This window comes from Gymnodraco acuticeps, unplaced genomic scaffold (genome assembly GCF_902827175.1).
Source record: "Gymnodraco acuticeps unplaced genomic scaffold, fGymAcu1.1, whole genome shotgun sequence".
NCBI classification, from domain to species: Eukaryota; Metazoa; Chordata; class Actinopteri; order Perciformes; family Bathydraconidae; genus Gymnodraco; species Gymnodraco acuticeps.
In genome coordinates, this window is record NW_022990403.1 from 116,458 (window position 1) to 218,530 (window position 102,073).

Sequence of the window (102,073 nt, forward strand, 5' to 3'; positions counted from 1 at the left end):
CTTACTGTTTAATATGTTGGGTTACTTAATGTTACTTCATGTTAAGGCTAATAAAAAAGCTAAAAGTGACGTCACCCCATTCAAAGTGAATGGGCAGAAGCGTTGGAAGCTTCAACGCACGCCGCTGTGTGGACAGGCCGTAAATACAGCGGCAAGCTTTGGGACGGCCTCCCCTCTCTCCGGCAGAAACAGGAAATGCCGCAACTGTATGTAACAACGGTTTCAAATCAGCATCTCTACGGCCCGTCCACACTACAGCTTCAAAAAAAGCTTGGAGCTGGGCGTGTCTGAAGCTCGACCAACAACCAATCACATGAATCTCCCGCCCCTGACACACAAGCAGCGGTTTAATTGGCTAGAGCTTGTACTGGCATATGATTTGATTGGCTGACGCTTCCACCGAAAGCTTCAGAAGCTTCAAAAGTTAACGGCCCGTCCACACTACAGCTTCGACAGCTTCAAAAACGGTTTCCAACGCGTCTGCCCATTCACTTTGAATGGGGTGACGTCACTTTTCGCCGAACTGCATTGTGGGAAGCAGAGCGGAGCTTTCCTGGCGTTTCAGGCTGCAAAAGTTGAGCAATGTTCAACTTTTGAAGCTTCTGAAGCTTTCGGTGGAAGCAGTTAGTTGTCTGATGATATTGTGCAGCGATGTCATCAGGTTGTTACCACGCAGATAAGAGAACATGTTTCGGAAATGCAGTAAGAAGATGCAACTGAAAAACAAAATGCATGCTTACCACTTTTGCTGATGCCAATAAATAAATCATCAACACAACTGACCTTTGTTTTATTCTCCTGACACATCGAGACATTTTAGACCTGGTTGGAAAATGTTTTCTTGCACAATATATACTCCTAGTGATGCCAGCTTTCTTACAAAGCTTACAGAGATGTACTGAAGATGATCACGTCAAACACCTCAATCAATCTGGTTCAGTCACATAATCCTTCATTGTGAAAAGTCAATTACAAAAAGAGAAACAAAATGGAAAATCAAGCACAAAAAAAAGCCATAACATAAAAGACAACAAACAAATACAAGTACCAAATTAACCCTCCTGTTGTCTTCGCGTCAAATCTGACCGATTTACTACTTTCATCAATCATAACTTTGTTGTTTTACATTCGATTGCATTAAGGCTTCATGATATCCTTCACAGTAGACATTTGAACATATACAATTGCGGATCACCACTTTCATTGCATTTTGGATGATTTAGTCAACTTTGTAACAACCATGGTGTTCCCGGTCAAAAATGACCGCCATAAAGAAAAGGAATTAGTAAATATCCGGATCGGATCAGATAAAACACACACACACACACACATGTACTCTAGATGTGTCCCCCCCCTTATGTGCCCACCCCCCCATGTGAATCACACCTGGCACACGCAATACATGTTCAGTGTCTATTTTCATGTATACCAGTAGTCTGATACAATATGTACAGTTTGAAAGGGTGTTAAATGAAATTTGGTGATGATTAATGGTTTTGTGTTAATGTAATAGCAGTTAAAACAGGACCGGTCAAATTTGACCGCGAACACCAAAGTAAGGGGGAAACGAAGACAATAGGAGGGTTAAAAAGAAATAGTGCAAGAACAGCAATACTATATCCAAAAAGAAAGTCTAACCCCTCGAGTGGAAAGAACCAGTGATATCTTCTTATAACATTAATAATAACTTACAGACTCACAACAGGAAATATCTCTGGGCTCAGTTTAAAGTCAGGATTATCTATTACCCCCTAATCCCACCAGGAGCGTCTGCGCTGCGCTGCGGCTGCTGCGTTTTTAGCGATCGCGGCCACTCTAGTCAATGGGTGCTATTCCACCAGACCCGCTGAGCCACGCTGAGCCACGCTGCGCCACGGCTCGAAGCGTCCCAGAAGCTCCTCGCCGCAAGGAATTTCTAAAATATAGGATGAATCCTATTTTTGACGCGGCGCAGCGCAGCGCGGGCAGGAAGTGGAATGTTCATCCAACAACTGCGAGGCTGCACACACGACGCTCCGCTTCCGCAACGTTTTGAAACGCGCCTGGTGGGTTAGGACGCAGGAGGAGGTCGCAGGAGGAGGTCGCAGGAGGAGGTCGCAGCGCGGCGCAGCGCGGCACAGCCGCAGCGCAGCGCAGACGCTTCCGGTGGGATCAGGGGGTTCGAATAAATCCTTATTTATGTCATGACCTGGTGGAAGAACAGCACGCTGACGATCAGGAAACCCAGGACCCACCAGTAGGAGCCTGAAGAGAGAAGATATACACAGTATGTAATGTAAAGCAACTCTCAAGACATAAAATATTTGATGATACACTTTCTGATTAAATATAGAGTGGACTACAATGCAATAATAATACATCATATTTTAATAGCGCTTTTCTAGGAATCAAAGTGGCTTTACAATATAAGGGAGGGTTGGGGTAGGACAAATAAAAATGACCATTAGTCATAAAAACACTTAAAATTCCCCAAAAAGGAGGTGTGTTATATTTGATCATATTTAAATCAAGGAAAAGTTGAATTAAACTTCAGTTAACATGGAGGTTTGGAAAATGATATTGGTTTTGTGTCATTTAAACGGAAATGTACTGATGGTCAAGTGAAAAACTGTAGTTGAGAACCAGGGTGTCTTAAACCCTGCTGCTGTAAAACAAGAGGGTTTCTGAAACATTACGGCTTCTGTCAAAGTTTCTCTTGTTAACTTTAAACAACATCACAGCAACAGCCACACATTATTACCTTGTGTTGGACTTTCTACCACAACAGTGAGAGACACAGGGGCGTCCAGGGCCTGGTGGGACACCCTGCAGGTGAGCCTGGTCCCCGGGGAGACGCTGGAGGGGACAGACAGGTGAGAGGACAGGGAGTAGGAACCGTCTCCGTGCTGCCGGTGGCTGGAGAGAGAGCCCTGATCCAGGAGCAGTTTGGGCTCTGAGTCCTCAGGAGAGAGGGACCACCACTCCATCTGAGAGGAGGGAGAACAGTGAGATGTCAATCAATCAATCAAACTGTGCTATAATCTTAATAATAAGAAACTGAATTAATAGAGCACATTTAGTTACAGTTAGAAAATGGTTAACAATAGAAAACAGAACACAAAGGGAATGAAGTAGACCAAAAGCCAGAAACTTAACGGAAAAAATAAAACAAAGAGTGTAAAATACACAAAATATCATAAAACATAAATCAATTCACAAAAAAGCAATCTGGAAGGAGGGAGAAAGTAGAGAAATATGACCTGTCCATCAATTAATCAAACTGTGCTATAATATTAATGTTAATAATAATAATGGATTCAATTTGAATAGCGCCTTTCAAGGGACCCAATGCCGCTTTACACGGGGAACAAGAGGGGCAAATAATAAAGTAGTATTACTAATAATACTAGGAGGAACAGTAGGAGTGGAAGCAGGGGGACTGTGATGGGTTAGGGGTCAAAGGCCATGGTTGTTGTGGAATATTTTCCAAGGCCCATAACTTTGACCCAGTTGATCAGTTCAAACTGTCCTGACTGAGCACACGCACCTCGTAACCTTGGCTGCTGTGCTCTCAGTGTTCTGTCTCCCTGTTCCTGCCTGTTGGCGTCAGCTGATAGAGGTGTTATGGTTCTATGTTCCTGCCTGTTGGCGTCAGCTGATAGAGGTGTTATGGTTCTATGTTCCTGCCTGTTGGAGTCAGCTGATAGAGGTGTTATGGTTCTATGTTCCTGCCTGTTGGATCAGCTGATAGAGGTGTTATGGTTCTATGTTTCTGCCTGTTGGCGTCAGCTGATAGATATGTTATGGTTCTATGTTCCTGCCTGTTGGCATCAGCTGATAGATGTGTTATGGTTCTATGTTCCTGCCTGTTTGCGTCAGCTGATAGAGGTGTTATGGTTCTATGTTCCTGCCTGTTGGAGTCAGCTGATAGAGGTGTTATGGTTCTATGTTCCTGCCTGTTGGCGTCAGCTGATAGAGGTGTTATGGTTCTATGTTCCTGCCTGTTGGCGTCAGCTGATAGAGGTGTTATGGTTCTATGTTCCTGCCTGTTGGATCAGCTGATAGAGGTGTTATGGTTCTATGTTCCTGCCTGTTGGATCAGCTGATAGAGGTGTTATGATTCTATGTTCCTGCCTGTTGGAGTCAGCTGATAGAGGTGTTATGGTTCTATGTTCCTGCCTGTTGGCGTCAGCTGATAGAGGTGTTATGGTTCTATGTTCCTGCCTGTTGGATCAGCTGATAGAGGTGTTATGGTTCTATGTTCCTGCCTGTTGGCGTCAGCTGATAGAGGTGTTATGGTTCTATGTTCCTGCCTGTTGGCGTCAGCTGATAGAGGTGTTATGGTTCTATGTTCCTGCCTGTTGGCGTCAGCTGATAGAGGTGTTATGGTTCTATGTTCCTGCCTGTTGGCGTCAGCTGATAGAGGTGTTATGGTTCTATGTTCCTGCCTGTTGGATCAGCTGATAGAGGTGTTATGGTTCTATGTTCCTGCCTGTTGGCGTCAGCTGATAGAGGTGTTATGGTTCTATGTTCCTGCCTGTTGGAGTCAGCTGATAGAGGTGTTATGGTTCTATGTTCCTGCCTGTTGGCGTCAGCTGATAGAGGTGTTATGGTTCTATGTTCCTGCCTGTTGGCGTCAGCTGATAGAGGTGTTATGGTTCTATGTTCCTGCCTGTTGACGTCAGCTGATAGAGGTGTTATGGTTCTATGTTCCTGCCTGTTGACGTCAGCTGATAGAGGTGTTATGGTTTTATGTTCCTGCCTGTTGGAGTCCGCTGATAGAGGTGTTATGGTTCTATGTTCCTGCCTGTTGGCGTCAGCTGATAGAGGTGTTATGGTTCTATGTTCCTGCCTGTTGGCGTCAGCTGATAGAGGTGTTATGGTTCTATGTTCCTGCCTGTTGGAGTCAGCTGATAGAGGTGTTATGGTTCTATGTTCCTGCCTGTTGGAGTCAGCTGATAGAGGTGTTATGGTTCTATGTTCCTGCCTGTTGGATCAGCTGATAGAGGTGTTATAGTTCTATGTTCCTGCCTGTTGACGTCAGCTGATAGAGGTGTTATGGTTCTATGTTCCTGCCTGTTGGATCAGCTGATAGAGGTGTTATGGTTCTATGTTCCTGCCTGTTGGCATCAGCTGATAGAGGTGTTATGGTTCTATGTTCCTGCCTGTTGACGTCAGCTGATAGAGGTGTTATGGTTCTATGTTCCTGCCTGTTGGCATCAGCTGATAGAGGTGTTATGGTTCTATGTTCCTGCCTGTTGGAGTCAGCTGATAGAGGTGTTATGGTTCTATGTTCCTGCCTGTTGGCGTCAGCTGATAGAGGTGTTATGGTTCTATGTTCCTGCCTGTTGGATCAGCTGATAGAGGTGTTATAGTTCTATGTTCCTGCCTGTTGGCGTCAGCTGATAGAGGTGTTATGGTTCTATGTTCCTGCCTGTTGGCATCAGCTGATAGAGGTGTTATGGTTCTATGTTCCTGCCTGTTGGAGTCAGCTGATAGAGGTGTTATGGTTCTATGTTCCTGCCTGTTGGCGTCAGCTGATAGAGGTGTTATAGTTCTATGTTCCTGCCTGTTGGCGTCAGCTGATAGAGGTGTTATGGTTCTATGTTCCTGCCTGTTGGATCAGCTGATAGAGGTGTTATAGTTCTATGTCTGCCTGTTGGATCAGCTGATAAGGTGTTATGGTTCTATGTTCCTGCCGTTGGATCAGCTGATAGAGGTGTTATGGTTCTATGTTCCTGCCTGTTGGATCAGCTGATAGAGGTGTTATGGTTCTATGTTCCTGCCTGTTGGCGTCAGCTGATAGAGGTGTTATAGTTCTATGTTCCTGCCTGTTGGATCAGCTGATAGAGGTGTTATAGTTCTATGTTCCTGCCTGTTGACGTCAGCTGATAGAGGTGTTATGGTTCTATGTTCCTGCCTGTTGGCGTCAGCTGATAGAGGTGTTATGATTTTATCTTGTTATGCAGCAGTTTGATGATGCTCTCAGAACTAGTTAAAGAGTTCTTTAGAATTGACGTGGCAACTCTACCGTGAAGTCAGAACCTCTGGCTCTTGGACTTGTGATGTGAATTCTCCGGCCGTAACTCCAAATAAACCTCCAGTGTTTGACATCAAAGCTCCTGCTCTTCCCGTGTCTCTTTCCTGAGTCGGTGACTCCCACTGCATTGCTACACAGAAGTTTCCCTTACAATTGTGAACAGGTGAGTTTTTAATGATCAAAAAAAGAATAATAATAAGAAACTGAATTAATATAATTTTTCAGATTTCATATGGCATTCACACCATATCCCAACGTGCATTGCGGCTAAAACATCCAATCAGCGAGCTTAAGCCATAGCTGAGGATCTTGGGTAATCAGTTCAGTGGCTGTGTATCGCAATGATGCTCGAAATGTCCCTTTTAGGCCTACGTCTGTTTCCGGTTATTTTTATTTTGAAATTCAGATCCTGACGGACGCCAAAAAAGCCAGAGATTATGGAATTAAACCAATAAATAAAAACAAGGATAATTGTGTGTTATTAGTGAGTAAATAACAGTGTGTTATTTAGAAAAGAATAACAAATTAGAAGGAAAAAAGATTTTAAAAAATACAGATTTCAGTATTTCTTTCCCTCACAGACGGCAAAAAAAGACGTGTGTAAAGTTAATATTAACACAGTACAAAGGTTAAAAAGCATCCAAGTAATAATCGAAAACATTGAATTGTTATAACATCTAGTGACAGACCTGAGCATCCAGTGGATAATATTTAGAGCAGTGGCAGCTCAGCGTCTGGGGCGGGTCCATCTTCAAAACAAACTTCTCCTCTGAGAGGGAAACCTCAGGAGGTTCTGAAAACAAAGATTAATTGATATATTCAAAGATTCAAAGGTTTTATTGTCAGATGCACAAAGCTACGGAAATAACATGACATTCTTCTGACCTGAGCTCCTCCAACAACGCAACATGTAAAATAAAATACAAATAAAACGTAGTGCAAGAAGTCTATATACATGTGAATAGAATATGATACAAGAACAGAATATGAAATTAAATAATATACATTAAGACATTAAAGTAGAAAGAAAGTAAGGTCATAGAATTTCTGCTAAAAAGTGAGCAATGATTGAGTCAGAGCTAAACATTTCAGATGTGTGTATCTCACATTGCACTGTCACTTTATTCATGTTTTATTATCTTTGCTTTGAAAGGAGTGTTTTTAAATGCCATTTTATAATAAATGTCTTAATGTCTTTCATGTTTGTAAAGCACTTTGAATTGCCTTGTGTTGAGAGGTGCTAAATAATAAGTGAACAACTGAAATGGAAATAATCAGATACATAAAAAGTATCTCAAAGCTTAAAGTACTTGTATCTTTTGACTGGTATATACTATAGTACTGCATCATATTGCACAGTATAAGCGTATCAAGGTGCTATTTAAATAAACTGGCCTTGCCTCGTTGCCTGTGGGATCAAACTGAGTCTGGTCTGAGTTTAAACTTACGAGTGACGTGCAGCTGGATGACCTGCTGGGCGTTGAAAGGCTCGAGGGTGACGGTGCAGATGTACGTCCCCTCGTCCAGCGCCTTCAGCCGGGACAGAGTCAACGAGGCGTCTCCCTGTCCGACGACCAGAGAGGCGTTCACGCTCGAACCCTTCCTTTCTGCCAGCACTGACCACAGAGAATGAAACCGAAATAATTGAAAAACAATCTCAACTCGAGGTCCATCTTCTGGCTTGATTTAGAGACAGCTTTTTGTTGTTTCTTTCTCTCTTACTTGTATGTTTTGCGCAGACTGCTTATACTTAGCTAAGGCTGTTGAATGCAGTTTACATACAAGATTAATTCCTAGAGTAACTACACAAATTGATGACCAATTATGAAGTTTTAGAGCTTGGTCCTAGCTGAACCATCTCACTAATTAAATGTTAAAAAAATGATAATTTAACAACCCATTTATTACGTGGTTAAGAGGAATTCAATCCCAAAGTAATCACACAAACTGATGATTACGAACACAAGTTTCAAAGTTACTATATGTCTCAGTTACCTCATCCATGTATTGTGGTTCAACAACATATTTATTAAATAATATCATGACATATTTCTGAATGATATTACGTTTGTTTTAAATATTTAAATACCCCAACTATTCTGTGATGTCAAAACAGCCACTCTGCGTTCACAAAAGGTTGTGATTGTGAAACATTAGGCGCTTTCACACCAGAGTACTTTTCACACACACACACACACACACGCACACACACACACACACACACACACACACACACACACACACACACACACACACACACACACACACACACACACACACACACAGGTCATGTGCAATGACACTTTTTACTCTCGACTAGTTATTAGTGGCTGCTGTACTTTGAATTACTTTTATATGGTAACTTGCTGCCACTTAATTTTATAATGCTGTTTTTTTTAATCTTTTAATCTTTGCTGTTGTAACGCTGTAAATATCTCCGTTGTGGTAAAACGGATGTCTGATCCAGATAAAGCAGAATACCAGTGGCAGCACTCACCCACTGTGCTCCCCTCTGCATCATCCAGCCTCGTCTTCATTTCAAACACTTTCCAGCCTTTCCCCCGGTGCTGCAGTCGCCATTCAACGGCCACTTCCTGCGCTAAGGGGGTCTCCTGCTGCCTGAAGCCGCAGGACAGGAGAACGTCTCCTCTCAGAGGAGCGGACACAGACTTTATGCGGGAAAACACCAGGAAGATCACTGCAGGACAGAAAACAGAGAGAAAAAATAGTCTGTTGTGATGTTATCAGAGATGGCAAAAGTACACACATCCTTTACTCAAGTAGAAGTACAGATACTCGTGTTTAAAAATACTCTGGTGAAAGTAGAAGTACTGACTAAACTTCTTTACTCAAGTAAAAGTAAAGAGGCTTTGAAATGTACTTAGTAAAAAGTACCCATAACTAGCAGCTGCTTCAAAGAGTACCTGACCTCCCTTTATATTAATAGAACAATAATGTCATTGTTAGCTAATGAATGTTTCCATGCTGAACAACGGCAACATGACAACGTTTCCATTGGTCCCTCTTCTTTAGAGAAGACCAGGAAATGATGGATACACGGATCGTGTTCAAATCAATAGGCACGCAATGACTCTAAAGAATAATGATCACGCCACAAAACACACATTCAGACTAAAGGAACCAGCTGTTTGGAAAATGAGAGAAGTAGAAAGTACAGGTATTTGAGTTCAACATGTAAGAAGTAGAAAGTACAGGTATTTGAGTTCAACATGTAAGAAGTAGAAAGTACAGGTATTTGAGTTCAACATGTAAGAAGTAGAAAGTACAGGTATTTGAGTTCAACATGTAAGAAGTAGAAAGTACAGGTATTTGTGTTCAACATGTAAGAAGTAGAAAGTACAGGTATTTGAGTTCAACATGTAAGAAGTAGAAAGTACAGGTATTTGAGTTCAACATGTATGAAGTAGAAAGTACAGGTATTTGAGTTCAACATGTAAGAAGTAGAAAGTACAGGTATTTGAGTTCAACATGTAAGAAGTAGAAAGTACAGGTATTTGGGTTCAACATGTAAGAAGTAGAAAGTACAGGTATTTGGGTTCAACATGTAAGAAGTAGAAAGTACAGGTATTTGAGTTCAACATGTAAGAAGTAGAAAGTACAGGTATTTGGGTTCAACATGTAAGAAGTAGAAAGTACAGGTATTTGTGTTCAACATGTAAGAAGTAGAAAGTACAGGTATTTGGGTTCAACATGTAAGAAGTAGAAAGTACAGGTATTTGGGTTTCAACATGTAAGAAGTAGAAAGTACAGGTATTTGTGTTCAAAATGTAAGAAGTAGAAAGTACAGGTATTTGTGTTCAACATGTAAGAAGTAGAAAGTACAGGTATTTGTGTTCAACATGTAAGAAGTAGAAAGTACAGGTATTTGTGTTCAACATGTAAGAAGTAGAAAGTACAGGTATTTGTGTTCAACATGTAAGAAGTAGAAAGTACAGGTATTTGTGTTCAACATGTAAGAAGTAGAAAGTACAGGTATTTGAGTTCAACATGTAAGAAGTAGAAAGTACAGGTATTTGTGTTCAACATGTAAGAAGTAGAAAGTTCAGGTATTTGTGTTCAACATGTAAGAAGTAGAAAGTACAGGTATTTGAGTTCAACATGTAAGAAGTAGAAAGTACAGGTATTTGTGTTCAACATGTAAGAAGTAGAAAGTACAGGTATTTGTGTTCAACATGTAAGAAGTAGAAAGTACAGGTATTTGAGTTCAACATGTAAGAAGTAGAAAGTTCAGGTATTTGAGTTCAACATGTAAGAAGTAGAAAGTACAGGTATTTGTGTTCAACATGTAAGAAGTAGAAAGTACAGGTATTTGGGTTCAACATGTAAGAAGTAGAAAGTATAGGTATTTGGGTTCAACATGTAAGAAGTAGAAAGTACAGGTATTTGTGTTCAACATGTAAGAAGTAGAAAGTACAGGTATTTGTGTTCAACATGTAAGAAGTAGAAAGTTCAGGTATTTGAGTTCAACATGTAAGAAGTAGAAAGTTCAGGTATTTGTGTTCAACATGTAAGAAGTAGAAAGTACAGGTATTTGGGTTCAACATGTAAGAAGTAGAAAGTACAGATATTTGTGTTCAACATGTAAGAAGTAGAAAGTACAGGTATTTGTGTTCAAACTGTAAGAAGTAGAAAGTACAGGTATTTGAGTTCAACATGTAAGAAGTAGAAAGTACAGGTATTTGGGTTCAACATGTAAGAAGTAGAAAGTACAGGTATTTGAGTTCAACATGTAAGAAGTAGAAAATACAGGTATTTGAGTTCAACATGTAAGAAGTAGAAAGTACAGGTATTTAAGTTCAACATGTAAGAAGTAGAAAATACAGGTATTTGAGTTCAACATGTAAGAAGTAGAAAGTACAGGTATTTAAGTTCAACATGTAAGAAGTAGAAAATACAGGTATTTGAGTTCAACATGTAAGAAGTAGAAAATACAGGTATTTGAGTTCAACATGTAAGAAGTAGAAAGTACAGGTATTTAAGTTCAACATGTAAGAAGTAGAAAGTACAGGTATTTGGGTTCAACATGTAAGAAGTAGAAAGTACAGGTATTTAAGTTCAACATGTAAGAAGTAGAAAGTACAGGTATTTGAGTTCAAACTGTAAGAAGTAGAAAGTACAGGTATTTGAGTTCAACATGTAAGAAGTAGAAAGTACAGGTATTTGAGTTCAACATGTAAGAAGTAGAAAGTACAGGTATTTGGGTTCAAAATGTAAGAAGTAAAAGTAAAAAGTCGTCGCACAAAAGAAGTAGCAGAGTAAAGTACTGATACCATAAAAATGTACAGTAACAAAGTATTTGTACTCCACTACTTCCCACCTCTGGATGTTATTGATGGAAGGCAATACAAAGAGTGATATAAAACACTTGTTCTAACCTTCAGTGAGAAGAGTTCCCGAGGGACTGAGAGGTAGACCCAGTTTATTTTGAATGAGGGTCGAATGGTCCCTCTCCACCACTGAAGTCTGCAGAATGAACGCAGTGCTGAACTCGCCTCCCTCCACACTCAGAGACACCAGGAAATGAGTCGCTTCCTGAGCCTCCTGGGGTCCATGAGGAGAGTAACGGCTCAGTTCACACGTCACCTCCTGCTCATTGCAGTCAGCGTGGAGCAACACATGAGCATCAGGGATCTGAGGGGACGACACTGCAACAGAGGGAAGGACAAGAGGCATTTAAAGAGGGTTTTTTCACCCTTTCCTGTAGTGTTATATAGGTTTGTGTGCATGTAAATGGTCTGCAAAGGCTAAAATCCCTGTGTTCCCTCTCCCGCACACACACATGAAACTTCTCCATTGGACTCCTTTGTTGGTCATACTGACATCACTATGTAACACTTGCGCTTCTATTGGCTAGCGCTCCAACACATTGTACGTGATAGACTAAGGGGCGGGACATCTCTAAGCGGTATCACAACAGAGCTAACCAATCAGAGCAGACTGGGCTCTGGTTTCAGACAGAGGGTGAAAAGAGGTGCTGCAGCACAGGCAGTATGAGAAAAATAAAGAACTTTGTGAACATTAAAGCATGGAGACATGTCACAGTAGAGACACTACATACTGATATACACCTGAACATCAGCAGGAGAGGACTCTTTAAAGTAGAGACACTACATACTGATATACACCTGACCATCAGCAGGAGAGGACTCTTTAAAGTAGAGACACTACATACTGATATACACCTGAACATCAGTAGGAGAGGACTCTTTAAAGTAGAGACACTACATACTGATATACACCTGAACATCAGCAGGAGAGGACTCTTTAAAGTAGAGACACTACATACTGATATACACCAGAACATCAGCAGGAGAGGACTCTTTAAAGTAGAGACACTACATACTGATATACACCTGAACATCAGCAGGAGAGGACTCTTTAAAGTAGAGATACTACATACTGATATACACCTGAACATCAGCAGGAGAGGACTCTTTAAAGTAGAGACACTACATACTGATATGAACCTTAAAATGGCCATGCTCATTTTACACCAAATTTTTAATATAAAGGAAGGAAGTAACCACCTTTGGCTTCTAACAGGATGGCATCTGGGTCAGGGATTGAAGGCGGGACAAACGGAGTGAGCGTCTCCAGGGATTGGTCAGGAGCCACTGGGACGTCTCTTAGGATGAGAGTGGCTGGAGTCCGTCTGAACTGAGACCCGCCTCCCATCCCATCCACCCCCACCCCCTCCTCCACCAGGGTGCAAGAGAGAACCACATCCGCAACCCCGTCACCTGAGGAACAGAGGGAATATAAAACTTGAAAACGTTGACTCATCTAGAATTAATGAATGACAAGTTATTACCCGAGAAGTGGGGGATAACATTTTACTTTTTTAACATAATTAGGTAAATGAATAACAGAAGACTACTAATGAACAAAAAGCAAGACTTTATTTTATGGAGCCACTATTTCCTAATGATGTCCTTACATTACCTGGGACAGATTACCTGACAGAGTTCTGAGATATTTCCTAAAATTATTTTTGTGTTGATTTTAAAAGCAGTTGTTGATTTCCAGATTAATTACATTTGACAAACTCTATATAAAGACAAGTCATTGAATTCAACTCCTATGTATTGCTAAGATCTCTTTCTTCTCACACATCTGATGACATTTACTTTTTCATATTTGTGCATGTTAAAATGATCCATTATGCACGAAATTATTCTAGGTCATACATTAGCAGTTCATTTGATACAATTAATTGTAAGTGTAGGAAGTTAACACTATCTCCATTTTCCATTTAATTAGTGCCAATTACATTAAGGTTAAATTAATATTTCTTTACAAGATTCATAACTGAAGGTACATTTAGTGTCCATTCAGTGCTGCGTCAATATGCCATCATGAGTTATCTTACCAGAAACGCACGTCAGGAAGTATCCAAACAAAATGACTTGAATCATCATTAGGGAGTCCTCCGGTGTCCGTGTTTTTAGGAACTGAGTGGTTTTTTTAGGAATAAAGAGTGTTTTTAGATGATTAACTGTTAGTATGTTACTAAAAGATCAAGTGAAACAACCTCTATCAAACACAAAAAAAACAAAGTACTTTCACTTTTGATTTTAAAAACTAAAAACAGCTAATTGCATCGGTACAATCCGGGTATTTTACAGCCTCTCCTTCATCCCATGCTATTAGAAATTGATCTAATATAGTAGTAAACTATTGAGCAATGAGCCGATTCGCTATCCGGAGCATGCGCAGTAAGCAGAAGCAGAGGAGAGAAAGTGAAAGTGAGAGAGCATCCTCCAATGAGAGAAGAGCAAGAAGCGGGTCAGGGGTTACTATAGAAACAAGCACTCGTTAGGGTGAACTGTTTGGTATTTTAAGCAAACAACTTCACAGACATGTTTTATATGGCCCTACAATATATGTTTCCAATATAGCATAATAGGTCCCCTTTAAGTAAGCTTTCTTAACGCTAATGTTATATATTAGTCAGATTGCTCTGAAGATGGGCGGTGACATTCTATTAATTTTCACATTCAGTCAGTTGATTTTTGCCGGCCGTCTTTCCTGCAACGGCAGTTTTTCTGTATTTCCTTATCCAGTAATATGACTTGATCGCTTTCAACTCCGCACACTGAGCTCTGATTGGTCAGCAGGCGGTGCTTTCACTGACTTGATCTCCTGGAACATAAGTTACCATGGAGATCTAGCCCGGTAAGAAGAGAACCAGCGCCGTAGGACCGGAAACCCAGAGTTTACCCTGAAGTTAGCTTGCTAAGCGAAAATCCGGCTTCGTAGTACAGGCCTCAGGTGCTGTGGACTCTCTGTTCATAAATCTACATTTTTTCATTGTAAAGTGAACCCTGAACTTACCTGTTTGTGCAAAAAGATATTACTTAAAAAACAAACTGAAAACTATTCCTAGCACCACTAAACAAACACTCCTGGTTTAATCCTGAGGTATTTATGTTATGTAAGGCATTGCACTCACCTGCTTTGTGGAGGAATTAAAGCTTAATTGTTTAGTGCTTATCAAGGAGGTGCAGTTTGTTAACCAAGGGATGTGTTGTGTTACACACTGTCTGTAGAGTACACCACTGGGAATATATTTCAGTTATGTTAACAAAAAGTGCCTGTTGAGCGTACAGTAGATGTCTTAAGCATTACATTTGAACAGGAGTATTTCTCCATAAAATCCTATGTGTTCAACTTTCTTGCCTCGGAGAACACGCCTGCGATCTTAGTTGTATGTGTGTTCGGAGAGGAAAAACATTACATGTTATTTGTGAGACGGTTTTATCCAAAGCGACTTACATACTCAATACTGTGGACAACCCCCACAGGAGCAATTTGGGGTGAAGTGTCTTGCCCAGAAACAACGACATGCAGTGGGGTTTGAACCTGTGCTCCCCTGATCTGAACACCAACGCACTAAGCCACTGCGCCACACACCTCCCAAAAACACTTTCTGATTTGTCAATCTTCTCATCACTGGGTTTTATAGCTTGTAAACAATCTCAGGAGAGCATAATCACAAATGATAATAAAATATGAGGTTAGGACACAAAGTCTTCTGTGCATCAATAAGTGACGGATCTGAGCTCAGTGGGGTCTGCGTTTAATTGATCATTTCAAAGCTGATCAAGTTAACACTGCAGTAAAGAGGTCAGCATAAAGCCTGAAGGAGACACTGATCAAAGTAAGCAGATAAATAGCTCTTTTAGTTGAAAGATGTGCACTAAAAGCACGAGCGACAAACGTTAAGAGTATTTATCTCCGCTGTCTGTATTTTATTTATAGTCACATTATATTTAATCAAATGAGTAATTGCAAAGTGAATAGCAAGTACATTTGCATTGGGTCATATAGGAACATTTAATTGTAGGCATGAGTATGCACTAACTTCCTTAAAGCAGATGTGTGTCTGTTTAGTTGAGGTTTAACTCAGTCATTTTAATTATTTTGACTCGGATCTCACACGCCATAACATTTGAAAATTCGATTGAATGGTCCTTTAAAAAAAAAAAATGTTCTCATCATCATTGAAAAATATATCGTGTTATTTTCTGTACCAGATAGGGAAGTCACATTCACCTTGATATAAAGTCATTTAATGGAAGAGGCAGATGTCATGTCGGAACACAGGTGCACTTTATTGAAATGGTTTAGTCAGTGTACAGGTTGCCTCCCCCGGCCTGGCATCCCATCATCAATGCCTGTCAGAACAATGCAGTTAACCAACATTTGGAATGACTCAAAAGAAAATAGAAAGATACAAAAAAAATGTAAGTCACCAGATGCAACAGCTGAACCCTGTTTGTTTTTAAAAAACCTAGTTAAACATTACGGTGTCCTTCATCGTTAAGAGTTTAAAATCTTGAGTCACGTGCCAAAATAACTGAAGCCAAGCTAAAGAGATGGTCGTCCAGGCTCTGGAGGGTCAGAGTCTTCACCACAGATGTTTCAGTGACTTAGTACTCCTCCCCTTCTTCTCCTTCGTCCCCCACGCTGTCGGTGCCCACCTCCTCATAATCCTTCTCCAGGGCAGCCATATCCTCTCTGGCCTCAGAGAACTCTCCCTCCTCCATCCCCTCTCCAACGTACCAGTGGACGAAGGCCCTCTTGGCGTACATCAGGTCGAACTTGTGGTCCAGGCGAGCCCAGGCCTCTGCGATGGTGGTGGTGTTGCTCAGCATGCACATGGCCCTCTGCACCTTGGCCAGGTCTCCTCCAGGAACCACGGTAGGGGGCTGGTAGTTGATGCCCACCTTGAAGCCAGTGGGACACCAGTCCACAAACTGGATGGTGCGCTTGGTTTTGATGGTGGCGATGGCAGAGTTGACATCTTTGGGCACCACATCACCACGGTACAGGAGGCAGCAGGCCATGTACTTGCCGTGGCGGGGGTCGCATTTCACCATCTGGTTGGCTGGCTCGAAACAGGCGTTGGTGATGTCAGCCACCGACAGCTGCTCGTGGTAGGCCTTCTCTGCGGTGATAACTGGGCGTAAGTGGCCAGAGGGAAGTGGATACGAGGGTAAGGCACCAAGTTGGTCTGGAACTCAGTCAGATCCACATTCAAGGCACCATCGAAGCGCAGGGAGGCGGTGATGGAGGAGACGATCTGTCCAATCAGCCTGTTGAGGTTGGTGTAGGTAGGGCGCTCGATGTCCAGGTTCCTGCGGCAGATGTCGTAGATGGCCTCATTGTCCACCATGAAGGCACAGTCGGCGTTCTCCAGGGTGATGTGGGTGGTTAGGATGGAGTTGTAGGGCTCCACCACAGCGGTGGACACCTGGGGGGCGGGGTAAACCGCAAACTCAAGCTTGGACTTCTTGCCGTAGTCGTCAGAGAGACGCTCCATCAGCAAGGAGGTGAAGCCAGAGCCGGTTCCTCCTCCAAAGGAGTGGAAGATCAGGAAACCCTGGAGCCCTGTGCAGTGGTCAGCCTGGAAATAAGGGATAATGGTTTTAAATGTTTTGCCATCAATCGAAATATGTTTTTATTTTAAAGGCTTCACTTGCAACATGTAATGAGATGAAGAACTCACCAGTTTGCGAGTCCTGTCAAGCACCAGGTCGATGATCTCCTTGCCGACGGTGTAGTGACCGCGGGCGTAGTTGTTGGCTGCGTCCTCCTTACCGGTGATCAGCTGCTCGGGGTGGAAGAGCTGGCGGTAGGTTCCTGTACGGACTTCATCTGAGGAACAACACGGTACAGTCATGGGTATTGAACCAGAATAATCCAGAATATTTTAGATACACGTATATTCTACTGTAGATATTATATTTGCTGTTTATTGATTTTATTTGATTATTTATATATTTTAATGCCTGAACACACTGCTGCGGCAACTAAATCATTTCCCAATTTGGGTTCAATAAGCATCTATTTATCCGTCTGTCCTACCCGTCTTCTTCAGAAATATTATTTCACGTTTAAATACAAATATATGTATCCTTACCAATTACAGTGGGCTCCAGGTCCACAAAGACGGCTCTGGGGACGTGTTTGCCGGCTCCAGTCTCGCTGAAGAAGGTGGTGAAGGAGTCGTCTCCTCCTCCGATGGTCTTGTCACTCGGCATCTGACCGTCAGGCTGGATGCCGTGCTCCAGGCAGTAGAGCTCCCAGCAGGCATTGCCCATCTGGACTCCGGCCTGGCCGACATGCATAGAGATACACTCACGCTGTGGAGGAGAGACAAACGGTTACTTTTGAGCAGATTACATTTTCGAATTTGTAGTAAATAATTATGCACATTTACAGATATTTGACATAATATGAGTGATAACACGTGTTATAAGGGCTATTTTGCACAATAGGTGTGCCTTGAGATTTGTACTTGTCCTTTGGTGTGCCTTGGGCACAAACAGTTTGGGAACCACTGCTCTAGATGATAGGAAAGGAGGTTTCAAACTTCCTTTATAACCTCCTTTAGCTTAGGAACCACTGGACCTCCCTCACCGAAAGGAGAGGAGAAAATGCTGCCCCACAATGCCTTGCAGTTGCAGCATTTGCCGTCACACAACATTCGGCCGTTCACGGAAACAAACGATTATGGCGGAGAAATAATATCATGAAAGTTACGGTGCTTATTAAGCATTTTAAAACGTATGTGGTAAGTTGCCAAAGTGCTTTGTTTTGAACGTTGATCAGTATTATAATCAAAAAGAGAAATATGAACGTTAGTTTTTACTGAAATTATCAAATAAAGTCAACATCTCACTGAGCTGTGTGGGGTTTGTTCAACTTTTAAAAGATGTTTGAATGGTGATGTACACAGTGATAGATGTTAAGGACTAACGTTTATAATAAATACATTTGTATTGATTTTAAGATCTTTTCATTCAATCATACGTATTGGGATCATTTGTATTAATGTGGACCTTTTTTATTTCAATTCCAACTTTGGTCATGAAGAATATGTTTCTCTGTTGTCCACGTTCATAAAGCAAAGCAACAGCATCAGAGCACGGTGCAGAGTCTCTAGATGAGTTTACAGTAGTCCCTCCTTCTTATTAAACATCCATGATGTAGTCCGCTGTATAGAAAACTGTAGTTTCCATGGTTACCCCACAGCAGCAGACGCACATTCATGACGTCCGCTGGCGCATCATAAACACGTCGGATAGTGAAAGTGCAGTCGGATTCTCTAAAGTACCGCAGTCTCTTCTCCTAACTCCTTTTTGAATTCTCCTATCCACTATCCCTTAACGTTTCAGGAATAGACGATAGGGTTAGAACTTAGGAGCTGATTTTTGGACTATTAGACTGCAGCCCTAGTGACTTTGTGCCGAGTCACGTGTTCCTGTCTGCCCCTCCCAAAACGAGCAACATCTCTCCTCCCTGCTGCAAAGCCCTGCCTTTCTGTAACGTTCATGGACAGGTCGTTATCTGATGCATTCTTCTAGCTCGCCGGTGTCAGTACCAGATATGTTCGGGCTACCAGATATGTTCGGGTGTATTTCCGTCGGATCCGTCTTCCGTCATATCCGTCATATACTCACCTCCCTCTGCTCCCAGCGCTCTGCTGCCACACACCGGCCGTCTGCGGAACTGCAGCCGGAGGAACTCGGGACAGCTTGTTATGTGTGGGGTGCTATGGTGGGGTCCCATGTACTTGTGCACATAAATAATGTTTCTAATTATTTACAATTAAAAAATATATATATTCTGCGTTACTTTAGCCAACACTTTTATAAGGCCACTAGATTAGATAATTACGAAATGTGTAGATAGAATACATATCTTTCAGGTTGTTATTTTGTCATTATGTTTAATGTTTTATTTACCTTTTAGTATTTTTATATAGTATCTGAACTTTGGAGAGGAGTTGGGAGACACACGACACATCAAATCACATCTACAGATCAAGGCGAAGCGAATGGAAGTACTCCCATACTCCTAGCGTGAAAATGTAAAAAAACACATCATTCAGTAAAAACAAGGCCCCACTGATCATCTACTCTCTGAGACGATTCCAGGGATGTCTGGCTTGAGTTTCTACCACCAGGGAAAGTGGACAAAAGTGCCCGAGATCAGCCTCTTAATTTACCCAGGGCTTAGTGCTTGGCTTTGGGCATGACAATTCAGGAAACTCCCCTGAGTATTTTATTAAATATCTGAACTTTGGAGAGGAGTTGGGGGACACACGACACATCAAATCACATCTACAGATCAAGACGAAGCTAGTGGAAGTACTCCTAGCGTGTGAAAATGTTTGTGAAAAACGTGTGCAAAGTCTCCGAAAACGGAGCAGTGGCTGTGAAGCTAGCTTTGCGGCTAGCGGTTAGTTGTTATTGTTTGAAGTTGTTGCTATGGAAACAACATGACGGAGAAAAAATTAATATCTTCTACATATAATAACGGACAAAGTAAAGAATGAAGTGTAGGCTATGCCTGTTTGAAGTTGTTGCTCAGGAAACAACATGACGGAGAAAAAGTATAATCTTCTACATATAATAACGGACAAAGTAAAGAATGAAGTGTCGGCTATGTTTAAATGTTCGGAATTTGACCGTGATGGCCCTCTTGAGTTGCCGTAAAATATGACGAATATGACGGAAATACACCCGAACATATCTGGTACTGACACCGGCTTACAGTAATGCCCAGCCTTATGTCTTCCAAACCCACAAAGATGGGAAAACAGTTTTTCGCATACTGTTTTATACTGTATGCTTTTATTCCTATTAAACTGGAGAGAGAGAAATGCCCAGATGTCGACACAGTATTGTTAGAAATTAAAATCAATGTTTTGATGGCATAATGTACCTTAAATGTACCTTTAGTTTAAATGCTGTTTTATACTGAAAAACCAGAAGTTCTTGTGCACAACCAGTTAGACTTTTATTCTGAAAATCCTTCACCTCCGGTTAGCATTTAGCATGAGGCTAATATACCATTTCCTATAGAGGTGAATTTAGCAGCGATATGATATGATGTTGCACACCGAAACCTACTGATTTCAACACTACAACTATAGACGTCGAGATATTATTATTGTTGGATATTAAATGAAGGTACAGTTTATTTGAGTACGTTATCATTTACAGATGTGGGTAGCATGTCACAACATTCGGAGCGACCGGAAATCGAATTGCTGTGAAGGATTTCCTGTATTTTTTGGAGTGTTGATTACAGCGTTTGGAATGTGTTGAATGGAAAGTCATGAAAGAGTTAAGGAGGAGAAAAGGACTGTTTAGATATATATTGAATGTACAATGTCTGTATACTGTGATATGTGTAACAACGGACATTAAATAGTCGGAGAGCCGGCCCCCAGGGAGGAGCCAGGAGAGGCTATATAAACAACGAAACCTGAGGGGTTCGGCCTCTTTTCTCTGCTAGCGAGGGCCAGAGACAGCTGCTACGGTGGCCCTGAAGTGCAAGACACCACAGCATTTCAGAAAACGCCACAGCATTTCACAAAACACCACAGCATTTCACAAAACACAACAGCATTTCACAAAACGCCACAGCATTTAAGAAAACACAACAGCATTTCAGAAAACACCACAGCATTTCAGAAAACGCCACAGCATTTCACAAAACACCACAGCATTTCACAAAACACTACAGCATTTCACAAAACACTACAGCATTTCACAAAACGCCACAGCATTTCAGAAAACACCACAGCATTTCAGAAAACACCACAGCATTTCACATTGGACGGAAAGGGTATTCCTTAGGGAGAACACTTCTTGTTTGTGATTGGACAGAGCCAGCCATAGAAGCACTGCTGTGATTGGTTGTTTTTGCTGCCAGTCAAGAAATGACGCTGCGTGATTGGCCCAACACATCAGCCGTTAGCACACACTCAGAGCTCACAGCTCCTCATATCTGTTCAGAAACTGGACAAAAGTTAAACATATACAAAACACAGACTGTCTATGTCATGGTGAATACAGTCACTGCTTTATTTATGTCTGTATGTATGACGTTGTTGTGAGTGTGGACGGAGCAGCTACAGGTTAGTTTAGCCTGATCGATCCGATTCCGATAGGATTTACATGGAGATACGGCCCGCCCCCTCTCCAGCGTCTTGTTTGAATAACAGGAGTAAACACAGAATTAATGCTTTATTAATTCATGGTTTTTAAGGGGCTTATCTCCATGTAAATACTATGGTAGACCACCCAATATTCGCATCGCTCTAATCGCTCGAGTTTCACCGCGGCTGTCAGCTGTGTTTGCTCCTGTCATTCAAACAAGACGCGCTGGAGAGGGGACGGGAAGTATCTCCATGTAAATCCTATGGGAGATACCAACTACAACAAAATGAACATATTTGACCGTGATTTAATTGTAATACACGTTTCAAAGTGATGCCGATCGTAACTACATACTGATAACGGTTAGTAAAAACCATGAATTAACGCTTTGACAAGTCTGCAGATAAGACGGCATGCGAAAAGCTTTTAAAATGCGTGTTTTCTTAATGGAATCGGACCCATCAGGCTAAACTAACCTGTTGCTGCTCCGTCCACACTCACAACAACGTCATACAGACATAAATAAAGCAGCAACTGTATTCGCCATGACATAGACAGTCTGTGTTTTGTACATGTTTAACTTGTGTCCAGTTTCTGAACAGATATGAGGAGCTATGAGCTCTGAGTGTGTGCTAATGGCTGATGTGTTGGGACATATTTCGCTGTCGGGTGTTGACCAATCACGAAGCGTCATTTCTTGACTGGCAGCAAAAACAACCAATCACAGCAGTGCTTCTCTGGCTGGCTCTGTCCAATCACAAACAAAGTGTTTCTCCCTAAAGGAATACCCTTTCCGTCCAATGTGAAATGCTGTCGTGTTTTCTGAAATGCTGTGGTGTTTTTCTGAAATGCTGTTGTGTTTTCTGAAATGCTGTAGTGTTTTGTGAAATGCTGTGGTGTTTTCTGAAATACTGCGGCGTTTTGTGAAATGCTGTAATGTTTTGTGAAATGCTGTGGTGTTTTGTGAAATACTGTGTCGTTTTCTGAAATGCTGTAGTGTTTTGTGAAATGCTGTGGTGTTTTCTGAAATGCTGTAGTGTTTTCTGAAATGCTGTGGTGTCTTGCACTTCAGGGCCACCGTAAGCTGCTTTTCTGTCAGAAAATATCCTGTTTGTGACTTTACCGCGCCTTTTTTATTAATTAAAGTACCAATTTGAAAACATCTCAGAGACTCCATTTAGTCTCCTTTTTAAGCTTCTCTTTCCTGGACGCGAGAATAACCATCACAGTTAACAGTATCTTTGACTGTAGTTTAAAGCGATGAAAGTTCCGTTTTAACGGCCAATTTCAACCGTTATGATTTAAACTGCGCCAACTGTTTGGACTAAAGCTACCACAATTTAGGCACATAAACGGGATTTCAACGGCAAAAAATCTAATTACCGGTAGTTTTATTATTTATATAATTGTTTTGTTCGTCAGTACTCACCATTTTTGTAAGATTTTTCACCCTGCTTCTTTCCGACACTGAAGAATCGGTTGTTGAAGGTTGTAGTGAAAAGGAGGCGAGGAGCTGCCTATATTTATAATTTTCTGAGGGGGCGGAGACACAGTGGCGGTTTAAATTTATTTCTGGCGGGAGCAAACGCTGGGCAGAGGTGCATTCAGGCACGGCTCGAAATATTCCAACCCTACACGTTAGCTGTGTCATCTAAAATAACTGTTTTTAATTTTCGTTCTATTGAACTTCCAGAAACGTTTGAATTACAATTCATTATGTCAAACCTTGGAAAGTATCTAGATATCCCTGCCCTAATGCCAAAGTAACTGGCAACTGAATATGTGTCGCCGTTTGATGTCTATGTCTGGACCGCTGCGTAAAAAGGAGGGTTTCTGCCCCGTTACTTCTGCGCTGTTTTTCATGTCCCAGTTCGAAAAGCACTTTTCGGCCCAACGGTATACAGTTAAATCGACCGGACTTCTTTCTGAAGATGTGAGCGTCCTTAACAACGGTCAATAAGTCCTTGACAGCGGTCTGTCTGTTCGGTAACGGTATTAACAACGTGTCACGTGTTCTGAATTGACCAATCAGAATCGAGTATTCAACTAAGCCATGTAATAAGGTATGTTATTGGTTATGGCCATATTCTTATGATTATTTAAATGTATACAGTTCTGTTTCATATGGGTGTTTCCATAGATCTAGTCTCTTTATTTCCCCCTCAAAATGCACCAGATTGATGCATTTAACTCCAACATTTAACACAAAAATCTTACCGGGGGAGCATGCCCCCGGACCCCCCTAGAGGATTTGAGGTCCACCCCCACTTAAAATATGTGCACATGGGCAGGTTCCTAAATAGATTTTCACATTTTTTTAAAAATAGTGACCCATGTCCATATGTTTATTTTTGGGTAGTAGATTTAAACTATAGGGCTATCACTATGGGCAGCAACGCTGTAAATATTGACAAATAAATCCAGCAAAATGGCACAAAAACAATGGTAGTGGCCTGGCTGGGTGTATAACTCCCGGCCTGATTTATTGTCCCAGTCTGGCCCTGCCCCACCACGGCACATCAATATACTGGTATTATGTAAACCATATTTGATTAAGGCGTGTTTTAGCCTCTTTATTTAATGTGTTAGTCTCATCTCTTTGTTGTTATGCTGGAAGTTACCCCGCTGTTGGACAAATAAAGGATTTCTCATTCTGATTAAACTCTTACATTCATATATTTTGCTTTTTCAAAGTGCCTCCAATGTGCAGCAACTCCTCAAATCTCCTTTACATCAAACTGAACTTGAATGCAGCATTTGTTGTGTTTTATGAATGAATGTCCTCCCCATTGACCTGCACAGTACATCCAGATACTATATGATGTACACCTGCCACTAATTTCTGTGGTGGACGGTCCCACTTGTTGGCCTGCGGTGCATTCAAAGGACTTGTCGATAAAGTGAAAGCCTCATGATGTGGTTAAGTTTGTAATAACATCAGAAGGCCTCGAGAAGCATTGAAGGCATCATCAAAGTATTTGATCCAGTTCTGCTGCCTGCAGGCTTCCTGTGTTTTGGAGCAACCAAAGTGAAGCTCTTTGACTTCTTGGCACTCCCAGGTGGATGCTCAGTGAGTATTATGGTCTGTCACCGGTGGACTTGAGCTCCCCTGGGACCATGTGACTGGTGTGTGTGTGTGTGTTTTTTCATGTCTTTTTTGGAGTTGTATATTATGGGATGCATGCTGGTACTGCTTGAGTATTATGGTCTGTCGAGGTGGGCAGGGAAGGAGGGGGGGGGGGGGTTGTCACCATGACAACGGGGTTGCTAAGGGGGCTGGGACTAGTCATAGGAAAAGGGGAAGGAGTGCTTGCATGCAATGTGCCTCGTGCATGCATGTGCAGCAGTGTAGGCATACGTGCGTACGTGCGCGTGGTGGAGAGGAGGGTGGGGGGTGGGGGCAGTCGGCTGAGTATTATGGTCTGTCCGTTGCGAGGTAACTATGCAGAGTCCTGTGAGTGTGGGAGGGGGGGGGGGGGATTATTATGGGATGTCTGCCCCCTTTGTGTGTTAGTGAGGATGTTAGCTAAGCTGTGCCTGTGAGGCTGGGGGAGAGAAGAGCAACGTGTTCTGGGTCATTGACGGCTCTTTATTTTTATCTGTAATATTTGATTATTACTACATCCGGGGTTTAATGGGTGAGCTGTAAATGACAACACAAACAACCTATTGATTCCTGCACCGAGAAAGAGAGAGAGCACACCTCGACCGGGACTAAACACACTATACAGTAAGTTTCTCAGCTTTGCAATGCTTTAACTTTCCTTTATAACTCGACAGGGCGAATTTGCATACTTGAGAATAATGCCAGTTAAACTTCACTCACTCCTGTGCAGAGAGAGATATCCTAATATCTGCACATGTCAAAGCATAGACAACTTATTTTGCAGGTGGTCAATCACACGCTTTGTGAGTAATCAGATATGAGGGGAAAGGAATGGGATTAGCAACCAATGCATTTTTTATTTATTCATTATTTATTTCACAGCACCCACCGCCCCCTCCCTTCTGCCCGGACACCCCCGGTCCGACGTCATTTTCCCTCCTCCCTAGCCGACCGAGGAGCAAGGTTTAGGAGGGATTAATCAGACCAGCAAGACGTGAAATTAAATCGCTGCACAACATGTCGGGCAGCGAGGATGAGAGGGAAGACTTCGGAGCCGCGGAGGAGTCCTCACTTCTCCACGGTGAGCTGCTTTTATATCCCAAAGAGAAGAAGAAGGTCCATCTCTGACTCAAAGCTAACGTTAGCTTAAGCTAGCCAGTCCGCTACTCGCCATTAGCTCTAGTTAGCCCAACTTGTAAAGCAAATGTCAATAGTTTTATTATTTTAACTCCTCTGTAAAACTCCAATGTGTGTGTGAGAGGTCGAATGTTAGCTGTCAAAGTTTTAAAACCGCAGGAAATACAAGTTTCAACCTGTTCTGTTTGTGGCGTTATGAGTGTGTTGGTGCGTGCACGGGTATTTGAGAGCTCGTGCCCGTGCGCGTGTCAGCAGTGTGTTTGTTCCCTGTGGCCTACAGCAAGGCTTCTGTCCGCGTGCTTTTCTCTTTCTCAATAATGACAGGTGTCCTACACACACACACACACACACACTATTATTATACTTTTTTAAATCTTTAATACTTTGTATACATGCTTCTGATGTATCATTAAGCTGTCTTTGGCTCTTTTCTGCTGTAACAATGTAAATTTCCCCTCTGTGGTACTAATTCTGATTCTGATCTGACACACACACACACACACACACACACACACACACACACACACACACACACACACACACACACACACACACACACACACACACACACAGGTGAGGAGGAGCAGGAGGATGCTGTGTCTGATGTGGAGGAGATCCCAAAGTCCAAGAAGAAGAAGAAAGGGAAGAAGAGCAGCAGGAGCAGCAAGAGGCAGAGGCCGGTCAGAGAGGTCAGTGTGACAACGTTTTAATGGAAAATGTTAAATATGGCTGTACTAGGTGGTACTGTACACCCCAACATTGTGCACACATATGTATTATATTGTTTTCAAGGGCTTAATAGTATCTGGAATAAAGTAGGTGACAGTCACGCCATTTAATATTTGTGCTGGTACTGGATGTGTATTTTGTAATTTGTGTAATTTAAGATATTTTTTTTACACCCCGCCCATTTAACTCTGCACTTGGATTAGGACTATTGTTTATGTTTTTTAGTTTTCTTTGTTTGGTTTCTGTTCTGATTTAATGTAAAGCGTCTTTGAGCATTAGGAAAAGCGCTATACAAATCCCATATATTATTATTATTATTATTATCAATAAGAGATCTCGGATAAAGTAGGTGAAAGTCACGCCATTTAATATTTTTACCTGTACTGGATGTGTATTTTGTAAATTGTGTAATATAAGCTATTTTTGTCTCTTTGCTTTTGCTGTAACAATGTAGATTTCCCCTTTTGTGGGACCAATATAGATCTCCTGATTCTGATCGTGAAGGGTTAGGGTTATGTGTTTATATGAAATGCAAGCAGCACCTAGGAGGTACTTTGGACAGCAGTACGACAATAACATACACGACATTAAAAACACGGCAGTAGGACAATAACATACATAACATTAAAAACACAGCAGTAGGACAATAACATACATGACATTAAAAACACAGCAGTAGGACAATAACATACACGACATTAAAAACACGGCAGTAGGACAATAACATACATAACATTACAAACACGGCAGTAGGACAATAACATACATAACATTAAAAACACGGCAGTAGGACAATAACATACATAACATTAAAAACACGGCAGTAGGACAATAACATACATAACATTAAAAACACGGCAGTAGGACAATAACATACATGACATTAAAAACACGGCATTAGGACAATAACATACATAACATTAAAAACACGGCAGTAGGACAATAACATACATAACATTACAAACACGGCAGTAGGACAATAACATACATAACATTAAAAACACGGCAGTAGGACAATAACATACATGACATTAAAAACACGGCATTAGGACAATAACATACATGACATTAAAAACACGGCAGTAGGACAATAACATACACGACATTAAAAACACGGCAGTAGGATAATAACATACATAACATTAAAAACACGGCAGTAGGACAATAACATACATAACATTACAAACACGGCAGTAGGACAATAACATACATGACATTAAAAACACGGCAGTAGGACAATAACATACATAACATTACAAACACGGCAGTAGGACAATAACATACATGACATTAAAAACACGGCAGTAGGATAATAACATACATAACATTACAAACACGGCAGTAGGACAATAACATACACGACATTAAAAACACGGCAGTAGGACAATAACATACATGACATTAAAAACACGGCAATAGGACAATAACATACATAACATTACAAACACGGCAATAGGACAATAACATACATGACATTACAAACACGGCAGTAGGACAATAACATACATGACATTAAAAACACGGCAGTAGGACAATAACATACATGACATTGAAAACACGGCAGTAGGACAATAACATACACGACATTAAAAACACGGCAGTAGGACAATAACATACACGACATTAAAAACACGGCAGTAGGACAGACAACATAAACAATCATACGGAGGGAATGGATAGTTAAAAATGTTGATATAAAAAAAGTGCATTTAAAATGTGTATATGTGTGAAGATGGTTATTGCATTAAGTGTGGTGGTTGAGCAGCCCAGGGGTAGAAACAGTTTGTCCGTGACTTGAAGCTCCTGTATCTCCTCCCAGAAGGCAGGAGAGAGAACAGTCTGTGACCTGGGTGAGAGCTGTGCTTTCTTATTTGCTCTGCTGAGGCAGCGGGAGGTGGAGATGTGTTCCAGAGAGGGCAGGGGGCAGCCGACTGTTAACGATGCCTTGTATAATATGTCAGATTCCACATTGAAAACATTTAAAAAGCTGATTTATACAACAGTTCAACCCAAATGTACTCAGTTTACAGTGATATGATACAAGTCTGCAGCATTTTGTCAATTAAATGAATTATTTGATAATCAATTAATCGTTATGGGACTTTTTTAAAGAAACATTACATTGCATTTAGCTGACGCTTTTATCCAAAGCGACTTACAATAAGTGCGTTCGACCAACAAAATACAAACTTGAAGAAAACAGAATCATATAAGTACATCAGGCTTCATAGAGCCAAACATTTCAAGTGCTACTCAACTGGCTTTAGATAAGCCAGTCCTTTATTAGTATATAAGTGCTTTGTTAATAGTTCTATCGCTCGAAGTGGAGTCGAAAGAGATGAGTTTTCAGTCTGCACCGGAAGGTGTGTAAGCTATCTGCTGTCCTGATGTCAATGGGGAGCTCATTCCACCATTTTGGAGCCAGGATAGCAAACCCACGTGTTTTTGCTGATGGGAACTTGGGTCCCCCTCGCAGTGCGGGTGCAGCGAGCCGTTTGGTTGATGCAGAGCGGAGTGCACGTGCTGGGGTGTACGGTTTAACCATGTCCTGGATGTAGGAAGGGCCAGATCCATTCGCAGCACGGTATGCAGTGCATGACATTAAGGATTTTGGGAGATGGCCCTGTGGGCCATCTAAGCTAATTTACAGATGGCCCTGAGCCCAATAGAGATTGCCCTGAAAAATGCGCGCGGACAAAATGGCACGAAGGGTTTGGGGGGCCTCCGTCCCCCTAGAAAATTTAGATTTTTGCAGGTCTTAGATGCTGTCTGGTGCATTCTCTAGACTGAATTATAAGATGAACCACCACAATATTATATTGTACAATTTCAATTTTATTCTTCATTTCACTTGTTTGTTTGTTCTTGTTTGTGTTTGCTCGCTTGCATGCCCTGCATAGCTATAAGAAATACTTAAGTTGTTGGTCAAGACACTTTCCATCTGATGAAGGCAAATGCCTTCCCAGATGTAAAAAACATTACATTCAGTTATTAATGCCAAAACAAACATTATTTACACTATTATGGCCCCTGTTAAAAATGTTTGTAATGTTATCTACTGTAAGTTGGTCGAACGAATGCCTCCTCATCCGGAAGCTGACCGAACAGACCCGAGCAGCAGTCGAGAGGAGCCGAGCGCATCCGCGAAGCACACAAAATGGCGACGTCATAGTTTCCATTAGCCGGCAAATCTAAATCTCTTCGGTCAAAATGTCCGGTCAAAATTATTTCCCTTTAGCGCAATACCACTTCAGTTGCGCCACTTATGTGACAGACAAGAAGAGTATGTGACAGACAAGAATAGTCAATTCTAATGTCTAACACTTAATGTGGAGAAAGAGATGTCCTGTGTGGGTTGATTGTGCGTTGATCTGTTGGTAATGCCTCGGGGTTCCGGTGGGCATGTAAACAAATGCATAATGCTGCGCTATACTTTGTGACCTCACCCAGTTGCATAGCGACACTCATTGTGTAGGTGTCTTTTAATAAGCAGGTAGTCATATCATTAGCTAGAACTAGCTGGATCTGATCGATATGGACATAAACGCGAGTGAAGTCTAATCTGACGGGAGAGAGAGATCAGCTGCTGCTGACGAGTCGACACGCAGCTCTGCATGATCACATGCAGCGGTGAGCGGACAAAACACACTTCAGGTTAGAATATCACACGTAGCTATTTTAATGACCTCTCAAACTACCTGAACTAGTTATAGATATGTTTAGTTTTACTGTCGGGTCACTCATTACTGGATCCGCGAGCTGCATGATACTGGCATAATAGATTGCCCGATCGGGCAACCAGCAGGTGAGGCTTCATTGCCCGAGCTAAATACTAGATGGCCCCGGGCCATCGGGCAGTCGTTAATGTCGAGCCCTGGTATGCAAGTACCATTGTCTTGAAGTGGACTGAAATGGATTTTCTTTCTTGTTTCCTAATTATTTTCTTTAGTAAACGTTTTAAATTAACAATAATTACAAAAATCGTATATATTTTTTGAAAATGCTTGTCGACTAATTAAAAGTCCATTCAGATTTCCCAATCTAGTGGCGCAATTATCACTAGAAGTTAAAAGGATGGCACTTTCTTAAATATAGAAAGGTATATAAGCACCACTGTCTTTGTCTAATTTGCATAGCGTCTCTGTGTGTTGCAGGAGTTGCCCGTCAGCTCCCCAGAGCCCCGGATGGGAGTGGAAGCTGCAGAGAGAGATGCAGGAGAGGCAGGTGTTCGGTCAGAGAGTGAAGGGAGTGATTACGCTCCTGGAAAGAAGAAGAAAAGGCGCTCCAGCTCGGCCAAAGAGAAGAAGAAAGGAGGAGGAGGAGGAGGAGCATCATCAGAGAAAGGAGGCTCCTCCAGCTCCAAGAGCAAACGCAAAGATCCAGAACCAGAGGAAGACGAGGATGATGAGGAGGATTGTCTGGTAAATACTCAGTGATCCGTTATGGTGCATTTCCACTGCTAGCGCGGAGCTCGCTTTAAGCGTGCCGTGCCCGGCCCGTTTTTGGTTGCGTTTCCACTTAGCGTAGTTCCGGCCCCATAAAATCGAGGTTCTTTCGGGGCCAACAACCAGGCTGAGTCGGGCTGAGTATGCTAAACTAGAGAGAGAATCGCTGGCAAGGGGGCTACAACTACAACAAGATGAACATATTTGACCGTGATTTAATTGTAATACACGTTTCAAAATGATGCCGAAGTAACAACATACTGATACCGGTTAGTAAAAACCATGAATTAATGCTTTGACAAGTCTGCAGACAGACGGCAGAGAAACACCTTTTAAAATGCGTGTTTTCTGAATGGAGATCGGCTAAGCTAACGCAATATACGCTCCGACCGTCCACACTCACAACAACGGCCTATACAGACATAAATAAACCAACGACTGTATTCGCCATGACACAGGCAGTCTGTGGTTTGAACTTGTTTAACTTTTGTCTAGTTTCTGAACAGATATGAGGAGCTGTGAGCTCTGAGTGCTAAGAGCTAACGGCTGATGTTGGTTTTGTGTTTCGCATTGAAGATGACGTCACGGCTCCGCCTACACTGCGTTACTATAGTTACTGTAATGGAAACACAGCATAAAGTGAGCCTGGCCTACCAAGGCCTAACTATACCGTACTAAGTCGTGCGAGGCCCTGCAGTGGAAAAGCGCCATTAGTGTCACCTATTATGCAAAATCCACTTCTTCATGTCTCTTCTACATCAACATGTGTCCCCTCTTCTTCATGTCTCTTCTACATCAACATGTGTCCCCTCTTCTTCATGTCTCTTCTACATCACCATGTGTCCCCTCTTCTCCATGTCTCTTCTACATCAACATGTGTCCCCTCTTCTTCATGTCTCTTCTACATCACCATGTGTCCCCTCTTCTTCATGTCTCTTCTACATCAACATGTGTCCCCTCTTCTTCATGTCTCTTCTACATCAACATGTGTCCCCTCTTCTTCATGTCTCTTCTACATCAACATGTGTCCCCTCTTCTTCATGTCTCTTTCCACAGCACCATGTGTCCCCCTCTTCTCCATGTCTCTTCTACATCAACATGTGTCCCCTCTTCTTCATGTCTCTTCTACATCACCATGTGTCCCCTCTTCTTCATGTCTCTTCTACATCAACATGTGGTCCCCTCTTCTTCATGTCTCTTCTACATCAACATGTGTCCCCTCTTCTTCATGTCTCTTCTACATCAACATGTGTCCCCTCTTCTTCATGTCTCTTCTACATCACCATGTGTCCCCTCTTCTTCATCAACATGTGTCCCCTCTTCTTCATGTCTCTTCTTCATCAACATGTGTCCCCTCTTCTTCATGTCTCTTCTACATCAACATGTGTCCCCTCTTCTTCATGTCTCTTCTACATCAACATGTGTCTCCTCTTCTTCATGCCTCATCAACATGTGTCCCCTCTTCTTCATGTCTCTTCTACATCAACATGTGTCCCCTCTTCTTCATGTCTCTTCTACATCAACATGTGTCCCCTCTTCTTCATGTCTCTTCTACATCAACATGTGTCCCCTCTGTGGAAAGAGACATCTGAAAGTTTCAGGAACAAAGATTCTCTCTCTTTTTGATCCATTTCTATAAAAACCTGTCTGAAAATGAGCTGATCAGATTTTGGCCACTTTATGATGTCATAATGATGTTTTGTCTTGTGTAACCATCAGCCAATCACCAACCAAGGTAACCCCCCCCCCCCCTTATCACCTGAATCTCCTCCTAGAGCACCATTGAGTTCTTTGTAACCAAATCTCTCTCAGAGGGGCGTGGGGAGGGGCTCCTTATTTTCATCTGAAGTAACAGACAGAGAATCAGCACTTTGGAAACAGGGCTGAAACAGAGGGGATTATGGGATGCTGCCATGATCTGTTTGGTGTTTCAGCCAATCAGAGACAGGTTCTGTATATATCTGAGACCTTTAATATATTTATGAGAAACGGTATAATAGGGGACCTTTAATTCCTTCAGAGCTGACTTCCCAAACTCACATCTCTTTTCCTCCTCAGCCGAAAAGCTCCATCCAGCTGTTGGAGACTTGGGGTATGAAGGACATCGACCACGTCTTCACTCAGGAGGACTACAGCTCCCTCACCAACTACAAGGCCTTCAGCCAGTTTGTCAGGTAAGCACACACCTTTGTACATGATATAGTCATAGTCATAGATCACTTTATTTGATGTACCCTTTTTGTCCTTAGACCTTTAATTGCATCAAAGAACCCCAAAATTGCCGTGTCCAAGATGATGACTTTGATGATGGCTAAGTGGAGAGAGTTCAGCACCAACAACCCGCTTAAGGTATTGCAATCACGCTAGTAATGAATGAAGAATGGACATATTCGTTATTGATATTAAGTCCAAGGTGATGTGAGAAATCCATTTTTGAGTGACTGAAAATGGTCTTATTTTCTTGAAATATTACTCCAAAGATTAATTGATTATTCATGACAAGTCAATTCACATTTATTTATACATTTAAGAACAACCCCTGGTGACCAAGGCTTTGTACAGACCAGAGCTTACACAACATTTGACACTAAAAAGACAAAAACATCAATGCACACAGCTCATAGGCACAATCAGCCACATTAAGAGGAGTGAAACGTAACCGTTAAAAATACTCTATTCTGAGTATTATTAGATTATGTTTCGGGTAATTCACTCATCCTTTAGGGGAAACAATAGACGACTGTGTCTCAGGAGGAAGTGTGGTCGTCCACCAGTACCTGCAGTCAACACATTGAAGTGTCCTAAGGAAGATATCCCCAACTTGCTCTCGATGGCATCCTCTGCCTCTGCCTCTGTCTGAATGTGTGTAAATGGGTGACTTGTATATGTAAAAGCATTTCGAGGGGTTCACATGCACTGGAGAAACGATATATAACTCCAATCCATTTACAATAGTTTCAAGGCTTTATTGTCATTAGCACATTAGCTACAGTGTAGATATGGCAATGAAAAACTGAAGTCACGGGCTCCTCCAACAGAGGGACATATATATATATATATATATATATATAGAACAAATAAAATAGTGCAAGAGAATGTTTGGAGATGTAAATACAAATCAAATAGAATAAGTAACTATTTCTTGCAGCTGTCCTCTGTGTGTGACAGTAGACCGGCTCTCACTCTCACTCTGTGTAAATGGGTGACTTGTAAACGCGTTTTGAGGGGGTCACATGCACTAGAAAAACAATATATAACTTCAATTTACAATAAGTAACTATTTCTCTCTCTGTCTCTCCCTCTGTCTCTCTCTCTGTCTCTCCCTCTGTCTCTCCCTCTGTCTCTCTCTCTGTCTCTCCCTCTGTCTCTCACTCTGTCTCTCACTCTGTCTCTGTCTCTCTCTCTCTCTCTGTCTCTCCCTCTGTCTCTCACTCTGTCTCTCACTCTCCCTCTGTCTCTCTCTCTGTCTCTCTCTCTGTCTCTCACTCTGTCTCTCACTCTGTCTCTCTCTCTGTCTCTCCCTCTGTCTCTCCCTCTGTCTCTCTCTCTGTCTCTCCCTCTGTCTCTCTCTCTGTCTCTCACTCTGTCTCTCACTCTGTCTCTGTCTCTCTCTCTCTGTCTCTCCCCTCTGTCTCTCCCTCTGTCTCTCACTCTCCTCTGTCTCTCTCTCTGTCTCTCACTCTGTCTCTCACTCTGTCACTCTGTCTGTCACTCTGTCTCTCACTCTGTCTCTCACTCTGTCACTCTGACACTCTGTCTCTCTCTCTGTCTGTCACTCTGTCTCTCACTCTGTCTCTCACTCTGTCTCTCACTCTGTCTCTCACTCTCTCTCTGTCTCTGTCTCTCACTCTCCCTCTGTCTCTCTCTCTGTCTCTCACTCTGTCTCTCACTCTGTCTCTCCCCCTGTCTCTCTCTCTGTCTCTCCCTCTGTCTCTCTCTCTGTCTCTCACTCTGTCTCTTTCTCTGTCTCTCTCTCTCACTCTGTCTCTCTCTCTGTCTCTCCGTTTCTCACTCTGTCTCTCACTCTGTCTGTCTCTCGCTCTCTGTCTCTCCCTCTGTCTCTCTCTGTCTCGGTCTCTCTCTCTGTCTCTCTGTTTCTCACTCTGTCTCTCTCTGTCTCTCTCTCTGTCTCTCCCTCTGTCTCTCTCTGTCTCTGTCTCTCTGTTTCTCACTCTCTCTCTCTCTCTGTCTCTCCCTCTGTCTCTCTCTGTCTCTGTCTCTGTCTCTCCTCTGTCTCTCCTCTGTCTCTGTCTCTGTCTCTCTCTCTGTCTCTCTGTTTCTCACTCTGTCTCTCTCTCTGTCTCTCCCTCTGTCTCTCTCTGTCTCTGTCTCTCTCTCTGTCTCTGTCTCTCTGTTTCTCTGTCTCTCCCTCTGTCTCTCTCTGTCTCTGTCTCTCTGTTTCTCACTCTGTCTCTCTGTTTCTCACTCTGTCTCTCTGTTTCTCACTCTCTCTCTCTCTCTGTCTCTCCCTCTGTCTCTCTCTGTCTCTGTCTCTGTCTCTCTCTCTGTCTCTCTGTTTCTCACTCTGTCTCTCTCTCTGTCTCTCCTGCAGGGTTCTGCCTCGGCCAACGCGGCGCTCTCGGCTGCCAGCGTGGCTGCAGCTGTGGAGAACATGGTGGTGCCGGGGACTGACGGATGCTTGGAGACCGGAGCCGCTGCTTCACCTCCTGCTCCAACACCTCCTGCTGCTGCTGCTTCACCCCCCGCCCCCCCCCGCACCCCCGCTCCGCAAGGCCAAGACCAAAGAGGGCAAAGGTGACATGATGACTAGTGATGGGAATTACGGCTCTTTGAAGGGATTCGGATCTTATGGCTCCGTTCCTTAACGAGAGCCGTTCAAAAGTGGCGGTACTCCTCGTGCCCAAACCTAACCAATCAGAGGCACTCCTGCTTAAACCTAACCAATCAGAGTAGGGGCGGGTCTTCACGGAATAAACTTTTTCACTGTTCACGTGAAGGCGAGTGGATTTATGGCAGGCAGTGAACCAACGATAAAAAGAACGGATGATAACTAAACATGAAAATACGGTGGTTTGGTATTTGTTAAAATAAAGAAAGTAAAATAAATCATACGGATACAAATAAAACATCAATAAACATTACATACTGTATAATGCCGTTCTGAAGTATTTTGTGATTGAAGTTTCCTCTGTGTTTCCTCAGGTCCAAACGCTCGCAAGAAGTCAAGGCCCGCTGCGAAGCCTGCGCCGAAACCCAAACCTAAGAAGGTGGCTCCGCTCAAGATCAAACTAGGAGGCCTGAACAGCAAGAGGAAGCGCTCATCTGTAAGATACTTTTTATCCTGCCCTTTTTTGTGTTTGATCCTTCAGATTTCAATTTAGACGAACATTAAACCAGTCAGTTTTGTTTATAGCGCCTTATATCACAAATTACACATTTGTCTCAAGGGGCTTTAGAGAGTATAAAACACATGACAGACTCAAGCTAGGAGGCCTCAACAGCAAGAGGAAGCACTCCTCCGTAAGATACTTGTTATGCTACCTTTTTTCAGTGTTACACAGCAGATTTACGTTCTCAACTTAGGAAATCATTAAAGTCCATACATTTTATTGATATAGCCCAATATCACAAATTACACATTTTCATTTTTTCAATTTAGACGAACAGTAAACCGGTCAATTTTGTTTATAGAGCCTTATATCACAGATTACACATTTGTCTGTAGGGGCTTTACATATTATAAAACATCGACAGCCTCCATCCTTAGACGCTTGCACAAGGAAATACTCCCACAATTAATGGGGCAACATTTTAGAAACTTCAGGGACAGACACTTCAGATGACATGGAAGACGTGCAACAGATTTTGTGTGTACAGATTAAAAAAACCCTAAAGAAATCACAACAGACACAGCAGTGATCTGCTTTGTCCCTTGTGATCCTTGCACATTACTGCTGTATATACTGTATTTACGCTCAGGGTATTTATTCTTATTTATACATATTTACCTTTATTTGTATAATTTATTTTGTACAGACTGCTCATAGATGTTTATATAACTGACCCTAACCCTAACCCTAACCCTAACCCTGGTTAGACCCTCCTAATTTCGTTACACTCTGCTTGCATTATGTAATGACAATAAAGTCACCTAATCTAAATAATGATTACATCGAATCCGAATATTGGTAAATGACTATAACGTAACCAGTTAACGTCTTCTCTCCCGCTCTGTTCCTCCGTCAGAGTGATGAAGATGAACCAGAAGTGGAAAGTGACTTTGACGAAGGCAGTTTCCCCGGGACCGACGGCGCCAACCGCAGCAGCCGTCCTAAGAAGAAACCCAAGAGTGCCAAGAAGAAGAAGAAAGGTTGGCAAAAGAAATATAATTAAGTAAAAAAGTTGATGCTATTTTTGAGTCACTGCTGGATTAACATTTGAGTAGATAATCGTAGGAGGTTTTCTTTGTTGAAAACGATCAACGTCAAGATGAATAGGTTAAATTCTCGTTATGGAAAAGTAATTAGATTCTAGTCATTTAAAGGTTTCTCAATGTGTAGAAAATGAAAAGAAAGCGGGGAACATATTTGTGTTTCCAGAATAATCCTTTGACTAAAATAAAAAGAGAGAATTTGGAGCCTATAGATGGCGAAGTTTACTTGTTAACATCTATGTGATAGTAAGCTGAACACAGCGAGCTCAATTCATGCCAAAGCAAGAAGTATGTTGTGTGAATGAACAGCTACCGCGGTTAAATGCAAGTCTTCCAAAGGCTTACTTTACAATCTCAAATGGTTGGTTCAGGATCCACCAAGAGGAAAAGGAAGCTCGATGCAAACTTTGTATAAAATCGTGCAAAATATCCAACATTGGCATCAAAATAAAATGCATAGGCAAAGCAGGGGGTCTTAAAAAGTATTAAAAGTTGATAAATCTATTTAGCGGCATTTTCCAAGGTATTACATGTTGTAGCTTGTTTTCAATAAGTATATAAATTGTCCAGAGAGGTTGTATTCTACAGTCTGCCTGAATGTAATCATTGCGTAGGTGTGTAGTGTGATTCTGTGTAGTTTATTGATGGCATCCCGTTGGGTTTGACGTCATCTGAACAGGACATCGCACGCTCACTGCTTGATAGCGCCAAGGTCCGTTTACGCCGGTTGCTAAACAACATCGTTACGGGGAAATGCAAGTCTGCGTCCAAATGGTTGGAAGATAAGGAGGAAGGACAATCGATACTGTATATAGTCAATGTGAGGTAAAGTGTGTCGCCAAGGTAACCGGTTAAAACTCCAAGTGGCGATGAGGTCTTAAAATGTATGGAAAGGGTCTTAAAAAAGGTCTTAAAAGGTTTTACATGTGACTTCAGGATTCCTGCATATACCCTGTGAAGGCATTAAGTCTTTGTGGTGGGAATTTATGTATCAAATGTGGATAAAGAATCAAACCATTCAGCTGTCTTTGTCGTATTTTATGTCTGGCAAGACAGTTCAGTCAGTCGCACAGAGAGCATGCTGTCTGCAGAGTGAAAGACGAAGAGTTTGGGTTGAATATTTAAACACAGAGAGAGCAGAAAGGGAGCGGTTGAGCTTGGTGATAATGAAAGGAGCATTGTTGGAGTTAGGGAGGCCATATCAGGATGTTCTCAGTTCACCTGATTGAAGGATTAGGGTCATACTGTACTGCCAATCTGATCAGACATTTAAGAAAAACGTGGATTTGTGGATCTTCAAAGAACCCGATTACGAAGGACAGTCAGGCAAACAATTACATTAAATCATTGGAAATCGACGATCGGGCTCGATATATGGTTAAATTAAAATCAGTAGGCGAGGCGGTCATTTTAACCAGCTGTTACTCTCATGAGTGAGGCGGAAAATAATTGTTGTATCATGCCAGAAAGCTGCGGTCGTTTATTGCACCTCAAACATTAAAATAAATCCAGAGTTCAGTGTTTCTGTACTTCCTCTGAGAAGAAAGGACAGTAACAGAAGAGCTCTGTGGCTTCAGGCTCGATCGCCGTTCAAATGACAGCGTTGGTTTCCCCCAAAAGTGGGCGGGGCCGTAATTGTACTCATCTATGGACTGTAACTAACAACACTGCAACAAATCTTCTTAATAAGGAATGTTCCCAAGCTTAGCTAAGAAGTGTGAGAAGTAGCAAATCTAGATAAACATTAGCAAATACGAACCACACAATGATATTATTAAAGTAAGTCATATTTTTCTATTACTGTCTTATTTTAGCAGCATCTGCACTTCCATAAGGTGTGAGAAATCTACTGAGAAGTCTGGAATTTTGAGTCTGGAAAAGTGGAATTTGAAGATGTAAAAACGTGTTATTGTCCTTTCTCAGTGGAGACGGAGGACGGCGACGGCTACGAGACGGACCACCAGGACTACTGCGAGGTGTGCCAGCAGGGCGGGGAAATCATTCTGTGTGACACCTGTCCCCGAGCCTATCACATGGTCTGCCTGGACCCCGACATGGAGAAGGCCCCCGAGGGAAAGTGGAGCTGTCCCCACTGTGTGAGTACTGCAAAGAGAAAATTCATAGCTTTGTTAGCATGACAAAACAAAAACACACCACCAATCAAAGTGTATTTATATAGTCTAATATCACACGACACATGTGTCTCAGGGGGCTTTAAGGATTAACAAACATAGATGACAGTGTAAAAGATAATTTAAAAGTACAAGAAAATAATAAAAGACGTGAAATACAAATTAAATACAATCAAAAGAACACAACCAGTGGAGAAAATGCAAAGCTTTGTTAGCACGACAAAACAAAAACAGTGTCAATCTTCCAGTTTGTGTTTACAGACAGAGCGAAATACCGTTTCCCACAATCCCGAGGAATACAAAATACAAATATATATATATACAAATACATTTAAAAATACATATATATACATATATATATATATATATAGGCACAATGAACAGACAATCCCACCAATCAAAGTTTATTTGATATAGTCCAATATCACATGTGTGTGTCAGGGGGCTTTACAACATAACACACAGATGATTGTGTAAAAGACAATTAAAACTACAAGAACAAATGATAAAAGACATGATGGAACGTGAAATACAAATTAAACGAGATAACCAAAAGACGCTAAAAATACAATTCAAACAATTAGATGAAATACCATATTTTACAGGTGTGTGTGTAACAGTTAAAACATTATACAACCATGTTAACATTAAGTCATGTAAAGTAATGGCAGGAACAAAAAAACATTTAAACAATTAGATAAAATACAAGAACATTTTTTACAGGTGTGTACATTTCTGTAAGTGGACGTTATTTATGATAATTAAAGAAAATCTTTGTGTCTCCATTTCTCTTTGTCCTCCACTGCCCCCCCCCAAACCCCATTGCTCATGTTCCTGTCTCCTCTCGTATCCCCCCCATCCCCCATTTCCTCCTCCCCTCCCTCCACTGTGGCTCCACACACACACACACACACACACACACACACACACACACACACACACACACACACACACACACACACACACACACACACACACACACACACACACACACACACTGAACCCCTGTCGCTCTTGAAAATCACTCCACACCACCCTCCCTTTCTTTTTTTCCTCACACTCCTTTCCGCATACCTTCCCTGCCTTCCCCCCCCCCCCTCTCTCTCCCCCTCTCACCCTGTAATTCTGCCCCCAGGAGAAGGAGGGGATCCAGTGGGAGGCCAGGGATGAGCTGTCGGAGGCCGAAGGGGAGGAAGAGGAGGACAGGAGGGACGAAGGCGTGGAGGAAGAGGACGACCACCACATTGAGTTCTGCCGGGTGTGTAAGGATGGAGGAGAGCTGCTGTGCTGCGACTCGTGCCCCTCCTCCTACCACATCCACTGCCTCAACCCCCCCCTGCCCGAGATCCCCAACGGAGAGTGGATCTGCCCCCGCTGCAAGGTGAGAGCGTGCACGGCTGCTGTGCGTGTGAGCGTGCACGGATTCAAGGCTTGTATTGTCATGTGTGCATAGCTACAGTGTAGATATATCACTGAAGGCTCCTCCAACAGGGCAACGCAATAAAACAGATACAATAGTTAAGATAGTGCAAGTAAATGCAAGGTGAGCACGTGCACGGCTGCTGTGAGGTGCACAGCTGCTGTGAGCGTGCACAGCTGCTGTGAGCACGTGCACGGCTGCTGTGAGGTGCACGGCTGCTGTGAGCGTGCACAGCTGCTGTGAGCGTGCACGGCTGCTGTGAGCGTGCACGGCTGCTGTGAGCGTGCACGGCTGCTGTGAGCGTGCACAGCTGCTGTGAGCGTGCACGGCTGCTGTGAGCGTGCACAGTTGCTGTGAGCGTGCACGGCTGCTGTGAGCGTGCACGGCTGCTGTGAGCGTGCACGGCTGCTGTGAGCGTGCACGGCTGCTGTGAGCGTGCACGGCTGCTGTGAGCGTGCACGGCGAATTCAGGAATGTGGGATTTGAGCAAAATGAAATAATGTTTTGGAAGAATGATGTAAGGAAATTGGAAACTGTGAAAATATTGTGATATATATATATAAATAAGAAAAATGGATTTGATGACCATTTCATAAAATAAAAAAAAGGCTGCTGTGAGCGTGCACGGATTCAAGGCTTTTATTGTCATGTGTGCATAGCTACAGCGTAGATGTATCACTGAAAATCTGAGGTCACAGGCTCCTCCAACAGTGCAACACAATAAAACAAGATAAAATAGTTAAAATGGTGCAAGTAAATGCAAGGTGAGCGTGCACGGCTGCTGGGAGTCTCAGCGTGCACGTCGATCTCATGTGGGCGTGTGTGCAGATTCCATCTTGTGCACCATTACTGGATTTTAGATAAGCTATTAGGTCTGTGCAGTTAAAGAAGTGATAGTGAGGGGGGGGCTTCACAAAGAATTGAAATGTTATCCAAATTGCAGGAAGCACAAGATTTGCTAAATATCTTAATAAAATATTGTCGTGCTGCAGAGACGGCCTACTGTGAGTAGGCCGTGACGTGTTTTACAGACTTAAATAAAAGACTATGTTTGGTACAGTCTCTGTTAAAACCATGATCACTTCAATATATATTTCACCAAAAATGTGAATAATGTTTTAAAAATGTTCTTTCCCCTTTAAAATCCCCAATTATAACTCAATTGCAATATCAGTCAATATACCTGTAATTAGTAATCTTTCCAAATGATGCAGCCCTACAAGCTATGAACGATTTTATTTGCTTTTTAAATTACACCATTCCTTAAATATCTACATTCCTAAACACTTCTGTTCCTTCTCAGGCTTCACATCCTAAATGTCTCCCTCTCTTTCCCCATGACAGTGTCCCCACATGAAGGGCAAAGTCCAGAAGGTGTTGACGTGGAAATGGGGGGAGCTGCCACCCCCCACGCCTGTCCCCCGCCCCGCTGACCTCCCCACCGACTCCCCCGACCCCCCCCCGCTGGTGGGCCGCAGGGAGAGGGAGTTCTTCGTGAAGTGGTGCAACATGTCCTACTGGCACTGCTCCTGGGTCCTGGAGCTACAGGTAACTTCTTATTGTTAATGTGTGTAACATATACATACAGCATAGAGAGGCGAAGTCCCGCCCTTCTACTTCCGACCCATGGATTGAATTGAATTGATTTATTTAAAACAAGGGACAGTGTACATTAATCAACATATTAAAAACATGTAAAAGTACTCGAATTAGCCAAAAGGCTAGTTTTCATCGATAGTCCCTTTGCCAGATGGTGATAGACATCCTAAAAGCAATAATAAAAATACCACAACATTGTTATACCATTGTACATATTTACAATAGATGACATCACTGAGTATAGATAAGAGCAAGTCATGATAATAAATAAAACATTTACAATACACACACCTTAAAAAAATAAGTTGCAAAGTAGGTCATACAAAATGGGACCTTATTTCGGAAAAATTAAGTATTGAAGTCAATGGAGAGAGAAAGATTATCTTTTGATCCCGTTTGAATTGTGCCACGAATTACACATATGATGTTTGTCAATTTAAAAATCATTTCCATGTCAAAAAAGTCACAGTTTGTCGTAAAACTGTTGAAATATAAGACTATGAAAAATACGCAACTAGAAAGACTACAAATCCCAGAATCCCGGTCCCGCATGCTGGCTCTTAGGAACCGACTAACTCCCCTTGTGTGTATGCACAGCTCTCAACGTGCCCAGACTTGGAGTGATTTTCACCTCTTTTAATACTTTCCGCCTCATTTTGAAAGAAAGAAGTGAAATGTTCAACGTGACGGCCGTCTTGGTGTGTGGTGCGAGACGGGAGATGTAGTTCATTGAGCGGTTTCACACACAAAGTGTCACTTCACAGTTTTACGACACATTTGTATTTTTTAAATTGACAAACATCATATGTGTAATTCGTGGCACAATTCAAACGGGATCAAAAGATAACCTTTCTCTCTCCATTGACTTCAATACATACTTTTTCCGAAATAAGGTCCCGTGGAGGTCCACCGGAAAGGGAGGGGCTTCGCCTCTCTATAGTATCGCGATACTTTGCGTGGCGATATTGTATCGATACACGGACGCCAAGTATCGATATTTTATTATATAAACTAATCATATTGCAAATCTAAGTTAGCTTCTTGGCAAAGCTACCATCAAATTCTGAGCCAGCTAAGAAAATAACTCGATCATCACCTGCTTCATGTGCAAAGACCTGCGTCCATTGAGCGTTGGCTTTTGTCACATGTTAAAGACACCGGAGCCCAATATATCATGCAATCATATATCAATATATATGCGCAATATATCATATCGCAATACTTAGCATATCGTAGAATCGCAATACTATGGTATCGTGGGGAGCCTGGTGATTCCCACCCCTAATATTTTCTACTTTCTTGTTTATTTCTAATCTTTTTCATCTGTATTGTACTATGCCATGTCTTTATGCTGCAACACCAAACTTATCTTATCTTGTCTAACGCACACTCTCTGAAATCTGTATCCAACTGAAGTGGAGTTATCTGTGAGAAATCCCTCATACACACAAACTAGAAATGCATCGAATATATTGCCACAGATCAATTAGTTTCACATATTTTTGGATGGTCAAATGTACTCACACACACGCAGGATGCTCTTACGTTGCACACACAGTTGCACGGTCACCATAGCAACACACTAATTATGCAGAGAGATTATTTGCACTTCCAGACCGTTTTTCATTGGTTTTTTACTTTTTATTAGCACGAAACGTGGAAAAAAGATATTAATCATAGCGCTTTTTTGCACACTTGGAAACTAATGGGTAAATGTAAGCATGTTTGTGTTGTAGCTGTGGTAGGCATGCATTAAGTGCAGTAGGTGATTTGTTGTATAAATGTTTTTTTAAGTAAAACACGTTAATAAAGTGGGAATTCATTTTTGGTTGGATTTCACACTTTTATTTCGAGATCAGTGTGAGTGAAAGCGAAAGAAGGTCATGTCACTTTGTGCAATTTTGTAATGTAAGATATTTATAGGTCAATATTTTATTATGAACATAAAATTGTTTCAATTTTTCAATGATAGAAAGGTAGACTGTTTTGTGTATGCTTGCCATGAAAGATGGAAGAAACGTTTGAATAAATCCGCAAAAATCGGACTTAAAGAAACAAACGTTGTTGCATTTCTAACACCGTCCCTCTTCCCCAGTTGGAGCTGAACTGTCAGGTGATGTTCCGTAACTACCAGAGGAAGACCGACATGGACGAACCTCCGCCTGTAGGCGAGGGTGACGAAAACAAAAGCAACAAGAGGAAGAACAAAGATCCTCTCTTCGTCCACATGGAGGAGAAGTTCGGCCGCTACGGAGTCAAGATGGAGTGGCTGATGATCCACCGCATCCTCAACCACAGGTACGACACAAATAGTGTTATATTATAAACACACACATCAGATATCACAGGAAGCACACTGGAACTTCACTGAAGATGTGGAGCCATTGAGCTTTTTAACAGATGATTATGTTGTTTTAATGTGCATTGTTATCAGAATCAAGTTTATCGCCAGGTACGTTTACACATACAAGGAATTGGCTTTGGTGTCTGGTGGTGCGAACATCAACAATCTAAAAAAATAAGTTGCAAAGTAGGTCATACAAAATGTAAATAAAATATATAAGGATAATAAAACATAAGTATTACAATTTAGCATTAAAAAAGGATGCTAAAGACAAGTATTTACGCTAAATGTAACTATACAAATAACCTTAAAAGCTAAACAACAAAAACACTTAGGGCAATGAGTATACGGCAAACTACAGTGTATTATATTTTTATAGTTTATTGTTACTGCCTTAAAGATTTTATGTTTTATTCCCTATTTATTCCCTCTAATTAACAAAGAATTTAAAAAGTATAGAACGTCGGGGTGTAGATTGCAGTTAAATTTGTAAGTTTACTAATGAGCCATTATGGTCAGCAGTGTATAGACTCTTTCTTTTAGGTAAATGTGACGTATTTTTCCATTTTCTTTGTATTAACCCATCATTCCTAATGAGGTATGAACCAAACCATGTATTTGGAGAATCGTGTGGATTAAAAAAGAATATTATTGCAATATCATTTCACTTCATTAGAACAATTATGGCGCATTTCCACTGCAGGGCCTCGCTCGGCTTAGTACGGTATAGTTAGGCCTTGTTAGGCCAGGCTCACTTTCTGCTGCGTTTCCATTACAGTTTAGTAGCTGGGGCGGTAACTATAGTAACCCAGGGTAGGCGGAGCCGTGACGTCATCTTCAATGAGAACCACAAAACCAACATCAGCCGTTAGCTCTTAGCCCTCAGAGCTCACAGCTCCTCATATCTGTTCAGAAACTAGACAAAAGTTAAACAAGTACAAACCACAGACTGCCTGTGTCATGGAGAATACAGTCGCTGGTTTATTTATGTCTGTAGGCCGTTGTTGTGAGTGTGGACGGTCGGAGCATATATAACGTTAGCTTCAGAAAACATGCATTTTAAAAGGTTTTTCGCCTGCCGTCTGTCTGCAGACTTGTTAAAGCATTAATTCATGGTTTTTACTAACCGGTATCAGTATGTTGTTACTTCGGCATCATTTTGAAACGTGTATTACAATTAAATAACGGTCAAATATGTTCATTTTGTTGTAGTTGCCAGCGATTCTCTCTCTAGTTTAGCATACTCAGCCCGGTTGTTGGCCCGGAAAGAACCTGGATTTTGGAGAGCCAGAAAATACTGTGAAAAAGTACCCGCTAGCCGGAACTACGCCGAGTGGAAACGCAACAAAAAACAAGCCGGGTTTGGCACGGCACGCTTAAACCGCGCTGCAGTGGAAATGTGCCATTAGTAAATGAATCGGGTTGAAAAAAGAAATGACTTGTATGATGGCAAATATGAACTTATTCTATAATTGTCTAAATTAGATAAGCCTGAACCTAGAAACACAATGTGTCACTGAGTACAAGTATCTTGGTGTCGTGCTTGACCACAAGCTCAGATGGGATGTTTGGTCTGAGAAAGTAAATGCTGAGTCTCGACAAAGAATGTTCTTTTTACGTAAATGATTGTCTTTTAATGTCGGCATCAGAACGGTTAAGATGTTTTATCATGCTTTTATTGAAAGTGTGCTCTCCTTCGGCATCATATGCTGGTTCGGCAACGCCACTGAGGCACATACAAAGTCAGTCAGGAGGGCCGTAACATTGTCCAGTAAATTGTCAGGAATCTCATGTTCTAGTCTAGAAAGCTTATACAGGACAGAGTTTTAAAAATGGCACACGATACTGTGAGTGACCCGAGGCACCCTCTCGCCTCTCATTTTGAACTGTTGCCATCCGGGTGGAGATATCGTGGCCCTTTGTTTACAAAGAACAGATCTCGGCTGTCTTTCGTCCCACAAGCCTTCAAACTCCTGAATCAATGATGGCTAGGACCCAGCTGGTCTGGCCTAGGCTCCTTGTCATGTCTGCCGATATCTGGTTTTTTATGTCTGTTCTTTTTAATCTGTGTCTATGTTGTTGTCAGTGACGTATGTTTTATCTTTTTGAAATGCCTTGTGATGTGCTGCAACCCCTCGGGGACAAATAAACGAATACTACTACTAGAAAGGAAACGGAGTAAAAGTGCTTTTTCATACCTCAATGTTTCTATTTTCTTTTTCATCACAGTATTGATAAGAAGAGCAACATTCATTACTTGATCAAATGGAGAGACCTTCCCTACGACCAGTCCACCTGGGAGATGGAGGAAATGGACGTCCCCGAGTTTGACACCTACAGACAGACCTACTGGAACCACAGGTGTGCAGACGTGCAATTGTTTTATCATACATTTTTTATTGCAACATCTTCAATTTACAACACAGTATAGAAGACAATTCAGGTTGCACCACATTTTGGATTAATTCAATCCCATCCCTCGACCCTACACCCAGCCCCCACTCCACCAACCACCAGGGCAGCAATATCCCCTCAGGGATAGCATTCTTATTTGGTCAGGAGCTCCTTTAAGTTAGATATCAGATCTGTCCACATTAAAATTGTATCGCAGAAGACAGTTCAGGGTAAGACATTTTCAAAAAACTCTGAAGTCAGTGAGAACTTGAAATATCGTGAGGAGGTTTTCCAACGTTGGACTATAATATTTTTGGCTGCAGTCAAGCCTGTTAGCCAGATTTTGCGAGTTTTCCCTATAAGGGAAAGGTGAGATTCATCATTTAGAAGATGTACAGCAGGTAATCTTATCCCTATTAAATCTGTAAGGGTACTAATACCCTTCCCCCAAAAGTGTAATACTCCTGGACACTCCCATACAACATGTAAGAAAGAGCCAATGGTTCTCTGGGGACAGCATGAACAATAAGGGTCAGGTACCAATCCAATTCTGTGTCTAATAATTGCAGATCCAATATGTAATATAAGGGTATTTATACCTAGAGTGTGTTAGCCTTTTTTCGCTCAGGGCTCATTTAGACGCTTCTTGTGAGACTTGTTTTGTTTCGGTAAAAATGGTTCGTATCGTCAGTTAAATGATTTTCTTCCCGTTAAGTGAGTATGACACATTAATTTGGCTCTATGAAACCTGATGTACTTATATGATTCTGTTTTCTTCAAGGTTGTGTCTTCCTGGTCGAATGTACTTATTGTAAGTCGCTTTGGATAAAAGCGTCAGCTAAATGTAATGTAATAGGTTTTTAAATGTGAAGAAGCCCTGAGACACAGTTTCGTGAAAAATACATATTTTTGTTTAATTATTGGTGTTAGATATGCTCCATGACAATGATTCTCAAACCTTTTTCAATAATGTACCCCCTTTGAAAAAAAACTTCAGCCAAGTACCCCCTGATCAGCGCAAACACAATTTGTTAGGGACAAAATGCCTATATAAAGAGGTACAGTACAGCGCTGCACCATCAGTGTCTGATTTATTAAAACAACAACATTGTAACTGATAAACACTTAAATGTTACATTTCAAATGTTTACAATCCATCACTAAATTCATGGCAAACCAATTTTAACATCATGCAATAACACTAAGACGACATTAGTTGCATTGAACTGATCTTTTTAATAAGTTGTACTTACAATGTAGTGAGAAACATGGGCTTGAGCTTCACTGAGGATCTTTGTCATTCTGACAGGGAGGCAACCTGCAGTTATTACACTTCGCGTTTTGAAATATGTGTAACTCTGTTAATATAAAACCCACACTGCTCAAACTTCCTTACTTTTCCTAAAATTGGTATATTTATCTTTTTTTTCATTAACAAAATAAATCTCACATACCCCCTGCAGTACTCCAACGTACCCCTAGGGGTCCGCGTACCCCCATTTGAGAACCACGGCTCGATGACAACATTTCAGATGTATATACTGATGGTTTGGGTTTTTTGAAGCACCCCAGACACAAAATTGTTGTATCTTCTTATTTAAGGCAGTAAAAAAACATGTTTATTTGCTTCTTGACAAAGTTAAGGGTAAAATGTTTCACAGGAAATGCTTTTATTTTGAAGTGCAGGTACGTGTCCTGCTGTTTCTCCTTCCTGTCATGATTTGGAAATGAATAAGAGTATGTCGAGTGCATTTTCCTCGTCTTCTACCGTTCTTGTTGGAAACTGTTAATATATATTAATATAAAGTAAACACGTTCAGTTTGGACAAGACTCGCTTGGTTCTTCATTCAAAGCTTCTATTACACAACAGTAACGGTACGTCCACACAGCCGCGTTAAAAAAATCTTGGAGGTGGGCGTATCTGAAGCTTGGGGATTTTTTGCGACCAACAACCAATCACATGAATCTCCCGCCCCCGACATACAAAGCAATAGCAATGTTAAAACGAAGAAAGCTGGATATAAAATCCCCAAACAGGTGAAAACCTACCAGTTTCACCCACTGTCTCTGCCTCCTCCCTCCATGCCTGGTTCCTCCGGTTTGCATCCCAGTAAGTTATTAGCGACTGGTCATAAAGAACCGGGTGATTTGCTACCGCAATAACTAACTTCTCCTCCATCTTTAGGAATATAGAAAATGAACTCTCTGTCTCTCCCAGCTTGCAGGCGGTTTGATTGGCTAGCGCTTGTACTGTCAGATTTGCATAAACGGGATTTGATTGGCTGACCGCTTCCAGCTCAGCTTCAAAAGTTGAACATTGCTCAACTTTTGAATCCTGAAAATCCTGGAAATCTTCGCTTTGCTTCCCCACAATGCAGTTCGGCGAAAAGTGAGGCAACGTGACGTCACCCCATTCAAAGTGAATGGGCAGAAGCGTTGGAAGATTTTTTTAACGCTGCTGTGTGGACGGGCCGTAATAAAAGGTGCATCTTCTTTCTTCTGCATCTATGAGTTTTTATCTCACAGACTGTCTTTTGTTTTCAGAGAGTTGATGATGGGTGATGAGGGCAAACCTCAAAAGAAGCTGAAGAAGACGGTCAAAGTTAAGAAGGCGGAGCGGCCACCTGCTAACCCGGTTATTGATGTGAGTATTTATTGTAGAGCTGCAACGATTAGGTAACTAATTGATAAGTTGACAGACAGAAAACTAAATGTGAAAACCCCTTTTTGGTAGTTCATCGTATAATAATGATAATTGTTCATGCCAAAATGCTGTTTTCAGCCTCAAATAAGCACATTTTACTGCTTTTCCTTGTTTTATATCAAATTAAACTCAACATTTGGCTATGGATAAAATCTTGGACTTTTTTTCTGTATTTTCAAACCTTTTCTGACATTCAATCAATTCAGCGAGAAAATTATCCACAGAAAAATTACAGTAGTCAGTAGTTGTAACCCTAATGCGAAGCCAATATTCACATCGCGTCCGGTGTGAACGCAGCATTAGGGCCAGCTGTGTTTCCTCGCATCATTCAAACAAGACGCGCTAGCTCGGGGCTACAACTACAACAAGATGAACATATTTGACCGTGATTTAATTGTAATACACGTTTCTAAATGATGCCGAAGTAACAACATACTGATACCGGTTAGTAAAAACCATGAATTAATGCTTTGACAAGTCTACAGACAGACGGCAGGCGAAACACCTTTTAAAATGCGTGTTTTTTTAATGGAGCTTGGCTAAGCTAACGTTATATATGCTCCGACCGTCCACACTCACAACAACGGCCTATACAGACCTAAATAAACCAGCGACTGTATTCGCCATGACACAGGCAGTCTGTGGTTTGGACTTGTTTAACTTTTGTCTAGTTTCTGAACAGATATGAGGAGCGGTGAGCTCTGAGTGCTAAGAGCTAACGGCTGATGTTTTCTGGTTGAACGTCAGTGACGACAGGCTGAGATTCTTACCGCTGATTGTCTACTGCGAGATTGCGTCACGCGAATATGACGCTCGAGTTGAAAAAGTTGAAATCGAGAGGCCGCGGAATTCGTGTCCACCGCTTCATGCTCGCCGTCAGAGCGAATTTGCGTCTTCCCGCGTCTCTGCATTTTGACTTTACATGTAATCGCACCGCCCCCAAACATCGCATCGCGTCCGGTGTGATTGCAGCATAATTGTGAAACTTTATAGCAACCAAATCTAACTTTCTTATTTCTAAAAACAGTCTTTGTCGCCATATGTAGTTTCTCATTAACAAAATAATAATGTATTACAGTATATGATATGGCATCGTTGTAAAGTGCATTCCTGTGGCAGAGTAAAGCCGCTTGAATCAGCTCAGATTTGATTCTCTTCTTGGTTTCTCTCCCTCCAGCCCACCATTAAGTTTGACCGTCAGCCCGACTACCTGGACAGCACCGGGGGAACGCTGCACCCGTACCAGCTGGAGGGTCTGAACTGGCTCCGGTTCTCCTGGGCGCAGGCCACCGACACCATCCTGGCCGATGAGATGGGTTTAGGGAAAACTGTGCAGACCGCGGTGTTCCTCTACTCACTGTACAAGGAGGTACGGACATCATTTAAACATCCCCTCCACTTACAACATGTTTTTCTTGTTTTTTTGTGATGAAATTGTTTTATTTATTTAAGTAGAAACACAGAAAATCATGGTACAAAACACATACGTGAAGTACATACAAACAGTTCCCTTACAAAACAAACACAAAGTACACAAATTAAATTAATAAAAACGCACCATCCCAGGACCCCCGTGGACTGGATCAAGTGGCAACAGGCAACAAGTAGCGTCAAATTACATATGTAGCCGACTTATCAATGACTCACACTCACATCATCCTGTTTCTCCACATTCAAACATGTTTTTCCTCTAAAACAGTCTGATGTTGACTAAACTGATTGCATATGTTTGTCATTAGAGAGGTGTTAACACATTATTACTGCGGTGTTCCTCTACTCACTGTACAAGGAGGTGAGAACAGTATTTCAAAGTCAAGTCAACTTTATTGTCAATCTTTCAGTTTGTGTGTACAGACAGAGAGATCGAAATGCCGTTTCCCACAATCCCGAATACAAAAATACAAATATATATATATGCACACATTAAGACATAAATAAAAGCACAACATCCGCTCGACTTAAAACGTGTTTTTCTTACGTTTCTGTCCTCCAAACGGTCTGACGTCATTAGAGAGGTGTTAACACATTATTGTGCTGAAAGGGGAAATGTCAGTGCACTTCCTTAAAATCTGAAATTCAAAGCTACATTTGATATGTCAGAAATGTTCAACAGCCAATCGCTGTCTGATATGAAAATGCCAGTAAAGAAACCTGAAACCTTCAGTACAGAGAGGAGCGTTAGCATAGTGGAGGTTTAGGACAGCTAAAGGTCCTTACATACCAAGCCGATTTTTTCGGCGTCGATAGATGTCGGGGCGTCGATAAGCGTCCTGTCGCCCAAACAAACTATTAAGAAGGCAAATCTGAGATTTCCTTTAACTCCAGCTCTCGACGCAGGTTCGGGAAAGCCCCGTGAGCTTCTCGTTGTAGAGTGAAAATGGAACGCACACGCTATTTGTTGTTTGTTTATATCACGCAGTCTGTTCTTCTTCTCTCGGTGTATCACGCAGTCTGTGGCCGTTTCTCTATGTCGAGTAAAGCTGCTCCAGAGCCACTATTTCAAGCATACTACGTCATCGAGTGGCGCCGAATCACTGTTTAAATGCCCAGCATACATGTGATACCAAGCAAGCCTCCTCGACATTGAGAAACGGCCTGTCTTCCGGTTGTTGCCTCTTTTGAATGACGAATACAGACTACCGCCGCCTGCTGGTAAGGAGAGTTATTGCCACTCACGCATGTGCAGTTCGTACGTGCTGCTGGGCCGTCGGCTGAAGTCTTTGCGGTGTGTTCCAGTGCGACACATGGCCAAGACGCCCGAGACGTGAGGCGACACAACAGTCGTGTTCCGTCAGGACGTGTTCTTTGGTGTCCGCTTGGTGTGTAGGCCCCTTAACATGATAGTGTGTGTGAAGCTGTGGTTGTAAACACAACTGGACCCAGTAGCTTCCTTTCAATATCTACTAGAAAGAAACCTGGCTAGTAGGGGTGTAACGGTTCACAAACATTTCGGTTCGGTACGTACCTCGGTTTTTTGGTCACGGTTCGGTTCGGTACGTTTTCGGTACAGCAGAATTTTTTTTCACAAAACAAAACATATATATATATTTTTTTATTATTATTAAACTGTGAATAATGTATTCACTCAAATAAATACTAAATATAATAAAATAAACATTAAGGTGCAGCATTTCGATGAACTGAAATAATCTGTATTTGAACTGTACTAGCACCTAAGCAGCCAGTTTGACATTATGACTTGCTTGTCATTGTATTTTCATGTTGTTTAAAGAAAGATGAACTTGTCCACATTGCTTGCCGAAAGGGCAGATCTGCTGGCACTAACAAAGTCTCCTGCCGTGGAGAAAACCCTCTCGCTAGGGACAGAGGTAGCAGATACAGCCAGGTAGCGCTTTGCTAACATGGCAACATAAGGATACTTGGCGTTTGTAATAGCTTTGGCTCGGTCTGAACTCTCTGCGAGTGGTGGAGGCTTACATGCTAGCGGGAGTTGGGTTTGCACTTCAGTCTTTTTTCTTTTGGTACCGGTGATATTCTCGTTTGGGTGATGCCTTTTCAAGAGTGTGCAAGTTTGATGTATTGCCAGCCGCGTAACCAATGTTAGTTGAACAATGCCGACAAACAGCTTTGGTTCGGTCCACCTGTCTTTGTCCGTCATCCTTGAACGTAACTGCGAAACCAAAATGTTGCCAAACCGGAGACTTCAATGATGCTGGAGGATTTTCGAGCTCATCTTTATCTGCGTTCGTCATTCATTTTCGACAGTTCCTCAAATTACTGACTACATTTGAACGCATCCCTCTGACCAGCTCTCATAGTATGCCTCTCGTCCAATGAAATGACTTGCTCGCTCTATGACGCGTTGAACCCAATGTGAGCAAGTTACTCTGAATGCTGCGACGCAGCACCTGAGATTACTTCCAAAAAGTTGTTCACGTTCTCAATTTTTTACGTTTAACGTTATATTCGTTCGGTACACTTCGGTACACACCTGTACCGAACCGAAGGGCCCGTACCGAATAATTTCGGTACGTGTACCGTTACACCTCTACTGGCTAGATATTATATGTTTCTGTTTGGGACTTTCGATCATTTGTTGTGTTGTTGTGCTGATGCTATTTTGTCCGGTCTGTCCTCCGCTGTCAATCAATGTCAGTGTGTCGGGTTTCAGACATGCGACACACAGTGACTCTGCCCAATAAAGGGGATGGCTTCTGAGTGAGGAACTCTATCCTAAAGGCAGGGCAGGACACATACAGCTGTGGAGATATGTTGTTTCATGGATAGACAGCGGCTGAATTAAGAAAGCAAATTGTAATTCTCTTTGAATAAAATCACTATATAAATGCAGTCATACAAGGTTTCTGCGCTTCCGTAAAAAGTCTTAATAGGCATTGAATTAATGAATTTAAACAGGAGGACGTAATTGGTATTAAAAGGTCTTAAATCAATCTTACAAATACACTTTGAATCTTCCCAACAATATAAAGAAAAGCGATTTTGGGTTTTATGATTTGCTATTCATATTGTAATCTATTGTTTATATAATCAGGATAGCAAAACAAACTACTCATATTAAGTTTGCAGCTGGAATTGTACACGTCTACTCTAATAAGTGTTAACTTTCTAAAATGATGTCATTTTTGTCTGGATCCAAATAAGTCATATTTGTGTTAAACATTTGTCCCCAAAACTTTTCCTAACCCCAAGTTCTTAAGTGTATTTTGGTTGTTGTAAAGTATTCGTCAAATTTCCTTCCAAGTAGCATTAAGTGAGTCTTCAAGAAGTCCATCATCTAGCTTGTTTTAAGCCGTAGCAACCGTATAATAACTCTAATAAAAACACCGTAACATTTTCCTTTTAATGTTTGTAGTTCCGTCTAATCCAAAAATCGATATATCCACAAGTTGCATTAAGCTTGACTCCAACAAAAATACGTCTCAGGAAAGTTTGTTTGACTCTTTACTTAAACAAAAGATATCAATACAAAACACTTATTTTCAAACGATATTGCTCCGTGATTCTTTTCCCCTTCTCACTTCTAATTACCAGCAGCTGCAGTCGGCTATAACGTCAATGTTACAACGGCTGGTTTAAATAAATGATATAATAATACTAATAACATAGTATTATTAGTATGGTTGATGTGGCCAGGGAAAGGAAAAGTTTGGGGCTCTCTGCTGGAACTGCTACCCCCGCGACCCGACCACGGATAAGCGGGAGAAGATGGATGGATGGATGGATGGATAATAACATAGGATTACAATGTTCAAATATATCTATATACACCGCTCACATAATATATCACATTTGAACTTATGGCTCCTATAATGATGATTTCTCTCCTGATACAGGGTCACTCCAAAGGCCCCTTCCTGGTCAGCGCCCCGCTCTCCACCATCATCAACTGGGAGAGGGAGTTTGAGCTGTGGGCGCCCGACATGTACGTGGTGACCTACGTGGGAGACAAAGACTCTCGAGCCGTCATCAGGGAGAACGAGTTCTCCTTCGAGGACAACGCCATCCGGGGCGGGAAGAAAGCTTCCAAGATGAAGGTAAGAGAGAAAGTAGAGCAAGTGTTATTGTGGAGGAAATTCTTAAGAGAAACTGATAAATGATTCATGGACAAAGTTTGTCTTTTGTTCAATTTAATAAAGTAATAAAGAAAGTCAATATACAAGTGACATCGATCTCAAATGCAGGAACAGAGCTACTTCACCCTCAGAGGACAGAGAAGTTCTGCACCCAGAACACAGCTCACGGTCACACTATATAGTCGAGAGAAAAGCCAACTGGTCCCACCCTTAAAGTCTCTTAGGCATCATCTAAACATCCCCACCATTAAACCATTAAACCCCCTCGTCCTTAGCCATTTGCAAATCCCCCTTTCACACTTCCTTTGCCCTCCTGCAATGTTAACCCTCAACATATGTCTCTGTTCAATTGTATTGTTAGTCTTGTATGTGTTTAACAGAGTACAAGGCTATTATATGATAATTTGACACGACAGTTATAACACCAAATAATAATAATTCTAATGTCATTTAGAAAGCGCTTTTCCTGGTGCTCAAAGCGCTTTACAAGCAAGTAAAGAAGAAAAATAACAACTAAAGTAAAAAGTGCTAAGCTAGGTGGAATAAGGGCCGAGGGGTTAGTGGATAAGGAGTTAAGGCAAGAGTGAAAAGGTGAGTTTTGAGGGATTTTTGAATGACGAAATAAAAACTGATTAAATATCTTTGAGTATTAATGACAGTGAAGTCAGTTTTGATTGGTGCCCTGCATTTAATTGGTCCTGTATCAATGTTATACTGGTAGATAAACATATTGATACTGCCATATAATACAAAGACCAAACCACCAGTTTTGAAGGTCACCTATTATGCAAAATGCACTTGTTCATGTCTCTTCTACATCAACATGTGTCCCCTCTTCTTCATGTCTCTTCTACATCAACATGTGTCCCCTCTCTATTCTCCATGTCTCTTCTACATCAACATGTGTCCCTCTTCTTCATTGTCTCTTCTACATCAACATGTGTCCCCTCTTCTCATGTCTCTTCTACATCAACATGTGTCCCCTCTTCTTTCATGTCTCTTCTACATCAACATGTGTCCCTCTTCTTTTCCTTTTCTTCATGTCTCTTCTACATCAACATGTTGTCCCCTTTCTTCATGTCTCTTCTACATCAACATGTGTCCCCTCTTCTTCATGTCTCTTCTACATCAACATGTGTCCCCCTCTTCTTCATGTCTCTTCTACATCAACATGTGTCCCCTCTTCTTCATGTCTCTTCTACATCAACATGTGTCCCCTCTTCTTCATGTCTCTTCTACATCAACATGTGTCCCCTCTTCTTCATGTCTCTTCTACACCAACATGTGTCCCCTCTTCTTCATGTCCTCTTCTACATCAACATGTGTCCCCTCTTCTCCATGTCTCTTCTACATCAACATGTGTCCCCTCTTCTTCATGTCTCTTCTACATCAACATGTGTCCCCTCTTCTTCATGTCTCTTCTACATCAACATGTGTCCCCTCTTCTTCATGTCTCTTTCTCTTCTACATCAACATGTGTCCCCTCTTCTCTTCATGTCTCTTCTACATCAACATGTGTCCCCTCTTCTTCATGTCTCTTCTACATCAACATGTGTCCCCTCTTCTTCATGTCTCTTCTTCTACATCAACATGTGTCCCCCTCTTCTTCATGTCTCTTCTACATCAACATGTGTCCCCTCTTCTTCCATGTCTCTGCTACATCAACATGTGTCCCCTCTTCTTCTATGTCTCTTCTACATCAACATGTGTCCCCTCTTCTTCATGTCTCTTCTACATCAAACATGTGTCCCCTCTTCTTCCATGTCTCTTCTACATCAACATGTGTCCCCTCTTCGCTATGTCTCTTCTACATCAACATGTGTCCCCTCTTGTTCTATGTCTCTTCTACATCAACATGTATCCCCTCTTCTTCATGTCTCTTCTACATCACATGTGTCCCCTCTTCTCATGTCTCTTCTACATCAACATGTGTCCCCTCTTCTCCATGTCTCTTCTACATCAACATGTGTCCCCTCTTCTTCATGGTCTCTTCTACATCAACATGTGTCCCCTCTTCTTCATGTCTCTTCTACATCAACATGTGTCCCCTCTTCTTCATGTCTCTTCTACATCAACATGTGTCCCCTCTTCTTCCATGTCTCTTCTACATCAACATGTGTCCCCTCTTCTTCATGTCTCTTCTACATCAACATGTGTCCCCTCTTCTTCATGTCTCTTCTACATCAACATGTGTCCCCTCTTCTTCATGTCTCCTTCTACATCACATGTGTCCCCTCTTCTTCATGTCTCTTCTACATCAACATGTGTCCCCTCTTCTTCATGTCTCTTCTACATCAACATGTGTCCCCTCTTCTTCATGTCTCTTCTACATCAACATGTGTCCCCTCTTCTTCATGTCTCTTCTATCAAACATGTAGTCCCCTTCTCTTCTACATCATGTGTCCCCTCTTCTTCATGTCTCTTCTACATCAACATGTGTCCCCTCTTCTTCATGTCTCTTCTACATCAACATGTGTCCCCTCTTCTTCATGTCTCTTCTACATCAACATGTGTCCCCTCTTCTTCATGTCTCTTCTACATCAACATGTGTCCCCTCTGTGGAAAGAGACTCTGAAAGTTTCAGGAACAAAGATTCTCTCTCTTTTTGTCCTGATCCATTTCTATAAAAACCTGTTCAGATTTTGGACACTTTATGATGTCATAACGATGTTTGTCTTGTGTAACCATCAGCCAATCACCAACCAAGGTAACCCCCCCACCCACCCCACCTTATCACCTGAATCTCCTCCTAGAGCACCATTGTGTTCTTTGTAACCAAATGTCTCTCAGAGGGGCGTGGGGAGGGGCTCCTTATTTTCATCTAAAGTAACAGACAGAGAATCAGCACTTTGGAAACAGGGCTGAAACAGAGGGGATTATGGGTAATGCTGCAATGATCTGTTTGGTGTTTCAGCCAATCAGAGACAGGCTCTGTATATCTGAGCCCTATATGATGAAAAACAGTATAATAGGGGACCTTAAACTTGTGGTACTTTATATTAATAGTGGAGACAATTGCAGTCTATGTATGTTGTTCTGTCCCGTGTTTCACAGCTGAACGTTTGTCCCCCTGTCTCTGTGTTTTACAGAAAGATTCCACGGTGAAGTTCCACGTCCTGCTGACGTCCTACGAGCTGATCACCATCGACCAGGCCGTGCTGGGCTCCATCGAGTGGGCCTGCCTGGTGGTGGACGAGGCCCACCGGCTCAAAAACAACCAGTCCAAGGTAATACAAACGCACAGCACTTATATTTAACTTTCACTGTCAACATGTATATATTTAACTTTTTAGATCATACAAAAATAATTGCAGCCCTAATTTCAAATGCAGATCTGATTTATATACATTTCAATTCAATGTGTGTATATTTCACAACACCTGCATTGCTGCTGTGTTGCACATGATCATTCTAACTCACCAATCAAACTTTATTTATGTAGCACTTTTCAAACACAGAAGGTAACAAAAAGTACAAAGTCCTAGTTTATGAGCAGAGCAACACATAACCCTGGGATCAATACAAACACTTAACGCAAACAGACGTCAATAAACACAGGACTCACTAAAACGTAATGTTACATCACGTTATGTTACGCTACGTTACGTCTTGTTAGGTTACTTAATGTTACGTTATTTTACGTTATGTTACATTTCAATTGAAAGCCACATTTAAAAGCTGGGTCTTGAGTTGAGTCTTAAAGTATAAACATGCTGTGTCGCCCTCAGGTCTTCTGTATGTTGTTGAGTTTTATTATTACGTTTAATACCTAAAATTGAACGTATTTTTCCTCCATGTCTTTTGTTAGTTCTTTCGCATCTTGAACAACTACCCTCTGCAACACAAGCTGCTGCTGACCGGCACTCCTCTGCAGAACAACCTGGAGGAGCTCTTCCACCTGCTCAACTTCCTGACCCCCGTCAGATTCAAGTCAGTACTCACACCTCCAGAGCATATATATATATGAGCTCATTTCCCCCATTTTGGCTTCGCTCCATTGGCTGCCCGTACATTTTAGGATTCATTTCAAAATCCTTTTATTGACTTTTAAATCCCTTAATGGCATGGCATGTCTTTCTGAGCTGCTACACGCCCAGCCGCCCTCTCAGGTCAGCTGATCAACTGCTCCTGAATGTGCCCAGAACCAGGTCTAAGCTCAGAGGCGACTCTTCTTCCTCTGTAGCGGCTCCCGCACTGTGGAACGATCTGCCCCTGCACATCAGACAGGCCGCCACACTGTCTGCTTTTAAATCGCTTCTGAAAACCCACCTCTTCTCCTTTGCGTTTTGACATCTTTTAGATTGTTGCTTTTATTGCTTTTAAATTGTCTATTGTTTTTACTTGTACATGTTTTATGGCGTGTGAGCTGTTCTGTGTGATTTTTTGTATGTTTTGTTTATTTGACTGTACAGCACTTTGGTCTGGAGGTGCTTTACGGGAACTCCACCTTTCTCAAAGAGTAACACTTGAACCTGAACACATGCACGTGTGCAATATGTGGTGTGATGTGTTTCGGGCCATAACATTAAATTACAGCAGGGTTGTACAGTTATGAATGCATTATAAGTTAGTTATGATGTAGTTAAAACAATATTGGACGATAGTCATTTTTTGTGTGTTTTGGACTCAGATAAATCATGGGTCAAAATGTACCCGCGAACACCATGAACGGTAACCGCTTTCGAACACAACACAAGGGTTAACTATGAGGACCCCCCTCCCCACCCTCCTGTATTCATGGATCATTTCTCTCCGCAGTAACCTGGAAGGCTTCCTGGAGGAGTTTGCAGACATCGCCAAAGAGGATCAGATCAAGAAGCTGCACGACATGCTGGGCCCTCACATGCTCCGCAGGCTGAAGGCCGACGTCTTCAAACACATGCCTTCAAAGACGGAGCTCATCGTGAGGGTGGAGCTCAGCCCTATGCAGAAGTACGTAAAGAGACGATGTGTAGTGATATATTCTAACAGGTGTTAAGTTACACACACATGAAGATCAAACCAGTCTAAATGACGGCGCAACACATTTTTTGTGCATTATCTGATGTATGAAGATAGTTTTTAAAAAGTATTAACGTGTCGGAGAAGAATCGCTGAATATATTATTCTATACTTTTTGTGTGTGAACATATTATAGAGAGACAAGCTTGTTTATTGTGTAGCTTAAAATTAAACATTTAGAATATTGAGAAAATGTACTTAATGTTTTTCTTTAGGTCCATACCTCAAATATTAAAATTATGATCATAAGAAATTTAAGGAAAAGCAGCAAATATTGACATTTGAGAATCAAGAAACATCGAAATATCCCACATTTTCCCATGAAAAGATACTTATGATAAGTTAATTATTTTCTGTATTATTTATTCCTACAACACTTTGACTATTAATCCGTATTTTTAATCAAAATTACAACTTATTGAAGACTATGGATATGAATTCTCCTGCCTCTTAATTCCCGATACTGTAGGATATATAGTCTGAAATAAGTGTTTTTGACATTTTCCCTTTGTCTAATCTATTCTCATTATCTTTTCATATTCTCATTGTTTTTCGTAATAAAGGAAGTACTACAAGTTCATCCTGACGCGTAACTTCGATGCTCTGAACACCCGAGGAGGAGGAAACCAGGTGTCTCTGCTCAACGTGGTGATGGACCTGAAGAAGTGCTGCAACCACCCCTACCTGTTTCCTACCGCCGCCATGGTACCATACATATCTCAAATAAATAACATCCTTTGTTTATATACGTTGCTGAATGCTCAGGATAGCAAAACAAGCACTCTCATATTAAAGGTCCCCTATTATACTGTTTCTCATCAATACATTATAGCTCTCAGATATATACAGAACCTGTGTCTGAAGTGTTTAGCTCCAAACACCAAACAGATCATGGCAGCATTACCCATAATCCCCTCTGTTTCAGCCCTGTTTCAAAAGTGCTGATTCTCTGTCTGTCTTTATGGCGCATTTCCACAGCAGGGCCTCTCAGGGCTTAGTACGGTATAGTTAGGCCAGGCTCACTTTATGCTGTGTTTCCATTACAGTTTAGTAGCTGGGGCAGTAACTATAGTAACGCAGTGTAGGCGGAGCCGTGACGTCATCTTCAATGCGAAACACAGAACACCAACATTAGCAGTTAGCTGTTAGCACTCAGAGCTCACAGCTCCTCATATCTGTTCAGAAACTAGACAAAAGTTAAACAAGTACAAACCACAGACTGTCTGTGTCATGGCGAATACAGTCGCTGGTTTATTTATGTCTGTAGGCCGTTGTTGTGAGTGTGGACGGTCGGAGCATATACAACGATCTCCATTTAGAAAACATACATTTTAAAAGGTGTTTCGCCTGCCGTCTGTCTGCAGACTTGTCAAAGCATTAATTCATGGTTTTTACTAACCGGTATCAGTATATTGTTACTTCGGCATCATTTTGAAACGTGTATTACAATTAAATCACGGTCAAATATGTTCATCTTGTTGTAGTTGCCAGCGATTCTCTCTCTAGTTTAGCATACTCAGCCCGGTTGTTGACCCGAAAAGAACCACGATTTTGGAGAGCCAGAAAAACTGTGAAAAAGTACCTGTTAACCGGAACTACGCCTAGTGGAAACGCAACCAACAACGGGCTGGGCACGGCACGCTTAAACCGCACTCCGTGCTGTAATGGAAATACGCCATTAGATGAAATAAGGAGCCCCTCCCCACGCCCCTCTGAGAGAGATTTGGTTAAAAAGAACTCAATGGTGCTCTAGGAGGAGATTCAGGTGATAAGGTGGGGGGGGGGTTATCTTGGTTGGTGATTGGCTAATGGTTACACAAGCCAACACATCGTTTTGTACATGTTTATGTACAAAAGACAGGAACAAGTGGATTTTGCATAATAGCTCCCCTTTTAAGTTTGCAGCTGGAATTTTACACGTTTACTCTAATGAGTGTTATTTCTCAAAAATGATGTCATTTTTTTCTGTACCAAAATAAGTCATATTCTTATTAAACATTTGTCCCCAAAACTTGTCCTAACCCCAAGTTGTCGAGTTTATTTAGCTTATTGTAAAGTATTCGTCAAATTGAATTCCTATTAGCATTAAATGAGTCTTCAAGAAGTCCATATTCTAGCTTGTTTTAAGCCGTAGGGACGTGTAATAACTCTTAATAAAAACACCTTTCATGTTGATTCCTGTCCTCTATACGATTTTAACACAATTTTAACGGAACAAGGTGTTTATTTTGCGGCTGAATGTGAACAACTTCTATGAATGTAAACACATTTATAGTGGTATAACTTAATTTATAGATCAGCAATCCAATATCATTGATGCAAAGTTAATACAAAAATGTTTTTGACGGCATTATTGTGTCAACCATTTCGTCCAAGAGCACGACCTCCCCTAACATTCAAACAAACCTTAAGCATGAGACAAGTGGCACGGTGGAAAAGGTATATTTGTTTTTAAAAGAACATTGTTTTTCAGTAAAATGTCTGGTGGCAAATGATATTTTAGTTCTAATAAATGTAACCGATTGTTGTTATGATTGCAGGTCATTGAATTCAATCCAAATCCTATCATTTGAAATATCAGTAAATATTGTATTGTTGTCCAAAGAACCAACATAATATCATACTGTGATGGAAGTTGTGATTTTACACCGCTAATGTTTAATGCAGTCTTGATGTGTTTTCTGTGATTTTAGGAGGCAGCAAAACTTCCGAACGGCATGTACGAGGGCAACGCTCTGACCAAGTCTTCAGGGAAGCTGACGCTGATGCAGAAGATGATGAGGAAGCTGAAGGACGGAGGACACCGAGTGCTGATCTTCTCTCAGATGACCAAGATGTTGGACCTGCTGGAGGACTTCCTGGAGAACGAGAGCTACAAATACGAGAGGATTGATGGAAGCGTCACGGGCAGTATGAGGCAGGAGGCCATCGACAGATTTAATGGTGAGCCACATACGTCAAACCCTGTGTGAATTCATATTCAATTCACCTGATCACCTGAATCTCCTCTAGAGCACCTTTGTGTTCTTTGTAACCAAATCTCTCTCAGAGGGGCGTGGGGAGGGGCTCCTTATTTTCATCTAAAGTCACAGACAGAGAATCAGCACTTTGGAAACAGGGCTGAAACAGAGGGGATTATGGGTAATGCTGCCATTATCTGTTTGGTGTTTCAGCCAATCAGAGACATGTTCTGTATATCTGAGACCTATAATATATTGATGAAAAACAGTATAACAGGGGACCTTTAAGATCTAGTATTCATTCTGTCGAACATTCGTTTTTTTGTTTATCTTTTTGAATTAACTTGGCATTGAAGCCGTTTCATTGTAGGACAGCTGTTGGGATAAACTCCCTCTCTTGGATATCAGCATGTGAAGGACACTGTTCAGGAACTAGTTGATGCTCTGTATGTGATGACTACTTCCATTCTGGAGAGGATCATAAATACATGAAAAACAGTATAATAGGGGAGCTTTGAGTTTTTTATTGCCATAGGCGCTTTCACACCGGAGTACTTTCCCCCGAACTAGGTCGATGGGGGGGGGGATTTGGTTTCACACAAAAAAGGATCTGGAACTAGTCCCTAGTTCGCGTGAACCTTTTCACCCCCAGATAGTCCCTGCTAGAGAAGTTCTACTAGGACAGTTCGAGGGACTACAGAGTTCGGGGGGAACAAGTACCGGGGACAAGTACCGGGGACAAGTACCGGCTAAGTACTTGGTGTAAAAGCGGCTCATATCTCCGCTGTAGCTACTGCGCATAACAAAAAAGCCTAATGGCTAATGTTTCTCTTCTGTTTCTCCTCCCCTCAGCTCCGGGGGCTCCGCAGTTTGCGTTCCTCCTCTCCACCAGAGCTGGAGGTCTGGGCATTAATCTCGCCTCCGCTGACACCGTCGTCATCTACGACTCGGACTGGAACCCGCACAACGACATCCAGGTACTGAAACTCTGAGTGGTGCAGTACCTCACTTCAATTTCAGCATCTTGAGATGATCAGGACACGTACGAGGAATTTGACTTGGTGTCCTGGTGCATACATAAAAGTAAAACAAAATAAAAAAACACAGATAGAGAACTATATTAAGAACACTATAGTAACTGTAGTGGCCAATTGTCCAAAAAGGAATGTTCAAAGGCCACTTATGGCGCATTTCCACTGCAGCAGGTAGCCCCGTTTAAGCGTCTTTTGGTGGCCTTTCCATATAGCCTAGCACCGGCTAGCGGGTACTTTTTCCCTCTTTTTAAGGCCCCATAAAATCGTGGTTCCCTCAGACCAGGGCCAGGGCTGAACTAGTGACGTCAACACTCTCGACTGCTGATTGGTCAGAGAGAATCGTCACAAGATCGCGCGCAGGATCATCCCTAGCGTCGCATATATATCTAGAAGCAAGCTTGCAGCATTTTTATACACAGCATTTTTGTAAACGGAGGAGCTACAAAAATGGCAACGTCAAAGAAAAGCACACCGTGGTCGACCGAGGAGGTGACGACGTTCCTACATCTCATTGGGGATGATAAAATCCAGCGGGAGCTCGACGGAACAACCCTACACTGCGTTGCTACCCCAGGTCCTAAACTGTAATGCGCCACGGCCTCGGACGGCCAGCGACGCAGCCCGAGGCCTGAGCGAGGACGCTTAGGGACGCTTAAACAGGGCTACCCCGCTGCAGTGGAAAAGCGCCATTATTCTAGGAGGCGAATTCGAGTATTGACTCACGTATGTTCAAGAAATCCAAATACCTTGCTCGTTCCATTCAAGTGCTTTATTAGGAGGTTCAATGGATCAGCTGGCGGCCCACTGCCGACGTGCCACGGTATTTAAACAAATAAACAAACAAATCCCAGTCGTACGGATGTGTGCGGTCAAAAACGTTTTCCAACTTCCTCTCTAGACTTCCTGCTGTGTCACGCTGGCATTCATACCTGAGCACGCTCCTGCAATCTGCTTTCTATAAATAATAACAAAACATAAAACTAGAGCTGTCCATAAGCAACTAAAACATTACAAAAACAGTATAATAATAATTCATAGTTATTCAGCTCATTGAAGTTAAATGAAAGAATATTCAATTGGCCAAACCATAATTCATTACCATCAAATAATGTGCCTAAATGGCTCTTACAATAACATTACAACAAAAATAAGAACAAATATAGTAAAATAGAAATTAAAATAAAGCAGTAATTTACATTGAAATAGAATGCAATAAAATATGTGCAGTAAGCAAACCAGATATTGTCCACATTGTGTGCATTAATGTAATGATTCAATGGCTTTGACAGTGTAGTTGTCCCAGGTTTTGTATTAGTAACATTCAATGTGTTTGTTTATGTTTGTGTTCAAGGCTTTATTGTCATTAGCTACAGTGTAGATATGTGAATGAAAAGCGTAGGTCACGGGCTCCTCCAACAAGGCAACATATATATATAGGACATAGAACAACTAAAACAGATAAAATAATGCAAGTAAATACAAATAAAATAGAATAGAAATAGTGCAAGAAGAGTCTATAAACAAGTAAATCGAATATGATGATAAATAAATCAAACATAAAAGGTTACTTAAGACATAACAATAAAGATTTAAAAGTGCAAGTGACGCAATGAGAGAAATTGTGTATAAATATGTGGACTGTAAATAATGATTCCAGGTGATAAAGCTGCTTGTTTCTTGTTAGCTCTTCGATTCAAGATTCAATGGCTTTACCAACATTTGAACAAGAGGTTCATCGTAGTTGTTGGAAATAAAAATCTTCCCTGGATTCTTATTAGAAACATAAAAAGCTACTTAAGACATTAAAATGAAGATTTAACAGTGCAATAAGAAAGTGCAAGTGACACATGTTGTAATTAAAATAAAGTATGTGTAAAAAGGTATAAATATGTGGACTGTAAATAATGATTCCAGGTGATTAAGCTGTTTCTTCTTGGCTCTCTGTAGGCGTTCAGCAGAGCTCACCGTATCGGTCAGAACAGGAAAGTGATGATTTATCGCTTCGTCACCAAAGCCTCGGTGGAGGAGAGGATCACGCAGGTCTGTGGAAGAAGAAAGGACTGCAAGAAATAACAAGCATGTCAACAAATGTTCTTGCTAACCTTTTAGTTTGTCCTCCTCCTGTCTGCAGGTGGCGAAGAAGAAGATGATGCTGACTCACCTGGTGGTTCGGCCCGGCCTCGGATCCAAGACCGGATCCATGTCCAAACAGGAGCTCGACGACATCCTCAAGTTCGGCACCGAAGAGTTGTTCAAGCATGAACTCGGAGAGGGTGAGCCCACTTTATCACACGGATAGATTTACAGGTCACCTATTATTCAAAATCCACTTGTTCATGTCTCTTCTACATCAACATGTGTCCCCTCTCCTTCATGTCTCTTCTACATCAACATGTGTCCCCTCTCCTTCATGTCTCTTCTACATCAACATGTGTCCCCTCTTCTTCATGTCTCTTCTACATCAACATGTGTCCCCTCTTCTTCATGTCTCTGCTACATCAACATGTGTCCCCTCTTCTTCATGTCTCTTCTTCATCAACATGTGTCCCCTCTTCTTCATGTCTCTTCCACATCAACATGTGTCCCCTCTTCTTCATGTCTCTTCTACATCAACATGTGTCCCCTCTTCTCCATGTCTCTTCTACATCAACATGTGTCCCCTCTTCTTCATGTCTCTTCTACATCAACATGTGTCCCCTCTTCTTCATGTCTCTTCTACATCAACATGTGTCCCCTCTTCTTCATGTCTCTTCTACATCAACATGTGTCCCCTCTTCTTCATGTCTCTTCTACATCAACATGTGTCCCCTCTTCTTCATGTCTCTTCTACATCAACATGTGTCCCCTCTTCTTCATGTCTCTTCTACATCAACATGTGTCCCCTCTTCTTCATGTCTCTTCTACATCAACATGTGTCCCCTCTTCTTCATGTCTCTTCTATATCAACATGTGTCCCCTCTTCTTCATGTCTCTTCTATATCAACATGTGTCCCCTCTTCTTCATGTCTCTTCTACATCAACATGTGTCCCCTCTTCTTCATGTCTCTTCTATATCAACATGTGTCCCCTCTTCTTCATGTCTCTTCTACATCAACATGTGTCCCCTCTTCTTCATGTCTCTTCTACATCAACATGTGTCCCCTCTGTGAAAAGAGACTCTGAAAGTTTCAGGAACAAAGATTCTCTCTCTTTTTGTCCTGATCCATTTCTATAAAAACCTGTCTGAAAATGAGCTGATCAGATTTTGGCCACTTTATGATGTCATAACGATGTTTTGGCTTGTGTAACCATTAGCCAATCACCAACCAAGTTGGTTGCTGAATCTCCTCCTAGAGCACCATTAGCCGTTTTCACACCAAGTACTTTTCCGTAGTTAGTTCCCAGCACTTAGTGAGATTCTTTTTGCTGTAACAACGTACATTTCCCCTCTGTGGGTCTAATAAAGGGATTATGATTATGATACCTCCACAGTTTTAAACAACACCACCACTTGGTTTATAATCAAAAACAACATGGAAATGTAACTCCTAAAGATCTATAATATACATTTTTATAATAACAAATAACTGAGTGTAGTGTATAAAGGACAACATCGTCACCGTATCATTAGCCGCTTTCACACCAAGTACTTTGCCGTACTTAGTTCCCAGCACTTAGTGCCCCCATGGAACTAAGAGCAGATCGCGTTCACACCGGAATAAGTTCCTGGGGGAGGATTAGTCAAATGAAGCCGCTGACGTCACTTCTTCTTCTTCTGCTTTGGGTTTACTGGCAGGCCGCAAACAACTTCACGGCGCATACTGCCACCCGGAGTCCCCGGCCGCAAGTTGGGGACTGGCTTCAGTAGAAGCTGCTGGGACTCCCAGCAGCTTCTACTGAAGCCTTCCGAGTAAATCACCAGAACGCCGACACCTCCTCATCTCCCATGTTTTCTTTTGTGTTGCCATAAGTTAGTCGTTGGCGTTGGCGCGCTGGGCGAATGCTAATGCTAATAATGCTAATGCCAGCAAATACAATGGCGGCTTCACAAAACTTTTCAGAGTTTCTGCCCAGCCAATCAGAAATTTGAGCTTTTTTCTCCCCAGGAAAGTACCACCTCTCTAGCAGGGACTAAAAAGAGGGAAAAGTTCTCATGAACTAATTTCTCTTTTTGGTGTGAACGCAAAATCTAAGGAACTATCGGAACTAAAAGGGAAAAGTACTCCGGTGTGAACACGCGTAATGTGTTATTTTTTACCAAATATCTCTCAGAGGGGCGTGGGGAGGGGCTCCTTATTTTCAGACAGAGAATCAGCACTTTGGAATCAGGGCTGAAACAGAGGGGATTATGAGTAATGCTGCAATGATCTGTTTGGTGTTTGGAGCCAAACACTTCAGAGACATGTTTTGTATCTGAGAGCTATAATATATTGATGAGAAACAGTATAATAGGGGACCTTTAAGATCTAGTATTCATTCTGTCGACCATTTGTTTATCTTTTTCAATTAACGTGGCATTGAAGCCGTTTCATTGTAGGACAGCTGTTGGGATAAACTCCCTCTCTTGGATATCAGCATGTGAAGGACACTGTTCAGGAACTAGTTGATGCTCTGTATGTGATGACTACTTCCATTCTGGAGAGGATCACAAATACATGGATCCTGATATTGAAGCTCAAGCCGGGGACGAGTGATATTTTTCTAACAACAACTGTTTATTTGCAGCAATACACTGAGTCGGCGTTAAAGCTATAGCTAGATATTTTTGAAGACGTGCCACAATTTGTTTGCCGGGATCAGATGTTGGAAGTGGATCAGATTGTGAAGCAAATTTAGAATTGTTATTGGATGTTGTAGTTGGCAAGGCAAAAGCAAGTTTATTTATATAACACTTTTAACACAAGGCAATTCAAAGTGCTTTACAAAAATGAAATACATTAAGAGCATAACACACATTAGAAACATTAAAAAGCAAAGATAATAAAACATGAATAACACAGGTACATGAATACGAGTTACAGTGCAGTGTGAGCTGTGAATAGTTCAATTAAAAGCAGCGGCAAAAGGAAAGTCTTCAGGCTAGATTTAAAAGTAGTCAGAGTTGCAGCGGACCTGCAGGTTTCTGGGAGTTTGTTCCAGATATTTGACAACACCCCTAACCAGATTCTCACATTCCTCTACCCCTAGTCTTCCCGTGAACTTGTAGTTCTTTTGACACTTTTCTAACCTTTTTTTGGTAAATGTTGTTTCTTTTTCTCTCCTTTCCACTCGTCCAGGAAACAGCAAGGAGGACGACAGCAGTGTGATCCACTACGACGACAGTGCCGTAGACCGCCTGCTGGACAGGGACCAGAGACCCGTCACGGACGACACTGAGATCCAGAGCATGAACGAATACCTCAGCTCCTTCAAAGTGGCCCAGTACGTGGTCAAAGATGAAGAGGAGGAGGTACGAGTCTCTCTAAAACATCTGTGCATGAATATATAACATTATAGTGTTATTTCACCTTTTTGACAGCTTTGATTAGATTAGATATACTTTGTCACAGCAGCATGTAAACAAGCCATTGCACATGGATCCTTTTTGGGGTTTTCTTGTGTTATATAGCAGGGTTCCCGCGGGGTCTTAAAAAGTCTTAAATTTGATAATCAGAATTTAAGGCCTTAAAAAGGACTTAAATATGACCAAAAAAATAAGAAAGGTCTTAAATATGATCTAGAAGGTCTTTAAAATGATGGGATTTGAAAGGTACCTCTGTGTTGCGATAGCGTCTAAATGTGTTTTTGGGGAAATGTCCGGGCTGCAAAGTAACCAGTACGGTAAGAGCCTTTCAGTTCCCCCCAACAATTTGTATTGAAATCAACATGGAACCAGTCATCACTAACTTTGTTTCCCCCTGCCCCTTATCGGAGAACACCCAGCTAGTAACCTAGCAACCAAGCTTTAGCTAGCGGCAGTCAGAAACTCATGTATCTTCGAATCTACTTACAAATAAATATGGGGAAGTGTAAGTTCAACCGTATTTGGTTGGAAAACATCGAATTTAGTGCTTGGTTGAAACCAGTTGAGGGGAACGTGTTTGAAGCCCGCTGCCCCTTTTGCAAACATTAGCGTTAGCTCCCGCAACAACACCGGGGGACCTCCGGGTGACGTTTGGGTCCACGTCAACCCTAAAAGCGGAGGTGCTGTAGACGCTAAATACCGTAGCTAAACACCAATCATACAACAGCAACGATGAACGATTCTGGCCAAGGCAGCAGAGCTCTGAATATAGCTCTTGTCACACGCACGCACACACGCACGCACGCACGCACACACACACACACAGTTCAGTGTACTGTTTTGTTCTGTCATCGTTCTTATGTTGAGCATTAATACATTTACTTTGTAAGTAATTATTGGACGTATTTCTTCTTTCATAGCAATTTTCCTTCATACTTTCATGCCGTGAAATAGGTCTTAAATTCTATTCAAAGTGGTCTTAAAAAGTCTGACATTTGAGTTGGTGAAACCTGCAGGCAAAGGCAAAATATACACATCAACAATGAAAGGGATGTATCGATAGAGTATCTGTACTGAATACACAACAATAGGCTAACTTAAAACTAACAAAATATAAACATAGGATCATATTTACCTAATAAGTGTGCAAAGAAGACCTTTAATAGACGGGTGCTCACGATGAGTGGAAGGCAAACAATTGATTAACCGCACGATAGAGACCGCATGGTGACTTCTGGAGGAGAAAATGTCCCCAAGATATACGCCGTATGACTACGAATCTTTTTGTTTAGTATTTTGTCAGTTATTCTTTAAATAAACGGCGATATCTGATCATTAATGTGGATGACAAGCATATGAATTCCTGTTTGCTCTGTGTGAGCAGGAGGAGGTGGAGAGGGAGGTGATCAAGCAGGAGGAGAGCGTGGACCCCGACTACTGGGAGAAGCTGCTGCGCCATCACTACGAGCAGCAGCAGGAGGACCTCGCCCGAAACCTGGGCAAAGGCAAGAGAACCAGGAAGCCGGTCAACTACAACGACGGCTCGCAGGAGGAGCGAAGTATACGCCAGGGTACAGAACAACATCTACTGAAACCTCTGTGTGTGTGTGTGTGTGTGTGTGTGTGTGTGTGTGTGTGTGTGTGGTGTGTGTGTGTGTGTGTGTGTGTGTGGTGTGTGTGTGTGTGTGTGTGTGTGTGTGTGTGTGTGTGTGTGTGTGTGGTGTGTGTGTGTGTGTGTGTGTGTGTGTGGTGTGGTGTGTGTGTGTGTGTAGTGTGTGTGTGTGTGGTGTGTGTGTGTGTGTGTGTGTGTGTGTGTGTGTGTGTGTGTGGTGTGTGTGTGGTGTGTGTGTGTGATGTGTGTGTGTGTGTGTGTGTGGTGTGTTGTGTGTGTGTGTGGTTCAATGTTGTGTGTGTGTGTGTGGTTCAATGTTGTGTGTGTGTGTGGTTCAATGTTGTGTGTGTGTGTGGTTCAATGTTGTGTGTGTGTGTGGTTCAATGTTGTGTGTGTGTGTGTGGTTCAATGTTGTGTGTGTGTGTGGTTCAATGTTGTGTGTGTGTGGTTCAATGTTGTGTGTGTGTGTGTGGTTCAATGTTGTGTGTGTGTGTGTGGTTCAATGTTGTGTGTGTGTGTGTGGTTCAATGTTGTGTGTGTGTGGTTCAATGTTGTGTGTGTGTGTGGTTCAATGTTGTGTGTGTGTGGTTCAATGTTGTGTGTGTTGCATGTCAGGAAGTCCAGTGATTGCATGGTTTGTGCTACTAGTATTAGGGCTGCACAATAATCACACTTCTATCCTGATTGCAATATGGTCTAGTGGACTATTTAAATCGCAGTAAGCACAATATTTGGTTAAAAATCCAGGAATTTAGTTGCAATCATTTCAGAAAATTTGATTATTTCTATTTCAACTCGAACCCTATTTAAAATGCACATCAAATATGTACATAAATGATAATTAATGCATTTTCTTCACTATTTATTTGCTATTCTGTGCACTGTAAATACAACTAAGGCTGAACATTTGGTTTTAATTACAATATCCAAAGTGCTGTATTTGAAATATATGAAATCTGAATTAAATGTTGCGGTGCTGCAGAGAACTCCTGGTATTCTACAGACTTAATAAAAAAACTCCCTGTTCGGTATGGATCCTCTTCGAAAATGACACCTAATGTCATTTGAGTAATGTTTCAAAAAGGCCGTCTCCCTCTAATATCGCAAAAAACATCGCATTTGCAATATAAGTCAAAAACAATCCCAAATCATTTTTTTCCCCAAATTGTCCAGCCCTAATCTGTTCAACAGCTATATGTAGATTTGGTATAGAAACATGTAGGTTGTGTTTTATATTGAGAGGTGTATTTTAGATCAAGCATGCTTAAAAACTGTTTTTTTAATAAGGGGGCGGTTCCATAAAGGGGAACTATGAAGGTCAGGTCTTGAACATAGAGTGATATCAATTATTGTAAAAATATTGTAATAATCCTGCAGTCTCTTGTCACCTTTCAGGGTGTCTGCAAAAGTATTAAAAGTTGATAAATAAATGTAGCGAAAATTAAGGCTATTAAAAAGTATTAAACGGCATTTTCCAAGGTATGACATTTTGTAGCTTGTTTTCAATAAGTCTATAAATGGTCCAGAGAGGTTGTATTCTACAGTGTGCCTGAATGTAATCATGGCGTAGGTGTGTAGTGTGATTCTGTGTAGTTTATTGATGGCATCCCGTTGGATGTGACGTCATCTGAACAGGACATCGCACGCTCACTGCTTGATAGCGCGCCAAGGTCCGTTTACGCCGGTTGCTAAACAACATCGTTATGGGAAAATGCAAGTCTGCGTCCAAATGGTTGGAAGATAAGGAGGAAGGACAATCAATACTGTGTATAGTCAATGTGAGGTAAAGTGTGTCGCCAAGGTAACCGGTTAAAACTCCAAGTGGCGATGAGGTCTTACACTTGACTTCAGGATTCCTGCATTCCTTTGGTCCACTTTGGCAAAATTAATTCAGGGTTGCAGAATACTTATGAATACTTTGTCAAACCACTAAATACACCAAACCCATGACCAATATTCATTTGATAATATATTCACAGAAACTGAGAAGCAGTAGCTCCCTCTCCTGGTTGAGAGTTGACAGTAACAATTCAATACATTTTCTTTTAATTGTCGTGTATTTATTCTTATTTCACTATTTTATTCTTGTTTTATTGACTTTTGTATTAAGTATGTTTTACACTATTGATTACCTGTGAAGGAGGCGTTAGAGTTGATTTGATAAAGTAGGCTGCTGCTCCTTGAGTAGTTTAATGTTCATGTATCTTGTCTATCAGTAAATGAGTCCGTCCACACAGGGAATAGCTTTGTACTTTTTTAATTGTTTTGCCTTTCCTTCCTTTAGACTGGCAGGAGGATCAGTCTGACAACCAATCAGATTACTCTGTGGCCTCGGAGGAAGGTGACGAGGACTTTGACGAACGGAGCGAAGGTAAAGCTCGTGTGTGTGTGTGTGTGTGTGTGTGTGTGTGTGTGTGTGTGTGTGTGTGTGTGTGTGTGTGTGTGGTGTGTGTGTGTGTGTGTGTGTGTGTGTGTGTGTGTGTGTGTGTGGTGTGTGTGTGTGTGTGTGTGTGTGTGTGTGTGTGTGTGTGTGTGTGTGTGTGTGTGTAAACTAATCTTGTAATGTAAATGTAATCCATTTTGTACATTACAGAAAAGGATGGGATCATAGTGGTGTCTTCCTGTGTGTGTGTGTGGTACACCAAAAAGCCATTATCATTTATACAACCAGCCTGCAGTTCAGTTACAGTTTCTAACTGTTTGTGATGTAACTGTTGAAGCTGAGTCCATGGCTCTCCAGTTGTTCTGAGGAGAACAGAATTTAATATTTCTTCATAGGATCTGGCTTTTAAAACCTTTAAACCTCATTTTGGAAACATTTTAAATGACACACTAAGTGATTACAATTCATGTTATTTGTCCTGAGAGAAGTCTTGGTCACACATGATGCATTCAAGGACTGTCATACATTTGAAAATCCAACAATAATTTCTATATTTCTTTTTACAGTTCCAGTGATAAATAGTGACATTTTATCAATAAAAAAACAACCACATGTCTTTCAACGACGCCCTGTTCTGTGGTTCAGGGGTTTTACTCTTCATATGATGTTACTGATGTTCCGTTTAAGACCTATGGAGTTGTAATTTTGAGTTTACGATTTGTCCCTTTGAGATATTCTCCCACTAACACCCTTCGAACCGCCTCCACAGATGTAGATTCAGACGACAGCTATGATATCCTCATTGACCACCTCTACGACCGCTAAAAAAACAGCAGGGGTTTCTGCGTCAAGGAGAAAGGAGGAAAAAAGAAAGAAAGAAAAGGAGAAAGGAGGAAAAGGGAAGAAAGAAAAGGAGAAAGGAGGAAAAGGGAAGACAAAAAGCAAGAAAGAAAAGGAGAAAGGAGGAAAAGGGAAGACAAAAAGCAAGAAAGAAATAGGGAAAGAAAAGTCAATTAAAGGATTTTCAAGCAGCTGGACTGTTCTCTTGCTCTACAAAGATACTGTTAGTGTTCATATTAACTGAGTGTTTGAGTGTTTGATGCAATTGTTCTCTAATACAGCATTATTTAACTGATCTAATATGTACATGGATTGTATACTTGATTTCAATTATCGCTCTGTTGCAAATTGCATTAAATGAAGTACACCACAACACTGCTGTTAGTTTTAAATGTTCTGAAAGTGTTGAATGTAGACGTGAAGAGAGAGAGAGAGATCAGCGTCAGAGAAGAGCCGTGAGTGGAGAGCAGCTTTGGGACGTTAAGAAAACACACCATCATTCTTCAAAATTCACCTTGAGTTGAATGTGACTGCATTGGATCTTGTAAACACTAACGCTATATTCGTTTTAGCTAACGCCCGCAGACCGAACCGCAAAGGGCTGAGGAACGATCGAGACAAACCTCTGCCTCCGCTGCTGGCCCGGGTCGGAGGGAACATCGAGGTAAGACATCGAGAACAGAAATGCCTCGAAAGTGTCTTTTCTTTAACCCCAATTTTTGGTATTAATTGTTGGTTTTATGTCATTTTTGTAATTAATACCGTTCATAAAAAATTAGATTGACCTTTATTGATTCCATTAAGGAAATTCAGGTGTTGTAGCAGCAACAGAATAAGACACTAACACAGATAGTACGTACACATAGGATAATAAGAATACAATTAAATACGAATAAACATGTAGTAATAGTTGTGGGGGAAACTTTGGAGTCAGGACTCAAAGAGAGACACGATGGAGAGCCGGAGCTTTGATGTCAAACACTGACGGTTTATTTGGAGCTTCGGCCGGAGAATCCACACGACATGTCACGAGTTGACCACAGGGTTGAGATGCCACAATCAATTCTGAAGACCCTCCTGTAGCTCCAGGTTTAGTTCAGAGTGTAATAATCAACATTCTTCAATAGATCGACTAAACAGCTGAGGACACTGGATCACAGTTGTTGTCGCTTATGGCTCGGGGTCATCTACACCCCGAGAAGGATGTGTTCCAGGTGTCCCACAACAATCTCTGACCGACAGTTGCCCGGTCATAAACTGGTAACATCAACAATATGAGAGAGATAGCGGCTGGTCAGCTGCGTCAGAGGGCGAAGGAGGACATGCAGGGCAAATTATTCCCCAACAATAGAAATAACAAAATTATATGCATTAAATGTATTTATGTAAATGCAAGCAAGAGTTAAAATGTACATATAAACAGATTCAATAAAAGAGAATAGTTGATGCCAGATTATTATAAGCTATTAGCTCATTTCTACATGCCGTCCTGTGGCAGGTACGCATATAACAATCAACGGACCCAAAAAACAATTAACAATTATACAAGTCAGATTGGAGTACAGATGTATAAAATAGAAATACCAGCACATTTATCAGTACTGCTATAATATTACAGCTTATATTGACGGCACTGATTGCTCAATATCCATGTGAATGCCCAGTGTTTGATGGTCGTAATTAAAAAGCAGATTGTGCAGACAGTTTTAAACATCTGGATTTCTTTATCACCTGCCAGGTTTTGGGCTTCAATGCTCGCCAGAGGAAGGCGTTCCTGAACGCAGTGATGCGTTATGGGATGCCTCCGCAGGACGCCTTCACCAACCAGTGGCTGGTCAGGGACCTGCGAGGGAAATCTGAGAAGGAATTCAAGTGAGTGTCAATACTTCTTTGGCGTTGATAAAAAAATCCAAGTACTTAAAAGGTCACCTATTATGCAAAATCGTCTTCTTCATGTCTCTTCTTCATCAACATGTGTCCCCTCTTCTTCATGTCTCTTCTACATCAACATGTGTCCCCTCTTCTTCATGTCTCTTCTACATCAACATGTGTCCCCTCTTCTTCATGTCTTCTACATCAACATGTGTCCCCTCTTCTCCGTATCTCTTCTACATCAACATGTGTCCCCTCTTCTCCGTATCTCTTCTACATCAACATGTGTCCCCTCTTCTTCATGTCTCTTCTACATCAACATGTGTCCCCTCTTCTCCGTATCTCTTCTACATCAACATGTGTCCCCTCTTCTTCATGTCTCTTCTACATCAACATGTGTCCCCTCTTCTTCATGTCTCTTCTACATCAACATGTGTCCCCTCTTCTCCGTATCTCTTCTACATCAACATGTGTCCCCTCTTCTTCATGTCTCTTCTACATCAACATGTGTCCCCTCTTCTCCGTATCTCTTCTACATCAACATGTGTCCCCTCTTCTTCATGTCTCTTCTACATCAACATGTGTCCCCTCTTCTCCGTATCTCTTCTACATCAACATGTGTCCCCTCTTCTTCATGTCTCTTCTACATCAACATGTGTCCCCTCTTCTTCATGTCTCTTCTACATCAACATGTGTCCCCTCTTCTTCATGTCTCTTCTACATCAACATGTGTCCCCTCTTCTTCATGTCTCTTCTACATCAACATGTGTCCCCTCTTCTTCATGTCTCCTCTACATCAACATGTGTCCCCTCTTCTTCATGTCTCTTCTACATCAACATGTGTCCCCTCTTCTTCATGTCTCTTCTACATCAACATGTGTCCCCTCTTCTTCATGTCTCTTCTACATCAACATGTGTCCCCTCTTCTTCATGTCTCTTCTACATCAACATGTGTCCCCTCTGTGGAAAGAGACTCTGAAAGTTTCAGGAACAAAGATTCTCTCTCTTTTTGATCCATTTCTATAAAAACCTGTCTGAAAATGAGCTGATCAGATTTTGGCCACTTTATGATGTCATAACGATGTGTTGTCTTGTGTAACCATTAGCCAATCAGCAACCAAGGTAACCCCCCCCCCCCCCTTATCACCTGAATCTCCTCCTAGAGCACCATTGAGTTCTTTGTAACCAAATCTCTCTCAGAGGGGCGTGGGGAGGGGCTCCTTATTTTCATCTGAAGTAACAGACAGAGAATCAGCACTGGGAAACAGGGCTGAAACAGAGGGGTTTATGGGTAATGCTGCAAAGATCTGTTTGGTGTTTCAGCCAATCAGAGACAGGTTCTGTATATATTGATGAGAAACAGTATAATAGCGGACCTTTTAAAGTTAGCATCAAATACCAAGGCAGACGCATTTAACAAAATAAAACAAACCAAAACTTTGGTTATTCTTTCCTCGTCTAACACTCACTCACTCTGGTTTCCTTTGTTCACTGAGTTATGTGAAAATATGTCAGCTCTTCCTCCGTTTCTAAACCTACTTGGAGGAGCAGTTTGCCCTAGAAGCATCTTAACACTTTTGAGTATATCTATCATCTTGATTAAAGTGTTTTATTTGTGCACATTGACATTATCTAAACGTATTCTCCGTGACATCCTTCCACCTTCTTTGTGTCCGCAGGGCCTACGTGTCTCTGTTCATGCGTCACCTGTGTGAGCCGGGCGCTGACGGAGCCGAGACGTTTGCAGACGGCGTCCCTCGGGAGGGTCTGTCGAGACAACACGTGCTCACACGCATAGGGGTGATGTCCCTCATCAGGAAAAAGGTATGGAGTCCCAGTCCGAGTATCAGGAGAGCATGTGTAGATAGTTTGAGTGTTTAATCCCTGACTGAGTGACATAGATGGCAAAAGTGCACATCCTTTACTCAATAAGTACAGATACTCGTGTTTAAAAATACTCTGGTAGAAGTACTGACTAAACTTCTTTACTCAAGTAAAAGTAAAGAGGCTTTGAAGTGTACTTCAGTAAAAAGTACCCATAACTAGCAGCTGCTTTAAAGAGTACCTGACCTCCCTTTATATCAATAGAACAATAATGTCATTGTTAGCTAATGAATGTTTCCATGCTGAACAACGGCAACATGACAACGTTTCCATTGGTCCCTCTTCTTTAGAGAAGACCAGGACATGATGAATACACGGTGTAGCGTAGGTGTTATCCCTGAACGAATACATAAACTTGGGCGCCAGACAGAGGAATATTTAATACAGCCAGCTGTCAAATAGATGATATGCTCAAACACGCAGAAACAGAGGGATAGCCCGGTGACCTAGCTACTGACGTTTACAAAGGAAAACTAATAATCAACCAATTCGCTTTCAACATAAAATGTCTGTATTTTTTTAACCCCAAATCATAATCAGTACATTAAACAAACAACTCATGTCAGACCATTTTCCAGAAAACTTAAATCCAATAGATGCAAAAACACAAACAAATAAGTCAAATCAACTCAATTACTTATGTGACTCCGAGAGCCTATGATTGTTTACATCATGGGGATTGACTGTGAGTGAGTGTGTGGGGGGGAGAGAGAGTATTTGTTGTCCTTTGTCACTCAGGGTAAGAGTGTAGTTCAGGGGATAGGGATGTGTGACAGTAGAGTGCAAGAGGAGGGGAAATGATATTGGGGTAGTGAGAATAACTTATCTGAGGGTGACAGGCCAGAGTAGATCACTGGGTTGCAGGGTTTAACTGGGAAGGGGAAAGTTAAATGTTTCCCCAACAGCTCCTGGGTTCAGTGGCAAAAATAGCCTGATTTCTCTGATGAAGTCCTCAAGAATCCACTTTCCTCCTTGCTAGATCCGACTTCCTCTTGGTTCTTTCTCCTCCCTTCGAATGACATGCTGGCCTCCTTTAAACAGCACACAGGTGCCAATAATTTCCTTGATTGGTTTCCTCCAGCTTCTCTCAGGGGGTGCTTGATTAGCCACTCCCCTTTTTCTCAGGGAATCTGTAGGAGTGTGTTTATTTTTCCCCTGTCCTGCTACAACGGATCGTGTTCAAATCAATAGGCACGCAATGACTCTAAATAATAATGATCACGCCACAAAACACACATTCAAACTAAAGGAACCAGCTGTTTGGGAAATGAGAGAAGTAGAAAGTACAGGTATTTGGGTTCAACATGTAAGAAGTAGAAAGTACAGGTATTTGAGTTCAACATGTAAGAAGTAGAAAGTACAGGTATTTGAGTTCAACATGTAAGAAGTAGAAAGTACAGGTATTTGGGTTCAACATGTAAGAAGTAGAAAGTACAGGTATTTGGGTTCAACATGTAAGAAGTAGAAAGTACAGGTATTTGTGTTCAACATGTAAGAAGTAGAAAGTACAGGTATTTGAGTTCAACATGTAAGAAGTAGAAAGTACAGGTATTTGGGTTCAACATGTAAGAAGTAGAAAGTACAGGTATTTGAGTTCAACATGTAAGAAGTAGAAAGTACAGGTATTTGTGTTCAACATGTAAGAAGTAGAAAGTTCAGGTATTTGTGTTCAACATGTAAGAAGTAGAAAGTACAGGTATTTGTGTTCAACATGTAAGAAGTAGAAAGTACAGGTATTTGAGTTCAACATGTAAGAAGTAGAAAGTACAGGTATTTGAGTTCAACATGTAAGAAGTAGAAAGTTCAGGTATTTGAGTTCAACATGTAAGAAGTAGAAAGTACAGGTATTTGTGTTCAACATGTAAGAAGTAGAAAGTACAGGTATTTGAGTTCAACATGTAAGAAGTAGAAAGTACAGGTATTTGAGTTCAACATGTAAGAAGTAGAAAATACAGGTATTTGGGTTCAACATGTAAGAAGTAGAAAGTACAGGTATTTGTGTTCAACATGTAAGAAGTAGAAAGTTCAGGTATTTGTGTTCAACATGTAAGAAGTAGAAAGTACAGGTATTTGAGTTCAACATGTGAGAAGTAGAAAGTACAGGTATTTGAGTTCAACATGTAAGAAGTAGAAAATACAGGTATTTGGGTTCAACATGTAAGAAGTAGAAAGTACAGGTATTTGTGTTCAACATGTAAGAAGTAGAAAGTACAGGTATTTGGGTTCAACATGTAAGAAGTAGAAAGTACAGGTATTTGTGTTCAACATGTAAGAAGTAGAAAGTACAGGTATTTGAGTTCAACATGTGAGAAGTAGAAAGTACAGGTATTAGTGTTCAACATGTAAGAAGTAGAAAGTACAGGTATTTGAGTTCAACATGTGAGAAGTAGAAAGTACAGGTATTTGTGTTCAACATGTAAGAAGTAGAAAGTACAGGTATTTGAGTTAGAAATGTAAGAAGTAGAAAGTACAGGTATTTGTGTTCAACATGTAAGAAGTAGAAAGTACAGGTATTTGTGTTCAACATGTAAGAAGTAGAAAGTACAGGTATTTGAGTTAGAAATGTAAGAAGTAGAAAGTACAGGTATTTGAGTTCAACATGTGAGAAGTAGAAAGTTCAGGTATTTGGGTTCAAAATGTAAGAAGTAGAAAGTTCAGGTATTTGGGTTCAACATGTAAGAAGTAGAAAGTACAGGTATTTGAGTTCAACATGTAAGAAGTAGAAAGTTCAGGTATTTGAGTTCAACATGTAAGAAGTAGAAAGTTCAGGTATTTGAGTTCAACATGTAAGAAGTAGAAAGTACAGGTATTTGAGTTCAACATGTAAGAAGTAGAAAGTACAGGTATTTGGGTTCAACATGTAAGAAGTAGAAAGTACAGGTATTTGGGTTCAACATGTAAGAAGTAGAAAGTACAGGTATTTGGGTTCAACATGTAAGAAGTAGAAAGTACAGGTATTTGAGTTCAACATGTAAGAAGTAGAAAGTTCAGGTATTTGAGTTCAACATGTAAGAAGTAGAAAGTACAGGTATTTGGGTTCAACATGTAAGAAGTAGAAAGTACAGGTATTTGGGTTCAACATGTAAGAAGTAGAAAGTACAGGTATTTGGGTTAACAAAACCCAAATACTTCAGGCTTCAGGAAAATAAGTAGTGGAGTAAAGTACTGATACCAGAAAAATGTACTTAAGTACAGTAACGAAGTATTTGTACTCCACTACTTCCCCCCTCTGATGTCCAGGTGCAGGAGTTTGAGCATGTGAACGGTCAGTGGTCGATGCCCTGGATGGCCGAGCTGGAGGAAAACAAAAGAGCTGCGGCTTTAGCTGCTGGAGAAGATTCAAAAACCCCCTCATCTGGAACTCCTGCAGACACACAGCCCAACACTCCTGTCCCAGGTACACGCACACACACACACACACACACACACACACACACACACACACACACACACATACACACACACACACAGCCCAACACTCCTGTCCCAGGTACACGCACACACACACACACACACACACACACACACACATAGCCCAACACTCCTGTCCCAGGTACACACACACACACACACACACACACACACACACACACATAGCCCAACACTCCTGTCCCAGGTACACACACACGCACACACACACGCAGACACATAGCCCAACACTCTTGTCCCAGGTACACACACACACACACACACACGCACGCACGCGCGCACACGCAGACACATAGCCCAACATTCCTGTCCCAGGTACACACACACACACACACACACACACACACACACACACACACACACACACACACACACACACACACACACACACACACAGTTCTGTCCCAGGTAAACACATACACAGCCCAACACTCCTGTCCCAGGTACACACACACATACACACACACTTCTGTCCCACACACACACACACACACACACACACACACACACACACACACCACAACATTTAAACAAACGTAAGACGTCTAAGTAAAATGTCCAATCAAATATAATAAAACATATTTATATATTGTACTTCATGCATTAATTAATTTCAGCATAATTATAAATAATACTGTCAGCCGGATCATTCAGTGCACATGATTTGGTGTTACAGTAGCATTCGAATACACAATGACCAGATGCAACGTGTTAAGAGTTTGCAGTCAACGCTGATTTAAGGCTTTGAAAAGAATGAAAAAATGAGATCCAAAATGAAATCCACAGAATAGATACGAAAATACATATAAAGCGTTTTGCCTCTTCATTTCTCATACAGTGAGAGCCATCACAGTATGCTGTGACATGTTGTCTTTAAGGGGATCCTTTCACAGATGCATTTCCTCTCAGCACTAACCTCAGCACCGCACGCTTTACCTCAAGTTTTACCCAAAGGGAAACTTAATGTGAAGTAAACGTTTTAAGTCACAACCCTAAGTATGTTGGAAGTTGTGAGAGTTAGGTATCAGTTGGTCTTTGTTCACGCTTAAACACAATATTTTGACTTGTCAGCTGACTGTCTTTTGCAAACAGCCAAAAAAACAAGAAAGTAAGAGACAGTTTTTTCACTTATTCAACCTTCAGTTCAGGTCACGATCAACTATCAAAAATAGCTGTGATATTAAATAATGATATAAAGGCAAGACAGAACTGATCAACGGAAACATTACTCTTACCACAAAATAGTCCGCATGGAAGTGTATTTACTACAGTCGACATCCACACATTCACAAAATAAACAGACGGGTTTTATACGTTATTCAATTATATTGATTATGCGTTTAATACTAGTTGAACATTACATTTTTATATTTATGTGTTTTTTATTTATTTATTTTGTATATGTTTCTAGTTATTGTGCTTTTTATTATGTTTTTAATTATTGTTTTATTATTGTACTCCCATTGTGTTGTTTAATATGGTAGTTACTGCCTGTACAGCACTTTGGTCAACTGAAGGTTGTTTTAAATGCTATATAAATAAATAAAGATTGAGATTGACAGTTTTCCAGCCAAGCAAAACACAAACAAAAAGTCCGCCCGGCGATAAACCGAAATTGTCTTTACTGCCTAATCCAGGCCACTATAGTTCATTGACAAAACAAAGCTGTTGCTCCTGCGCCCGTCGGCAGCAAAAAACGGAAATGTTTGTCGGCCTATTTAGGCTAAAATCCACAGAAAAGGAAAACACGATGATCGGCCTCGAGCGATAGAACTATTAACAAAGCACTTATATACTAATAAAGGACTGGCTTATCTAAAGCCAGTTGAGTAGCACTTGAAATGTTGAAACCTGATGTACTTATATGTTTCTGTTTTCTTCAAGTTTGTATTTTGTTGGTCGAACGCACTTATTGTGTCGCTTTGGAGAAAAGCGTCAGCTAAATGTAATGTAATGGGCGTGGCACAAAGGAGCGATCTCACCCTGTGTTGCAGAGAATCTCTATCTGTGCGCGGAGACGTGCTTCGTGGTCGGTCGATGCAATATCCACATTCAGTTATTTTCAGTTACTTCCCCGTTGCATTTTAACATATATATACACATGCTGAGGAAACGTAAATATCCCTCTGAATACCCGCATTCGCCGCACACACACTTCCTCCTCCCGTGAGAACCAACCCTGGTGTCCCGGTGACGCGCCCACTAAAAAGCCCCTGGTGACAGGTGAATATGCAGATGAGGCTTAATGACTCAAACCGTACATAACAGTGGACGTTAGCAACTGCAGTTGAGAGGATATCATACATGTATCATAGTTCATTTCATGATAACCAACAGGCCGTAAACATTTTCCCCTGCCACTACAGTTTAGAAAAAACACCTTAAATCAATGTGTGGCCGTTACATTAGTTAAATGAGTTTCTATCTCTGCATTGCATCGTGTTGTTGACCTCCTGACCTTTAAATATTTCTTGTCAGAAGATTTGTCGAAGTCTGAGGACAAGGAAGACGTGAAGAAGGAAGTCGAGGACGGCAAAGGAGCCAAGAAGGCAGACGATTCAGAGGTGATTTCAGATCCAAATCATCCACCTTTTGTTTTCAGAACAGTCTCATAAGATTTGAGCAACAGCAAACACACATTTTGATAACTGGAACGTTCTACTTCTCTAGATTATTGAAATCCCTGATGAGTCTGAAAAATCCCCCGTCGTCGAAAAGAAAGGAGAGGAGGTAGACTCGGCCGCGGGGAAGGAGGAGAAGGAGACAGGAAATGGAGACGAAGGAAAGGAGAAGGAGACGGAGGACACGAGTAAGGACAAAGCAGAGAACGAGAAGACTTCGGAGACGGAGAAGGACACTCCTGCTGAGGTCAAGGGTGAAAGTTCGGAGGGGAAGACGGAGTCAGAGGAGGACAAGTCTAAAGGTGAGGCAGCTGAAGGGGCGATGTTATCTAAGATATGTATGAGCTGCACATGTCCCCCTCTTGTTACATGTGTAGTTAAAATATATAGCTTTGAAGTACAATACACCACAAATATACAACTACAGTCAAATGCAAAACACATACAACAACTTTTCCATTGTGCCTTTTTTCCCTTTGCATTATCTCACGGTGCTTTTGTTGTTTCAGCTGAGGAGGGGAAAGATGAGAAGATGGACACCAGCTCGCCGACAGAGGAGAAGAAAGGTACATGTCAACAAACACACACTCTAAACAGGACATGTTCTGGGTGGGCTAAAACTACTCATGGCAGTGAGTTATAGGTTTTTGTGCATGTAAATTGTACCTAAATATTCACACTCGGCTCTGTTCCTTGGTTTTTTTCCGTCTGTTATTCGAAAATTAAATAAGCGTGAGAAGTGTGAATTTCAAAATGAGATGTGTGCATTTTACAAGCACTAACTTTTAAAGCTATTAGAAGTCAAGCCGTGTTGACTGTAAATTGACGGTGAGATGCCTGTCCGATGTATTTTTTTATAGGTCACCTTACCACGCATACTACTGACCAGTGTTTCCTCCAGACCAGGGCTGAGAGGGTGTCCACCCCGAGAGCGGGAGGGTGACGTCACGCCGAGTCACGTGACTTGAATTGAGCCGCCCCTTATAGATTCTATCTCGTTACGTATTAGTGATGGGAATTCCGGCTCTTTTTAGTGAGCCGGATCATTTGGCTCGGCTCACTAAGAAGAGCCGGCTCCCAAACGGCTCTTCATGTTACCACAGTTTACCACAGAGCCTCAGTTTCGCCGCTGCGAGGCTCCGGCGCTCTCAGTTCACTAGCGCCCCCCGTCAAGGCTCGCCGGCAGTACACTTCCCGTCACAGGAACACGCTTTGCTGGCGGCGAAAATAATCCCACCAGACTCCTTTGCCCCTCCAGCAGAGGGACGGCCTTGTCCTTTTCGTCATTTCAAGCTATAAAAACTCTCGATCTTCTCTCAAATTATTTATTTTTTTGGACGCCCTCTGCTCGAGTTCAGGGCGTTCCGAGCTGAATAAGGGCGTCAAATGACGGCAAGACGCCCCCCTGGGGGAAACGCTGCTACTGACCAATCATCTTGATCATCCTGCTTTAAAAACACACTTAAGGTTCATTTTGCAACGATGATACTGAGATGTTTCTGTTCCTTCTCGCAGAGCAAAAGGAGGATAAAGACGCCGTGAAAACAGACGAGTCGGGCAAACTGCAGAACGGAGAGAACGGCAGAGAGGTAGCAACAGCTGCTGCAGCCGTGGTGAACGTCGTGGAGGAGAAGAAGAAAGCCACCAAGCAGAGGTTCATGTTCAACATCGCTGACGGAGGATTCACAGGTACACACACACACACACACACTGTTAGAGCCATTTTCCTTTCATCATTATGGTTTGAATGTTTGTCTTATTAATATAAGGCGTGTTTTTGTGAATCACACTACGCTTTACAAGATGTTAATTTAAGTCTTACTTATTTACTGTCAAATGTGCGCTGTCGGGTATGACGTGCATGTCTATATGCCTATATGTGGCATGACAATGGTACACAGCTGAGTTTGTGATTAGACGGTAGGCGGTATAGTCTTTTGACCGTGTTCTTTTTTGTTACTTTGAAGCGAGGACGTTTGTCTTCATGTTTGTATGCAGCCTTGATCAAAGAATACATCTGATCTGATTCAATGCTAAAACGATCGGAAAATGGCTATTAAATGTAGAAACAAATTTAAAAAGCCACGACACACACACACCACTCTTTTCCTTCTCTCTAGTTTCTGTTTCTGACCTCTCTTCCCTCCCTTACAGAGCTTCACTCTCTGTGGCAGAACGAAGAGCGAGCGGCCACCGTTACCAAGAAGACCTTCGAGATTTGGCATCGCCGCCACGACTATTGGCTGCTGGCTGGAATAATACAGTATCCTTTCAAATGGACGACTTAAAGGTCCCCTATTATACTGTTTCTCATCCATATATTACAGGTCTCAGATATATACAAAACCTGTCTCTGATTGGCTGAAACACCAAACAGATCATTGCAGCATCCCATAATCCCCTCTGTTTCAGCCCTGTTTCCAAAGTGCTGATTCTCTGTCTGTTACTTTAGATGAAAATAAGGAGCCCCTCCCCACGCCCCTCTGAGAGAGATCTGGTTACAAAGAACTCAATGGTGCTCTAGGAGGAGATTCAGGTGATAAGGGGGGGGGGGGGGGGGGGGTTACCTTGGTTGCTGATTGGCTAATGGTTACACAAGACAAAAAATCGTTATGACATCATAAAGTGGCCAAAATCAGGGTTTTATAGAAATTAATCAGGACAAAAAGAGAGAGAATCTTTGTTCCTGAAACTGTCAGAGTCTCTTTCCACAGAGGGGACACATGTTGATGTAGAAGAGACATGAAGAAGATGGGACACATGTTGAAGTAGAAGAGACATGAAGAAGATGGGACACATGTTGAAGTAGAAGAGACATGAAGAAGAGGGGACACATGTTGATGTAGAAGAGACATGAAGAAGAGGGGACACATGTTGATGTAGAAGAGACATGAAGAAGAGGGGACACATGTTGATGTAGAAGAGACATGAAGAAGAGGGGGACACATGTTGATGTAGAAGAGACATGAAGAAGAGGGGACACATGTTGATGTAGAAGAGACATGAAGAAGAGGGGACACATGTTGATGTAGAAGAGACATGAAGAAGAGGGGACACATGTTGATGTAGAAGAGACATGAAGAAGAGGGGACACATGTTGATGTAAAAGAGACATGAAGAAGAGGGGACACATGTTGATGTAGAAGAGACATGGAGAAGAGGGGACACATGTTGATGTAGAAGAGACATGAAGAAGAGGGGACACATGTTGATGTAGAAGAGACATGAAGAAGAGGGGGACACATGTTGATGTAGAAGAGACATGAAGAAGAGGGGACACATGTTGATGTAGAAGAGACATGAAGAAGAGGGGACACATGTTGATGTAGAAGAGACATGAAGAAGAGACGACACATGTTGATGTAGAAGAGACATGAAGAAGAGGGGACACATGTTGATGTAGAAGAGACATGAAGAAGAGGGGACACATGTTGATGTAGAAGAGACATGAAGAAGAGGGGACACATGTTGATGTAGAAGAGACATGAAGAAGAGGGGACACATGTTGATGTAGAAGAGACATGAAGAAGAGGGGACACATGTTGATGTAGAAGAGACATGAAGAAGAGGATTTTGCATAATAGGTGACCTTTAAGAATGACGATGTAATCCAACGGGTACATCCCTTATCTTCTTATACATAAAAATCACCTGGTTTTCTTAGTCTACTATAATAAAACAGTACATTTTTGTTGGTTTCCTTAAAAATGGCTTGGCAAGAAATGGAAATGTACAGGAGCATCTACCCTATGCTTTCTGGATTATAAATGGTATTTTATCGACCATGCTGTCGTCAAATCAGGATATTGGCCGATTGTTACTCAAAATAATATTGTGCAGCTGCCCCATATCACTTCCTTTAACCTGCTTGAGTATCTGATAATACGACCCCTCATAAAACATTCATGTTATTACACTTGACCTCGGTCTCTCAGTCACGGCTACGCTCGCTGGCAGGACGTTCAGAACGACGTCAGGTTCGCCATCCTCAACGAGCCGTTCAAAGGGGAGATGAGCAGAGGAAACTTCCTGGAGATCAAAAACAAGTTCCTGGCCCGCAGATTCAAGGTGAGCCGAGACCGCCCTCCACCATCATGTTTATTATTCACCGGAGCAAGGGGAAGTATTATGAGGAAATACTCTAGCCCCATTTGTCTAGCAATCACATCAAATCCACCTCTAAATCTGTCTGGATTTTTGTTAGATTATATAATTTTAGTAGAAGTGGCAGTAGTAATATTATTAGTGGTAGAAGTGGTAATAGTAGTGGTAATATAAGTAGTAGTAGTAGCTAGTATTATTATTATTATTATTATTATTATTATTAGTAGTAGTGGTAATAGTAGTAGTAGTAACACTAGTTGTAGTAATAATAATAATAATTCCTTACATTTATTATAGCGCTTTATCAATGACTCAAAGCGCTTTACATATACACACATTACACATATATCATACATGTAATGGTCAGATACTGTGGACAATACCCACAGTAGTAGTAGTAACACTAGTTGTAGTAGTAGTAGCAGTAGTAGTAGCACTAGTAGTGGTAGTAGTAGTAGTGGTGGTGGTAGTAGTAGTAGTAGTAGTAGTAGCAGTAGTAGTAGCACTAGTACTGGTAGTGGTAGTAGTGGTAGTAGTAGTAGTTTTAGCACTAGCAGTAGTAGTAGCACTAGTAGTGGTAGTAACACTAGTATTAGTAGTGGTAGTAGGAGTAATAATAGTAGTAGTAGCACTAGTAGTGGTAGTAGTAGCAGTAGTAGTATTAGCACTAGTAGTAGCACTAGTAGTAGCACTAGTATACGCAGTAGTGGTCGTCCCCTGTGAGAGAGTGTGATTCTGTCTGTTGTTAATTCATATTCTTTCCCATCATGCTCATGTCTTCTCTCTGTGTTCCTTGGTCAGTTGTTGGAGCAGGCGCTGGTGATCGAGGAGCAGCTGCGCCGCGCTGCGTACCTGAACATGGCGGAGGACACGGCCCACCCCTCCATGGCTCTGAACACCCGCTTCAGTGAGGTGGAGTGTCTGGCCGAGTCCCACCAGCACCTCAGCAAGGAGTCCATGGCCGGAAACAAGCCCGCCAATGCTGTCCTGCATAAAGGTAAAACACCTGGGGAGTCAGACATATATGAAGGTGGAGTGGGGGTTGACATGCACCTGGAAAATATAAAAACTAAATGTGGGATTTGATGATAATGTGTTTTAGTTATAGAGCGCTTTTCAAAGTCAACTTTATTGTGGTGGTAGTAGTAGTAGTAGTTTTAGCACTAGTAGTAGTAGTTTTAGCACTAGTAGTATTAGTAGTGGGAGTATTAGTAGTGGTAGCGGTAGTAGTAGTTTTAGCACTAGTAGTAGTAGTAGTAGTTGGTTTAGCACTAGTAGTAGTTTTAGTAGTAGTGGTAGTAGTAGCGGTAGTAGTAGTAGTAGTTTTAGCACTAGTAGTAGTAGTAGTAGTAGTTGGTTTAGTAGTAGTAGTAGTAGTTTTAGTAGTAGTGGTAGTAGTAGTAGTAGTAGCGGTAGTAGTAGTAGTAGTTTTAGCACTAGTAGTAGTAGTAGTAGTTGGTTTAGTAGTAGTAGTAGTAGTTTTAGTAGTAGTGGGAGTATTAGTAGTTTTAGCACTAGTAGTTGGTTTAGCACTAGTAGTAGTAGTAGTAGTTTTAGTAGTAGTGGGAGTATTAGTAGTGGTAGTAGTGGTAGTAGTAGTAGTAGTTTTAGCACTAGTAGTAGTAGTTTTAGCACTAGTAGTATTAGTAGTGGGAGTATTAGTAGTGGTAGCGGTAGTAGTAGTTTAGCACTAGTAGTAGTAGTAGTTGGTTTAGCACTAGTAGTAGTTTTAGTAGTAGTGGTAGTAGTAGCGGTAGTAGTAGTAGTAGTTTTAGCACTAGTAGTAGTAGTAGTAGTTGGTTTAGCACTAGTAGTAGTAGTAGTAGTAGTTTTAGTAGTAGTGGTAGTAGTAGTAGTAGTAGTAGCGGTAGTAGTAGTAGTAGTAGTAGTAGTAGTTTTAGCACTAGTAGTAGTAGTAGTAGTTGGTTTAGTAGTAGTAGTAGTAGTTTTAGTAGTAGTGGGAGTATTAGTAGTTTTAGCACTAGTAGTTGGTTTAGCACTAGTAGTAGTAGTAGTAGTTTTAGTAGTAGTGGGAGTATTAGTAGTGGTAGTAGTGGTAGTATTAGTAGTAGTAGTGCTTATAGCACTCATGTCTTTCCAAGTGAAATGAATCACTACAAAAGGAAGATTATTATAATAACGATCTAATTGACATTTATATATGTATCCCATGAACATAAAGTAATGGAACGGCCAGCTTCTATTTACTGGCTCACACATATTTGAACATTTTGGGATTTCAGCAAGTTTTAATATTTCTATTTTTTGGTATTGATGTAATTGGTAATGTGTTCATTTCTGTCCTTGTGAAATGAATCACTTCAATCCCAAGATTATTATGACCAAAAAGAAGTTGTTCTCAAGCAGATGATAATGTAATTGACATTTATTACATGAATGTAAAGTCATGAAACTGACAGCTTTGTTATTAAGTTATTCCCTTTTTGTAAATGCATTTATTTGTGTGTTGCTGCTTCACTTAATCTATTTATATACTTTTCATTGGGATAAAAATAGTGTTTTCCCCGTCATGGTTTCAATGTGCACGACCTGTTGTGATACTATCAGCTGAATGGAAAAGGGAGCGATTATGGAAATACAAATATGTATTTCTATATATAAAGTATATCTAAATATAGCTACTAACGTGACCAGCAATAAATGTCAGGTGCATCATTGTGGTCAGCTTCCATGTTTGAACAAGGAGAGCTATTTATGACCTCTGCAGGAGATAATCTGCACAAACACCCAGTCGTAAAGCTTTGAGGTTATAAGAGATTATAGTCCCACAACACCAGGGTTTGGTTTTCCTTCATCATTCTCATTTAATCATTCGGTCATTGGGTTGATTAACAAAACAGAGAACAGCAACACGTTTCTTACTTCTGAGAGGCTGCGGACACCATTTTTACCGGCAACCTTTCTTAAATCATTATAAAAATTAACAGATGAAGGGGAGATGCTGCTTGGCTGTAGGGACCGTGATTACTGTTTCTACTAGGATGGATTCACATTATGGTCTAGTGTAATATCCAAATCACAGGATGCAAAGTCATTTGTACTTAGTGTCTCTACTGGGACATGTCTCCATGCTTTAATGTTCAGAAAGCTCTTTATTCTTCTCATACTGCCTGTGCTGCAGCACCTCTTTTCACCCTCTGTCTGAAACCAGAGCCCAGTCTGCTCTGATTGGTTAGCTGGTCGGCTCTGTTGTAATTGGTCAACCGCTTAGAGATGTCCCGCCCCTTAGACTATCACGTACAGTGTGCTGGAGCGCTAGCCAAATAGAAGAGCGAGAGTTACAGAGTGATGTTATTGTGTTACTGAAGTAAACAAAGGAGACCAGAGGCCTTTACTACGAAGCCGCATTTTCGCTTAGCGGCTAACTTCAGGGAAAACTCTGGGTTTCCGGTCCTACGACGCTGGTTCTCTTCTTAGCGGGCTAGATCTCCATGGTAACTTATGCTGAGCGGCTAACCTGCCCCGGAGCAGGTTAGGTTGCAGGCTAAGAGCTCAACTCAGTGAAAGCACTGCCTGCTGACCAATCAGAGCTCAGTGTGCGGAGTTTAAAGCGATCAAGTCATATTACAAGAGAAAGGAAATACAGAAAAGCTGCCGTTGCAGGAAAGACGGCCGGCAAAAATCACCGACTGTGTGAACGTGAACATTAATAGAATATCACCTCCTTCTTCAGAGCAATCTGACTATTATAACATTAGCGTTAAGAAAGCTTACTTAAATATCTGCCACAACATAAGTAACCGGATCAAAGTAACATTAAGTAGCCTACAGTCCGCGGCATATCACTTCATAATGTATCATATATCTCCTTATTTGACTCAGCTTCTTGAGCCGTATCTGGCCGTGCAACACTCAGTGTCACATACTGTATGCAGAAGTATTATTTTAAGCAACACATTAAGTTGAGGAAACACTCGAGTCAAATGTAATGAAAGTCAGATCGTGTTTTAGACGGGGCAGTGATATCATAAACCTGTTAATGTACGCATTCAAACACTTGTTCTGTTACCAGCTGTATTCACCTTGCAGGTGCAGCTATGTGGCTTTTATCCTGGATAAAGTGTTTAAGTCATGGATGTTTAAAGTTTAACTTCTTCATATGTCTAATATTATAGTTGACTTTTCATTCAGGAAGTATGACGCTGCACTGTCAGTACGCTTCTCCATGTTTGTGATTGGTCAAATGTTGCTAGCCCCGCCCCTTTCATGTGAACGTGCTCTCAGCCGGAAACAGAGAAACCCTGGCTTGAGTTACCGAGTTGATAACCAGCGTCGTAGGACCGCTTAGCGAGAGCGAGTTTGTTTTGGATTAGGTACGCCGGGTAACTCAAACATATCCAGGGTATGTTGAACCGGCTTCGTAGTACAGGCCTCAGCTGAGGTGTTTCAAGCTGGTTTTACTGAAGCTTACGTTGAAATGTGGTCATTTTAAAACATACTTGCTAAAAATCGTAAAGAGTTATATATTTAGATGACAGCGGGTTTCTCACAGTTTGTCTCCGTGTTGTTTCTCCAGTTCTCAAACAGCTCGAGGAACTGCTAAGCGACATGAAGGCCGACGTCACGCGTCTCCCGGCAACCATCGCCAGGATACCCCCTGTCGCCGTGCGGCTTCAGATGTCAGAGAGGAACATCCTCAACCGATTGGCCAGCCGCGCCCCGGAGCTCTCCGCTCAGAGCCAATCACAGACGTCGCAGCAGATGCAGGTGCAGCGCTGACCTATCACATCGCTCCTTTCACTCTCACTGACTGAGGCTAGCTGCCCTCACCTCACCACCATGTAGCAGACGCCCCCCTGCCCAAAAAAAATAACCTTGTACAGCACAGGTTAGTCCCCTCGCTCTTCACCCAGAAACCATCCCTCGGACTCAGAGGAGCTTCAGCCGCTGGACGCAGACACGACAAGATTCCGACATTGATTTTGGGGATTTTCTTACGTTGATTTCAGGAGTTTCTGTATCCTGAGCACTGTGACTGAACTGCAGCCGCACCGACCTGCCCTTTGTCTCTACTGCAGGGTCAAACGTGTTTGTGTGTCTAGGGAGTGTGTGTGTGTGTGTCTGTGTGTGTGTGAGAGAGAGTAACTGTTATGTAACATGAAGAAGAAGACTGGAGCAGCATGCTTGGAGTTTACTGGTGCATTCTACTTGTTTTTGCATCATACAAAATGTCAAGGGATTTTCTTGTTTCTTTTAGAACATTTTTGACACTTTTTTTTTTTAAGATAACGTTATTGTCATCATCTGTGTGTGTGTGTGTGTGTGTGTGTGTGTGTGTGTGTGTGTGTGTGTGTGTGTGTGTGTGTGTGTGTGTGTGTGTGTGTGTGTGTGTGTGTGTGTGTGTGTGTGTGTGTGTGTGTGTGTGTGTGTGTGTGTGTGTGTGTGTGTGTGTGTGTGTGTGTGTGTGTGTGTGTGTGTGTGTGTGTGTGTGTGTGTGTGTGTGTGTGTGTGTGTGTGTGTGTGTGTGTAAACAGGGCATCTTAATGTGCACCTCTACTGCAGAAAGCACCGAATTTAAGACCACGTCACATTTCTATCAGTCAGATCAGTCTCCTCCTCCTACGTCTTGACCCACTATCCTTAATCCCCACCCCCCGTCAGGTGACCCCATCCCGGCTACTAACGCCCCCAGCAGTACCTCGACATTCCTGACTGCATCCCAGATTTACTCCCTGTAAGATTCCCGAAATACGAACATGCAATATCTCCGCAGCTTTTAGGTACATGGGAAGGTTTTGAGAAACGATTAATTTAATTTCTTACTGTATATTGTCGAGTTGTTTTACATTATCGAAATATTATTATTACTATTATTATGATGGTTACCGCCTTGTTGTTTTTTTCATTGCTGTTTGTTTTTATGAACTTCAATAAAAATTCCACAGTTTTTCAACGTTTTGTTCACTTTCTAAACTTCTGAGTGTTTTTTACCCATCACTTTGTGTCTTAGTGAAACGTCTAAATAATAATTGGACTTAGTGTCCTTACATGTGGTGCAAAAAACTGGGAAAAGTCTAGACGAATTGGATTAAAAGGTGAACCCTGCTTCACTAAAACTATAGTTATTTAAAACAATGAAAATGCATGCGTTTAGGAAGTAGTGAGGAAACAACTGGTCAGATTAAACCAGATTATCCTGCAAACATTGTGTGAGAAGGATGTTTAATATAATCTTTAAACGCCTCACTTGTAGACTTCAAATCATCCACATTTGACTATCTTTCTGTATTCTTCATACAACGTGGAGGCATGCAAGAAAAACAACCTTCTCCTTTCAAATTCACGGTAACTCACGGCGAGTAACCGCAAAACAAATGATCATTTTAAAGGTTGAAGTATCCCTTTGATGAATATAAAAAGTCCAGCTCTTACATTAAACTATTTTTAATGTGTTTCCTCTTTCCATGTTTTTGCTGTTCATCATGTGAACGCTGACTCCAGTCTAGGAAAGCGCAACAGAGCGAGTGACGGGCAGAACAGATCCTGACGCACTTTGCATGCAAACCTCAAAGGACAAGCAGGAATTTACATGGAGGCAAATGTGGATGTGCAGGAGAGCTCATAAAGGAGGAAGAGCACGACACAGGAAAGGCACATTTTCTCCAGCAGACGGTTAGGAAGTCGAGACAATTAGAGTAAATGACAGGGCGGAGGATTAACCCAGCCGGATTCTTATCATGAGAGTTGGAGGCTAAACGGTGAACACGGAGAGCTGAACTGAGTGTAACCTGACTGAGTTTAACTGTGTTTGTAAGGAGAGACACACACACACCATCAGAGAGAGGTACACAGAGGAGAGCCTGGATCCACCCCATCACTTCCTGCTGCAGAAAACACATCCGCACTGCGAGAGCCCCTAAAATGTCTTTTAGGTGAGTGTGTTTTTCTTTCTTTACTGTAATTGCTAATCTTATACTTCCTCTGTCTTCTATTTCCACTCTTTTCTCCATTCTTTGTTCATGTTCCGGTCCTTTGAAGAAGATTGAAGATTCAACTTATTGTCATGAAGTAGTACAGGTACTATGTAACTAAACGGTTTCTCTGCATTTGACCCATCCTAGTGTTAGGAGCAGTGGGCTGCCCGGGCGCCCGGGGAGCAGTGTAGGGAACCGTGCCTTGCTCAGGGACACCTCGGTAGCACTTGGTCTTTGAACTGGTGACCTTCCAGTTGCCAAGCCAAGTCCCTATGGACTTCACCACCACCGCCCTGTTGACGTGTGTTCAGTGTCACCAGTAGCGTGGCGTGGGAAAAGAATTAGGGGAAGCCAATAATACATCCTTTCTTTTGGGTCGGGGTGGTCAATGTAATAACGTAACCAGATGAGTAATTACAGCACCCGGTATCATTTTACACACATTTGTATCAGATGCAGGACTTACGCCTGTTATCTAACCGACAGGTCCGCACGCACTCTCCAGCCGAAACTCTAATAAGCATTCATTCACAAACTAAATCAGGAGACCTTTAATGTTTTACGTCCGATTCGCTCCTTTTTCCCTCGCTGTGCACAGCTCCAGTTTGGGCATTGGCCTGTCATCAGATTGTATTTGTTATTGCTGCTGTAGCGGAAGTTTAGTGCAATTATTTTTGATGAAATACTCCAAATCTCCACCCTCCATAATTGCACTTGCTTCAGTTGCTTGCTACTTTCAAACGGCGGTGAAAGTGGTGCAGTGACGCTATCTATCTTCTATCGATTAGATTTATGATTCAAAAATAATAAAAGTAGGGTAGACATGTGGATATTATCCAACCCAGTCTCACGGCATTTCGTGTTCACCAACACGGTTTTTAATCTATTGATTCGTGTTCACCAACACGATTTGCCCTTTTTTTTCGTGTTGCACAGCACGATTTTAAAAGCAATGTATTTCTACTGCCTGCAGCACGTCTTTTTCTCCGGTCGGGTCGTGGGAGACCGGAAGCTGTGTGGTTCATAAAAACATGTTCTTACCATAGGTTCTTACTCAATATCAAGCCACAATTATTGCTTTTATTTTAAATCGTATAATTTCGGACTTTTGTTGCCGTCTGTGAGGAAAATAAATGTCCTTCTAATTTGATATTCTTTTCAAAATAACACACTGTTATTTACTCACCAATAACACACAATTATCCTTGCTTTTATTTATTGGTTTAATTCCATAATCTCGGGCTTTTTTGGCGTCCGTCAGGAACTGAATTTCAAAATAAAAATAACCGGAAACAGACGTAGGCCTATAAGGGACATTTCGAGCATCATTGCGATTGTCAACATTTCTGAGTTTAGGATGGCCGAAGACACTACACTACCCATAATCCCCAGCTATCGTTTAGGACTACAGTCCCCCGTAAGGTTACGCAGAGCGTCAAACAGCTGTGTGAAATGGAACGAAACCACGCCAGACTATCCAAAACTGGAATCCAACGCCCCCCCAGAACTACACATGCTGGATACTGGCTATTGTGTTTCGCCAAATGTTCTATGGGACGTCTCTACTGAACGTTTTCGTTTTTCCCACAATTAGAAGTTGCCAGTATTAAACACATTGGCGTTATCAAATGTAAAACTATTATATATTATTTATTATAATTCATAAATGGGTGAAAATCGCTATATATACCCACATGACAGCTGATTGTTACTTTGTAATTCTACTCCACTACAATTCAGAGGTTAACCTGGTATTTTTACTCCACTGCATTTATTTGAGTTACTTTGCAGATTCTGATTAATTATGTGAAATATAAACAACCCTTAAATCAGACTTTAGTTACAGTAAAATTCAGGTAAGGTGATTGTCAAGTGCCAACAATCAGGAGAGATATTTGATAGTTGGTGCTTGAGAAGACTAAACATGTATCTGCAATTGACATGAATGGAAACGAGTAATAAAGTATATTCATTACTCGTTATTCTCTATTAATAGTTAATTAAAGACTGTATATTATGGCTATTTTGCACATCCCTTTCAAGATTTTCAAAGGTTTATTGACATATCATATACACAACTACGGTGTAGTTATGCAATGAATGAAACACTTGGGTCACAGGTTCCTCAACAAGACATCTATCAATATGTGTGTACCTCCACCATCAAACTGTCATATTCTGCAAATTTCTTATTCTATCTACATACATAAGAGTATAATTCATATGTATAATATCAGTTAAAATAAGTGCTTCAACATAGTTAACATTGCAGGAAAGCAATATATTAGACGTTAAGTACTTTAACAGCTTAACAGTCAGGCTTAATATGTATCTGTAGATAGATACCCCCAAAGTTTTTTTCTTATTTAAAAGAAGACCTTAATCTGTTATTTAATGTTTAAATAAAGGTTAATTAGTTTTTCTGTTTTGCACCTCCTCCTATTAATATCTTTGTACATTCTGCACTAAACTGTTTTATTGTAGAGATCACTTATAGTATCTTCTTGATTTTTTACATTCTATATTTATACTTTCCCCCTATGAAAGTATGTACTCTTAATATTTTTTTAATCAAATATAACAATAATTCAATAACGTGCTTTAACCACTAGGCGGTGCACACAAGGTACACACAGCCATAATAACTTTGTATTATTAGTGTAGGACACTTTTGTTTTCGTACAACATCTGAAGATGTGTAGTTTTATGCATGCTTTCACATAATTTTACAGCATATTGCTATACTATTTCAGACTCAGTATTTACATTCTTACATTCAAAGAAAATCAGTAATATCTTTAAAAACTACAAGTCCTTTTATATCAGCTGTGCACCGTTATGGTGTAAATATAACCTATCTGTGAATTAGATCAAATGTAAAAGTCAGCCGAATTAGTGTTGATACTGCAAGGAGACGTATTGTGTGAAGAGAAATTGAAGATGTTGTTTAATTGTTGAATATATTTATGATCCACGTCAAGTATTCAGTTTCGGCGGCATTTTCTCAGTTTTTCCAAAGGTCTTCTCATCAGGGCTCTATAAATAAAGAACTACGGCAGATCTGTAATATACAATGCAGCCGAACCGTGTATTACAATGCCGTTATGTGATGACTTTCAAAGAGAAAAGCAAGAGCGCTCGGAATTAAGTATTCTTTTATTCTTTTAAAATGTTTTCCGGATTTCATATCATATAAACACCAAATCCCAGCATGCATTGCGGCTAAAACATCCAATAAGCGAGCTTAAAACCATAGCTGAGGATCTTGGGTAATCGCTCGAAATGCTTACGTCTGTTTCCGGTTATTTTTATTTTGAAATTCAGTTCCTGACGGACGCCAAAAAAGCCAGAGATTATGGAATTAAACCAATACATAAAAGCAAGGATAATTGTGTGTTATTGGTGAGTAAATAACAGTGTGTTATTTTGAAAAGAATAACAAATTAGAAGGAAAAAAAGATTTAAAAAATACAGATTTCAGTATTCTGAGGCTCTGAGCCCCATTTATTTTCCTCACAGACCGCAACAAAAGTCCGAAATTATACGATTTCAAATAAAAGCAATAATTGTGGCTTGATATTGAGTAAGAACATGTTTTTATGAACCACACAGCTTCCGGTCTTCCTCGACCCGACCGGAGAAAAAGACGTGCTGCAGGCAGTAGAAATACATTGCTTTTAAAATCGTGCTGTGCAACACGAAAAAAAAGGGGCAAATCGTGTTGGTGAACACGAATCAATAGATTAAAAATCGTGTTGGTGAACACGAAATGCCGTGAGACTGGGTTGTATTATCCGACTGAACAAAACTTGCATTTATCTAACAGGTTCGTTTTCCACTGACCTTATTTCGAGCTATTTTCTAAAATCCTATGGAGAAATCTCATTGCTTTTTTAGTCGAGGGAAACCGAGCGCAGCTTACTTCCGGATTTAGGATGCGTCACTGCACCACTAAATTGATGCGATTTGATTGGATTGTGAGGCAAGGGAAGCCAGCCGCCTCTGGCTTGCCTTGGCATGGCCCTGACCAATCACAGGTTGGCAGGGGCATCACGTGAGCCTCATCTGATTGGTCAATCCCTCCATTTTTTTCACCAAGGGAAGCCAATTTCGGCTGGCCTCCTCTCGCAACAGAGAGTGCAATCTACTGGTTCACCATAACATGTAGAGGGGCGCTGTTTAACTCTTTGTAAAATACCCTTGGCCTCCAGGAGAAAACGCCACTGAGTGTTTCTCTCTTAGTGGTGCTTTATGTGTGTTTTAATACATATTTTGCTGCAGATTTAAGATTTCTGAACATTTTCTATAATTAAAATGAAGCCTTAATGGAAAATAAAATAAAACCTAATGGATGAAACCTAAAAAAGATGTAATACAATCTAGGAATAAGTCAAATGGATAAAAGACCTAATCTCAGAAGTTGTCATTTTACATCGGCTTATCTCTATTTTATTTAATATCCTTCATTTTCTGGGCTAAAAAATAAATGGATATTATTATTTTTGTCCTATCCAATAAATTAGACGCCTGAAAAGATGGCTGTACAACGGTCTTCTCTGCAACTTGCAACAGTACCCACAATATCAATAATATAATACAATAAAAGTTATTTAGAGCCTTTCAAACACCGCTACAAAGTGCTTTCAAATAAAATAAACAAAACTCAAAAGATAATGAAATCAACTAAAAGCTGGAAAACATAATCACATAATAAACCACAGAGTGAAACAAACAAAAAGGAGTAACACATTTCTAAAATCACACAAATAGATTATCAAATCAAGTTATGCCACGGCCAAACACTGCTACAAAAAGATCTAGATTTTGATTTTAAAATAAAATGGCTTATTTAATTTCCAAGAGTCCAATCCTCAAATTGCAAATGTTGCATTCTTTCAAATCAAAAAGCACGAAGCACCTGACATCAGGATGAAATGAGTAACTACTTCAGACTACTTATTTTGAGGTTTAGGGACAGAACATCATGTACACACACTCTGATGCAGTGTGACAGAGTGTGTGTAACAACAATAAGGAGAGTGAGCACATCTAGGAAACATCACTATTTTCACTCAGAGGCTGTGAGAAGAAAAAAAAGTGTTTTGTTTTCTACAATGCACAAACTGTTATGAGCTAACCACGACCAACGACACCTGCAGTGCGTGTGGGTGTGTGGGTGTCCTAGCATTACTATCCTTGTGGGGACCTAAATCTGTCTACACAGTCACGTGTGGGGACTCGCCTCCCTTATGGGGACAAAATGGAGGTCCCCATGAGGGGAATCAATAATTTTAGGGTGAAGACTTGGTTAGGGTTAGGCATGTGTTGGTTATGGTTAAGGTTAGGACAAGTCTCCAGGAAATGCATGTAAGTCAATGTAATGTGTGTGTGTGTGTGTGTGTGTGTGTGTGTGTGTGTGTGTGTGGTAACAGTACATTGGATGTTCTTCCATTCATTTCTAGCTCGTTACTTTTGCTCAAACACAGTGTAGAAATCAGCTTCATGCGTTTTTCCTTCTTGCATATTTGCAGTAAAGCTAAACAAAAACTAGTGTGTTTTCTTGCATATTTGCACCCAGCACTAAACATGACACAGGGTAGAGTCTAATGAGTGTTGGTCTTGGGACATAGAGGTCTGCCCTTTTCAAAGCTGTTGTAGGTCAGCATGATTTGCAAGTTAAATGTCTCTGTTTGTTCCACACTGTGCAAAATGTTACTTCATGTGTTTGTGACATTAAACAAAACTCCCTAACAGTGCATCGGTTTTGTGTTGCATTATGGGGAAACTGCTGTCGCTCACAAGCCTCTGCATGCCTTTAAATATATCAGTGTAGACACCTAATAAAACACTTTTTGATTTAGAGTATCCTCTTCAAACCACTGGTTTTAATTTTGCAGTTTCAGTCGCTTAATAATGAGACAATTGGTCTACCAGTTATACACACACATATATATAAAGAGGGGGGAAGGTTAAACTGCAAATAAGGAAGTGTTCTCTGACTGTGACCTTTGTGTTACGCTCTCTCACACACACACACACACACACACACCTGGAAGTAAAGAACAAAAAGGCGGTGGTAGCAGAGAGACAGGCAGGTGGGCAGGCGCAGAGGAACAGCTTTTCTAATGTCTGGCTGAGAGACTAACGGAGGCAAGAGAAGCTCAAATTGGACATTTTGTGGATTACAAACAAAAGGAATGACTGGACTCTGGGTCATGATTCACCGCTGAATGGAGAAGTTTGAACCTTCCCTTTGGGTTTTTTTTATCAAGAAAACGACACCATTTCCACCAGTTTGATCTCACTTTGCTCTTAAATATGACTTTTTATTTTGGTCGTCTTTTAAAAAAAAAAAACACGTCTGTGTCTGTTGGTGGGATTCCGGCCTGTCAGCTATTTAGGTTCCTGTCTTGCTTTCACTGTGTATATATATATATATATATATATATATATATATA

At 41.4% G+C, this 102,073-nt stretch overlaps 2 protein-coding genes and 1 pseudogene across 3 annotated transcripts; 1 reads left to right on the top strand and 2 right to left on the bottom strand.

Moving 5' to 3' along the window:
* Positions 1-1,399: 1,399 nt before the first annotated feature.
* On the bottom strand, positions 1,400-13,685 carry LOC117551818 (tapasin-related protein-like). Of its 2 annotated transcripts, XM_034224876.1 has the most exons (9): positions 13,410-13,685; positions 12,568-12,780; positions 11,416-11,685; positions 8,517-8,717; positions 7,468-7,635; positions 6,709-6,812; positions 2,741-2,966; positions 2,173-2,244; positions 1,400-1,758 (listed from the first exon to the last, which is right to left on the bottom strand). In XM_034224876.1, exons 1-8 carry the CDS (start codon positions 13,456-13,458, stop codon positions 2,177-2,179), a joined length of 1,299 nt encoding a protein of 432 aa, XP_034080767.1. In that variant the 5' UTR covers positions 13,459-13,685; the 3' UTR covers positions 1,400-1,758; positions 2,173-2,176. The 2 variants fall into 2 exon arrangements, with proteins under 2 accessions (XP_034080767.1, XP_034080766.1); XM_034224875.1 differs by lacking the exon at positions 1,400-1,758 and having other exon boundaries at positions 2,076-2,244.
* A 1,943-nt stretch (positions 13,686-15,628) lies between these two features.
* On the bottom strand, positions 15,629-23,031 carry LOC117551819 (annotated as a pseudogene).
* Positions 23,032-24,954: 1,923 nt separating this feature from the next.
* Positions 24,955-93,511, top strand: chd4b (chromodomain helicase DNA binding protein 4b). The gene is given in 41 exon segments (XM_034224869.1): positions 24,955-25,228; positions 25,487-25,685; positions 26,315-26,430; positions 30,625-30,891; positions 32,974-33,089; positions 33,165-33,264; positions 35,468-35,625; positions 35,627-35,670; positions 36,079-36,200; positions 37,123-37,246; positions 39,233-39,405; positions 40,577-40,822; positions 42,206-42,409; positions 44,556-44,758; positions 47,034-47,165; positions 49,744-49,843; positions 51,081-51,272; positions 55,219-55,419; positions 58,548-58,685; positions 59,267-59,388; positions 60,217-60,390; positions 61,023-61,164; positions 63,153-63,402; positions 64,272-64,396; positions 66,401-66,493; positions 66,585-66,726; positions 69,709-69,881; positions 71,320-71,506; positions 73,832-73,918; positions 75,343-75,434; positions 76,509-76,642; positions 78,322-78,466; positions 81,767-81,923; positions 84,434-84,519; positions 84,626-84,878; positions 85,086-85,142; positions 86,092-86,265; positions 86,731-86,839; positions 88,512-88,644; positions 89,482-89,677; positions 93,218-93,511. Coding segments are annotated over 40 exon segments (5,934 nt in total). The 5' UTR covers positions 24,955-25,228; positions 25,487-25,621; the 3' UTR covers positions 93,421-93,511.
* Positions 93,512-102,073: the final 8,562 nt, after the last annotated feature.

Excerpts from the sequence above, each read along its gene's own strand:
- LOC117551818 (XM_034224876.1), bottom strand. The coding sequence starts at position 13,458 with ATGATGATTCAAGTCATTTTGTTTGGATACTTCCTGACGTGCGTTTCT. Across the intron at positions 8,718-11,415 it reads GGGAACTCTTCTCACTGAAG|TGATCTTCCTGGTGTTTTCC; the intron begins GTTAGAACAAGT and ends TCTGTCCTGCAG. Across the intron at positions 2,967-6,708 it reads ATTATCCACTGGATGCTCAG|ATGGAGTGGTGGTCCCTCTC; the intron begins GTCTGTCACTAG and ends CCCTCCTCTCAG.